This window comes from Solea senegalensis, linkage group LG5, assembly GCF_019176455.1.
Source record: "Solea senegalensis isolate Sse05_10M linkage group LG5, IFAPA_SoseM_1, whole genome shotgun sequence".
Lineage (NCBI taxonomy): Eukaryota > Metazoa > Chordata > Actinopteri > Pleuronectiformes > Soleidae > Solea > Solea senegalensis.
The window spans coordinates 23326749-23448644 of record NC_058025.1 but is presented as its reverse complement, the minus strand read 5'-3'; the positions used below and the strand labels follow the sequence as shown (position 1 = coordinate 23448644).

At 41.6% G+C, this 121896-nt stretch overlaps 2 protein-coding genes and 1 long non-coding RNA gene across 7 annotated transcripts; 2 read left to right on the top strand and 1 right to left on the bottom strand.

Annotated features, from left to right (window-relative positions):
- Positions 1 to 8038: 8038 nt before the first annotated feature.
- gnb1l (guanine nucleotide binding protein (G protein), beta polypeptide 1-like) lies at positions 8039 to 34500 on the top strand. 2 transcript variants are annotated; one of them, XM_044025700.1, is made up of 8 exons: positions 8041 to 8099; positions 14554 to 14660; positions 15092 to 15240; positions 15930 to 16055; positions 16143 to 16305; positions 19403 to 19495; positions 24653 to 24868; positions 31792 to 34500. In XM_044025700.1, the coding sequence occupies exons 3-8, from the start codon at positions 15131 to 15133 to the stop codon at positions 32071 to 32073; spliced, it is 990 nt and encodes a 329-aa protein (XP_043881635.1). In that variant the 5' UTR covers positions 8041 to 8099; positions 14554 to 14660; positions 15092 to 15130; the 3' UTR covers positions 32074 to 34500. The 2 variants fall into 2 exon arrangements, with proteins under 2 accessions (XP_043881634.1, XP_043881635.1); XM_044025699.1 differs by lacking the exon at positions 14554 to 14660 and having other exon boundaries at positions 8039 to 8099.
- Positions 34501 to 37651: 3151 nt separating this feature from the next.
- Positions 37652 to 47524, bottom strand: tbx1 (T-box transcription factor 1). 4 transcript variants are annotated; one of them, XM_044025694.1, is made up of 8 exons: positions 47136 to 47524; positions 45579 to 45969; positions 43239 to 43340; positions 42371 to 42542; positions 41417 to 41572; positions 40493 to 40560; positions 39779 to 39879; positions 37652 to 38630 (listed from the first exon to the last, which is right to left on the bottom strand). In XM_044025694.1, exons 1-8 carry the CDS (start codon positions 47317 to 47319, stop codon positions 38248 to 38250), a joined length of 1557 nt encoding a protein of 518 aa, XP_043881629.1. In that variant the 5' UTR covers positions 47320 to 47524; the 3' UTR covers positions 37652 to 38247. The 4 variants fall into 4 exon arrangements, with proteins under 4 accessions (XP_043881629.1, XP_043881630.1, XP_043881632.1 ...); XM_044025695.1 differs by having other exon boundaries at positions 37652 to 38627; XM_044025697.1 differs by having other exon boundaries at positions 37652 to 38627; positions 45579 to 45918.
- A 4682-nt stretch (positions 47525 to 52206) lies between these two features.
- Positions 52207 to 60610, top strand: LOC122769279. Its single transcript, XR_006360419.1, has 3 exons — positions 52207 to 52729; positions 59623 to 59740; positions 60465 to 60610. It is a non-coding gene; the product is annotated as an uncharacterized LOC122769279 (long non-coding RNA).
- The last annotated feature ends 61286 nt before the right edge of the window (positions 60611 to 121896 follow it).

Below are 121896 nucleotides of genomic sequence, written 5' to 3'. Positions count from 1 at the left end.
CTGTGAGTCAGACATTCACGAGGCCTTTGTCACTTCAGGTATTGAGCTCCAGTAGTAAAAAGGAAGAGCAGAACCCGTCAGACACACACGTTAAAACACATATACTGGGTACACAGCCCTTCAGCCAGAGCAAAAGCCTCCGGAGGAGAAATCAATACATACCTTGTGTAAACATTAGTAGAAAAAAAAAAAAAGAGGCTCAGCCTGGGTGAGGATTATCCTTGAGAAATGAATGGGGCCAATTATGACTGCTGTGTTGTACTGCCAGTATCTGGCTCTATAGCTGTCAGGCTGAGGTGCCTGCAGGGCCTGGACAGGGTGTGGTGGCTCAGGAGGAGATCCTCTGGAAGCTTGATGTAGTGGGGGGCCCTCACTCAGACTGATAAGCTAAGGTAAGTTCCCAAACTGGTCTAGGAGATTTCTGGCCTCCCATGTTCAAAACAGCCACATCGATATTATGATATCAGAGGTGATGAGATGAGATTGACTCTTCAGAAACATATTTACTGACCTACTTCCTCTAACTACGTCAGTTTTTATACACAACTATGAGCTGTGCACTTTTGTCCCACCAGAACAAAGGCATTTCAAGTTAGTTTGATACAGTTACTCCCCATCAGCAAAGTCAAGGTTGCCTTGTGTGTGTGTGTGTCCCCCCCACACACACACACATCTAAAGTCTGCATAGTTGATTTTGCTACAGCTGTAACTTCCAACAAGAGTCCTTTGATTTCTCCGCGTCCTTGACTTCTCGTTTAACTGCATCCGCTTAGAAACGGTGGGTGAGGTCAGCTGTTGTCACACTTGGGAGCTGTTGGTAGCCCAGTGGAGGTGAGGGCCTGTGAAATTAGCTTATCTGACCTGATAAGGCCAGGACACCCCCCCGCCCCCCCCCAGGAATCGACTAAATTCAATACACATGGCTTCTGCGGCTGCCTTTATCTGGCAGGATGTGGGTGTTTGAAAAGGAGCTAGATGTAGCGCTGCGGTGGGTTTCTGTCTTATCTAAAGTGTCCAGCAGACCACAGCCTCGTGCAGGAGACTATAGCGCCTCTGGCTGAGAGTGAAGAAGTGTGAGCTCTAGTGTCATCGTTTGTGGTTTGGGACGAGCAGACATCACGAAGAGAGCAATTATGATCAGTGGCCTCCACTCCTAAATCATTTAGTCAGGTCTTAAGCCGCAAAGGAAGTTGCCTCATTACCTTATGGAAGCTGAGATTAATTGAGCTGATGTTTGATGACAGTGCACAACAAAGGTGAGATGGTGTGTGCGTCAATGCCAAAACCACGTCGATACACATCGGGACACAAGCACAAGCAGCACACTGGTGTTTTAATCTAAACAGGACGTGTCTGGCTCAACTTTTAGAAGTTATGAGGATGTTGTTGTGTCTTGAACACGCTTTTAATCACCGCGTGTCTGATCAAACACATCTTTCATCCAAACAGATCATGACATGGATTAAATAGTCATTGCTGCCTTGCTGTAAACAGTAGCACTGAAATGAAGCAGCGCTGCAGCAGAGCGGATTTTAGGAGCCTGTCTTGGCAGAGAGGAAACTGAACAGTATCGAGCTGTTCTTTTAATCTGCTGTAGTCAGATTAACAATACATAGCCCTTTGTTCACTGAAGAAGAGGACCCTTAAACTCAGTCTCCCTAAAACCTGTGTGACATCCCAACCATATGACAGGTTCCTCCTTTTCTGTTTGTCTTTCTAACACCAAGGATCTATTTTCCTCTAAATGGAACATAAATTGCAAAATTGACATCGTGTTCTGAAGAAGACTGGAAACTAGTGATTAAGACCGCTGACTCCCCCTGGGAAATGTTTATTGAAGTTATAAATCAAGTGAAAAATTGGTTCATTTTCCCATAGACTTCCGTTTTATTGCCCTCTGCTAATGACTACTTCTGTCTTGCCTCCTTAAAACATGTGAATTTAAAATAAAAAGGTTCGGGAACCTTCAGCAAATTTGTTTGGGGACCCAAAAAAATCTACTTTGACCCATCTTTGGGTCAGATTATAGAGCTTGCTTGTAATTGGAGGGTTGCAGGTTCGAATCCCAATAGGTCAAGCTGCTCAGTGGCTGCCCTATGGAGATGAAATAAAGTACCAAAAACTGTAATTAAATTAAAAAGTTAGTAAGTTGATATACCATTAAAACAATCTTGGAGACGTCATTTGAAGGTCGAAATTCTACATTGTGTCACTTTAATAACATACTCTGTCTGTTCTTTATTAAGTGCCAATTGACAAATGTAGGTAAATTAAAAAGTGTAAATTAAGACACTTTATAGGGAAAACATTACTTGCTAAAGCCAGTGTGCGATCTTTGCGCGCGTGCGTTCCTGTGCATTACTGCGACCTGACAGCCGCTTGTCTGCAGTCAATTAGGATTCACATATTCCCGTCAGTCTGCTCTGTTTGGGCGCGGGTGAACCTCGAGTCGAAGCGGGACTTTCACAGTGATGTCATGTCAGTGATGTCATTTCAGAGAGTGATGGATGATTTTAATATTTATTAAAAAACATACATCATGTGAAATCCCATTTTGTAGACAAGGTGCAAATACTGGAGGCCTTAGCATTACCTGTTTATTAGACTTGGCAATAACAGCAACTGTGTCACACTGTGAAAACTTAGATATGATCCTGGAAAAGTAAAGACTCTATAGCATGCAGAAGCTCCATCAAATGATTTATGATTAGACTAAGAAAATATAACATGACCTTTGACATTCATCAAAGAGATAATCCACTTATGAACAGAATATCAGCTTCTTTATACTAAAATAAGTTTTAACCAGAAGAAGAAGAAGAAGAAAGGTCATCGAAACCAACTTGAATGTGTCTGCTCTGGGGCACTGGTGTTATCAGTGTGAGTCACATCACATAAATCAAAGCACCCTCCAATGCCAAGGTGGCTTCCCACTCTGCAGACAGCGTGTCTGGCTGGAGATCTGAGAATATCTGGCAGCGATTGTAATTCCTGCCGATGGTTCCGTTCATAACACACACACACACACACACACACACAGAGAGAGAGAGAGGGTGAGCTGCAGAGACGGACATGTTATGTGCTGCGCTGCACCCTCCGGCTGCTGTCGATGCCTCTTTGATTTATGCTGTCTTTCCTGTTTGGCCAACGAAAGCTCAGTGTGGTGGGATCAGCAATTTGTGAATGAATATCACTCTCTCTCTCTCTCTCTCTCTCTGACACACACACACACACACTATTTAAAGACTAACCCGAACCTTACCAGACCAAACTGCAATAACAACAATTCCCAAGTGGCAGAATGTCGCTTTAAAGGTCCAGTGTGTAACATTTCGGATGCTTTATTTAATCCTTTATAATAAAAAAGGATCTGGTTTTTGTAGCTTTAGAATAAGCCTTCTTTATGCACTTATAGGCAAAATAGTGTATGTTTTGAAGCAGAAGCACAGCTCACTTTGACCTTTAACCTGTCCTGAATAATGCTTTGCATTATAGTTCATACATCCCAGCTTGGACTTGCTGTTGTTCGGGGGGTTTCCTGCTCTGTCACTCGATGCCAAGTCCAACTTCATTTTTATTTGTTATAGTAAATGCTTTCATTTTGACTGAATGGCCAGTGTTTGTGTCAGAAAGGTTCCTGCGGAGGCAACAAAAATAAGGACACAGACAGACACGCATACATTCTGCGTGTAGTGGGTGTCGAGGGTTAGTTTTGCTGGTGTTTATTTGTTGCTCCCTGGTCTGATGAGAGATGACTTGCATGGCATGTGTGTGTGTGTGTGTCAGTAACGTGAGCCCTGACCTGCATCCACTGTGAGACTGCATCCAGCACACGTGATCGCCCCTAAAAATAAAGCTGTGGAGAGCTACACTCTCCAATACTTCTACACTTTCAAATACTTCTAAGTGTCTCCGTCACAGCCAAACTACACACACACACACATGCACAGGAGACGGGACCATGGATATAAATATAACCAGCTCAGTAATTAGCCTTGACAGAGTAACCTTTCGCCCTGATGTCACCCTGTATGAGAAATGAAGTAGCAGCATCAACATGAAGAGTGGTCATTACTGTGTGTTGAGGCGTCTCCTGGACGAGGAGACACATAGCATGCATGCGTCTCGCCTCACTGATCTGGGTTCTGTCCACCCAAAGGCATTTTTAGACCGTCAGTACACCAGTGGGACAAAAGATGTCCCACGGTCTTTGGGTGACGACGGCTGCACAAAACTATGATATTTTTCTTAAAATGTGTATACAGCAGTCGAAGTACATGTAAAACAATAACGTTACAGTAAAAACACTCAAATATAAAATGAATTTATGAATGCCAGGGAGAAGAAGCTCGTTTTGAGGGAGGATTTAAAAGTCTCTAGGGTCTGGGAGGTTCTGATATAGAGGTCTGGGGGCAGCTGGCCCTGTCACCTCCAGACTTAAGTCTAGTTTTAGGAGCCTCCAGCAGCAGATGGTCAGTTATAGAAACATAGATGAGGACCTTAAGGCTCTGGTTGGGGCGTCGCACGAGCTCAGAAAGATACAGAGGGGCCTTAGCATTGGAGGCTTTAAAACAATTAATAGAAGTTTAAAATCATTACGAAAACAGAGTAAAGTCTAATTCTTTACCACTTCCTAGTAGTAAACAGGAAGGTAAATACATATTTTGGAAGATCGGTGTAAAGTTGTGTCTGTGCAGGTGATTTAAAAGTGTAATTCTTCATTACATCAGTAATATTAGAATAAGAATTAGTAATCTTTGCACACACATACCAATTAGTGATAGTGAATTTGACCTCTGCATTTAACCCATCTTTGTAACACAACAGTAGAGAATTTGATGCAAAAAAAAATAAATCAACGTGTGTAAAAGCAGGAAAAAGAGGAGTCTTTCTGATAAAAGTATGGCATCACTGACACAGCTGACCTGATAAAGCTTCAGAGATTAGCGTTTCCCCTGCATGCTGCTGCTGGATGTGGCCATGAGAAACATCTTCTTCATTAAAGAGGAGTTTCACTGATAAGAATATTAAATTTAAAAGCTGAGTGCCTCCCCTTCTTCGCCGCTGCGAGGGAGGACGGTCCAGCGGTGCAGATAGTGCACTCTTTCCCGCATCACGCTGATTCATTAAAGCTGTGTTTTGTTCTATTGCTCAAAGTGACAGACAGTCCAGTCACTCCTCAGCCTCCCTGAGCTCTGTCCATTCACACCTGCTCAGATGCCCAAGGAAAACATCAGGCAGGGAGGCCTCGCCATCACTTTTAATGATACCTGCTCCTCCAATGTACACTCCCTTTTGCTGTGTATCTTCTCCCTCTGTCCTGATATCTTAATGCATGCTCATCCACTGACATTCACACAGTTTCACGCTTGTGTGCAGCCAGCAATGAAAAGGGCTCGTTCATGTATTTTTGTTTTTATGTTAATGTGGGTGAATTATTGTCATTCATGCTCATAACTTAAAACAGACATCGATACAAAAGGTTTAATTTAATAAAACAAAACTTTTGTTTTATTAATTATTCCTTCTATGTCTGTTTTTATATTGTATTGTCTATGCTGTATGCTATTGTATCTGCATCCAAACCTATACGTATGTGCTGGAGGTTATACTACTACTTCTACTAATATCAAGAATAATGATAATAATAAAAATAATGATAATAACAATAACAATAATAATAATACTAGTAGTCATAATAAAAAGTTTTGCAGTTTGCACTAATTGTTTTGAGAAATGCACTGCTGTGCAAATGTTAATAGTGATGTGAGAAAAGCACCAAAGCGACTGAGAAAAACTGCATTTACATGTATGTTAAACGTCCAATTTTGAGTATTTTGACTAATATTCAGTTAGTCTTAGCCGGACTAACATACCTGAATAATGCGATTCATAGTCCAATTACTCCTGCATGTACTGTATATGCTTAGTCTGACTGGAATCGGACTTGGCGTTCAGTGCATGCACCTCCTGGTCTTTGACCCGGAAGTAGAAGGAGACGACATATAAGCTTCACGATTAACATGTACAGCAGGTTCAATGACTGTTTGTTTTGCTGTAACATAAAGGTCAACAGGTGACGCCTGTCTTAGTCAGACTATGACCTTAGCTCAATGAAACTGTGCATGTAAACATACTGAGTGTCAAACGGTAGCTCTTTTTAGAAAAGTAGCTGCAGTTTGATACTGAATAGCTCTGTAGTTTTTTATTAAGTTTTTATTATCTTCAGGCATTCTTGCTAAATATTTTTCCAGTTTTACACTACAAAAAAAATCCCCGGCCTATCCACCTTCCCATGTGTCCACCCTGTGAATCCATGACTTGATGGACTTTTGGCAGAATCTAGTATTCTTCCCTGGAATCTTGCAAAGTCTTCTACCGCTCAGTGATGGGAGAGGAGCCTGGTGCATGAGTGTCAGCAGACTGGATCGCAGCGCTCACGTCTATTTCTATCTCTCTGTGGTCTGGACGCTGCTCAGTCTGACCCACAGCCTTTTCTAATTTGGTGATGAGCAGTAAAGTGACCTGCCTGCCCCCACAGACAGGCGGGAGAGTGGGATTCCAGGGATTTCCTTACTGGGCAGTCTCTTGGGTATGAACGATACTGTACACACACACACACACACACACACAGCGGCTATGTCACGCCCTCCCACTCTCTCCTCCGGGGACCCACAGGGAGACGAAGATACTGACTCTGAAGTGCACCCAGGCATTGTCCCCCGCACCCTCTCTGCCCCTGGGTAAGCTGAGATGCCAGGAATAATTGATGACGGTGTGGGCCATGGGTATCTGTCCATGGTATCTGCACACTCTCTGCCACCTCCTGCTGAGCGAAGGCAACCTTCCTGCCACCTCCATTTGCACTAATTGGTTTGAACTCACTGCGGACAAACCTTTTTATGTATATCAATAAGTGATTATGTAAATGTGATCTCTCTTTCGTGATTAGTGAATTAAATACAAGTTCCTCTTAGCCCTCAATGATAATGTTTGTCCCATGTATTATAATGGTCCCTTTGCACAGATGGCATGATTGTGTTCTACAGTGTGATAGTGGATTATTTACCTGTGATTTTCACAGTGTGACGTGTCAAAGTGACCTCTCTGTTTTGTTTTGAATAACATGCCTAGGCTGTTTCCTTTTAAAATGTCCATGTCTATGTAGATGCAGCGAGAGATTTTGTCTCCTTGTTTTGTAGACGTTATGTGAAGCTTTTTGGTTGCTTGGACAAATCCACTGTGCTTTACACACAGTGCACCCTCCCCTGAGCCACCTGTATTCCTTATTGTTTCATTTCTGAGTGCAGCAGCGGGACTGTCTGACTCTAATCCACAGTCACTGAGGAGGTTTAAACCACTCTGGTTTCATCTAATCTTCCAGCTCAGAACTAGCCGAGCTTGAAACCCGCTTTCTCCGCGATAGGAATGGACAAATAAAGGTTTCTCCCAGCACTCCCATGAAAGAGGTCTGTGTGCTCTGTGGATTAAGGTCCCGTGTTTTCTTTGTCTCTTTTTCTCAATTAGACTGAAAAGACTGAACAAAATAAAGATACTCCTGTTCAGGCAGTATCATGCTTAGCAAGTTCAATACTTAAAGATCCTGATGATCCTGATAGGTATTGTCAAAAGTTAAGTAGCAAGTGGTGGGAATTTAAAAGAGCAAAATTAGTTTTGTAACCTCACCGCTCCAGCCCATTTCTCCCCTCTGTTCTTTTTAAAATTAAAATAGACATTTTAATTTATAATACATCTACAGCCACCCAAAGGCTTTCTTTCATAGTAAATAATTAAACTGGCATTGGCTGTATTGCTTGGTCAATGTCACACTGTCCTGAGTACTTATTGCCATTAGTAATGTTATCAATAATATATGTTCTAAATATAAACTAATCTATCTATGTTAGTTGTTAGTTAGTTAGTTATACTCTCATTCCAGCGAAGCGCCGCTGAATGTAATGGGATTTCTGTACAGGCATATTTATGGACAGCTCAGCTGTTGTAAATAGAGGTCCTTCCACTCCGGCGCACAGTTTGGATCCTGCTCTCTGCCTGAGTCTCTGTGACAACTCTCAACGCCGCGGTTTCTCTCTGAAATGGTATTTTATCAAGTTTTGTGTAAACCAGCCTGAATGTAGTGACCTTAAATACCCAGCGTTGACAAACTTAACATGTTTATCATTCAGCAGTACTGCTGTTGTTGGTGTATTGCAGGCAGAAGCGTCATATTGCTAGATGTTTCTTCTCCTCTAAGCTAATGCTTCCTGAAACACACCTGGAGTAGCAACGTTTATCAGCCCAATATTATCTAAGTAATGCTTCAGGTTCGAAGTTAAATTATTTTCCATGACGTCCAGGCGCACGTATGGACGATTATAAATGACTTTATTTATGTAGGTAGTACCTTTCATACAAAACAATGTCATTCAAAGTGCTTCACGTGATAAAAACATGATGGTACGAACCTCCATTCAGGATTTTATCAATTTAACATAAAATCTCCCTGCCCATTTACCATAATGAGCTTTATGTCCACTTTTGATCAATTTAAAATTACGACATGTTAATTTTTGTTCAGTGATCAAACCTTTATTCAAAATTGCTCAGTATAGGAATATGGCTTTATATTAAATATGCGAGAGCCCATATTCAAATTAAGTGAAATGAGAACCCTAGAAACCCTATTAAATATATTTTTTAAATATTTTAATTACCCGAAGACAATACATAAATGGGGAGTTATTGTGGCATGTGCACTAAATCAATATTTATGCTTCAGCTTATTTTTATTGAAGTAGTTTGTGGGTTACATCGATGGATCTACTTTGGATAAAATTGGCAGAATTACTATCACTAGCAGTATTAATAGGCACTGCTTTCATTACTGCTGTTATTTTCTAAAGGCATCCTTACAGTTATGTATTATTATTGCCATAGCAACCAATCTGGCAGTGTTCAATTACAGCTGTAAGCAATGTGTTATCTTTAATAATATAAATCTAGTATTATTTTCTGTTATGTTGGAATGGCATATATAAAGAATGTTGCAGCCCTGGTGAAGATGTGGTTTGACTTCACATGAGCTTGTAAAAAATTGATCTTGCTGCGTGCTTAGGCCTCAGGCAGTCACTCATCATACCCTGATGATGGGTGACAGTTTTAATACTAGGGCATGTGTTGCTTAACAAAGAGTAACAAACTCTTGATCCGCTGTTGCATAATGCCCCTTTTGGGATTACAGTAACATTTACTTGTCTTTGCTGTATGGATAGCAAAATCCCCATAGGCCCAAAATACCATCACACCCAAAATGTGTGGAGATGTATGATGACACTTGAGCTGTCAACCCTCTTGTGCTCCTTTATCCTCTAGTGTCCAGGCAAATGACCTGATGGAGGAAATGGGTGATAATGCAAACAGATAAAGCCTCTGGTACCTGTTGACCACAGGCAGGACCTCCTGAATCAGGACTCTCTGACACAGTGCTTCATCAGTGCCTGCCTCAATGACACCCACAAGGCATTCAGCTCTTATCTGCAGTGGCCCCTGCTCAGCATTCACGCCATTCAAGCGAACAATGCCACCCCTTCCCGCTCATTGGTTCTGTGACTGACAGTGGGTGTTGGTGCACTTGTGTCTGACTTCAGCCTCTGTCTGACAACGAACTGTTTATCCAGTCCAGATACCCCTTCCAAGACACAATAAAGGGTGTGTCTTCCTTGCTACTTCCCTTGTTGTTTGTTTAACTGGACTTTTATAATGGCCCCAGCTCTGTATTTGGCACGTTGGTTTCCTTCTCAAAAGGATGGCAGGCTGGGACAGAAGGGCTGACTAATGGTTGCAGAATGGACTCACCACCCACCATCTGCACAGCCAGTGAGCTGGAAATTCCTCCTTGGTGAGACAGTGAAAAGCAGGGAAACAGCAGATAAGACCACTGCCTGACTATGAGAAACAGCAGAATGACCATCAGTTGAGGTGTAATGACGCAGAAATGCATTGAATAGGCGTTTTTCCTCTGACTTAAACTGACTGAGCTGAATGTTTGCTGGGAAAAACATTGCAGAAAAAAATGCCTTTGGTTTGATAGGCTATAAAGTTTTGTTTTTTTTTGCTGGCCAGGCTATCGAGAATGCAGCTTTTGAGCTATGCGCAATCTACTTTGAGTTTTCATCATGCAGCTCAGATCTCATATTTGACGAGGCTGGTATCAGCAAGAGATCTTGGGATCCCATGCCTCCATAATGGCTCCTGTGAAGCTGGGGCTTTATAAAGCTTCAATAATAAAGCCCTGTGATCAGTATATCCCTCCCTCCCTGCTCTTATTTATGAATGGCAGAATTTGACAAGGGGACAGCTCAGGTGGGTAGCTGCCGATCACATGACACCAAAGCCCTAAGAGAGGAATGTGAGCATGACTGCCCCACTTCTACTCAAAAACTTTGATTCCCCATATCATAACGATCCCCGTGAGCCCTCATGTAGGGAGAAGCAGTGGAAGAGAGTTGGTTGTTGGGGTGACTAACAGATAGTGGCTGCGTTTGATCTGAAGGTCGCTAGCCCCTTGCTGGTGTTGAAAGATCCTTGGCGAACGAGGCTGGCTCTTATTTAATAACATGAAGGGGAAGCGGACCTTTCTCTCATAATTAGGCCTAATTACCTAGTAGGTGTGGACAGACGGCCCAAGAAGAGACAAACTGCCTTTATCCACGGACTTAGAGTCAGATTACCCAGAGCTGTCTTATCTGTTACAGGACCAGCAGGAGCCTCAATACTCCTCTCTTGCCTCTTCCCACTGGCTCTCATATCCAGCTCAGGTATATTAATCAGTCAGTGTGATTTATTATACCCCTCCATGACACAGAGGCTTAATTGGGTCGAGCTTGCTTTTCCCTGCTGAGATTTTTCTTGTAAAATTGACTCATAAGAAAGTATTTTTTAATTATTGCTCAGTCACAATTACTTTCATAAAACTGCTGAGATCTTATCCTTGAGGATGTTTGACCTTCATACTGTCACTTAAAGATTTATGAGACAGTCAAAAAAAAGTTGTGATTATAATAATTTCTTTTTTTAATTTTTTAATACAATTTTTTGTCAGAAATACAAGACTTCTGGACCAGCGCATGTCTGAATTGAATTTCAATAAGTTTCTGGTATTGACTGGGTGTCAAATTTGCTCTTTATTACCTAATAATGAAAATGTGTTGTCATTTGATATCTAATTTCGGTACCTAAGGAGTTAAGCTCGTCAGAGGGAGTGAGCCAGTAAGCTTGCAGCATGCTGTTTTATCAAGTTCGACTGTGCTCATGATTGGCAGTCTGTGCAGGAAGTTACCACCAAACAATGAGCTCATTCCCAAACGACAAGAGGAAGACAAGATTTAACATGTGTTTTTGGGTGCGTATGTGTCGCTCTGTGTTAGACTGTAAGAAGATTACAGGGCCAGCTAAAATTTAAGAATTCTACCCTAATGTTTAATGCAATTACTTTTGAAAATAGATAGTGTAGAAAATCATTCATCAATCAAGCAATGGGTATCTGAGTCAAGATACTGATATCGATACCGTATTATTTTAAATAATACTTAGAGTTACACACATTTTGTTTCTCAATAGTCTGCTATTGAACTGCATTTTCAGTCCTTCTGTCACTTTTCTTGAAAAGGTATATTTGCATTTATTTGACTGGCTTCATAGTTAGTTTGGTCCTTTCTCTCAGAGAACAATTTAAGGGTCCTCACAAATAGATTTGAGTGACAACCTGCCACCATGTTGTTTGTTTACAGTATCTGTCTCTCCCTTCCTGGGCTGCCTCCGTGTTTGTATTTGGGTTTGTGGGTGACTCACTTGTAGCCACCACAACAGAGTCATTGTTGGGGGGCAATTGAGCGCCTGGAAATTCTGACGCAGAGAGAGAGGGAGAGAAGAGTAAAGGAGCAGTTTGTCGAGGAAGTGGTGGCAGGAGAAAGTGGCCAGTAGTATACTCACCTTTCAGATACAGGGTTGGCTTAAAAAGTCTTTGAGCCCTTCAAAGTGACATTTGTCACTGTGCAATGTGATTGACAGTGAGCTGTGATTACCAGCGGAAACTTTCCCATGTGCTTTTGAGGTATTGAAAACAGTCAGTTTCAGGCCTCTGTGTCCGTGACTCATGGCTTCATGCAGGCCTGCTCTTAGAGGACAATAATGAACGCTTAATCCACCTGTTATCAGGGTGAGCTTCTCCCTGTCACACACTCACACAAACGCAGGACTCTGGCTCAGGAATGCAGCCTTACCCATACATTCAAAGGAGAAGCGGCTTAACTGATAGACCCTCACACAAACAGTGCGGGTGGTTTTCGCCATTTTCTTCATACCACACAAAAACAAGTTTGTGCAGTTGGTCACTGAAAAGCTTTCTGTTGGTATGGTTCAAAGAGATGTGTGAAAGTTTTTTGATCAATAGCTTATACAAAGGGGCACATGTTTGAACCATGACACGGCCTTTAGCTTGATTACTGCACACATTTGCATGGAAACATTGACAAACATGGTCATTCTGTGTATTTGCCACTATCCATTCTTACTGAGCACTTGACTCTTATTAAGCATAGCTGGTGAGTTGACTGTGTTTTCAACAGTCCCATAGACTGTGTGGTGTATCATCCTTAATTAGGCAGGCTGGTCAGAGGTCTGTCTTTCTGCTTCACAGGTTCACATGGACAATTTAACCACTAACCTCCTGAAATGAGCTGCTCCTGAATGCCTCAGGCTCCAGTTTCAGTTTCTGCTGATTGCAGGGAGCAAGGGTTATGATAAGTAAAAGTCAAGTCGGGTGGGTGAGGTGGGGTCGAGGGGTGAGGATGTGCTTAGTAACCCGGCTGGAACTTAATGGTTGAATGTGATTGTCAGTGTTTCTCATTAAATTCATTTTGTATTAGAGTTAAAAAAGGTTTCATTGTCCTGAACCGTTAGCAGAATGGGTTAACAAACACTCCGTAATCACATCTTTTTCTTAGTTACAATTTTTAAACTTTGGGAGCACATAAGTTATATGAGCCTAGTATAACAATGAGACTGTTGCTTGAAAAAGCTGCTTGTTGCTCTGTTGTGATGACACAGATATTATAAATCTATTATATCAACCGGGCAAACCTGGGAAGACATGTTGCGTTTGCTTTAACATCAAGAGGAGAGAGTTTGGTTGTTTTTAATTCCTGACAAACTCCTTACAGATAAAAACAGATTATGTCAGTTAATTGATTAATACAATTGTAATTGGTTTAATTCTTTTTGGGCAATTAATTAATCATTAAAATCTCTACTTAATGTCTTTTAAGGTCTGCAGGTCTCACTGAATGCATCTCCTATATCCTAAAACGTTTGCATAGCTTTTCTGTTTTTAAATGTGTTAATGTTTCATCATCTTTAGATTTGTTTGCCTTTGTAACCTTCACTGCAAGTCACCTGTCAATCATCAGAATCGTGTGAAAAAAGGGAGCAGAAATGGGAACATAAAACTATAATGAATAATATCTTCTGTCTTAATTTGGTGTATTGGCAGTAGGACTGAATGAGTTGGGTGAAATATTTATTTTTTTAGATTTTTGGAGGCAATAGGAGAACCCAGCAATGTTTAAACCAATGTGGTTATGGACAAGACTGATTTTAGGGCTGCAGCATTTAATCATTAATTGATTACCAAGTGAATCACCAACTATTTTGATAATAGGTTAATTGCTTTGAGGGCTTTTTTTAAATAGTTAAAACAATATTTGTGGCTCCTTAAATGTAAATATATTTTATGTGGACAAAACAAGATATCGTTTTGAAATTTGGGAATCACCGATGAACATGTATAAACCAAACAACTAATTGAGAAAATAATTGACAAATGAATCGATTATGAAATGAAGTCTTAGTTCCTGAATTATTGAAGCTATTTTTTTGTCCTGTTTAAAACCATTTTTCCTATGCAGCTACTATGTCTCCACAATGTCCCACTGTATCTGTAAGGTGAAGCAGGCGCAGTCTTTAGTTCTGCTTGAGTTTTGTAATGTTGTGGTTTGGCTGCTGTTGGTGTTTTTGGGAAAAAAAACACATGTAGGATTTGTTCTTATGTAGACTTGGTGAACAAGTCATTGCAGATAACGGTGTTGACATTGTTTTTCACCGTGCCAAGAGAAGAATTTACTCACTAGCCTCAGGGACAGACTTCTTGACAGTTAAATCAAGACAGCTTTTATTTAAAATGTTGGGTTAATTGGGTTCACTATTATTTAAGTTGTTTTTTTTTTTTTTTAAAAAAAGTAAAAAAAAAGCAGTGGCTGTTTATTTTTCTCAGTTACACTGAGTAGGAGATGATTTTAATTTTGTTGATTTTGAGCATACAAATGTTTTCTAATTTTAAATATACTGACAATTAATTGAACTCCCCGAAGCATTAATGATCAAGAAGATCAAGAAGCTTAGAATTGGCATGAATAGATGGATATCATCACTATCTGAAGCCAGACACTCACATGTGATTATATTGCCATTGAATGTTGATGCATTATTTCCTTGCAGCATACCTGCGGTTGGTTGGGTTTCCTCAGCTGCCCGGCCTACAAACAACATAAAAGCCTCAGCTCTTAGTTCTGCCTTTGGGACAACGGCTGTTGATCACAAGCAGAGTGAGAAGCTTAAATCTCCGTCTGTTTACTGTAATTAAGCTGTCAGAGGTTGTGATTTATGACGTATTGAGTAAGAGAGGTGTTATCACGTAAACTGGAGAGACATACAGAGTGAGAGATGGAGAGAGCCAAAGGGTTTGTAGCTACTAACAATAGAGAAAATCGAGACAGTGCATTAAACATAACTGTCTGCTGGGCGGAAGAGAAAGGCTTCAAGGCAAACATGGAGCTACTCTCTGACTCTGTTCTTAATGTTTGTGCAAAACCAAAAGGATTGCTGCTGATATTTGTTACCAGACTTACATTACATTGTATTGAGTCGAATTAACTTTGATACTTTTATTTATTCCTGCTGGCCATTTTTTGTTGAGGTGGAAATGTTGACTTCACCTGAAAATGCTCATCAACTTCACTTTTCTGTCTGTTCCCAGTGGCTCTCAGCATCCAAACAATGATTGCATGAACCAGGGATGTCTCGTCCCGCTCCGTCCCCCATCTACACCCTGAGGGGAGCTGGAGGGCCCCTTAACACCCTTCACTTCAGCTGCCTTGCAGGGGACACTCCCCTCTTATTTTCTGGGTGAGTTATTTATCTCAATATTCATATTTGAGACTCCTTTTTGTCCCCAAAACGGAGAGGATTTGTTTCTGTCAATTTATGCCTCTTTTTTTTGGTGCATCCTTAAGTCCATCATCAGAGACACTTACATGTCAACAGGTTTGTTTTATTGTGATTGATAAGTAGACACCAAGCCAGTCATTAGCGATACACTTTAGTTGCTGGCTTTGAGTGAAGCAAAGAGCTTTGATTATAGCTGCACAACATTTTAAAAATGTATTATCTCTGTGATATGTGATTTCACTAAAGATGTACATGTATTGTAGAGACATTCTGAAATGCGATAATTGTGAGATTGTTTCTCATGCTAGCTTTGTTGGCCAAGAGCGTACTTTTATTTATTTTATCATTTTCTCTCAGTATACTGTAGCGGCTTAGCACACTTTAATTAAATTCCCCTCTCATATTGCAACACCCTCATACCCCAACTGATTATTGGGCCAAGAAATTAGTTTAACAATTGCAATTTATAATTTATTTTTTAGTAATTATATTGTCTTTGCATGATTTCCATATCACATTGTTTCCTAATATTGTTCAACTGTAGTTTTAATGTTTTTTGGTGTTTATTATGACCACTTTGTGTTGAAAGAGTGGTTGTTTCTACCGTGTGAGTAACATAACAGCCATCATGCTGTTGGGTTCTGCAGGTCAGGACATGGCGTCGTCCATATCTGGAACCTGAACAGCAGGAGGGCTGAGAGGAACTTAGAAGGTCATTCTGGTAGCTCGGTCATCTGGGTCAACACACTGCAGTCAACGGGAGCCCTCCTCAGGTCAGGATAACACATTTTATATGGTCATAGGTTTCTGATTAGCTTTCACTTCATGTAGCTTCTCCATTTTCTATTTTGGGCGTGCAGTCAGGGACGGGACATGCAGGTCTGCCAGTGGGACCTGAGAGAAGGTCGCAGTGAGGTAGTGGACTCTGTATGGACCGGCAGCGTTGGATTCTGTCAGTGCTCCCTGCTGGAGACGAGCTCTGGAAGCTCCCTGCTTGCCTTTGCTGGACAACAGACAGAGGAGGTGAGACATTGAATCTGTGTAAAGATTGTGAATATGAGTGAGGAATCCTTTGTGTCATTCCTTTATAATCCAGTGCATGCTGGGATATGCTCTTGCCCTCCTGTTGCATTTTAAAGGATAATTATGTGCAAACAAGCTTCAGTATTTCAGTGGTTTGTTATTTTGTGCTGACATTAATGGCATAAAAATGATCATACATACATATTAAAGTTTTTGTTCTTTTTTGACTTTTGCCAAAGTGTTTTCATACTACATACAATATATAAAAAAGGCTCAGTATTTAAAGTTCTGTCTGTGTGGGAAGTAAACTTTATCGTAACATCTCAGACAGTATAGGCAGGTGCGAGGTTTGTTGTTGTAAAAGTCTAGCTTGTTTTTTTTTTTTTTGTTTTTTTTAATCCAATCCTGCTTGAACCTGAAGACTTGCTGTTGCCAGTTTACTTCTTTGTCTTTACACTCATTTGTGGCTTTTTGCTGTTTGTTGCTTTTTGCATGGTCGTTTTTTTTCCCATGGCCACACTGCTTTGATCTTTTCCAAGAAATCCAATTTGTGACTGCAATATGATTTGAAATTAATCAGGGGTTACAGATTGTCTTTTTAATGGGTCGTGAGTCATCGAGACATGTAAACAGTGAGTTTGTTGCCAGAAGATGCCAAACAGCAATCAAAACAGCACCATTAACAAAGCCGTATTTAATTACCAGCTATCGGCCAAATGTCACTTCATTTTGGTTGGAAGCTGCTAACATGCCACGCAGTGAAGACTTAAGTCTAAAGCCTGGAACACACCTCTGCAACAACGATCATTCATCGCACAGTCGCACAACACACAATGTGATTCCTCTCACATAGGCAGAAAGCATAGGTGCTGGTTGCTTGTGGCCCAAAACTTTATCCTGATATACAAACCTTCAAATCAGTCGATATAATAATATCACAATATACTACCGCTTTATTCTCCACATGAGGGTCGTGGGGCCCTGGAGCCAATCCCAGCTCGCATAGGACGAAAGGCAGGGTATACTTTGGACAGGTTGCCAGTGCAGTTCATTCTCACGTTCACATCTACGGTCAACTTAGAGTGTTTTTGGACTGTGAAAGGAAGCCAGAGTACCTAGATGGAACCTGGAAAGACGATGATGTCCTTGCTGCAGAAACACCTTTGAAAAGAAATAGTGATGTTTGTCTAGCTGTATGGATAGAATTCCCAGGCTTGATTAGATCATTCACTGGGATGACATCACCTTCAATCTATCTCCTATTTAATGTTCAACACCCACAAGTCTGTGCAGCTTTGTATGGAGCCAGTGTGTGAACGGTGCAGCAGGATGGGGAGAGGGCAGCCAGCGATTCAGCCATCTTTTATTGCCTCCAGATTCATGTTACTTGTTCCTCTGCAGAGGAGCCACACTTGAAAGGGACAGAGCAGTCACCTGATCCAGCCAAACGTGCCTCCGCTAACCCCAGTCCAGCAAGCCAGGCATCAGGGCGCCTGTGACTCCCAGCACCTCAATAATGCCATTGTCCCAACAGACACCAGACAGACAGAAACACACACACACCCATAAAAGGTAGACCAAAACAGGCCACAGCCAATTTTGTCATTTTGTCTCCCCACCCCATTCCACAGACATAACTGTCCAAGACAGATGCTTATCACGTGTCTGCAAATCAAACACCCGCGTAATTAAATTCCCTCAAGAAACAATACATACGCCACAAAAACAATAGTATAAGCCCTATTTACGTAGGTTAATATTTAGATGTGTAATCAAGAAGACAGGCAGCAGGTTTATTCTGAACTGTTTCAGGTGGGTGGTTTTACTGTTTACTACTCACAGTGAGATTCCTGCCAGCAGACTGCTGGCATTGTGGGAACATTAATTAATAGTGTGGGTGTTTTATTTATGGGACAGTGTGTGATGCCACACAGGAACAGTGATTACCTGAGGCGCAGGGAAGTCCTTAAAGGCCCTCTTTGTCAGACATGCCGGGATAAACACGCAGGACAGATGTGGCCTAGCGCTAAAATACAGATCACTCCCTTAAAGGCCTGTTTCATCTAATGAGGATGAATATGCGAATCATCAGCACAGAGGAAGTTGAAGGAATGAGCTTTAGTAGTGATGTGGGTATACACACACACACACACACACACACACACACTTGCCTGCCTTCATTATGCTGTGTATTCTATCAGAATCAGTGCCAATGTGTACAGGAAAACACCGTTCATGTCGCAGGGTCAGACTTTAGCAGGATTTATTATAGACAGTGCGGCGGCTGCTTTGCGCTAATGAATTGTCCTGTGCTGTTGTTTGGAGCCACGCTGATGTGCAGAAGTCCTGACTCTTCAGACGACAACTAAATGATGACTTGTAGACAGACTGTATATACTAACCGCTGCAATTTGTGTGTGTTTGTAACCGGGTCCACATAATGAAAACAGACATCCTGGAACAGTAATATGCTGCGATATAAAGGGTAAAAGTGTAAAATAAAATAAAAATGATGAAAGTGCACTAGTTTATACACTTACACTTTATCCTAAAGATTCATTGTGTAACATTTTAGAGGGGTTTATGAGCAGAAATTGAAAATACTACACTTAAATATGTTCATACGAGTGTTTAATTACTTCATTTGCTCGTAGCCTTAGAATAAGGCCTTTCAAATGTCTGTTCTTTAGGCAAGGGCCTTGCTTTAAAGAGGCTGCCATCTTGCAGTGGCATGTTTCCACAGCAACATATGAATGTGCATAAACCAACAAAGAAAGAGGAAATGGCGGAGAGAGTTGAGAGTTTCTGGTACGTGAAGGCCACCGTAGTTTCCTGATGTGCTTGAGAGTTAGTTACACCATTAGGTGACTTTTCTTCTTACACTGCCATTTTATTTTGTCCACTCATTGCAAGGATCAAATACCTGTAAATGTACAGATTTTTCCTTTGTGTTTTCTAGGACGTTGATCGTAATAAACGTTTTACCTGTTCAATGCAGGCATGATGTCACGAAGACTCAAAGTATTGTTGTTCCCTGCTGCATAGAGCAGTGAGCATGACTGTTCTCTTATTTTAACCCTCATTTCTCTTTCTGCAGATCAAGATCATTGAGCTGCCCAGTAAGAAACCAGTCTGCACCCTGGTACCAGATGCTAAGGTGGGGATGGTCATGTGTATCAAACTCTGGCAGGTGAGTACAAGTATTGATTGCTGCATTGTGTTTATGTTCCTTTTGAACTGCATGTCTAAATCTGTGATTTCTCTTGAAAGAGTTGCACGTTTTTTTTTTTCTCCAAATTGTAGCTTGCAAATCTCACAGGCTGCAGTTTCGGATGTACATTGCGTTACTTTATGCAACATATCTGATCCCGGTTTCTGCTTATATTTTCAATAATTAATAGTAATTAAGATCCTCATATTTGATAAAGTACATTTTAAACTGAAGCTTAACTTAAAAAAAAATTGCTGCTCACATGACAACCAAGAAAATCAGACGGCAGTGTATCTACCTTCCCTTTCCTGTTTGTTTAAGGGCTTATTCTAGACTGGCTTGTTGTATTCTGATTGGTCAGCAGTCCTTAACTTGACAGATTAAAAGAAAAGTCAACAAAGATGCACATGTGAGACATGGCTCATGATTTACAGCCCAACAACTTGTCCTGATCCATTTCTTCCAGGCATTTTGTCTCAGCTGGCAGCGAGTACCAACACTGTAATTAGACATTTGGAGCACTGTGGGTTCACAGCGATATATCAGCCTGCAGCTGTACATTCAATCTGATCTGAGCAAAAAAAGTTTGCTCTCTGTTTTGTAAATGTTGTCGAAAGTTTTATTTCCCAGCCATTAACGAGACCTTGTAATTATTTTCATGGTTAATTATGAACTCTTGGGATTTGGGGCTTTGGGGGAGGACACACTGTGGATGATTCAGCGCTGTGTAGTTTACACGCAGTTGTATTCAGTTATTCAGGACACATTTAGACCTGTATTTGTGTAATACAAATTAGAGTTCCTTTTATAAGTCAAAATATAAAAGCCATAAAGGTGACGTAGTGTTTGTGGTGTTTTCATGAAGACGTGTAGACCAACTAGTCTCCCGGTGCCTGCTGACACGGTGTTTGTGTTTTTCTTCCTTTTCCTTTGATTTCACTGTAACACCCACCTTTCATCATCTGATTTATGAACCAATGCTGCTTCAGTGTTGACTGCCAGGAAACATAATGATCAATTATATCATTATAAATTATATAATATCATTGTAATACAGCACAGGCAGCTGTCTGACTTCAAAGCCGAACGGCCCAGGTGATTTTAAATCATTTCAGGCTGATTCCTTTCAAGGCTGAGGCATGTTCATCTGTTACACTGACTGAGTGAATACACACACACATGCACACACAAGCACAAGCAGTTTGTGAGTTTTGTCAGTGCTCGGTAGGGCTGTGTATTGGCAATAATCTTTCGAATGGATATATCCCAACACAGATGTGACAACATTTTAGGAAAGTGTTACACTGCAATTTTATTCCCCTCATATTTTAAGAGAAATGCTCACGGTAACTCTCAGAAAATCACTGTCAAGGATATTTCCATACCAATACACCCCTCCAAAGTGTCAGTACATTATCACAATTTGATATTTTATTGTGTCGATGTTTTCTTGCATTCCTTTTGTCAAAAATAATCAAAAACAGAAGCGACAAAAACTGCCCTTGTCTGTCATAGAAAATGCACATCAGTACCCACTGTTTCCCACACCTCACCCCCTCTCTCCGCTCCAGTGTCTCTCTCTGTCACACTCCATGCAGGAAAGAGCTACTGACAATTAACTCCTCTGCCTGTCTCTCCTCTCACCATCCTTCCCTCCTTTTTTCCCCTCCGTTGAGAAGAGAAGAAATTATTTCCAAGATCGACTCACCAACAGATTTATCGTTGGCCTGTGAGCCATCTCTGATGGATTTTATGGAACAGATTAAATGTGGTGTTAAACTTCACCTTTTTTTTCCACCTCCGCTCAGGAAAGTCCCACGCGGCCTTTAGTTGAAATACTGGGCTCCCTCCGAAAAAGGTGACAGAGCTCACTTTCTCGTGAAAGCGGAGAACAATACAGCCTAAAGTACCTCCACATGTTGCTTTGACTTGTGTGGGGATGCAGTGCTTGGCTTGGGGGACAGCATTGATGTATGATGTGCAAGGCTTTTAATGTGAACAGAGGCTGGCGGGGGGAAAAGGAAATGTTCCTATACAGATATCCATCACTCTCAGCTCATCACCTTGCTGCCTTGTGGCCATGACATCATGGCGGAGCGGGACAAAAACCGGAGGAAACGATTGGTTCCTTATGTGGAAGCGGTGCCTGCAGCAAACAAGCTGTTGGTCTCTTGGTTGCTCAGGATATTTGGGGAACGATGTCACACGCACGTTTTCCTCAAATTTATTTATTCTTTTTTTTTTTTTTGCATTTGTTAATTTGACATGGTACGTGTTGAGTGTAAATTAGTCACAATCAGCGTGAAGTCTGATATTTATTGAGAAATATTTTGCCGTTTCATGTGCAGATGTTTAATTACACTAGAAAAAGAATTAAATGACATTAACTTTAAATGAATATCCGCAAACCCCAAATAACATGGCACACGGTTGTGTTTGATTACTCGTTTGAATTGGCGTTAAAACATTCTTTTAACTACTCTAAATAATTACAGGGCAGTGTTTATAATTCATTAAATGATTCAGTGGAAAAGAGAATGTAATAATAAACTTTCATTTGGGTTCATTTGGTCCCTTCAGCAATGTTTTTCTTACCTTTTTAATAAGAGCAATTTTTACTTTTAGATTAAAGGTGCAAGTGTGACATCATATTCATGATTTTTACTCACCAAACAATGACTGGAATAATTGGAAATAATTATGGCAACACTTGTAGAATGGCTGGATTTGCTTTAACATTTCATTTCGATCTTATGGTTCAGTACTTTGAAATGATTGCATCAATCATTGCATTTTTATTGGGGGATTTTAAAACTTCCTTCCAAATGACATTTGTTTTCAGAGAAAAAGAAAAGACTAAAGGAAGTAAATCAACATTTCACTAAGTGTGATATGTCCCTCAAGTCTTGGGTTCAGGGACATTGATTAACCATGCTGATTAAAGATATAAAATTTAACATTTTCTACATGTATTTATATATATGTGTGTGTGTGAATGTATGTATATATTTATTTATTTTGTTGAGTAGTGATCTTACCTCAGTCAAAATGTTTACAACTTTGAATAAATATGTAGAAATGCATATATTTCTTTCCATTTCTGTCACCTTTAATTACATCGTCCACTTACCACTTACTAATTTCTGCTGTAACTATTGGGGTGAATCTTTAATGAAACGTCAGTAAGGAAGGAAATATTCGGTTGTACTTGTTAACCACCAGTGTCTTTTTGTTTTTTAAATTTTGTGTGTGTTTGCTGTGCGTGCAAACTAGGTCTGTACTCATTGTTTTGATTGAGAGACTCCTAATGACAGAAATGACATGCTGTGCATGTGACTGAATAACTGTTGTCTGAACGAGCGCATTGACGTGCAGCTTCATAAAATAATAGTTAACTTGTTAATAACAATCACAGCTGTTTACGCGATGTGACAGACTTTCTTGTGATAACACATTTTAACACGCAATTTGCAGTTGCACTTCACTGTGCTCCATTAATACAAAAATGGCAGCCACGTTAGCTTCATTGCTCTCTGCTGCTGCTGCTTTCCTCTCAACCAGCTCCCATTCATCTGTCTTTCCAGCTGTTGTGTGGTGATGAATCTCCTCCCTGAGCCCCAGCCCCTCTCCAGCAGAGAGTCCTCTTGTAGAAAGGCCTGTGGAGGATATAATGAATTAGGTGTCTTCCCAGGGTTCCCTGACCTCTGACCCATGACATCATCCATCAAGGAGGTCCTCCACTTAAGTGAAATGGTGGGCCCCAAGCCTGAAATGCTCTGCTCCGGCCCTGCCGGCCCGACCAGGGGCCACTGATTTTCAGTTGTTTTTATTTGTTTTCATAATCCCTTAGTGTTCGTCCTCGCTGATGTGTTTGGAAGTAGTACACAGCTCTGTCTATAATTTGTGGAGAAAAAGAGAAATATGGAGCGTTAAGTGAGAAAGAGGATTTAAAGATGGATGAAAAACTGGCAGATGTGGCCCCTTTGCACATATGGAAAAAATTTCTCTCCCTCTGCTTCTGCAGGGCACCGTGTGTTCGCTGGGGCCTGAACGTGCACTGTATGTCTTTTCTCTGAACTTGCAGGACTTCTTAAATGGTCATCTTAAAAACTTCGGGTATAGCGGACATATGTGCATGTGAGAAGGTGTGTCCAAAGGGCAGAAGAATGGATTTTGTTAGAAGTTTGATTTATTTAGCCTTTCTCTACCTTCTTCTGTCCTTTCTTTACCTTTAGTTGTGTGGAGACACAAAAAGCCCCCGATTTGATGATTTCACCTTTGTTTCACTGAAGCGATTTACAAGTTATCACAGAGTAGGGACACATTTAAAAGAAGCTCAAGCAGATATTGAGAGGCTCTCTGCGACGCCTCAGGATGGGAAGACATTTTTAGACATATTTATAGACATATTTGTCTATAGATTTGCGATTGATATGGCTTGTGTTTGTGTCTGGTGCCCGTTTGTGCACCTTATTTCATTTATGACTGAGTAATTCATTGTTTTTATAATCAAAATTGCAATTTGAAGCTATACAATTAGTACATCACAGCGGCTGCAATTTAATTCTGCCATTTTCAGATCTCGGATTGTTGTTGTGTTACTGCATTCCTGGCATTAATTGGAATAAATCAAGAAAACGTTTTGTATTTTTAGGTTTAGATACAATGTGCGGCAACAATATTAAGGATAATTTACTTTTTCAGTAGGAACAGCTTCATGTGTAAAAACAGTCATCAAAAAAATGACAGCATATAAAACATGAAGCATGAAAATCCAATCTCCGCCGGAGGAGAAGCGCTACGTTTGCAGTATTTCACATCGGTGTATTTCTGGGTGCAGGCAGTGAGCTCTGTGGCTCAGTGATACAGATGAGGAGCAAAGTGAGGAGTGGTGTAATGGAGTGGTGGGAAGACAGAGCAGCAGGCTGACGAATGGAGCCCACAGCGTCTCTGAGTGTCAGCGGGAGCTTCCACCATGATAACCTCTGCTCTGCTCAGCTTCCAGCATCACACAGTGGTTTCTGTGGTTTTGACGACACGGCTCTCTTCTCATCTTACTTCATACTGATCTTTCCGCTCTTTCCGTCTTGTGTCCCCTCCTTTTTTTTTCTCTTATCATTTTCTCTCTCTTTACAGCCAGACTCTGGTCCTGGGCCTCTCCTGTTGGCTGGTTACGAGGACGGGTCCCTGTTGCTGTGGGACGTAACCCAGAGGTGCAAGCTGAGTGAGGTCAAAGCCCACCCTGAGCCCGTCATGTGCCTGACCTTTGACACCAAGCGTCTGAGGGGCATATCTGCCTCCTGTGAAAAGAAGCTCTCCTCTTGGATACTGGACGGACAGAACAACCTGCAGGTCAGCAGAGGGGACACACTTGGAGAGGGACAAACATTATAGCCCTATGAGAGTTACTGTAGTACAGTACAGCATAACATTTAGGCAGGCATGATAAATATAGAACAGAAGTGAATAAAAGAACAAAAGCCTCAAAATAACAATAAAACAAATCAAAATCATACTAAAAAATACTCAACTACACCAGTCCTGTAAATGCCAACATGTAAAAATAGTAGTTTTTAAGTTTTTTAAAATTGACAAAACAAAAAGACACTGGTGGTTAAGTTTAATTACCATTTATCCACAGCTTTTTTTGTCTTTTTTACTAGTTCTTTAAAGATAATTGTATTATAATGACAATAATAATAAAATATGTGTGTGTAAGTGCAAATGGCATATGCATGGGCAATAACAGAAGTACATCCCAGTGTTCTGTTTGGGCTACTGGCTATTGTAACACTGTTAATATTATGGGCTACTGAAGTGTCCCCAGTTAAGGTCTCGTACCCTCAGCCTGATAACTAATAGGTGTTTAAGACATTAGCCTGAATGCCATAAAATATTATTAAAAAAAGTGCTGCCTTTCACGAGACTCTTTTGGAAAACATTAGGGGCCAAAGAGGAAGAGGCTCAGTGGGGCTCCTGGGGCCATAAATCAGCTGCTGGTTACACAGTGTTGGCAGGGGCAGGGGCCAAGAACTGGGCTGGAGCTGTCACTCCAGAGTGTAGCCACCCATGCACACACTGACACACAGTCACACATTAGGCCACTATAAAATCCACAGCTCTAGATTTAAAAACGGTTATGAGATGTATTTTTTTTTCTCTGATAATAAATAGGAAATGTATTTGTGTACAGTTGAATTGTTGTTCCTCTTCACTACTGAACTTACAAAATCACACAGTCCATGAAGGCTCTGTCATGCACACAAATACTTGGGAATGGCCTTAATTATCTTCTGCACAGCAAAAGAGATCACTTCAGCCTTGTGCTATAATTCATTTTATGTAACAGCCAACACTTCAGAGACTAAACGCCTCATTTCGAGCTATATTTTCTCTTGATTTCATGAGCAAAAGTGAATGCTCCCATTTCTCAGCCAACCCTCATGAATCAAAGCCAAGGGGAACCTGAAGCTGATACAGGACACTTCTGCACAGCAAAAGGCTATTATTCTTTCCAAGGCTTTTTACAAATGATGGCTTGAATTAGAAATGATTTTTTTTTTCCACCTTGAAACCTTGTCGAGAAAAACACAACAAAAGATTTGATTCAATATAACAGGAGGCGACTAATTATTTGGTTTACTTTGCTCAAGCAAAAAAACATTGATTCAGCATGTAATCCAGCATAAGGAAGACAGGAAAAAAGCACAAGGAGAGGGAAAGGATCCAACTCGGGGATTTTAAATTATCCTAAAGTGCAGCTCAGTGTGACGTCCAGACAGCTATCCTCAGTTCTTTCCCACAAAAGTATTTTTGTGTGGCAGCAGTGAAGGGAGCAGGCAGATGCCGGGTGGCAAATCCAGGCCCCGGGTTCTGACGGACGACCCGTGAGAGGTAATAAAAATATCAAAACCTCGGAGGCCCCTTAACCAAACAAAAAACACATCTGCAGTAAAGGGAACAGTAGTTCACAGTGGGAGGCTGCAATAAAGGCTGAGGAGGCTGTAAGTGCCACAGCATCCCACTTCCCACAAATTACCCCGGCGATACAGTCCAGTGTGGAGCGATGGGCTGGCAGGACAGATAGATGCTTTTTGAGAAATGGAGGGGAAACTGAACGTGACACAACACAGCACCAGTTATGATTTAGTGAAGCTGAAGGGCTGCGAAGTGAGCTTATCAAGGCCGGATAAAGACAGATAGCCTCAGGAATGGAGGTTAATGTATTACACATGGCTCCCACAGGCCTTTATCGGCTGTTTGACCTGGCTCGCCTGATATCTCCTCAAAGCAATGAGGCAACATCTTCAGCTCCTTTTCTTCCACTTTTGTTCTTGCCTGGATTTTTTTGAAAATGCGTCGGGGGTGAGACGACGAGGGCGTGGGCGTTAGCATTTACAAGCTGTTAAGCCAGACGGACGTATATTTAGGTGGCCACTCAAATGTATTGACATGTGCGGTGACAGGCTGCTCAGGGAGAAAGAAAAAGACAGAGGTCACGGACTGGAGGAAGAGAAAGCAGGTATAGACGGAGGAAGATTAGCAGTGCAAATCAAGCATGGTTGACAGCAGGCTTTTTTTACGAGACTGATGACAGTTCTCTGCAGGTGAAACCCCTGGTCCTCTTATTCACTGCTATGTAAAAACTATCCTCACTGTGTTCACCTGCTTGTCATCTTCAGTCAGTTTCTGTACCTGTCATCAGAACTGATCTGATGATCTAACATATGGCTCAGGTCACTTCAGGCCCAAACTCAGTCAAGTGTTCATACAGGAGCTTGAAATTCTTGAATTTTAATATTGTGTTTTTAAGGTTTGAAAGTGCAACTTAAATTACTTTTTATTGGAAACATTAAAAAGATCCCAGTAGATCAACAGTTTCTGAATTCTCAGACAAGCCTGTCTGACACCAACAACCGTACCTTGTTTAGAGTCACTTAAATCACCTTGTTTCCTCATTCTGATGCTTGTTCTGAACTTCAGCAGTTTGCCTTGATCATTTTAATCACTTTTGTTTAAAAAAAAATCACTAAAACTATTATTATTATTATTTACGATGATTAAATGCAGCAAAACTAATAAAAGAGAGAGAGAGAGGCAAGGGAGAGAGAGAGAGAGAGAGAGAGAGAGAGAGAGGAGAGAGAGAGAGAGGGAGAGAGAGAGAGAGAGAGAGAGGAGAGAGGGGAGAGAGAGAGAGAGAGAGAGAGAGAGAGAGAGAGAGAGATCAGTGTCACATGAAAAATAGGGTCAATCACTTAATCAGGAAGTGAGATGAAGGTCTCGCTTCATGCTGCTCCATAACATCATCAAACTAGGTGTTATTGTTTTGATTGAGAGTGTCAGAAATGACATACCGTCATTTAAAAAAAAAAAAATTGCGTTAATTTTTGCATGTATGAAATTGACCAAAGCTGTAAGTTGCTGGAAAAGCTTGAAGATAGACCTTGAAAGTGCTTGGAAAGTGCTTCAGTTTGACCTTGGAAAAGGTACATCACCCTTGTTTGTCTTCGTTTCGGACTAATGTGTGTCCAAGCGGGCCGTCATCTTTTCTGAATGGGACTGCTCACCTGTTTGACACATCCATCTCCTGCTCCGACAGGCAAGGTGACAAAAGGCTGTAATCTCCCCGCTGCAGAGTGTGATTCTGGGATGGGGTGTGTCAGAAATACCTGCGAAAAGCCTCCCAGCTGCTCGGCTTGAGAGAGTGAGTGATGATGGGACATTTCAGTAGAACAGCGTGAACGCCAAGATGGGTGCCAAGACTGGTGGGAGAAAAGTGCAGCAAGGCTTGAGTGAGAGCTGCCAAGTGGACGCTCCTTTTGAACGTCTCCTCTGTCGGTGAGATGATACAGAAGAGGATCCTTAAGTGTGAGTTTGTGTTGGATCTGTCACGGAGCCACAGCGGGAGTTGTGGGTCCGTGCAGCTGCCGAGCGGAGCTGGTAGCCTCCTGACAGCTGAGAAAGCTGGCGTTTAGACAGCAAGTCTGCTCTCGGTGTTTGTGCTGTAACACAGGGCCGGAAGGAGCGTTCATACAACAAAAACATGCATGATGAAGCCTTAACGTGGACTCTGGGAAGAAGACTGTATCAGGCCAAGGCTCTCTCTCTCTCTCTCTCTCTCTCTATCTCTCTCTCTCTCGTTAAAAATGTCCCTCACCTTACTCTTCCCCTCCAAGTGTGTTGCAGAACTTATGTAGCCTTCAGCTAACATCAGAACTCAAAGTTTAGTTTGTCCATTCTTGGGAAATGAAAAACAGCTCTTCATACATCACCAGGTCACTGTAATAGAATTGAGAACCGTTTTGTTGTCTTTGAACTGCCAAATGAAAATAATTACACACTGAACCTTTTAATGACATTGTAATTCAACAATTTTTCTTTTTAGGAAAAAGCAAAATGACTTTGAATGGCTCCATGTGCAGTTACCCATTATGCTCTTTTATCTGGTGAATAATAATAATAATAATCATTTAATTTTCTACTGCTTTATCCTCCACATGGGCGATGTGGAGGGAGCTGGAGTCAATTTTATACTACTACTACTAAAAATAATGGTAATAATTATAGTAAAAACCAATTTTAGTGAATTATTATGTATGTAAAATATCATAAGTAGTAAAATGTAGTGACTTTAGATTATTTTTGTCAGACCAACAACTAAAAATTTATTGTCTTCAGCCTACCAATCCAAAGCACTTTAGAAACAACAGCTGAAATAAAGTGTTGTGTATTAGGGATAAATAAAATATAGAAACGTAAGACCTAAAACTAACAATAAAATACTTCTGGACAAATATAAAAACAACAAAGGTAAAATTAATAACGATACAATAAAAACGTCTCGTATCTAAGAGACCGGGCAGGGGTGTATGAGCGAAGCAGGTCAGAGGTAAGATGAGGTAAGACGGGGCAAGAGCATTTGAGGATTCAAAAACAAATAAAATCATTTTAAAATGAACTCTTAAATGCACATGCAATCAGTGGAGCGAGGCCAAAATGGGTGTTGTGTGTTCTGGCCGAGATGTAATAAAGGCATAGATTACTGTGTCAAAGTGCTGCATTGAAAGGATATTTTTTTCTTTTGTTAACGATCTTAAATGAAAAAAGCTGGACTTTACGACTGCACTGATTAAAATGACTGTCCATCTTAAAACCCAGATTTGTGACTCTAGGCTTAACATCAACAACTGACTGCCATATATGAACCAGCATAGCTTCACGTGAGCACCATTATGTCTTAATTGTAAAACAGGACGACCCCTTTTTTTTTTTCCACTAATTCTTTCTGCTTTCTCAGACTGTGGAAAGTAAAAAAAACAAAACAACAATCATCCAACCGGCCCCGCTGAATGACCACTTCTACATCATTAGCCGTTTACTGCTTACGTTTGACCCTTTAATGAAACAAATGCCTTTTCCCTGACACAAACTATGGGAAGCAAAACAAACAAAAACAGACACTTAAACCCATCATTATCAGGGGGCTAATGCAAACCAGATGCAGTGAGGTTGTGGCATACCAAATTCTTGAGGTAATAACAAAGCTCCAAACAATCTTTCACCCCCACAGGTTTCTTTGTATCAGTGAATCTGGTTTGTTTGTTCCAACCAATCACTGTGCTTTATTCTAGTGGTACCAGCAATGGGGTAAAAAAAGAAGAAAAAAAAAAGACAGACTCAGAAGAAATCACCATGATTATTGCCTGTTCTGAACTTTTTGATCAATGACATTCCTCCCTGCTCTCGTTCTCCCTTTGCATTCCACTTTATTCACTTGGGCTATGAGTACCTGGCTTATATTTTCCACATGCAAGTTGTGGATGGTTCCTGCCCGGAACAGGAGCACGCAGATACATTCTCCACCATCTCCTCCCATCCAAGGCCATTAGTCTCCTTAGACAATGCTTATGAAGTCAATTTTACGCTGTCCAGTTTGATTTCAGCTCCCATATCCAGATGTTTGTGTCCCATCTCGTGATCCTCGCCGTGTAGAAAGAGCACGTTCGCTCGGCAGGAATGTCCAACACAGCAGGCCCTTTAGATGGCTATCTTCACCACCATTCATTATAATATGTCAGAAAGTTGCCCCTTTTAGAGAGATTGATACAGTCCTTGGGACACTGTAGATCACAGGGAGAGCGAGCCGTAGCTAATCTTTAGCAGGCAGATGTTACAACAGTGTATTTATCGGGTCTCTTCTCCTGTTGACCGGACCTTTCACTGCGAATGTAATTCATCAGAGGAGCTTAAAGCAACAAGGCCTCTGCAAACAAGTGTTTCAGCGAGATGCTCCGTCTCTCTTTCTCTGAAACTGTGACAAAGGTAACGCAGAGCTGCCGCGCTTCCAGATCAGGCCTCCCCTAACTCCAAAACCAAATAGTGGGACGCAGAGAGGTTTTCTCTCGCCCCCTCGTGCAGTTACGTTTCAGGGCTGCTGATTGAGTCCCGCGAGTCTAAGGCCAAGTTTGACAGAAATCTAGCCTTGCACTTGGACCTCTGTCATCAGATCAGCTCGGTCAGTGTTTGTGTTGGCCACGGTTTCTTAGGAGGCAGTGATGAATTGAATTAATGACCCGTTCGCTAACACTGATCACAGGTTTTAGATTTCTCTGAGAAATTCCACAAATGCCTCTTTCGCACTAATATTAGGATTTTTTTTTTTTATTCCGCGTGACCCCGCCAAAATAAGGTGGTTAGTATTTAGTATTCCCACTGCCTGTGCCTCAAATGTGACAAACGCACCAGAAATTAAACCAATCAGAAGAAGAAACAACAGTGAGTGTGCTTTCATCGTTAACTCCTTAAGGGCCAACCTTAATGATATAATAAAATAATGTTACTCTCTTTGCATTCATTTGATTCCCAATCAAGGCACACTGGTAAGAGTTGTTTTCTATTCTATTCTTGGACTTAAAATATTAAAAACAAAATAGAAATTTAATAGCGAAAATGCAATTAATTATGATTAATTATTGAACTTCTGCATTTGTACCAAGTAAAGTTAGCAACAAATACTGTATTAATGGCTATGTTAACAGCTGGAAGATGAATGGGCATGTTAACATTGTGTTGGAAATGACACCGGACTTTGTTTCACTGACAAAGATGAGGTAAGAAGGAATGTGCACGGCTCAAAAATCCGTTCAAACACAGGATTAAATGGGGTTTTTGACCGGTTGGAATATTGCAGTGCTTTAAATATTTGTAATGTTGGACCAGATTTACATACATGACTCCAACACAGGCTAATGTGATCTCATCCTTTACTTTCACAGCTCCAGGACCTCAGTGTGACGTTAGTCAACCCCGGTGTTTCCCAGCTGTGCGTCAGGGAGGACGGCAAACTTCTGGCTTCAGCAGGCTGGGACCACCGAGTGCGGGTATTTGGCTGGAAGAAGCTGCGACCACTGGCTGTGCTTCAGTACCACAGTGACATGGTGTTAAGTGTGGCCTTCTCAGACCATCAGGACCCCAGACAAAGACTGCTGGCTGCCGGATCCAAAGATCAGAGGATCAGCCTGTGGTCAATATACAGCGAGGGAGCCAACAGTAGCTGAACGTCTGAGCTGGAGGAGGACAAACAGACTTTGACTCAAACGTTGTCATCTGGACTGATGCAGGGATTCGACTGCTGGATATTTCCTACAACCTTAAGTATTTCATTAGACCTCAAAGAATTGAGCAAAACAAAAAAAAAACCTTCCCCCCCAAGTTGTACCACAGAAGCATTTCTGTTATTTACCCGGACCACATTTTAAAACGGGTGGACAAAAATAATAAGAAATACAATACAATTCACCAAAAACTAAACCCTTTAAAATGCAGCTGAAAGAACACCTCATAAAGAAAACTGGACATTGGACATTTCAAGAGCTGGACTTTTTTAAGGCCATATGAAATTGCATTAGCTTGTGTTTTACCTCGTAAATTGTTTCTTTTTGTTTGTCATGACCAGAATAATGATGCCAAGTACATCCGATATGCTAATGTTCTTGGAAAAAAAAAAAAGAATACTTAAAGGTTTTTACATTAAATATAATGGCATGAATCTCACCATTAGAGCTGCACAATTAATATGCAGTGGTCCAATGTCAAAAACGAAACAGACTCAAAAACAATTTAGTTATTTGATAAAGATGTGACGAAACGGATAAGAAACATTTTCTTATGTTCTATCAGAAGTAATTTCAATATGTTTTTCATCATCATATTGTGCAGCTCTACTAAACATGCAAAATTAATTTTTCGTGTTAAGCCGAGTGAAAATGGCTTCTCTCTTTCAAATGGTTAATTCGGCTTTAGAGATGTTTTCCAGCCTTCAGATTTCTAAAAGCCTGACGTGATGGTTTGCGCAGCTAAAGGTGATTGTGTTGACTTATCTGATGGGAGATTTGCTTCAGTGGACTTGAATTTGTGCTATACAGCGCGCACCTGAGCTGCTGTGTAATCCAGTGTTGTTATTCTAGCAGGTCGTAGGTGAACACACAGGCGCTGCGGCCTGACCTGAGCTGTGTTTGTCAAACAAGGTTAATCACAGCAGCGGACGCAGAGAATAGTGAGATGTTGGTTTAGCAAAGCTGCTGATTTTGCTCCTGCTCTCCTTGGAAAGAGGTATTTGTCGATGAACTGATTTGTTTTATTCGAGCTTCATTTAAAGAAGGAAAAAAGGCAAAAAGAATATTTTACTAAAGGAGAATTTAGAAACATTTTCAAAGTAAAATAATCTGTATTTTAACATCCTTTTGATCACACATTTAAAATGAATGCAAATACAGATGTCAAACTGACATTTGTCAAGAAAGAAAGTCCCAGAGAAAATACAGAGGTGTTGTTTTTCTGTCCACCATCCCTAATAATATCTCTGCATGAGAGCTCATGTGTTACAACACTGTGTTGAGAGGCCCCGGCGGGGGCGGGGCAGAGTTTCAAACGCTAGATGTTCTGCTTCATAAAGGCTTTGTCTCCTGGGATGACCCTGAACTGAGAAGCTCATCGTGCAGTACAGGAAAGGCCTGAGAAATCAAAGAGCCAGACTTGGTATAATGGCCTCCGATCATTAGTGAGCAGAGGAAAGACGAGGTCATTTACCAGACAAGGCGGCCTTACTGTGACGCTACTGTCCCAGAAAACAAGTGTGTAACTCCAGTGTTACGCCTCGAATTCAAGTTTTTAAAGCTGCAGTGTGTAACCTTTTTTGTGTGATATTTTTATTGTTGTAACATTTTGTATTGTCAGTTTGTAGCTGTTATGATTTACTAAATGTTCTTACTCGTCAATCACTTCCGGTGTGCGGTGCAAGAATGCAGCTGGGCGACCTCTGACCTCTATACTGAGATACTTAGAGATTCATGTGCGGCTGATGAGGCTTAATCAGCATTGTGTAAACCCATTAGACGGTGGTTTGGATCTAACATGCAGTCGTCCATATTTAGAAGTTATGCTCTACTTTTTTGCTCGCTGCCAGCATTATCTTTAGGCAGGTGTCATTTTTGGATTGTTGTTCAGTAATATGTCAAAGGTAAAGGGATGTGAAAGCTGATACTGATATCTAGTGTTATCATTACATCAATTGTTGAAAGCTTTTGTCATTTTACAAAACCCCTGGACTAAGGATGTTGTCCCCCTCTGCCACCAAGTACCTGGTTTTAATGACATGTTTTCCTTGTCCCTCACACAGCTCCATCTATGCCTTTTGTGTCTGACCCCACTGGTGACATCTCGTATTCATAATAGCTTCCTCACTCTCCTGTTGGCTTTGAACAAACACACGGAGTGGCGTGGGCCAGCTTCCGTCCATTCTCTGATAAATCAAATGCTGTGTCCACTGGTGCAGATGTCTGCTGAATGGAGCAGACAGACAGACGGACACCCACTGGCCTCAGAAGTGGCTGCTGGACCTCGTTAATCACTTCATAATGGATCATTTAGGAAGTCAATAAATGGACAGGGAAGCTGTCGGCACAACAGGCCCCGTGCTTCACTTATCACCGAATGTGTGTCTTCCTTGGTCTTAAAGGTCAGATGTCAGCCTGGCTTTGGGATGGGACGTAATCTGTTGGATTGTACTGGTGTAGAAGTGATTGCCTGTGCACGGTCATTATACTGAACCATAGACTGGATGAAAAAAATTGTCATGTCAAGTTCCTCCTGAAGCCAAACAGGAAGTGGAAATATATTAAACTGCCACCAGGGGGCAACTTTGCAGGTTGTAAATAAAAACAAAAAAACTAAACTAAGTTTTAATGAAAGTCTATGGGGAAAAGGAGCCTAATTCCCACTTGATTTATAGCCTCAGTGAACATTTTCCCAACAGGTTAATTGCCTCAGGTCTTCTTCAATAGAATATAATGACAATTTTGTAAAAAAATCATAATAACAAAATAATTCTCCATTTAAAAAAAACATTTTATTCAAATTTTCAAATGTGAATGAATACAAACGTATGAAGACTCCTGCACAGTGATGGTGATGTGTTTTGATGAGCTGCATAAAATGTCCGTCATCGACCTCATGCATGAGGACGCAGAGAAATGTGAAACATGTGTTCTGTTGTTTAGGTGGACGTCGAGTTGCTTTTACCTGTCTTGTTTTTTTGTAACTGTCCAAGTGAGTCTTTTCACCACAAGTGTACAGAGATGAAGCGAATGCATCCCGACCCTGATGGGCCTGTCAGAACAGATGTTCCAGATGCAGCCGAGTGTCAGGTGATGCCTCGGGTCCCATCATCATCCATCCATCCTCTGCCTCCTCATACTTCACTGGCAAGTCCTTGGCACGCTGTCTCCTGCAGTCTGAGACACCTGGGCATATGAGCGGTACTGCAGCGTAAGTGGAAATGAGCAAGTCGCTCTTCTCTTCACTGTGACATGAATGATGCATCAAAACCCTGAGCTGGAAATTGTCCTAAACCTGGTTTAAAAACACGCCAGAGCCTGTTTTTGTTCCTGTGCAGAGATGTAGTGCAGAAAATGTTTCCTATAGTACACACACACTGTACTGATGAGATTGGTTGGTATTGAGGTGCAATTCATTATAATTCCTCCAGCAGGCACAATTTCCCTGATATGCACAAATAAATATGTCCGTATTATTGCCTTTGAAATGTGGATATCTAGGGGGTGGAAAATCAATAAATAAACAGGCTGTATGTTGGTAATAATGTCAAATATTTAAAGCAGGCTTTTCCTTGAATAACTTCAACAGTAAACGTATGCACTGAGCATGGTTTATTATTATTATTATTATTATTATTAATAATAATAATGATAATGTAAAAATATATAATATAATATATTGACACTTATTTTATGATGTTTTATGTTGATACTGTGCTCTGATAATTTATAGTGCTACTTTTATTGCGTGTGTTTACTCAGTACAGCTTCAACACTGTTACTGTTATTTTAGACAACAATCTGAAACTGTGACGTTAATGTGTTTAAGCCCGATTCACTGATCATTTTCATGATCAGATTATTCAAGATGAACTGATTTGGTGTGTCCCGAAATGCAAAAAAACAAACCACAAAGATCTTACCTTCATAGAGGAGCAAAGAAACCCGGAAAATTCACATTGAAAAAGCTGATATGCAGCTGCAGTTGAAATCCTGTGTGTGTGTGTGTGTCCTGTGTGTTGTGAAACCTATAATTAGTCTCAGTATCACCTTTTGAACCTACTTTTCCACTTGTTACCTTCGCACCATAAGCTCCAGCTCGGCGGGGAGGCAGCAGAACCATTACATCCAGCTTCAGAGCAGTTGATTCTTGGGCACCTTTTGATATAAACATATTTACCTAATTGACATGATTAGCCTAATTAGCATTATTAATGAGTTATTTAGTTGTCACTCTGTTGTTAAATTACCAGCCAAAGTTTTCATCATTGAGCAAACAAACCAAAAAAATGACACCGCCAATTAGTCTGCCTTTAAATGCATGGACACGTTATTTAACCTTTGACGCCTTTACAAGCCATTAAACAGTCAGAGGTCGAGCAGCCTCAGGCGTCGCTTCCCGCCTGCTCTCTGTCCAGTTGCAGCTGGGTTCAAGGAGGGAAAGTACATTATTGAAATGAATCATTAGCTTGTGTTTCCCTTTTGTATCGTGACAGGCACAAATCCCAGAGCAGGACCCCCCTCTAACCCCCCCCCAAAAAAAACTAGATGAACCACGACAACAAAGCATTCCTCATAGGACTTCAAATAGAAGATGGAAATGGCTGCACAGATAGACATTCTTAAAATATCAGCCAACTGTCCCATTAAACATGAGCAATGATATCCTTTTGGGGGGGAGAAGGGAAATGTAAGCGCTGTCCGTTCCCTCAGTCTGTGTCATGACATGTTATTGATATTTTCAGGGAAGGGAAATGATTGTTTCACTGATTGATTTCCACATTAACATCATGTCTATAATGAATATTTTAACACAGGATAAATATTAATGTTTGATTTCGTTTTAACAGCTGTTGTTACTTATGACTCCGAGCAGATAAATTGTCCTGTGTCCTTATTTATTGCGTTTCTTGAATTGTTTTTGTACTGTCAACTGCAACACACAGTTCCCTTTGAGGGACAATCACACTTCTGAGCTGGACTGAACTGAAATAAGACACAGAAAAACTGTCACCTCAGCTTTGGGTCGTCAAAGCTAATTTTTCAAGATGGTGAACGGTCTCAAAATTCTCCACAGTGTGTAGAAGCAGGAAATATGGTCACTGACTTATTTTTGTTTGTGCATGTGTGTTCTTTTTTTTGTTTCATAAAACCAGATGCAGATTTCCACATTGGTCCTGCAGCGCAGTTTAATGTTTTCGACAGCTTCCAGGTCCCGACTGCAGAAGACTGCGGACGCCTCACCCCGTTTCAACACAGCAAATCTGGAGAAACCTCAACAATAATATCTGCGAGGTACGACTTTTTATATAAGCCTTCCTCCTCTGTGGTGCAGCTGCAGCAGCAGCAGCAGCAGCTGGGACACTGAATGGAAGATTTGCACAAAGAACGTCTCTTTTTATGAATTACAAGAATTTAATGTTTATTTTACAGATACAGAACAGTCATTCTGCTTCATTTATTTACTTTGTATTGCTGCAAGTCAGTGCCATGGTGCAAGCTTCTCAGAGCGGCTCAAAAGTTTCAGAATGTTCCTCCATCAGATCTCGTATTTGTTTATTTTTTCTTCCCTCAAACAAAAACATTTGATGTGTTTCGACACCCTCTCCCTGTCTCTCTCTCTCGATGAGCTCAACATGCAAACATCTCGTCTACCTAGAAGGTTGATGATGGACTACATAACATATGGCTTTTTTGAAAGCAATAAAAACAAGGCAAATCAAAAAGTGCATCCAACACAGAAAACGAAAAACCAAAAAAAAAGAAGAAGTTCCAGTCTGTGATCAAGGTATAGTCTGAGTTAAGGAGAGGTCCTGCATTTCTGCCGCGTCACTGCTGGCTCAATGTCTGCACCGCTCAGGTGAGAGGCGCTCTGATGTAGAGCTGTTGTCACTTGGGGGTTCAAAGGTCAAATCAGACCCTTTTTAGATGTCCATGTTCACCCCAAAGATGCGTTTCCCTTGTGAATAAATACGCCAGGGTTTATCCAGCGGAGGAGATTCAGGCTGTGAACGCACCACTGGTTGCATCAGCCAGATTAACAGAGCTGTGCTGTGCTGTGTTTCTTTTTCCATTCCCACAGTGCTGTGTACTGTTGGTTGAGGTGGACAACAGTCATTATCTGGGCCCGTAGTCATAGTTAGAGGGGCCGCTGGTGGCTGAGTACATGTTAGCTGTCGCTGGGTTCATGTGGTGATGGTACGTGTGTCCTCTGATGCCGGGTAAAGGGTAAGGTGACGGCCTGGTCTTGGCCCCCAGGTAGTGTTCGTACGTGGTGGGGTACTTGTACGGGTGGTGGTGCAGGGTGTCGGGGGGAATCGCGTGGGGGTCTGAGCGGAGGTCGTGGGGAGGGCTGGGTCGACCACTGGTGAGTGGGACGGCGTGGAGGCCTCCCGGGACGGGCAGGGCGGGGCTGAGGACGCGGGACATCAGCTGGTGAGCTGGGTCGGCGTGTATGGGCGTGCCGCTGGGGTCTCGCTCGTATTCCCTCCGACTGTCTTCTGTGGAGGAGGAAGAGACATGAGGACGGTCAGTGACAGGCGACATGGGAATGCTTGGCCTCAGCAGTGTGTGTGTGTGTGTGTGTGTGTGTGTGTGTGTGTGTGTGTGTGTGTGTGTGTGTGTGTGTGTGTGTGTGTGTGTGTGTGTGTGTGTGTGTGTGTGTGTGTGTGTGTGTGTGTGTGTGTGTGTGTGTGTGTGTGTGTGTGTGTGTGTGTGTGTGTGTGTGTGTGTGTGTGTGTGTGTGTGTGTGTGTGTGTGTGTGTGTGTGTGTGTGTGTGTGTGTGTGTGTGTGTGTGTGTGTGTGTGTGTGTGTGTGTGTGTGTGTGTGTGTGTGATCAGTTGTGCTGCAGTATGTTATGACATGTACCGACACCAGTGTGTTAGGGGGTGGGAGCCAGCAACAGTTCACACTGCACTTATTAATGTAATAATAATAATGATAAAAATCACTACATAGTAAGAAGCTGTACTGAAAGTGTAAATAATAATGATCTGCTAATATATAAATACTGGTCTGTAAGCAATAAATATAAACTATTATTATTACAAATAATTTCAATTTCATTCAAATTATTTTAAAGCATGTTATGGCCATGTCATAATTTGGGTATTGTTGATATTATCATTACTACTAGTAGTAGTAGTAAAAAGTATTATTAGTATTAGTCTTAAATTATATTAAATATTACATTATTATTTTATTTAAAAGATGTAGTTGGTTCAAAGGCTTTTAAGGTATTGTTGTTACTAGTTGTGTGTTAGTAATAATATTAGTATTTCATAGCCATGGTATAACTTGTCAGAATTAGTCTTAGTATAATTAAAACTAGGTCGGATTAGATTCTCTCTAAAGCTTCTAATGGGCGCGGTGCAGCCCGAGTATAATTAAGGAACATGACATGGATTAAAAAACAAATAAATCAATTCATCATCAGCTCTTGTTTTCATTGCAGCTTTTTCCTTTGTTGTAAAATAGTATCAGAATGTTTTTTGATATTGATAGATGAGGTTAACTTAAAAGTCGCGTAGATTAGCCTGAGACCACACGTTTGAATTAAAGACTTAAGAAAAAGCTTGTGAATATTTTACAACATGTTTGATAGCGTGCGTGAGTGTTGTGAAATGAAACACAGAGCGAGCCGCAGACCTTTCTCTGTGCCGTTCTGCTGAGGTGGAGATGACATTGGGTTTCTTGTTCTGGCAAAGGCACTCATTATTGGCAGCGAGCCTGGCCTGTGATTCCTGGGCCTGGAGCAGAGAGAATGGATTCAGTTACATACCCATTTAATGAATGTCAAGGGCACATATTCTTTATTATGTATTAAATTGACAAATGCATTTTAAAAAAGAGTTTACACTGACACGTGTAATGAGCATTCACACGTTGACGTGGCTGCACTTTGCTGTGACTGAAATGTGAAGCGACCTTTCACACAATTCACATTGGCCTGTTTCATGTAAAAATAACCAGGAAATCCCCGTAAACTTGAATGCTACTGCTTTAGTTTGTGTGATAATGGAAAAAAAAGACATTTTAAGAGCTGGATAAATGCATTTGGACAAGGTTTCAGCTGTCTTATTGTCCCACTTGTGACAATTAGACCGTGCCTGGTAATTTGTCAGTGTCATAAAACCACCAATGACTGACTTTCAAACATAATAGTGATGATGAAACATTGGGCAGCTCATTGTATTCCTTTTTTTGTGTGTGACAAACTCCACCCATCTGCTACATGTGAGGGATAATAAAGCAAACAGGAAAAACTGTTTTGCAAAAAATGCTCTCGAGCGCTGATGTCAAGTTTTTTCTTTTACATCATAAGACTACATTACTGTTTTCTTCTGTGATGTAAACACTCACCAGTCCTCTGGGTCACAGTCCCTGAAGCCCTTTGCGAAAGGGTTGCTGGCTATCTTCAGCTGTGTGATCTGAAATGAAGAGCATAATATCATGTTAACATAAGTGCTGCATGCACTGGGAGGAGAGCAGTGATTGGAAGTAGTCCGAGCTCTGTTGTTTGAGACTGTGCCTTCAACTCACTGCAGTGTGGTATTCAAAACAAAGTTCATTTATGTAACTGACAGTTGATTCAACGCTTGTCTTGTTATGAACAGTGATGATTTCCACACTGACAGCTGCACACAGTCTCATTCTTTGGATCATAGCATAGCACAATCCAGCCTCAAACTAAAAAAAAATCACCTTATTCATCCTCAACATTTATTTTACAAGTGTTGTTATTAAGGGAAGTGACACTTCACCCACTGTAGCTGCAATCTTTATAAAACAATTACCTCCTGTAACATGATGTAAAATGAAAAGGAACACTTGTTTCCTGCTCGCGGGAATAAACTGCAACTGACTTTTCACCATCACTCGTGAGCTGCTGATGGGAGCTGAATATTATTTTTTTTTTCTCTGAATAACCCACGCACGCACTGGTGTGTGTGTGTGTGTGTGTTTGTGAATCTAAACAGACGCAGCATAAACTGATGAAAAACAGAGCAAAGGGAAAACGAGAGGGGAACCAAAAGCTGTGCGCAAAGAGCGCACGCACCATTTTTACGCACGGCACCATAGGAACACAAATCATTATAAATAATGAAATCAAATATTTTTATATAACATTTTCATCATCAGTAACATTTTAAAAAACGAAATATTTCAGTGTATCTGTTTATTTTTTATTTAAAACCTTATATTAATATAAACTCGTGTCATTTTTAAAAAGTGTACTTCACACAGATGTGTATTTATTTTAAATGGGTGACGTGTTGTTCTTACCCGGTGGTTCTGGTACGCTGTGACCGCGGTGAAGCGGGTTTCCTCGAACACGAAGGTCTTGTAATTCTCCTCTGCGTATTTCTCGCTGTCCTTGCGCGGGTCCACGTAGACGACGTGGAATCTGGGCTGGTAGCGGTGCATGGAGTTCAGAATGATCTGGAACAGGCAAAAGTGTTTATCAGCACTCACGCGCAATTATCATCCATCATTGTAGCAAAGGTCTCGAGGCGCGCAATTCAACATTTCTTTATTATTTTTTAAAAGAAATGAAAATAATTATAAGTAAAATAAAACAAAGCCTTGTATACATTTATATCATTCACAGCTCAAACGAGAACGTTTTTGTCGCTTCTCATTTCCAATAAAGGAGCATGTTAATGATTTAAATGCAGAAAGAACCTGGTGCTTCTGTTTTATTGCATGTTAATCTGTAATAGTTCAGTTTTACGCCTTTTTAATGTGGCTGATTACAACACTTGTCATTTAAAAGCACTAATCGAAGTTGTTTGCTGCAGTTGTGTGCGTAGGCTACTCTTAATTTACACTATAAAGAGTTCCATTTTTCTTTTCTTTTTTAAATTTCCATCACAGCTAATGAAGTGACACACGATCACGGAAACTCTCGGGCAAAGGGAGTGAGTTTATTTCCAGCGGTGAAATATTCCACTTCCTTGCCGTCATTTCTGGAGTAAAGCCTGTCGTACAGTGAAAAATAGACTTTTGGAAACATCTCATTATAGATTTAAAAAATAATTAAAGTGTAATAACTTGTATCAATCAGTGGAGGCTCAGCCTCTGCAGACTCTTTAAATCTTTAAATGGAGAGTTTGTACTATTTACATTTCACTGTGATTCTCTGCAGTTTATATCATTATTTACGCAGTGGTTTAAATAAAAATGTGATACAAATGAAATATCAGGCCTTTTTAACTAGCTGTGTGTTACTGTACTTACATGTCCGTTGTCATCCAACAGGTTGTTGGTGAGTTTGAGTTTGTCGAAAGAGACGATCTGCTTCATCCACTGCGCGCCTTTGGCCGGAGAGTCCGGGTGATAGTGGACCCGGCCCGGTGTGGCGGGGTCGGCTTTACCCGCCACCAGCCACGACGAGCTGTGGAAAGCGTACCTGCAAGGATCAGAGTGCGGGGGTTAAAGAAAACTAGAGGTAAGACACGAGCTTCCAGTATTTAGAATTCATTGTCCAAGTATGAACGCACGTGTAAGGAATTTGACTGTGAGTTTACGCAGGAACGGGAACAACAAAAATGCATGAGTTCAACACTCGTAGAGGAATATTACTCAGAAACTTTCATAAAATAACCAAATAAATACATGAAAAGTCACACACTGAGGATAAGAAACGAAAAGTTATAAAATGGCACTATCTCACAAATGCATCATTCATATTAATGCCGTATATCTTATGTGCAACGCCCTACACTGTTTACACTATATGTGTTCTTATTATTTATTGTATGTAATGTTAATTTTTATTTATTTATTTGCTATATTTTTTATATTCCTATATGTTAAAAACAAAAGTTTACTAACTGTGCCACTGTTCATTTCCCGGTGTTTGGGACTAAGGACGTTATTTAATTGAAGGTAATCATTGCCCACAAGTGACTGGATTTATTTTTAAAAGGGTTTTTGTATTTATGGTGACATTTTTTCCCCCTCCTGCTGTTGGAATTTAACTGCGCAAAGATGTGGCTTGTGCGCATCAGTGAAAACCAACGAACGAGTGCAACGTTTTACTGTCCCGCAGAGACACATGTGAGGTGCGTCTCGTGCAAGAGGTGTCCACACGAGTTAGACCAACCTGTAACGCTTGTCGTCTACAGGCAGGAAGTCCATGAGGAGCATGTAGTCTGCCATGGGATCCATCCCAAATATTTTCACTTGGAAAGTTGGAAACATTCTCCTGCAAAGAAAAGAACAGAAAACACAAAGCGACGGTTACATTTAGGCTTTAAATGATGTCCTCTGCTGCTGCTGCTATTTCTGTGTCATATTGTCTAAAAACAAATCTGGATCGTGTGTGTGTGTGTTGTTTGGATTATTTTAAATAAGTCAGAGGAGCCAACAAATTAATCTGCTAAAGTATTATTCTAATAGTTACTATTATTATTATTATTATTCAAAGCCAGCATGTTCACACTGTATCCAGCTCTGGTGTCTGCACAGTTTCGAAGTGTGGCCTGAGCTGGAGGCTTCAACATGACAGAGGCTTCACATTATTGGAAATGACGCGATTGAGCCCGTGCGTAACCAGATAAAGCTCCCACTGATCTGACTGGAGCTTTTTTTTTGGCTTTGTTGTCTTTTCACTCCGCGCTTGTAACGTCTGGCAAACTGGGGCTTTCATTTCGTTTTCTTCAGCTTCTCTGATGGAATCCAGACACACGGAGGCCTACGCATATACGCGCGCGCGGAGTGGAAATAACACACGCGCTCATGGACTTAATTTTTTGCGTTATTTGACGCATACGCGAGGATGCAGGAGGGTAAATGGCCAGTATGATAATGAAGGCAGTTATTTTTGCTTGCTGATTTATTTTTGACATCTATCAATTAATTAAGAATAGTTTCTATTGTTTTTCCCCCCTAATGGATCCACTTTGATTGTTAAAAAGCAGCGGCTCGGTATGTGGCCACGCACACAAACATGTGTTTTTCTTCCCCCCCTCCTCCTCCTCCTCCAGGTTTAGGTTACTGTTTAGGCAGATCCATATCCCCCAACAACATCAGCTGAAAGTTGAGTAATCCTGCCGAGTCAGTGAAAGGGATCCTGAAAAAAATCAACGCTCAATTAACGTCAGTGTTGTGGCTTGGTGAGGCTGAAGGAGCTGGTAAAGTGTTAAAGTGCTCCGCTGCACCTCTGCTTTCTCCCGCGTGCGCACGCCCTCAGCAGCCCTGCGTGACTTTTTTGTGACTTAAATCAATGATTTTACGCGTCTGCATGGCAGAGAAAGTTACACACGTGTATGTATTTAGTGGGTTGCTTAGTGTAAGTGAGATATTTGATGGGCTGCACTGGAGTCAGGGTCAAACTTTGGGCAAAATAAATTAAAAAGTTGAATTATTTTTGCAATAATAATAATAAGGATTCATTTAAAAGGCTTGATAAAATCAGCTCTCGTTGCATCACAAATATTCAGATTTATTTTTTTCAATAACTGCATTATTAATAATTAAAACATAATATACAATAATAATTAAAAAAAACACTAATATTGCACTTAACATTATATTTACTGGATCTATAAAACTGCACAATCACACACCTTAATGTATAGCCAAATGTGATCATTATTATTATTATTTTTGTTTTACAATAATCCCCTGTAAAAGTTTGCATATTTTTTTAATAACACATGCACTGATCCAGGTCTTGTGTGTGTATATAGCCACTTTACAGCAACACAAACATTCATGTTTGTCCGTTTAAAGTTGATAATGAAACTATTTACATGTGCAGGACTCCTTTCTGTGTGTGTGTGTGTGTGTGTGTGCAGCAAAAAACGTGCTATATAAAGAAACAACAGCAGCTACTCCTAATTACAAATTGGGCTTACGCAAGTACTGGAATTCAGGGCTGTATATATGACATAAAGAATCAAGACTTTAGTATTGCGACACTGAATGTATGACAACATAACCATAATAACACTGCTTCTTATGAGTGTGTGTGTGTGTGTTAAACACTTGATTTGTATGTTCTATTTCTGTGTAGATTTGCATTGTCCTGCTTGCGTGTTTATCTCTCACAGGTTAAGGGTGTAAAAGTGTGCTGCATATACAGGAAAAGCATCTTTTGTCTACAGTTGCTCTTTTTTGGTCAACTATTAATAAAGAGTGGAAAAAATTATTACAAAATAATGGTCGATTGGCGAAATAAAGTCAGTCCATTAAGAAGACCAAAAGAAAAATATACCAAAAAAATACTTGTTTACATGAACTTGTTTGCAATTAAATTAAATGTTCATATACAAATGTAGTCCTTTAACGTACGTGTTTATATATAAATAATTAACTCTTAATTTTAAAGAAAGAAACTTAAATTAGGAGAATAAAAACTTTCTGTAATATCAGTGATATTAGCTGCTGCTGCATTATATTAAAATCATATTCCCACATATGCGTCACGCGTCCTGCTCACCTGCCCGCCTTGGTGACGATCATCTCGGTGCCCAGCTGATTAAACTCGTCCCATAAAGCTTTCATCTCCAGCTGGACGTTAATGTTGGCCACCTTCGGGTTCTTCTTCACGATGGCTTTGCTGTTCGGTGTGGAGCTGGAGGACGACGACGAGCAGTTGGGAGTCCCGCTGTCGCTCGGCGGCGCCGGGCCCGGGTTGGAGCCCGGGTAGTTGTAGTTGTGCTGGGCGGCCGGGCACGGCTCGAAGTGGGTCTCATGTTGGCTGTACGGGTCCCCGGGGGACGGAGAGAGGTGGTAGCCCCCCGGCGTGTTGAGGCTGTTCAGGCTGCTCGTCGTGAAGGCTGCAACATCGCAAAAATGGGACAGCTGCGTCAGCCACGGACTGGATATGGCTGAAATCATCCCAAAAATAAAAAAAAAGACTTGATTTACTTAAAATGCCTCACACTTTAAACACAGATAGTGAGACAAAAATAAATGACGCAGGGTTCGGCGAGCTCCCAGTGAGTTGTCAGGCGCAAAACGCACCCGATTCGGTTTAAGCAAAGTTTCCGTCTCGGTTCTTCGTTAATCCCTGAGGTTAATGCATCCACTGCGAGCGCGCTACACACAAACACACTCTGTCTGATCTAAAAACTAAAGTAAACGTCCGAAAAGTTTCCAAAAGTACCGCAGAGTCTCTGATCTAGTGCTTGAAACGAGCCTGTGGTGAAGTTTTAGCTTTGCGCTCTGAGCCTGTTGCTCCTGCCGCTGCCGCTGCTGCTGCTGTTGTGTGTAGGTGTGAGTGTGTGTATGAGTGTGTGTGTTAACCCCGTCTCCTCTCTTATCTGTCGCAGAGGGCCTCCCCTTTGCGATAAAACTGGTTCTTATTTCTATTTAGATAAGGAGCTGCAGGTAATGCGCCTTTTCCTCGCCTTGGGACGCGGGGACTGATTGACAGAGAAGTGCGGTCCTTTTATTTATTTATTTTTAAATGGGCTTTCCGGCACTTCATTTAACTTCTGGATAATGGTATCGCCCACATCATCAGCCCCGTTTACAAACAATAGAGGATGTGAGCGGCGGAACGCAGTGGATACGGTTTTACAAGGTAAACACTCACTGATTTGCATGAACAAACAAACAGGCAGCTGCAGGTGACTGTTGCGTTCTCGTTATTGGACAAATAGAGGCCCCATGTGGAATGGATGGACGGACGGATGCGCGCCCTCCTCCGTGTTACATGTGCCTATTATGGTCTGTTTTAGCCTCGTTGTCAAATGTATCTAATCCTTTCTAAGAATTAAACTTGACTCTGAGCAACGCTTTGGGTTTGGAATGGGGATTTTTTTTCTTTTCCACTGTGGCTGCTCTGCAGACTCTCTGCTGGTTATGATCATGACCGAATTTGTGTTATTTTTGGACAACCGAGCCACAATTAGTTTCATTCTTTTTTGCTCTTAACTTGCATCCATGCATTCAAAACAACGCACCCATTTGTGCGCGCTGTTGCGCGTAATTTCAGCTGTGATGTGCACATGCTACAGCAGCTCTACATGGGCATCAACAAACAGTTTACCTTCCATTTCCCGCGTCACAGTGCTGTAGTGCATTTTAAAGGAACTGTGGTTATGCAGGTCTGGCTTGTCTAGGCCGGTTCTCTGTTTGTCAAACGCAGCGTTTCCTGCTCGCTCTGCAGCCGAAATCAGAGAGGCAATACTGAAAGCGTTCGCCTTTGGAGAGAGGGGACCGTCGTCGTCCATAGGCGAAAGATCGGGTCGGGAATATCCGTCCCTCCTCCTTCTCCTTCTCCTCCTCCTCCTCCTCCTTCTCCTCCGCTTTCTAGTCGCACAGAAAGCAGGAGAAGGCAGCGCACAATGGAGAGGAACATGCGCCAAAAAGGAGGTTTTCACATTCCGCCACCGGCGCTCGGTGGGTGCGAGAGTCTGGGGCGATTTGCTCTAAAAAAGTGTTCCCACGATTAAATGTGAGGAAGACTCTCCCGTGTTTTAGTTCATCTGGTGAGCCTCTAAACACGTCCCGGTGTCAAAACATGATTCATCCGCGTAGAAGACACACGCGAGGGAGAGAAAGAGAAGGAGAGTTCCCTTGTTTCTCCTCAGGTCTGTGGCGGGGAGGTGTCATCTGAGTCCTGCCTTGAGGAGAAGCTACTACAGCAACGAGAATGTCAAAAGTGAGCAAGATCCACGCCTCCCCCTGCACCAGCAGGAGGGGAAAAAACTGTGTGTGCGCTCTGCACGGGATGTTTTATTCCAATAAGACCCCGTCAGTCAGTCATTTGAATTCAACTCTCCAACGTCACTGTAATGTCCGGCTTCAATGTGCGCCACTTTTCCAGTAAATTACGGGTCTATATATACACGGTATACATGTGTGTGCATATTTTAGCTGCACAAGCTGCAGATAGAGCCATTCTGTCCCAGAGTCACTGTATTTTACGCACCAGCTCAGTGTGAAAATGTCACTTTTCTCACTCAGTGTAGCAACAGGTTGTCACACACGTGCAGACACATGGACGATGATTTTAAATCAAATGGAAATGCAAGTTAAAAGAAGTGAGCCATGGCAGATGTGTCACTACATCTAAGAAACGACACTTGTTTTTACAGTTGTATACGCGCCACTGTTTGGATACACACATCCCTCTCTCTGATTCCCCTGCGTCCGCTGTCCTAAAGCCGGATAAACACTGCACGTGGCACCCGAGGCCCGAGCTGGACTTGACCTCTCCGCCTCGTTAGCTCTCAGCTGATCCAGACTGTGATTGTGTTGTGACAGAGCGGCCGGATCGAGTCTTTTAATTTACACTAGAGTCAATGGAATACGTGTGAAAGCAGCAGCGGGGTTCTAATGGGATAAAGCAGTTAGAGGATTAAGTCCTGTTTGTTTTGGGTGTTCCGCTGTGGGAGGGAGAGAGCGTAAATAAACCACTGTGTTGAGATAGATAGATAGATAGATAGATAGATGGATAGTACACATACACGTGCGCTCTGATGATGTGTTCCTCCAACCCTTTTTTAAAATCAGATATGATGCCTCACTTCATCAATGCCAAGTCGGAAGCCTCCTTTGTAAATACTAAGGTGATAACAGACAAAATGCAGGGCAGATGAAACTGGGATGAGTCTGTGTTGGAATGATCTCGTAGGCCTCAGGAGCGGCCAAAAACACTCACCCCTGCGCTTCTCAGTATAAAAAGACTGAACGTGCAGCTGACACATGGCAGGAAAAAGCTGTTTGACTCAATGGAATTAAAAATCTATTATTTTTCACTGCAATCATTGCGTAACAAAACTCACAACAACACGAATGCCCTTTATTTTGAAACATTTTCAAGTGAACAAGTGATGGTTCACACGATAAAATAAGCAATGTGTGTAGCCGCAGTCTCCATAAATGAAACCATGCACATTTTATCAGCTGTCCAGTTAAAACCACTGCGTATAGTTTATAGAGAACCATTTTCAGTTTCACTGCGCGTCATGGGCGCACACCTTTTGATTTTTACTGCTCCACAGAGCCACGTGTGCCGTTTCTGAAGAGTGTAAACACATGCGCTCCAAACCTGACAGCTACAATTAAGGCAAAGTGTGAGCAGCCTGTTTCTCCATATTCACCCACTGTGGGCTCCGGCAGAGCGCGGACGCACAGTCACATCTCATGCAAGCATCGTCAGCAGCGAAATTCGATGATTTTATTATTATAATAATAATGATTTAATTTAACAATACAGTGATATCCAGCAACAAGCTTATTTATTATAGCACATTTCATACTGTTTGTGTTCAGCGTGTGTCAGACTTTAGGATCAACATTTAATACTGCTTACTTGCAACATTTAGACATTTTCACAATAACATCCGTGTTTTTTCTTTGAAATAACAGCCGTTAAAATATGAGTTGTCTTTATAGAGCCATTGCTTTCCGTGTTAAATGCATTATTTTTGGAGTTTTCTTATCAAATTCTACGTGATTCGATTTAAAATTTTCACAAAGAATAATGTAAATACACATCTTTCACTTGGTCTTTCTAGTGCTTAATTTATCGCCTTTTATCCCTGAACCATTGTGCATAGTAAGATGTACAGTAACAGACACTGTAAGGTATCGGGGACAAAAATACAGAGCGCATGTGCCATTTGGCACGCGATTTTACGCACAGGAATAAAAAAGAAAATTAGAATAATCACAATAACATCACAATGCCTTATGGTTCCTCGTGCGCTAAGACGCACACGTATATGTGATGTCTCGTGTGTCCTGGTTTCATGACATATCACCAACCCCCTCCCCCCCACGCAGCACGGATCTCGTAAATTGCTGTTGTGCCATCGGTGTATCTGGAAGAACCTTGTTGGACACAAACACACACGCACACACACTTTACGCATGTGTTAAGGAGACAGTTAATTTAACGAGAGTCTCGGTGCCATATTCGGTCTGATAAAACATAGTAATGACAAGTTAACATCATTTTACAGATAATAAATCACACATTCTAAATATATATATATGTATATAAAAAACAATTGTTTTTCCCGTTCACCTCAAGTTATGTGGACCGAGGCGACGCGCTCCAAGTATAAAACCTTATCCTATCTAAATATTGCTCTAAATCCCTGAGTGTGGAGGAGAGGAAGTGAGCAGTTGACCGCTGACAGCAGAGAGCCCGGGGTGTCCGCTCTCTCCGCGGGGCTTTAGGAAACGCACGGAGAGATGCAGGTCAGGAGGAAGTGTTCAGTCATCTGTAGGACCTCCGGCCGCTCACCGAAATCCATGAAATTCATACAAATACAAATGTGTGTGGAAAATTGAGGCGCATTTCAAAACTATACTGTCCTTAAATTATGAGCTGAAAGGGAAAAAAAAGCTTCCAGAAACGCTACTTTTATTATTTCAGATTTTGGAGCTACTGATACAAGCTTATTTTGATGTCTTTGATTCAGCACGTGTGAATATTGGCTCTGAAACAAACAAAAAAGTCAATTAAAATCATGTTTTCATCAAGGACACGAGCCATACTTAATTCAAAATTCAGGGACTCTCCTTTATGATCGAAAGGACTTTCGTTTCTGTGAATTTTGAATAGAAATTAAAATAAACATAAACCAATTAAATTAATTTCAATTAATTACAACTTATGGGATTTTTTATTTTATTTTATCACCTGTAAAAACATTGTTTATTTTGTGCATTTACCCGCGCGAAAAAATACCTTTATTTAAAAGCCATAATTGTGTTTTATTGACAAACATACATTGGTGGAGTATAAAGATCAATATTGATTATAAAGGCAAGTTATTTCTATCATAAAATAATGAAACATAGTATAGTAGTAGTAGTATGACTCTCTTGTTCTGTATCATTAAATCATCTGATATGTGTATCATTGTGTATTTAGTGTAGGATAATATGAACTCCACTGTCTTTAGATATTTGTGAAAAGCTTTAAAATAAATGCAGGTGCAAACGGTCTTACAGCAGCAGCAGCAGCTCTGAATTTGTCGGCTGACTAAATGTGTGTTTGTCTTCATTCGCTCCGCCAAGCAAAAAAAAGAGAAGAAAATCCACCTCTTTTCCCGGAATGCGAAATCCACATCAGCACAAACACTATATAATTGGCGTTTTTCATTAAAAACGTCCAAACATTTCAACTGATTTCTTTCATTATTTATTTTCCCTTATTTATAATTTAATTTCTACATCTGTCACTGCGTGGTTTGGTGGATATTTGGATTTTTTTTCCCCCTCCCTCTGGCCTTGCTTGATGGTATGATTTTTTTTATATTTCAGTCAAAAGTGCGTGTATTTGGTGTTTACTGCAGGGCGGCTTGTAAATCCCGCACGGGAACTGTGTTCACATTGTGTCACAGGTGTTTGCAGATGCACATCATTCATTAAGTCTCCACTCGTGCGTAAAGGCGACCACAGTGCACTAATCCCTCAACGTGTTTCAATACAATCACATCTAATGCAACAAAATCACTTCATATGATATCATATTTTACATTGACACAGTGACTCTTGTGCTTCCAGTCATAAAGGGCGTGTTAAAATAATATTATATATTGTTCAATTCTTGTTAAATGTTACAGGGATTTTCACCTGGTAGCTTTGTGACCCCTGTGTGGCTCAGAATGCTTTGTTGTAATAATATTACAGGGATTTCCACCTTTTCTCAAGCTAAAGAAGAAGATAAAATAAATAAGCCCAAACCACATTTCCTTGTTGGCATATAAATGCACTTTTCCTGTTCAGCCCTGTTCTCTCTTTTATTTTAGGGTCATCATGGACATAAAAACACAATGGACATGAACACAATGGCCGAGCAAAGGTGAAAATCATGATTCCCTGGTGTCTGTCTCGGGTAAATTCCATCATGTATTCCCACATTCAGAAAACACTGTGGGAAAAAATGAGTGTTGACTTCATATTATTCATATGAAAAGATCTAATAGATTTTTTCCTGGAATTATATTTTTAATTGCACTAGTTTTTTTCCCCCCAAACCTTTTGACCCACCTTTTTAAAGATGGCAAACCATCGCAAGCAAATTCACTATATAATTGTGACAAGAGCAAATTTTGTTTTACCATCTCTGGCTTATTTTATTTATTATATTTAATTAAATTCTATAATGCCTAATATTATTTTACAAAGTAAAAGCAGACTTTTCATGAATCTTTTGTTAAAATTGGGAAAACAGTGACCCTAAAAAGAATCTCAAGCAACATCCAGATCCAGTACCTGCATGAAAAAGGACCAGTTTATGGGATGTTTGTCTTTTTATTCAACGCGGACACATTTTGATTCGGAATTGTTTTGAATTTTGAGGTTTGACGACTTCACACAGCTGCTTTTTCTCCAAATAAAAAGAGACAAAAAAAAAGTGCAATTATCACTTTCTCCCTGCCTTTTGCAGATGTCTGGGAAGATGTGTGTGCCACCATTATTTGTTTATGTTGGGAAGAAGGCTCCTTTCTCTCTCTCTCTCTCTCTCTCTCTTGCATGTCTTCCCTTGAGTTAAAGAATGAGGCCGACAGCTGCCAACTGTGCCCCCCAGAGCTGCCCGGCTGATGCAGCGCGGCCTCGACCCGCTCCTCTCCTCTGCAGCTCGGCTACACCTGAAGCAGCACTGTGAAGAAGAACCAGGTGAACACTCTGTTCCTCCCATAAGATTCAGTCTCATGTTTGTATTTGTTGAATCAGAACAGAAAGAAATGGCGATGCACGTGTTTGTCCGCGTGGAACGCTTGTGTTATGAGTCGAAATCTCATGGAGACAGAGAGTGCAAAAACAGCCTGGAATGTCAGTGTAGGACATAGGACGGGTGGAGGGTGGGGTGTGGGGAGGGTTTGCTGCAGTCGGATCCCTTTTCAAAATCACTTCTTCTCTTTCCCTCCCGTCTTTGTTTTAAAACTGGGAAGCTTTTAGCTTTTGAAAAGTATCCTTTTCCTATCTGTTGCACGGCCGCCCCAGTCGTCATCACCTCGCCTCTCCCCGCAGCCCTTCTGCAGCGCCGGTAAATAGCTGGCATTCCTGCCACAAAGAACCGTTGATGTGGGCCCGGGGGGGCCTCCGTGATCTGCCCAAATTAATTAATGCCTTTCCTCTGCCCGAGCAGGGTCCGCGGCCTTTGTCTTCTCTAATACGTCTTAAGCCCGGTATGAAATGCAAGGGCAGAGCCTTACGCTCATTATGAATCTGTCACTGCCTGCTTTGCTCTTCTCGGCCTGACCCGTGATCCTAAATAGGCCTCAGTGTAGCAGAGAAGCCATCCTCGACTCTGGTGTTGGCCCCCTCGCCCCCTCCTTATCTGCCGCCCCTCCCTGCTCCCCACTGGCTTGGTATTTATTTGAATATGAGAAGGCCTGCTTGTTGTTTCTGGCAGAGGGGGCTCAGGACTGAGACCCGCTTCCCACCGGCGCTCCATGCGCCTCAACACCCCCCCAACTCCTTCCATCCTTCCATCCCCGCGATCACTCTCTCCATCTGTCCCTCCACAGTCACCCTGGGTTGTTGACTCCTCCTCCTGCTGCTTTCATGAACTTAAACCTTAAACCTGTAATCAAAGGCCATTCAAAACAGCACCACTGTGCATGTGTTTGAGATCATATGTGCATATCCCATTAACTACTCTCCCTCCCATGGTGAAGTTAATAACTGTGTTGGCCCAGGGTGGTCGGGCTCAACGTTCAGCTAAAACCAGACTTTTATAATAAATGTAAACGTGTTCGTCCAACAAAACAAAAACCAGATAATGCGATTGGGAGTCAAATGACTGTTGCATGCATACGTACGACGACCGGACCGACCTTGGCACTCCACTGTTCCACAGTCCCCGGCCTTCAGCTTTGACCTAGAAGTAAAAAGAGAAGCCGGTGAGAAAAACATGGCAAAATGTTTGCTCTGTCAGATTAAAAAATGTCGAATTTAATGGATAGTAAGAAGACATGGGATGGCTCGCAGCCAGCTGAAGTTGTTTTGGTTCGATGGGAAAATATCTAAGCAGAGAGTGGACACATCGCCACCTCAGAGACACACTTCATTGTCGTCCAATTAACAATGCCGTTTCCCCCGTTTCTTCCCGTCGTCGCTTGGTTGGCCCAAGCTCCGACCTCAGCGTTCAGCAACACGATGATGAGTCTCCCAATTTGAAACGCCAAAGGTGTTTAGTGGGGTTTTAACACGGCAATCCATTCTGTGACAGCAGGATCAAGATGGCCTCTCAGCAACAGCAGGAAGTGCATAACGTGTCCATTAGAGAGCTGCCCCCCCCACCCCACCCCCCCTTGGACACCAACTCCAGACAGTGAAATTAGGGGATCAGAAGCGTGCAGAGATTTGACCTTGAGGAATGCTATTGCCACACCCCCCCGGTTGGAAATGCACAGCAGAGGAGACAGGAAAATGAGCCACAATGTGGCTTTTTGTTTGGGCGAACAGGGGATTTGGGTTGAGTGGGGGAATATTGGGCCTTCCTGTGCTCCTCTTCCATGATGAAGAAGCAGGAAGTCACACAGGAGGTAAACAATGTGCAGAACGGAGCCGATACCAAAGCCTGGAATTTGCACCCCCATCCTCCCTGATGGCATGGCTCTGGGCCAGTCGATAATGGACGTGGCGCCCAACAAGGCAGCGTCCATGTTTGAAATATTTCCTCAGCAAAGAAAAAGTATATAAGTAAACGTAAGTCAGTGCAAAATGGACTTGTGGGGGCTTTGCTTGGATCAGCCACATCTCGGGTCTCCGGCTGCGCTTCAGGTCACAGATCTTATTTTGTCGGCCTTGTCACTCAGTCACTCGGAAAAAAAAAGAACAGCCTTCACCAATCGGAGCGAGGGTTGAGCCGTCTCACGCTGATTACAGCGATTCATCATGTCGGCCGCTCCCTGCCACCACATGTTTGTTTTGATCTCTTCCTCTCCAGCACAGTGACAGTGAGAGATGAGGGACCATGTGGCAGGAGCCGCACTGTGCCACAGAAACCAGCAGCAACACGAGCGGCAGCTCCGGTTCCCCGTGTGCAGCTCCACGCTCCGGCCACACAGCCCCAGCTCGGAGGAGACGGAGCTCAGTAGGGCGTGGGGGAGATCCAGCTCGATGGCTAATTGCAGACCAAAAGTGTAACTTTAGGTGATCGGGGGATTAAGGCATGTTGACTTGTGTTCACGAGGGGGCTAAACTGACACTCGGCTCCCCCAGAGTGGACAGTTCCTGAAACCCTCTGGAGTTGGCTGGGGGGTCTGGGTCACATTAAGGGGGTACTGTGTGGCCTGCGAGGGCAGACCACATGACCAGCTCCTCTAAAACAAGCACTGCTGTGTCCATAATGTCAAACACTTCCTCCATCTGCATCCATTAGCCTGCTCTGGAGGTGGCGAGGAACATTTGAGAGCCCAAAGAAAACAACAGGTCCAGAGATTACATGAAAAAGTTCCCTCACCTATTGTACTGAGGCAGCAACAAGATTTACTCAAGGAATCCATTCATTTAGCACATAATAATGATAAGATTTCTGTGTTTTTTTCATTGTTTGAAATTTGATTATTTGATTATATTGTAATTAGTATAATTTATAAACTCCAATCAGTTGTGTTTATTTCATCGAGGTTAGGTTTTAAACATTTCTGGCTGTATTTAAAATATTGCTTCTTTTTTATATCGTGTAACAAGAATTCTTTGGGGGTTTGATATGATTTATATTTTTATTCCAGTTCCTTCAAATATTATTCCATACATTTTTACTCACATTATTAAAAAAGAGAGAGAACTATGACAGGGAGCATGTTTCTGATAAGTTATGGCCGCCATTGTTTTATTGTTTTTTTCCCCATCTTCAGGGTTTGTTTGAGGAGGACGAGTTGGTAATGTATGTTTATCATATCGGGTATGGGCCTTTATGATTTATAATGTTTACAGTTTTCTGTTTTGTTGTTTGTTTTTCTACTTTTCTGTCTCTCTTTACTCATTTATGTGTGTATATGATTTGTTTACATGAACGAAAAAAGGGGAAAATGAACTAGATCAACTTTTTTAAAACTTAAAATTTAACTTTTTCAAACACTTTCAAACACAACAAAATTATATTAATCCACATATTAATCATGTGGATCTTCAGTAAAAACAAACAAACTTGGCCTTCATGTAAATGTACATTTTCTTTAATAATGAAATAATTGAAAGATTAAATTGGTAGTGGTACTACCTTAATTTTTTTTAATTTCAACCAAATAAATGAATGGGTAAATCACAGAATTATATTTTATAATCAATAAATGAACAAATTCACAGAACAATCAGTTCCCCAAAAGCAAGTTTTCTCATTTAAATTCCTGCTTCAGTTTTTTCTTCATTGAATGACTTGACTTTTACTTACTGACCAATATTTGCTGTGGATTTTGAACACCTTTATTTACACTGACATGACTCCACTGTGCCCCGTGCTTGCATACAGGTATTCCACATGCCCGTATCGTCCCGTCCCGCACCATAAAATATGGATGGACTCTCTGACAGATGAATTAAGCAACACTGACGGGCAGAAATGGAGCGACTTCCCATGCGGCTCGCACTGAGAAAAAGGCCCCAAACACCAGAGCGAGCTGCATGTGGAAAGAAATGGCTCTTGTGTTTGGGTCTGATTCCTCAGCTCATTAATCTTGAGTGTTGTCATAGTGGCATATTTTCAGCCAGCCTCAATGTAATGATATTTAAAAGAACATGTCCTCGCTTGCTGTGCCGTCTCTTACCGTATCTGACATCACCGTCCTAGATACCAAGTTGTGTTTACAAAATGACTAAGAGGAAGAGGGTTGGACATCACCAGAGACCCCTTTGGTGGAAAGACTTATTTTTTAATTACATTTTTATCCACCCTTTTTCTTTGTATCTGCCAGTATTACCAGACAAAGCCCCATAATCACAATGAAATTAGAAAAATGTACAACTCCAATTTTGTTATATATATATATATATAAATATATATATATATATATATGTGTATATGTGTATATGTGTGTGTGTATATGTATGTATATATGTATGTTTATATATACATATGTGTATGTATATATGTGTATATGTATGTGTATGTATATATATGTGTATATGTATATATATGTATATGTGTATATATATATATATGTATGTATAAATGTGTGTATATATGTATATACATATATATATATATATATATATATATCCACACACCTAACTGTGTACATGGTACTTAGGCAAAATATACAGATTAATGCATAATTTATCATTATAATAACATTATATTATATTGATGAAATTTTTATTTATTCCACAAACACTCGACATATATACTGAATTTTTGAGGTAAAACCTTAATTTAAGAAGTTTTAGAAACACAAATAAGTGGTTTAAGGAGCAAAACATCGTCTTAAATGATCCGACATGTATTGTGATTATTAATAGTGACTAATTTTGAAAAATGTTTTATTGCCAATCCCTAGTCACAGTTTAACTTAATGTAACAAGCAGAGAGGAATTTTAATAATAACAATAAAAAAGCCAAAAAAACAACAGATGTTAGGTTTGAATGCTCGTAAAATGTTGCTCATTTATTGGCTGTGCTGAGAAATCACTGCCTTTTTAGCTTCCAGCTCAACCACTGATCCGTGCTGAAGCCTGTGCAGCAGGTTGATTGAAGGGAATGTTTGGCTGGAGAGACACAGTGAGTGTGTGTGTGTGTGTGTCTTTTTCTCTCAGTATGTGCGTGTCTCTGTTACAGACCTTGGAAAAAGCAGTAGCTCCCCTGTGTGGTTTTCTGGTGAAAGAGCACTTGGCACCGCAGGGGTGAGGTGGGCATTTGTGTACCATGACATAAATCACACGGCTCCTCTAACGCAGCAGGAGGTGACATTTTTACTCCTCAGATGGACAGCTGACTTTTTTCTTTTTTCTTTTTTTAAACGCTGTAAATCTACTGACCTGCATAACAGAAGCCTCTTAAATGAAAGTGACGCATCACTGATAATCTGTAGAATCCTCCGAGTTGTTCTCCACATACTCAGTACAATGTCTTCCTCCATGTTTAACCCTCAGCCGGCGCGCTGTTGTTGACAACAGAGTGAGAAAAGCATCTGTCGTCACCTGTCTGTCCAAGTGACATATGACAACAAACCTCCACAACACACACACACACACACACACGCACGCTCATGCATGCACGTCCATGCAGGAATTACAAGGGGCTGAAAACAATTACACAACTCCTTAATACTGACAAGCTCAGCTATCATGATGATAACTTCTATGTAGTAAATCTGTAAAATATGTGCTACGGCGACCTTTAGTGCATAAAACGGTGAATGCATTCTATAATTCAGAACATCCACTGTCTGTTTTATGTTTTTAAAATCTCTGAACCTTTGAGGTTAATCTACTTAGAAGTGAAAGTGTGTTTGCTCTGAGTCACGGCAGTGTGTAACTATCACGACATGAGACAGTGACATTAACAGACAGCGAAAAAATGTATACATATGTCAAATACCCATCGAGTAAAGTGTAAGAGAGCATGAGCTAACCATGGCTGTAGGTTATCTGTCTATATTTTAACACATCTCCATGGAAGACCTGTGCTTTGTTTTACTTTTCTCCTCTAGTCAAGACTTTTTTGAGAAGTGTACTGAGGTTTTTTAGTTTTCTGCTCATAACCCATGTGCTGAAGCGCTACGAGCTGCGTAACCAGGTAGAGTTTGCGAATGAGAATATAATATTGTCTGCAGCAAGTTGGTATATTGACCATATCTAACATATAACTCCTTTAAGCTGTTTGTTGATATGCACACACACGTGCAGAGTCATTTGGCGAGAGGCCCTTTGGTTCAAGTTGATGTTTGGGGCAAGCCGTGATGTTGCTCAGCTTCAGAGGCGACCTAATAGCAGGATCAGGTGTCTCCGTCCATATCAGATGCGTCCACTCCTGCGTGGAGTGGATGGACGGCTTCAGAGGGCATGTGCCCTCTCTGTGGACGCCCGCCCTCCTCCTCCACCCTCCAAATATTTACCTGACATGTCTCCATGGGTGGCGGCCCATCTAAAGAAACATGTATACACACATTCACAGTGATGGATGCTTTAAGCATCCAGATATACACACTCGGGTTAGTGTTATGAAAGTGGATATAGATGCTGTTTGGACTCGACCTCTTTTTTAAGATAATATTGATTTATTTAAAAAGAAAAAAATTGAAACTTTGAGTATTTTTCAAATCAAAATTGTGTTGCAAAAACGTCACCGACCTGTGTTGAAGAAGCTGAAGAAACACTTATTTTTGTCACATAAGTGCATTCACACACACACACCTGCACACATGCTTGAACGTGAGTTCCATTCCCGTGTCAGGCCTCATTGGTGTCGACACTTTGATGTCACGGACGCTTGTTTACTGCTGCAAATTAGTAGGCAGGAGGCCTTCAGAAGAGCAGAGAGCGTAGCGGCCTTCGTGGGTGGTGGTGGTGGGTTCTTCTTCAAACTTCACCCCAGTTCTTCTGCTATCTCCTTCCCCCCCCAGTGCAGGAATGCTTTCAGGTGGACTCGCCTACCGCAGAAGGGCCTGGGTCAGCATCCCAGAGGCTGGAGAGCCTGGACCTCAGAGGACCTTCTGACATGTGTTGGAACAAGAATGAAAAGTGAGTGGGATAAGAAAAGAAAAAAAACAAAACGTTGAATGTTTAGGAAACAGATGTCTTTTACAGGCCTGCAGTGAACGTCATACATTCATTCATGATCCATGACAAATGATTTCACACAGTGTTGATTAGGTCTCCACACGTCTCTCTCTGTGTTTCTCATTATAGCGGCGTTTTTAGGACTTGTGTCGTCCAGCAGCGTTCCCGCGCTGCACACAGGAAGTGATTTGTTTATATCGAGAGGCTGAGACGACTGACTGAAAACACAAAGAATACATATTTTGCAATTTTATCGAATATATGCGCCATGTTCGTTCGTACATGTAAACACTCCCTCAGTCAGGTCTGATAGTATTGCTTGACGGAGCCTGTTTGCAGCAAACAAATACAGTTGCATTGTTTCTGTTCACAAAGACTGCAGCTTTAAATCTCCACATAAGTATGATAATGAATATTTGGTTGTATTTAATTATCCATTTTTACCCTTACAATTTCCTTTAAAATGACTATCAACCTGTTGAGAGTGATAGAATAAGTACTTTTACTATTTACTTTTAATAATCTAGTATAAATAAAGTATCTAGTATAAATAAAGTATCTATATATCACATTAGATGAGACGAGGCAGCCACGGCTGAACACAAATATAGAAAAGGTCCAAAACAGTCTTCTTTTTATTATATTTTATGATGCCAAAAAGCTTTTACATGTTTCCCTTTTTCAGGTATTCTGGTTGAGTGGGGGCACTGGGCTGAAACAGGAAGTGGGTTTGCATTCTAACTGGGACAGAGAGCCGTCAGCTTGACCAAAATAAGAAGAGTAAACAGCAATGGGTCCACAGGGAACTCTGCTGCTGCTGCTGCTGCTGCTGCTGCTGCTTTCAATGGTGAGAACACCACACTCCCTCTCTTCCCATTTAGTTACTCTGTGCATGTGTGTTTGTAAATTTAAACATGTATTATTGTTCTAATATTTAATCTGTCTGAAGAAAACTGAAGAAATTGTGTGTGTGGAACTGTGTTGTTGGTGATCTATAGTCAAACAAAACAAATAAATCAACCCCGTAGTCCGTCGTTAACCAGTAAATAATGAGATGATTCATTCTAATCAACGCGTCCATGCAGGAAACTGCTGCTAGTCAATAAATGATGCTCATTGATTCAGATTATCTGTTTGTTATGGTTACAGGATGTTTGTGTCTGTCGGTAAAGCAGGTTTTACTTTGAAGGCAGGGGATTATTTGGACACACTCCTCCCCCGTCTCCTCACCCCCACCTGTGACTTGTGACAGCCGTCATGACAGTCCCTTAGTGCAATGTGTGTGTGTGTGTGTGTTTGCATTAGTCTGGTCTGAGTAAACAGGGATCCGGTTTCCTCTGAAGGCTTTTATTCCGCATCTTGTTCATTCCAATTTAAAATAGGAAAAACGTTCCACGGGGAGCGCATTGGATCACGTTTGTTTTCAAGTACAACGAGGGGTCGTATCACGTGTTGGCATGTGCAGTGAAACTCTTATTACATCCATGGATGAAGGTCAGTATGCTGTCTGGGTCTTTTAATGCGTGTCATGTGCACTTTGATCGTCCCTCACATTTGGGAATATCACATTCCCACTCATGTCTTTCCCCTTTATGTCGACATCGAAACAAACACGGACTCAAAGCGTTTAATTACTGTTAAATACTTATAGAACGTTTTCTCATTTGTTTAAACAAAACACAGGAACATATCTCTCCCTATCCCAGCCTCATATCTGCCTCTGCCAACATAACAGAAAAATACACAGTAAATAACAGAAGCAATATCATATCAAATCTGATAAGGATGTTGGTAACGTGTCCATATACAGTAATTACAGTTGCCATAATTCCCATTTAAATTTGTATTTCTAATTGTTTTCAAGGGGAACGAAGCAAACGCTTGAGCAGAGGGGGAAAGTAATGAATTACAATTACTTACGCTACTGTAATTTAGTAGTTTAATTTTTTTTAAATTTGTAATTTCACTTTTCCCCTTGTCCTTTTGTCCATGCTGCCATGTGATTGGCTGAATAGACTGAACAGGTGCACTCATTTAAGTCTGCTGATGAGTGAGTGGCACAGAGGGTGATAGCAAATCCTGGGATTATTATTATAATTACATGTCATTGCTTTGCTGATTGTGGGCCGTGCACGATATGATGCACATGTACATCCCTGGTGGGGTCTGTCGTCCCTTTGCCGGTGTTTGAAGAGACAAAATACCAGCTTGTTTGACAGAACTAATTAAATATCCTTCTTTTTTATTTGTGAAAATGACACGAACGCCGACTGTTGCCAGATATTGGAAGTTATTCTGGAAAAGACATGGGCAAAAGCACTTAGTTACAGGACATTTTCTCCGCCTTTTATGGTTAAATTAAGCAAAAAAAGGTCCAGATGGACATTTTGAGGATTAGGTGTTAAAGGGATGGAAGATTTGCGTCACCACTTTATCACTTCTACACTGTAGCTGTGTCCTGAGGTGTGAGATTTGAAATCACCTACAGGATAGTGACATAAAATAGGTCAAATTGTTCTTAACTCTTAACTGCTCATTAAGTGAAGTCCTACAGCTTTAGGGGAAGAGTTAAGTGAAAAATAACTAATCTCGAGCTGATGTGCGATATCTTTGCTTCCCTCTTCACAGCCATTTTAAAGCTCTTTTTAAACCACTTCAGAAATGACCCGCACTCACAGAGCGACAATTGTTTAAAAGCATCACTTCTTGTTTTCTTGTTGCCTGTCAGACTGTCTGTTCTCACACCCACACACACACAGATCCCCCTGGGTATGTAATGTACTTCCTCTCTTTGCGTTCAGACGTCCTGGAATGTTTGCCGTTGCACAGTCACTGGGTTTGTGTCCATGTGAGTATGATGTACACAGACGAAAACCTACACAGCCATGTTTTGTCTTAACCTTCAGCGTCTAAGTCGAGCCTTTATGATACAACTGTACAAGTGCTTATTATATCTGTCTTTTCACTGCTGTCCCTGGCTTTCCGTCTCACATTTACCCGATTTCCTTGTCCGTCCCCCAAACCTCCCCCGTCCGCTCCCTCCCTGTCAGTTGATTTATCCCCTGTTCTGTTTTGCCTGGACCACATGGCCCGGCAGTTTGCCCTACCTCCACTCATCCAGAACCAATGTCATTCAGATCCAGTTAAATAAATGGCCCTATAAATTCCCTCCAATAATAAGCGGGGGTGCTGCTGGAATGTGCGGCTGCTCGTCGGGGACAGGACGGGTTTTCGGGGTGGGGGGTGTTCTGTTGGGGCTGCTCGAGCCAGTGTGAGAAAACATGGATGCTGAGTGGACGGATGGAGAGAAAGTTGGAGTTAAAAGTGTGTGTGTGTGTGTGTGTGTGTGTGTGTGTGTGTGTGTGTGTGTGTCGAGGGTTTAGGAAAGCAGGGGAGCTGGTGGGAGATTCCAGGCCCCAGTCTGTCTTCCTACCTGGAATGAGACCTGAGGGACACTTTAAAATCAGCCCACCCAGCGACAGAGACACCAATAAGACCTCTGTGAGATGTGGCTAAAGCTAGTCAAGTGCACTCGTGTTTACATATGTGCGTGCATGTGTGTCTACACATGTGCCTAAAAATGTGCGTCCACAAACTCACCACTAACTATATATATATATATATATATATGTATATATGTATATGTATATATGCATGTATATATATACATGCATATAGGGCTGCAACTATATATATGTATATATACATATATATATATCCTTAATCGAGTAATTGTTTTGTCCATAAAATGAGAAAATGTTGAAAAATATTGATCAATGTTTCTCAAACTTGGAAATGACTATGTTCTCAAATGTCTTGTTTTGTCCACAATCCAAAATCATCCAGTTATAATCATTTAAGACGCTGAAAAATCAAAAATACTTGTTTTAATTGTTTATTAAAACACTCAAACTGATTGAATGACTGTATGAATGTAGTATAAAGCCGTGTTTCCACTACATGGTCTGAGCTCGCCTCTGCACGGTTTGGTTGTGTTTCCATTACAATATAGTTCCTCCCTCAACGTGGGCGGAGTCATCGCTGCACGGCTGCATGAAACTGCCGTGACTTTGTTTTACGCGCAACACACTAACGAGTGACCAGTGACTTGTAAAGCAGTTGTTTTCAATGTAACTGAATCATTAGAATCAGTTAATTAAAAGTTTTTTTTCCCAGTACTTCCTCCATGACTGGAGCACAGAAATACACTTAAATACAGTGGCAGAGTTTGTGATGCGGCTCACTGGTCACTAAATACACCAGACTCCTCTGTTAAATGATGAGATTTTAGACATTTCCCTATTAATTGTTGGAGATTAACCCACGTTTTTAGTATGTTTAAGTATTTTTAACTGATCTACAGTTCGGCATTGTTCGGCTTGATTCTTGTGTCAGCGGTCTCTTCCTGTGATGGCACTCTGACAACTTCACTGTCGCCTCAGCTCGCTTGGAACCTAAAAAAAAAGTAGCAGGTACTATGCTAATGGGAATGCAAATTAATGGAAAAGGGGCTTAAAAGTTTTTACAATCCAACTCCAATCCAACTTTAAAAAACAACAACAGCTGGAACAAAGTGCTGTACATCAGAGATAAATAAGACAATGACATCATAAACCTAACAACAAACAATAAAACACACAATAAAACAATATAATACTGTATAAAGTATAAATACAACACAAATTTAAAATATAAAAAACAACATCTCATACTGGGTCGAAAGCCAATGTGTAAAGATGGGTTTTAAGATGGATTTTAAAGGTGGACAGTGAAGGGGTGTGTCTAACATGCACATTGTTTCAAGAAACCATTAAAATAATGTGTGTTATTATTTGAGTTTGACCTCATTATCCAACCCACAAACCATCACATTCTGTTGTCTCTTGTTGTTCTTTTTCACTCACTCACAGTCTGTGTGTTGACTCTCTGCTGATTTATCGGCCCTTGCTGCAGTAGCTCGCTGGCAACACATGAGAAAAATCTCTGACCCCTGGGCTGTCCCCACAAGCCTCTGTGGGAAACTGGGAAACTCAATATTATTTCTCCCACCAACTGAGGGATGCACTTCACACATGGGGAGGGTGGCAGTTCTGTGGTTTTCAAGTTCACTCCACAATCACTGCAGTAGTGAGTCAGAAGTCCTCTTGGACATGCTAACCCTCTCTCTCTCTCTTAACTCATCCACATTATTGGTGGATAATTAACTTTTGTGGCCTCACCTCCTCTCATTATGTGATAATATGTCTTTTTTTTGCCGCCGCTTGGAGCAGACACACTGTCACGGTGTCATGTTGGGTGCAAATGCTGCTCCTTGTTTTTCATGCTGTGGAAACATTGGCAGCCGCGCAACAATGTTTTAAACTGGGATTATTGTATTGCCGTTTAAAATGCTAGTTGCATATTTTTACATGCTTTCCCTTTAAGGAGAGGTGAGCAGACGTTGCCACTGGTTGCCAGGTTCTGAAGGGGAGTGGTGGGTGAATGAAGGAGGTGGAGGGTGACCGTCTATCACCCCTGCCTCCACACTGTTCCCTCTACCTTGGCCAGTTATGGAGCTGAGTGACTGGCCCTCTGTGCAATGCCGTTGACCCGAAACCCGCTTACTGCCTTAAATCGCTGCCCCTGTCCGCCACCCCCGCCCCCGACCCCCGCCTCCTCCTCTCTCCAAAAGCCACACTGCCACCCTCCTGTCTGTCACCTCCAGAGGATGACAAATCATCCGGCTGCTCCTTAAACGGAATGGAGGCCCAGTGTGGCCCCTGGTCCCCCTCCCTTTTACAGCCTGCCGAGTCTGCCTAAAGAGGGGATTCTTCACCCTGGAAAGAGGCACTGGACCTGGTCAGACCCAGTCCCCCTCTGTACCCCCCCACCCACAAAAGCTTGCGCTTATATCTATGTGTTTATCTAATCTACATGGAGAAAATAAACGTTGGTCGAGCGTGATGTTGACGGATCGGCTGGAAATGTGAACGTGGGCCATGGAGGAAAGAAATGGACATTTATCATGATGCAGGAGAGAGGATAATGTTTCATGTCTGTACCTGTGTGTGTGTGTGTGTGTGTGTGTGTGTGTGTGTGTGTGTGTGTGTGTGTGTGTGTGTGTGTGTGTACATCCCTGCTGCTCAATATGATCCATATGAGTGTTTGCATGTCTGTTTCTGTGTAGTTCATATTTGCATACCTGCTGCCCGAACTGGTATGTGTGTGTGTGTGTGCAGCTGTGTAAGTGTGTGTGCTCACTACATCAGCGTCTGGCTCCCATGTGAGGCAGTAAATCTATCATTCCCGCTGCGTTTACCTACCACTTCACAGAGCTGTATGTCCAGTGTAAACAACGTTTATCACTACATGCAAATGAGCCCGTGAGCCACAGAGCTCCACAAAGACTCCATTCACTGCCAGCGTGGTGTTTCACCAGGACACTGAATCCGATACTCCAGATTACACGCTTATTCCCGGGCTCCTCTGTCACTCACCCTTAAAATACAGTTTCCCCACCAAACGACGTGTGTTTTCTGGGGTTATTATTGACGTTATGGCCAATACCGTCCACGTAAATGTCAGGTCTCGACCTTGACAGTGCTGCTGTGAACACAAGAGACGAGATTTATCTCCTCTTCTCCTCTTTTTTTTACCTTATGTTTCCTCTTCTTGTAACTCCTCTCTAACTTACCCTGTCTTTCCCTTTCCCTCTTCCCTGCAGTGTTGGCATGCGGTGATTATAGTAATTTCGTGCAGTGCACTATGTACATCTGCCCTTAGGAAACAGCAGCAAAGTATAGGCTAATATGTCTGCCATATGTATGAATGTATGAGACCAACATCCTTTTATTTAAAACCCCAATCTCATCCATTTTACATTATTTATCTGTGGTGTGATGGAAACCTGGTGATCACTGATTGAAGTTATTTACATTTGTTATAAAATGGCGTGAAATAAAGTATTCAATTTTGTATAAAGTCTGTGGCCACTGCACACGCTTTTATTGTCCCATGACGGCTGAATGTTTTCTGGCCGCCAGTCTTCACTAAGTCACACTGGCTGAGGCCTGAACATCAGCAGCACGTGTGGCTGTAAATTACGACTTTAGGGCCCCACTGGGAGGTAGCGAAGATTTATAGGCTACTAATAAGCACTATCTCCTCTGCAGATCACACTGTGTGTGTGTGTGTGTGCATGTGGGAGAGACAGAGACGGAGGAACAAGGAAATGTACAGATGCACTGTGTTAGGATGTGGTTTAAAACAATATAATGGAGTTAAAATGACAACATGCACATGGAAAAGTGGGAAAATTGTGACAGCGGATGATGATTCTGTAGAATGTAAAATAAATAACAAAATGGAGATAAAGAAAAGTTAGCACCCAAATTATAAATAAACACATTTTCTGTTAAAAGGGATTTTTTTTATCATATATTTCAAATGAAATGTCCAGTGTAGAAGATTTAAATGTGTTTGTATGTCTATAAAAATGTGGTCATTTTGAACAAATGTCTTGTTCCATGACTTTCCCACACTGCACTTCACGTCTCAACTGAGCAAGTAACAAGTAACGCTCTGTTTAAAGACAGATATACAACACATTACTTACCAAAGCACTGTAGAACTGTAAAACATCAGAAGACACCACTGCTTTTTTCCCTGTCTCTGTGTGTGTGTGTGTGTGTGTGTGTGTGTGTGTGTGTGTGTGTGTGTGTGTGTTTGTATGTGAGAGTGTAGAGGCTGCAGAGACAAAACTAAACCATGCTTTACAGGGGTCACCGTTGTTTTTCCATTTTACAGTTCTAGCTCTACTCGGCTTGACTCTTTTTATGCTTTTCCATTAGAGATAATACCTGCGGTGCCTGGTGCTTTTTTTTGGTACCTGAAAGAACTGAGGAGATGCTAAAATGTGACGTCAACAGACTGCCGGCCACTGATTGGTCAGAGAGTGTCGTCACTGGAGGAGTCGTGATCGACTAATCTTGGTCTTGGAAAGTCTTGGAAAGAACTCCACCGGATAGGAACAGTGGACTGAGAGTGCCGAGGTGGATCCAAATGCAGAAGGAGAGCAGGGTCGGTAAGTGCTAGGACAGAAGATGCTCTTGGAAGAGCTGGGTTTTCAAGACCGTCTTTAAAAGATAGAAGGAAGTCCCCTGTTCTGGTAGCGCTCGGTAGATCATTCCACCAGCGTGGAACGACACATGAAAAGAGTCTGAATTGTCTTGACGGCAATCCTTTGATGAACGGAGTAGTCGAGGGGAAACATAAGCCTTTAGGAGAGCATTTAAGTGGATGGGAGCAGACCCATGATGCACTTTGTAAGCTAGCATCAGTGATTTGAATTTGATGCAGGCGGCTGAGGGCAGCCAGTGGAGCTCAATGAATGGAGGGGTTACATGAAGACCAGGCGCGCCGCCGCGTTCTGGACCATCTGTAGTGGTTTCACAGCACAGGTCGGGAGGCCTGTTAGCAGGGCGTTAGCAGGGCGTTGCCGGAGCAGGGTAATTTTTCATATGTTGAATAGTGCAAAGCGACAGAAGCAACATGATCTGTAAAGGTCAACTGGGCCTCAATCATGACACCCAAGTTTCTTGCTATCTTGGAAGGAGCCAGAGATAGGGAGTCGAGGTTAATGCGGATGTTGTGATGCATTGTTGGCTTGGGTAGGGAAGAGCAGCAGTTCAGTTTTGGAGAGGTTTAGCTGGAGGTGAAGGGCTTTCATCCATGCAGATATGTCAGAGAGACAATCTGAGATTCGTGCTGAGACCGTGAGGTCGTCAGGTGGGAATGACAGATACAGCTGGTTGGTGTATATGGCAATTAACTGATTCTAATAATTCAGTTACACTGAAAACAACTGCTTTGCTGGTCAGTAGTTTGTGTGTTTTTGTCGGAGAAGTGCAAGAACTCATTTCCATTCCAGTCTACAAAAGAAGAACAACATCCTTTCTGGTATGAAGGCAAGCGTAGTTCTTGGGAAAGAGATGGGTGGAGGAGTCTTCAGTTTGAGATATTCACTGATTATTACACAATTGATCTTTATTGTGGCTGTATTAACCTACACAATACATTTTCCTTTATATTATTTATATTACATTTTACCTTATGCACTTCTGTATAAGCTGTGTAATGTCATGGGCTCCATTCATTGTGTATGCATTTTTCCACGTTGACTTTTCAATAAGGATTATATGTGAGAACATGAAGTAGACAGAAATGTACACAGAGAGAACCCTCCCAGAAGCTTTTTGACAGATCCCACTTTCACGGCGCAGCAACAATTCTGTCTTATGTAGCCTCCTGCTCTGTGTGTGTATGTTTCTGTGTGCGTTTGTGTATATCTGTGTGTGCGTACATGTGTGAGTGTCTGACGTTAAGACATGTTCCCTCTCAACGCAGCTTTTGGCTTGAAAACCACTGGCTTCTCCCTAAGAGCTCCTCTTTGACAGAGCAACAATAGACTCAAATCTGACTCAAGCAACTGTCACACACAAAGAGTGAAAGAGCTCATATGCCAATGTTGTGTGTGTGTGTGTGTGTGTGTGTGTGTGTGTGTAAAGGCATGCATAATCGCCTATTTGCTCTTATTTGTTGCGTGGGTGTCCCTGTCTATCTGTGTGTGTGTTCACCTGCAACCGCAGCTATTCATGAGGCAGAGATGAGCTCATGAGGGCGGGGTCTGGCAGAGGCAGCACTGAGTGTATGGACCTGCAGCCCCTCTCAAATCCAAGGTTAATCCCAGCCTTTCACACTCCAGAGTCTCGTTAACAGAGAGCGTGGTGGGTGGGTAGGGAATTAGGTGACATCAGGATAAAGTACGAGTGGATACTGTGTGTTTGAAACCACGCTGAAGGTTTCAGAGTGCTATTTGTTTGTGTTTGAACACAAAAGGACAGAAGATGACTCCAAGCCTAATGAGAACTTTTGAAACATAAATGTATCATAAGTCAATTCTTTCCCTTAAATTCTTTCCATAATATAACGTTTTCTCAGTTAAATATGTGGGAAATTATTTTTATGGATTCATGCTAAAGGATGTAATAACAAGACGTAGTGCTTTTGTTTTAGAATGAATGTCAACATTTAACTGTCTTGAAACCTACAATAACCAAAGTGCAACTTAACCCTTTAACCCTTTTTTTGCTCAGGACCAGAAAATGCTCATTTTTCCAGAATAGCTTTCAATATCTGGCCGTTATTTACAATTTACTGCATGTATTAACAATTTAAAATGAAAAAATGAAGGAAATTTGAGCAGTATAAATTATATATTTAAAATAACTTTTGTTTGAGATTTTGTCTCCACGTGCAAAAACGGGCAACACTCTTTCCTCTCTGGTGACAAAGACACTGATTCGCTGGCTTCCTGCAACAGTGCGAGTGCAATTACCGCAATGACCACATGTTGGCTTTGATGTCCAGAAAGCGTCGCAATTTTTTCCGATAGCACAAACTGTTGCGTAGTTACGGTAATGTGACGTGCGCTTGTGCAAACGTGTAGTATAGAACAATGACGAATGATAAAGTCAATGTGTTTACTGACAGTTGGCGACTGAAATAAGTGCTCGTCTGAGGAGTGAATGTCAACAGAAACCCTCTCACTACATAACCTGTCTGACGATGACATTATGGAGGCTACATCTGAGCTTGACGTGTCACTTCCGGAGACTAATGTGAACGCTTGTCCAGCTGTATGAAGGTAAGAATGGAGCCAGAACTTATCTTTCAGCCACTGGCAGCAAACGCATGATACAAAACACTTCCTGTTGAATTACGTCCACCATTTGTAACTCTTTTTTATTTTATTTTTGTTTGCTTTAATCTGCTGCTCAGGAGTACACAGGGTTGTGTTTTTCTTCTTTTTTTGCAGAAAATTGAAAGTGAGAGCCACAAGCTTGAACCCAAACTGTGAATTTGTGGGGTCTGAAAAGCGAAACAGTTAGCAGAAAAGACGCTAAAACCTCAGCCGAGCTGAGATTAACTGCACGATTGTGTTTGTCGAGAAGTGGCTTGTAATGATAGCGTTTCTTTTTTTTTTTTGTTCTTTCCCTTTTACTGTTGATTTCATGTTTCATGCCGATCTAATCCTCCACTGGTGCACGTTGTCAATGCAGGACATTAACGGGGATTTAACCCTCGGGAACGCCGCGCACCCGCATCGCTCCTGTGTTGCAACCGTGTTGAACTGCAGACAAGTTGGTGTGAGGGAAGTGGAACAGATGGTCGATGTTTAGTGTGCAGGTGTGTGTTACTGTTATTCACAATCTTCTACCACCATTGCTTACACACACACACACACAAACATTGGTAGCCTGTGTCGTGCCACTTTTTCCAAACCCTCGAGCACACATTCAGGATTTTTATGCGCTTCTTGGCAGCAGCTGCAGCTCTTTATACTGTGGGGTTAGCAGTTCATGATTCACTATATGTGTGTGTGTATGTGTGTGTTCTTTCCCAGTGGCTCAGCTGACATGGCATTAAAGCACTCAGAGCAGCATGGAGCCCCTGGCATGGAGCCTGCAAGGGATTGAGAGGGCAGACAGAGTCACTATGGTTTTCCTCTTCATTGCCCCACACACACTTTCTTTCTTTATTATGGGTGTCACTCCCTTTACTCTTCTCACACACACACACACACATAAAAAAAAAAAGGTGAAAACCAATTGCAGTTGATGAAATCCATCCTTCAGGTTTTATTTCCGCGCTTCCCAGAGTCTCCCGTTCTCTCACTGCCTGATTGATTGTTTCGCCCTGTTTTCGTCAACAGAGAATTCCACAGGAAACGACTGTAATTAAGAAATATTGATGCTGGATACATCTATTTGCTTTTCCAAAATGATCATTAGCAAAATTCGGCTGCAGTCGTTCATCACTGTACAGAGGCACTTGGCATCGGACGTGCTCGCTCGCTGCGGGCCTATCCCAACATTTCTCCTGGCGATGACTTCATGAGAGCTCGACTTGTTGTCCCGTGAACATGTGTCTCACAGGGAGATATGATATAACGGCTGCACTGAACTGCTCATCTGTCTTCCATGCATATGGAAAAGTGCAACACCCCCGTAAATGAAACGCGGAGGTAGAAAAGACGGCGGAATCTCCTGCAAGTCGCGATGTTGGCGTGACTGTACCCTGAAACAAGAAACACAGTCATTCAGGATTCACATATGGTGGTGTTTTAACTTAACTGTGAGTCAGTTGACCTCCTCGATTATTGTCGTCCGTGTTTGACATTTGACATCAGCATCTCACCCACAACATGTCCCAACGTGTGGTCAGGGAGGGGAGTGGTCAAGTGAAAAACAGTCCAAATTTATGGGGAAAAAGCATCTGTTTAGTAGACATCAAGGGCAATATGAGCTTCAAATGACATCACAATATTTCTCCATATCGCAATAATAATATCAGTTACAATAATTCATAGAATACAAACACTTTATATACAAACGCAGCGCCTCCCAGACTCCTTCTTTGTTGCACATTACAACATCATAAGTTTTGAAATGCTTGAAATGTCTTTGCGTAAAGAAACACCGCCTCAAAAGAAACGCCACACATACAATCTCCCACGCTCACATGTGCATGAAAAATATCATGCAATTGATAAATAGAAGAATCCAAATGCCGAAAGTAAACTTGGGTCCATGCCAGGTGAAGGGCTGGTGTTACCCCCTGAGCAAGGTACCCAATCCCCCATTTGGACGCTCTAAATTGACCCCAGCAGAAAATTGACTTTTATCTCAGTTACATCTGAGGGTTTTTTAAATAAGTTATATTAAACTTAGATTTGTTGCTATATTTTTTTTCCTTTCAGGATTGAAAGCATACTATTTTTTTGTGAACGACTGCTAATGATACAGAACTCTCCTTCTTTTTACCTGATGTTAAAGTGGTTATCGTTGCAGTTGCATCAGTTCCTCCCAGCCTCTCTGATCATCTGACTGCTTTGTGTTTTTCCACAGCAGACGTCGTTCCCAGGTCTCTGCAGTTACTTCGGTGAGTAGAACGTTGATAATACCAATAAATTGTAACAAAATCTACAAGGATAAAGGCCAAATTCTTTCTTTTGAAACCAAGATTATAACAAAATTGAATTAACAACTCCGAGGCAGTATTCCTTTGTTAGTCACATTGAAAAGAGACTATCCAAGGCCACACAGATGCGTAATCAGTCTGGTGAAGCGCAAACCCTGCAGCTCTGGAAAATATAATAAAGTCTCATGTATTTTATGGTTACCTAGACAGGTTTATATTTAGACGAGACCAGAGGAAGCATTCAAACTTTAAAATCTGTTGCCAGCCGTTCAAACACAGATAATCTGTAAAGATCTGGCAGTCGTCCACTGGGTCTTACCAGGTCTAATGATTGCACGACAGGGATGAACACTCACTGTTTACTACAGAACTGACAGCCTGCAGCGGTTCATCACAGCCAAAAACCTGCAGCAGGTAGTTTCTGTCTATTGTCAAAATGCTCTAATCATCATCATCAACAACCACGGGAGTTTCACCCGAGCAATATCGTTGTACATGATTTACTCATTTACTAATTTTGGAAAATTAAACATCGTGTCAGTGCACGATAACACAGTCAGAAGAAACAAAGAGAACCAGATCAGCACACATCAACGCAGTTAACTCAAGTTTGTTTACTTCTGGTGTGCGCTGACCTCTGACCTGGTGCGAAACAGTCACTTGCCTGCAGTCAGTCAGATACGAGAGACAAGATAGTGGCTAAGGATGGAGAGAGGTGGGGGATTTTTTCATTTTAAGAAGCCGAACGACGGAACCGTCGATAAAACCAAAGTTTTATGACAACTACCTGTCACGGCACAATTTATTTATTGACAATGACTGGGAGTTGTGATCCCTGGTTCTCTCTCTCACTTTAATGTGAATGTCGGAGTTTCTAAGGACATTCTCAGGTGGCATTTTTTAAATCACATGTGGCGTTCTGTGTTTAACCCTTAGAACATATAGCATTTTGGCTACTTTTATTATGTTAAAATGCACAGTATAGACAGAGGCTATAAGAATGTACAATATAGAGAGTCTTATATCCTTTTTTACAGCACATCCTAGACAATCGGATGGAAACGGATTGAATTTGTGAAATTTGGAAATATGTCACAGTTCAAAGTTCACTTGGCTCGTTATGAGCGAAAAGAAAAGAAAAACGGCCTAATTGTGTGACTTCTGCACAATTATTGCTACTCACGACTAAAACATGATATAAAATGACATAACTGAACAACATATATATATATATATACATATATATATATATATATATATATATAACATATAAACACACACCCCCAGGATGTTCATATAAGGAGTTGTGTATTATTCCCACCTGTGGCATGAGCACTAAGGGTTAAACAGTGGTTTACTGATTGCTCGTTAATTTAGTCATCAGAAGAAAAGCAAACCTTTAATCACGATTAAACTATATTAATACATTTTAAAATGGGAGATGAATTAGTTAATTTTTCTATATAATCTATTGACAGCCCTCGTTTTATGTCAAGACAGACAGAGGCCACACCAACACTGCACCAGTGAACTGAGACGACTGCAAACAGGTTGGAGTACGACTGAAAACACAAAGAAGGGCCCACAAAATCAATGTAGATGCTTCTTGCCCCTGTGTATGATTAGGTGACAAGTGTGTATACAGTGGCGGTGGCACACTTGACCCCTTATCATACACACACACTTTTATGTTGGCTGAGAACACAGATTTGCAGTCTGCAGTGTTTGTGTGTGTGTGTGAGTGTGTGGGAGTGGACTAGTCAGATCCAGATCTCGCACTGATTCACTGCCAAAGTTATTGACATCATGTCAACGTAGTGTCCTTAAAAGCGTAGCTGTGCAAACCCGTGTGTGTGTGAACACCACAGAAATGGCGAAAGAGTGATTTACGACGGACTCCTTAATCATTTCCAAAGAGACAGTTTTTGTATATTCAGTGAATCCTCTCGATGCTTTCGCAGCTGAGCTCATAAATCAGTCTCCACACTAACAAGTTTGTAGATTGGCCGAAGAGTCAGTGGCGTAAATATGACAGAGATAGTGGAAAGAGAGAGAGGGCAACACTGACCCTCGACCTTTCAAACCTCAGAGGAGGTTCCACATGAAATAAGTAAGTAATGTAGAGGGGTACAGGTGTTGAAACTGGGATATACAATAGGTTATGGCCAAATGAGTCGATCTTATCTTAGTGGTGATCTGGACATCAATCCCAGTGTATTGACACTGTGGGAAACTGAACAGCCTTGGCAGAGGTTTCAGTGCTTTTCTCTAGTTATTATCCGCTGAGTAACAGCAATAACAATCCACCGCCAGCTCCTGTGGCGTCATATATGTACACATCGAATACATTTAAGTAAAACACTATCATTACTTCCTGTTACTGCAATTATCTTCCATTTAAATCGGTTGTCTATAAAGCTTCAATATGCAAATCCGCCATGAAGCAACAGCGATGCCCTATAACGCACTGAAGGTGTGTCCGCATGTATGCAGGGACGTGCTGATTAGTTTGTGTCTGATTTTTATAGCATGTGCAGCGAAATCACCCTCCGCATAAGCAGCAGACAAGAAGAGACAGAAGGAAATGAAGCGCCGGCACTTGTTGCGACTCGCAGCATCCAGTCCAAGCGAAGAAAGCCCACAAATGCTTTTGGCAGGAATATTCCAGGCAATTTCCATGCAGACATTACAAACCCAAAATATGAATATTCAAGAAACGAGTAGGTGATGTATTCTTTGTGTTTCCTCTACAGTTAAATGAATTTCAGTTTCATGAATTGGCTGCTGTGTGTAAAATAAATCCAAGTTCTTTCCAGCTGTTTTCCTCCTTTAAATAATTTTGCATGCTCAGCCTCCCGAGGATGTACATGTGAGACTCGCTGGTCCGCAGGGTCTCATCTAAGTTTCCAGAGGTTAACCTGATGTCCTGTGTGACCCCAAAGGACTGTTGGAAGGGATTCCTCTCTCTGTGTTTTTAGACCCCACTTCCCCCAACATCTCAGGAGGTCCGGCCAGGCCTGGCAGCCCCTCAAAGGCGCCCTTCTTTTGCCCTGCGCCCCTGGGGAGGGCAGCCCCCAACATTTATGCAAAAAGTCAACAAGCCCTAATTGTAGGATCAGCTTACAAACTAAATTCTTCTTGAGCCCATTAGCAACTGCAGTTAATTATAAGTCAAGCAGAGGGGGTGTTTGAGCGTGAGTGACGGCGAGAAGGGGGCAATACAATAACACAGCGGGAATTGGAGGGAAAGAGAAGCATTGGAAAGATTTCAACTTACATCACAGATACATGCATGTGTGTGTGTTGTATCTGTGCACACATTAGCCTTTTTCAGACGGACCTCCCAGACTACACTAAATCTCTCCTTCATTGCTCTTTAGGGCAGGGATTTGCTCTAATGAAGGAGAGGATCAGAGCTCTGACTCGCACATTGTCAAAGTCTCAATTAGACCAATTTCCCCCAGCTTCAACGTGTCAGTCTGACAGCGGGATTCATCCACCCTCTAATTACACTCTTGGACAGCTGAGTGCACAGTAAGCTAAAAATAAGACGCTGATAAGAGGAAGTGAGCTGTCACACTGTGACAAAAACAGGTTTGGATGGGCAAAAGCTGGCAGGTTGGTGTGACGATCATTACTCTCACTGCGGCATGAGCTATGTACGACACTGCTGTGGTTGTTATGTCAATGTATGGTATGCGCGATAGCTGCTGGAAAGATGGTTGATGGCAACTTGTCAACTCTGTCCTTAAAAGTCCAACTTGTAAAAAAGCAGACATTGACAAGCAGGTGTATAATTTGATGGTTTTACATTATCCTTTTATGATCGTATCTTAACATAAGCCCTAAAGACAGATTCTCATCATATTAAAACACAGGAAGATGAGTTTCCTGCCAATTTTCACTGCACAAGTCACAGCACACACAAGCCCTGCAGCCTCGCCCCTCAGTGGTTTCGAACCATGTTTCTGTCAGTGTTTATTGGCAATATTGCTCAGTGCTAGACCTCGTCAACTTTCCAAACAACTAATGTAAGACATTTGCACTTCAATCACTTCACAACTGCATGGAAATGAGGAGGAAGGAGAGAACAGTGACAGTGGGTCGAATGTAGGCACCGTCAGGCCTCGTGGCTCTAAGCCTGCTTTATTGAATGCTCTGTTGTTTTTATGAAGGCCAGGCTAAGACGGGGCCAACAGGTGCCAGTCTCAAGTAGGGCGAGCATTAGGATGTTCCCTTTGACCTCAGAGGGAGAGTGGACAGCTGCAGTGTCTGGGTGTGGGGGGCTGGGTCGGGGTGAAGATCTGCTGTATGGACAGAGTTTACCAGGTTACAGACACGCCAGGTCAAGGCCATAGATAGATAGATGGATGTTGTCATATGTTAGCTAATGTTTTTCTAACTTAAAGAAAGATAGATCGATAGAAAGTTAGCTAGTTTGTAGCTACATTTAAGCTAACTTATAGATAGATAGATGTTGTCATATGATAGCTAATGTTTTGCTAACTTAAAAAAGATAGATCGATAGAAAGTTTGCTAATTTGTAGCTACATTTAAGCTAACTTATAGATAGATGTTGTCATAGGTTTTACTCTCTTAAAGAAAGATAGATCGATAGAAAGTTTGCTAATTTGTAGCTACATTTAAGCTAACTTATAGATAGATGTTTTCATATGTTAGCTAATTTTTTTCGAACTTAAAGAAAGATAGATCGATAGAAAGTTCGCTAATTTGTAGCTACATTTAAGCTAACTTATAGATAGATGTTTTCATATGTTAGCTAATTTTTTCAAACTTAAGAAAGATAGATCGATAGAAAGTTAAGCTAATTTGTAGCTACATTTAAGCTAACTTATAGATAGATGTTGTTGTATGATAGCTAATGTTTTTCTAACTTAAAGAAAGATAGTTCGATAGAAAGTTAGCTAATTTGTAGCTACATTTAAGCTAACTTATAGATAGATAGATGTTGTCGTATGATAGCTAATGTTTTTCTAACTTAAAGAAAGATAGATCGATAGAAAGTTCGCTAATTTGTAGCTACATTTAAGCTAACTTATAGATAGATGTTGTCATATGTTTTACTCACTTAAAGAAAGATAGATAGAAAGTTTGCTCATTTGTAGCTACATTTAAGCTAACTTATAGATAGATGTTGTCATGTTTTACTCACTTAAAGAAAGATAGATCGATAGAAAGTTTGCTAATTTGTAGCTACATTTAAGCTAACTTATAGATAGATGTTGACATAGGTTTTACTCACCTAAAGAAAGATAGATCGATAGAAAGTTTGCTCATTTGTAGCTACATTTAAGCTAACTTATAGATAGATGTTGTCCTGTTTTACTCACTTAAAGAAAGCTAGATCGATAGAAAGTTTGCTAATTTGTAGCTACATTTAAGCTAACTTATAGATAGATGTTGTCATAGGTTTTACTCACCTAAAGAAAGATAGATCGATAGAAAGTTTGCTCATTTGTAGCTACATTTAAGCTAACTTATAGATAGATGTTGTCCTGTTTTACTCACTTAAAGAAAGATAGATCGATAGAAAGTTTGCTAATTTGTAGCTACATTTAAGCTAATTTATAGATAGATAGATAGATAGATAGATAGAAATACATTTCTTCACAGATTCAAATGACACTGTTAGTTCAGCTGACTTTGTCAGACGGGTCTTTTTTATAACTGTTGACAATGATTGCCTTAGAAAGCTGAGTAATGTACTGTAAATATAAAAAAGGTGCATAAACACGACTCTGGTTGTCTTAACCTCCACTCTGGGCCTTGACTTGGTCAGCCTGGCAGTAAGACAGGCGAAAATAGGGGACACAGCAAGTTTGTGGATGTGTTTATTAAGGGTCCCGGGGCAACAGCAGAGCAAATTGCTGGCAGTGAGCGCTGTCCGCATCTCTCCTTCTCTCTCTCATGCTCTCTCACTTATGCTTTCTCTACTACGTTCTCCTCACCACGATCACTCTCTCCTTTCAGCTGCAGACAAGGAAAGCCCCTAACCAGTCGGCCAGCGAGCCCGTCAGCCACTCAGCCGGGTCAGTCTGCTCTGCAGAGGGCCCTGCCAATCATCATCTGCTTCTTCTCATGCTGAGTCTTTCCATTACATCACAGCCATGATGTACCTGCCGGGGTTAAACCAAGTCACACGTTTGAAGGCTCAGACCATTTCCAATAGTTCATACAGCAACAATTTCACGCTTATCTAAAGCATCAATAAAGAAAGCAAGTTTCCTGTCGTTTGAGTAACTATTAGAGTCAAACAACTGGCTCTGACGGGACCAAAACCACATGTGTTAAAGCTGTAATGCAGGATTTTAAAATACACAAATGTCTGTCACATGATTAAACCCATCATTCTTTGTTTCTCAGTATAGCTGTGTTTAGATGTCTTGTTGTATGGCGACATTACCACGCTGCACACAGGAAGTCAGAGAGAGAAGAATTGCTAAAAGTTGTGCAAGTCTAAGTAGTAGTTTAAGTTAATTTATCAAGGTGAGATTTAAACAAACTTGCGCTCTTCATGAAGCTGTCATGACCTCTAAACACCTCAGTTTTCATATTGCAGTTTCTGTTTTTATGCACTAATGCAATTTTGCATGATATATTTCTGGTTTACTGCTTTCTTTGCATGTTTTGATGTCTTATTTTGTAGTTTTCCCTCCCTGTGGGTTTTGTAAACTATGTTTCCTGTTTTATTTTGTAGTCTTTCTTGTGTCCTGTTTCATATGTTTTTCCTCAATTGACCTGATGTGATTCACCTGTGTAGAATGAGTTCCACCTGTGTGTGTCTCTGGTGTATGAAGCCTCTGTGCTCCCCACCCTCTTGTTGGTTCGTCGGCTCAGTTCTGGTCCCTCGTCTTCTGGTCCCCGAGTCTCAAGGTATTTTTTTTTGTTGCAATTTTCTGTTTTTGCTTTAACCATATTCCCCTGACTTTGGTTTGCCTTTGTTTAGTTAGTTTCCTTTGTGTCACATTTTTCCTGAACCCCTGACCCCCATATGTATGCACTGTATATATGTCTATATATATATGTATATATGTGTATATATATATATATATATATATATATATATGTGTGTGTGTTATATGTGTGTGTGTGTGTGTGTATATGTATATGTGTGTGTGTGTGTGTGTGTGTATGTATATATATATATATGTGTATATATATATATATATATATGTATATGTATGTATATATGTATATATGTAAAAGCCTTGTTGAAAAACATGAATGGGGATTTGGGATTTGAAATGGCATGTAGTAGTTTTATTTTGAAACATAGCAGAGAATGTGTTGTTTGTAGCATATGTGTCAATTACAGATGTTGAAGCTTTAGAGAACAATCATTTCCTGTGTGTTTTTGGTGAGAAGCGAAAGCACATGGGATGCACCTGACGAGTCTGATTCACTAATGTGATTGGCAGAGTATCATCATGTGATTATTTACAGCACATGTGATCGGTCTGCATTTCCTGGACCTCTGGTGCCGTAAATCTTAGAAAATATGCACCAGATAAAATACAGATGTTCTATCACAATGTGACTCCAGTCCACATTAGACAGTGTCCAGGTCCAGATCTGGACTGCACTGTGTTTTGGTGACATCGGATCTATTTTATCATCTCCACTCAAAGGATCTCCCTTTCACAATAATTCAGGATGTACAATGACACACTTTAAAGATGGACTTTATGACCCTTCTTGTTGTAGTGTGTGAGTTTTTCCTTTTAAAGTTTTTAATCTTAGACTCGGGGGGCCACACATTTGTATTCCCAAGCGAGGGGAGAATATCACCGATTTCTTACGCTGCTTTTGTCCTGAATTCATGCGCCTGCAGCTGTCACTGCTGTGTCAACAAGGTTATGTGCGATAACATCTTGATTTTACCAAGAGACTGGAGGGCTCAGTTCCACATCTTGGCATTTGCACTGTCATGCGGCCAATCGCAACAGAAACACGGAGGGAAATTTACAGAATGGAAAGCAAGTCTTTGGACGGAGACATTCCTGTTAAGACTGTAGTGGTTAAAACGCCGTTAAGGCTGTAAAGATGGATGAATTACAGTACGAGCAGAAACGGAAAAGACTGAACGCTGGGGTTGGGTTCTGATAGCACTTCCCATTTTCAGTGAAATCCTCCTGTTGAACACCAGCGCTGACAACTTTCTTGTTGAGCATTTCACCACTCGAGTTGCTGTTTGCTGAGATTCTTATCAACTCATAAAATTCTCAGTCTTCTGCTCGTCTTGCACTGTTTCACGTGTTCTGTTTGTATTTGTGAACAGAGAGAGGGATCCATACATTCCTTTAAAAAGGCTATTTTGGCTTAAACTGTGCTTGTAAAAATATTTTTGGATGTTTTGATGATGTAACACTCCGCTGTTAGTGTTAGTTGGTTCAACTATGGTGGAAAAACTCGAAAAGATGTTTGCTTTGGCTGCTCCACTTCTGCTTGACAAAGCCCACATGTCTCTATTGATTATTCATTTTTACAGTATTAAATAGTTATTTAAAAGCAGACACTGGTGACATATGTGTCCTGTAACGTTGGCTTACTTTCTGCTAAGCTACTGCTTTGTTGTTGTGTGAGTAGGAAGAGAATAGAGTAGGTTTCCCTGAAAATGTATCACGAAACATGATTTTCAAAAGAAATCGCTAAAGTTTTGTAAACTCAGCCAAATTGACTAAACCAAAAAAAAGTATCATTAATCAGTATAATCATTTTTAAAATCTCACCACATGTCATCTTTTTTTATATATATCCGTGTGCACCGTGGAATGTAAAACATCTTCACATTGTCACAACCACACATTCCAAGAGACAACTCTGAAGACGCGGCCACGCTGCAGCTCTGTGCCGGCAACAGGTGCGAGGCATGTGGAGCAAATTCCCCTAATACACCGCATCCATCATTCCTTTCAATCCAGATTACTGCAGAAATGACCGTGATCATATTCAGAACTGTAGGTATACCATTGCAGGTTGTCCTGGAATGTGACTCAATTCATATAACGCCAATAAGAATGAGACAAATGTCCATTAATGGACAGAAGTCCTCTGTGAGACTGGACATTGCGTTGAATAGAAAATATTGATTTCTATGGATTTAAAGATTGTTGGAAACAATGTCATATATTTGTTTAACAATAGTCTTGTAATTTTTATGTATTTAAACTTATTTAAATTCATCAGAACTTAGACAGAAGTTGCATATGAAATCTTTAACTCAGGCATATATATACAGTATGTATATATGTGTGTATATATGTATATATATACATATATGTGTGTGTATATATATATATATACACATAAATTCAATAAATGATGGTTATGATTCATTGCAGGGGTTTTCTGAGCTTGAATTAGTATTTAATGACTCCCCCTTGCAACTCAAAACTATTTTTTTAATCAAATTTCATACACAAATAGTTGTGTGGTGTACATATAGGTGCGCAGTGGACATCCGAGTGGCATATTAGCTCAAGCTTTAAGTTTACACTACCAATAAATATCTGTCATCATTCAGCTCACCGGTGATGGAACTGCCTCGCGTATAATGACGTGATGGAGGAATGCTTAGATAAACTAAAGGAGATGGAGCCACACTTGAAACAATTCCCTTATTGTCAACGTTGCCCACAGAAACTCTCCAAACTGAACTGTAAACGCTCAACAATGACTCCCTGAGTGTGTCTGGGTGGTGACAGTTGGGAGCGTGACATTAGCTGTTTGATTAGCATTAAAAAGGTGCTCGCTGTAGACCTACAGTACATAGAGTTGTTCACATATAGAAGATGACAATTAAGCAGCCAGCTGTGACTGTAATTACCTGTGTAAATATTGGTTTTGCATAATTCGACTGTGTTCTCACCTGAATGCATACAAACACATATTTTTGGTAACTGCATCCTTTCTTACTCATAAGTGACTGAAACTGATAAAAAAAAAAACTCAACATAGGCTAAAAAAACCAAGGGTGTCATATTCACTCTGTGTTGTGTTTTTGAGGAAACAATGTCTGGGCCTCAATTGCTTCTGTTGAATGTCTCGCAGAACAAAACATCCTGTCAAGCAGTCTGTTTCCTGGCATATCACAACAGAAAGGCTGGCAAATAAAATGCACTTGCATAGAACATAGAATAAAACAGAACAAAATGTCCTAAAGTAAAAGTAAATAACGAGGGTCCCTGTGATGGACTGACGACCTGTGTCCACTGGGATTGGCACCAGCGCCCTCCGCCACCCTCATGTGGAGGTTAAAGTGGTAGAAAATGAATGAATTAATGAATAATAATGAAAAAAAACAGCATAATGGATGAAAAAGTCACGTAAGAATTATTGTGATGACATCAGTTAAAGGCAACTTTCACTAATTCAATTAAAACACATCCAATCAATAAGGGAAACGTGTATGCAGTATTCCAATCCTAATTTACAACTTCCGCCATATCTGGGAGATGCCACATCATTCATATACTGTAGGCTCATTTTACTATTATTGTCAGAAAACAAGATCATCTAACGAGCAGAGGAATCAGCCAAACACACACATGAAAGCACACATTCCACTCGCCCCCTGTGATGCATCTGAGAAGCCTTCTAGTACACAAAGTGGACTTCCTGGATCAGATTTCATCATCACCACCAGTGTCTTAAGTTACACGCCATGACCGATGCAGCCCTTTGCTTTTTGTTTTATTGCCGGGCTCATTTTAGTCTCAATGAACGCTTTAACTGGATTACAAATATACAAATATACAGCTCTGGTAATCCCCAATGGCTCTACTCGACCTGACTCCAGCTGCTGGTGATACCGGCTCCTGTACGTGCACGCTCGCTGACCTCCACATGTCTCCAAACGCTGCACGCGCGCTGGAAATACTTTATTTAAATCACCCACTCACACACTTAAGATACGGTCGCAAAATCGACTGCATATGGAACAGTGTCGAAATTTCACGACCTCGACTCATTCGTCAATCTTTCCATCTTGTCTCAGCGTCGCCTAAGCCTGAGGTGTGCTGTGGCACGCATGGTGTGAGAAATCAGGCCCTGGCCATCTGCCAAGGCAGTCGTCAAACAAAGAAGTGATGCACTGCCCTCTGGGCTTTTCCTGCCCGTCCTTAAACTGACTAGTATGAAAGCTTTGCACCCAGGAAAGATTAAATGTCTTTTAAAAACCCTCTTCTGTCTCTGCCAACTGCCACAAAAACACCACGCAGGCAGGGGTGGTGTGTGTGTGTGTGTGTGTGTGTGTGTGTGTGAGGAGAGGGGATAATAAAATGCTTTGTACGAAATGCAGATATGGCGGCCGCGAAGTCCTCTGCCTCTGAACGACAATTTAAACGGAGAGCGTTATTTTATAGGGGTGACAAATTGCAGGTGTCTCTTGTGGCTTTGAGCGAGCGTTTCAGGGCAACGCGCCAAATTGCCGAGCGAGGGCCAGAGCTTTGACTGACTGCTGCACCTGACACGGCGGCGCACCAATGGGGGATGACTGCACGCTCAGCGGGTCCCGCCCACTTGGCACTCTCAACCAATGACGGCAACTCTCCACAGAGAAAGGCCCAATGGTCCATTTCCCTTCCTCTTGTAAGCCTCCTTAATGAGATGATGAATGATGTGGTATCTCCCAGCAGGATGGCCACACACACAAACCTACTACCTTGGATTTGTCAAGTCACATGCAGACGTGCAGGCCATTTCTCTCTGATATTATACTTCTGTTTATCTATCGTCTGTGTCCAACTCTGTCTCGAGTGTTGCTTAATGTTACAGGGAGTTCCCTCTCTGGATTACAGTTGTTTGAGCTGTAGCTTGGAGACTCTGCAGCTGGTGAAACTTTGAATTTGATCACTGAGACAAATTTCTGATACTCTGATCTTCTTTTGGGATATTAAACGTATCTCCAAAGCCAACAGCATCGTCTGTGCAGCACATGTGAAGGACAGAAATGAAGATCATTGGCTTAGGGACGATGAAACGAGAGGAGAGTTTCTCACTTTGTAACCTATGAGAAAAAAAAAGACGAGTGGGATCAGTCGCTGCGGGAACCGTCTGGACAAAGACGAGATCCCATTTTTGGATTCCTCCAAATCTTATTGTTTAAATGAAACGTCATGCATCATGTATGAGGTCAACCCGACTTTACATGTCAGTGTCAGTTTAATAGTGACGGGGTGTACCACACGGCCTGTAAAAACACTTGTATAATGTCTTTTGTGGCTCTGGAGGAGCTTTGTAATCTCGTATTGGGTTTTTCTTGGCGTTGTTGTCGGCGATTGCTTTGCGGCACAGCTGGACGGTCGGCAGCGCCCGGCCATGCAGCGGTTCACCACTCCAAGCGCAGACTGGAATATCTTGGCCAGTTTGGAGAGACTCTTCACTCTCCCTCTGCAGTTTGGTGACTGCGGTGAAGGTGCTAATTTTAGAATGGAGCAGCGGAACAAACGTTATGTTTTTCTGTAAAAAAAAAGTCTTGGGACTGAAAGTATTTTAAGATATTTTTGGACTTGAATTACCTCTGGTTGAAGAATTTTAGGGTGTTCTCCAACAGTTTTAATTGTCCAGTTTGCGTGATGGTTACTGGTTTAAGTCTAGATTATACCAGTCTGAAAATCAAGTGGGTCTTCCTCCAGCTTCCTCACACAGTACATGCAGAGAGATTCTAATCTCAATGTGACTTCCTTGTTAAAAAGATAAGACGCTGAGCTGATAGTAAACACATTATTAACATGAGGAATATGAGCATGTGTGGCTTACGTTTATGAAAATGAAATGAAATCAAGATGTCTTTAAAAAGTATAGGGGGAAAAAAACGCACATGATTTGAAACATCTCTGACTTCCAGTGGCAAATTCTAATTATTTTCTGTCTGTCTGTGCTCGGTGACGTGTTGTCTTCCATTTGGATCCTGATTCTGCCGGTTGAGACTTGCTGCTGTAACCGGAGAACGATTTTTGATTCATGTTCACCACCGCTGCTCCTACACTGTGTCACCGTCAGACACGCGGATCCACGCGCACACTCTCGAATGTTTAAGCTGAAAACCGTGCACACGCACACTAACCCGTTGCATGGTGTACATGAGTGATGTCTCGAGCCCAGCTGTGTGTAATGCGTAAACCATAGATCTTCCGTCTGACTTGCATGTTAATCGCCTGTGGGGCTTCTTCTTCGTGCAAGTTCTCCTGAAGGGACCACCCATGGCGAGGAGAGGGTGCATTCGTCTCTATTTCAATAACCCTTGTCATTATCTCCTCGCCTGTGATGTGCCACTACTCCACGAAAAAGATGAACGCTGTGATAACGTGTGAGCCATCGCCGAGGAAAATGGGATTGATGTTGGGAAATTTGGGGATACCCACTCAAGTGTTTTGGAAAGGTGTCACTGTGCATTTGTTCCTTTGTTTCCTTTGTAGGACCTCTCCTGGGCTCAGTCCGGCCCTGCCGGTTTTGCAGGCTCAGGGAGGATTTGGGGGTAACGCATGATTGGAAGTAGGTGGTGCTTGATGCTGGAAAAGCTGCTTCTGAGTGTGAGCAGACTTCCCTCCTCCTCCAACCAAATCCTCTTTGGCCACAGGCTCTCCCCGTGCCAAGGCCTGCTGAGCGGGGTCTGAGCTAAACCAACAACTGGGCCGTTTGATGAAAGGGACGAGCAGTTGGGGGGGGCACACCGTGAACCCAGGGTCATCCCGCAATCCTGATGACTCCATCCCCCGTTCCCCTTTCACTGGCACATTGTATAGACCACTAATGCATAAACCTCACCACAGGCTGCCACGGTTCTTTTAACTTTGCCGAGCAAAGCTGAGCAGAATGTCGTGACCTGGGTGCTGCTTCGCCCGCTTGGCACGTAGGACGCACGCAGTACGGCGACTTGTAGAACGGAGGAATGTGATCTGACACAGAAAAGAGAAGCGTGGAAGATAAGGCAAATTTACTTGTTAAAGATTGTGGAGGAAAAAGTGCACGTGTTCTCCCTCCAACCCTTTATGTTGAAATCTCGTTTGTCTAGTTTTTCATTTTTGATGTTCTGTCGAAAGCTAAGACGGATGTGAGCTCCTGGGAGCTTTGACCCAGAACTTGACTGTCAACTGTGCAAATCTGGGCGGGGTTAAGGCGATGGGAAGCTTGTTGTCTTGCAGATACAGTATGACATGAATGTGTTTGCGCTCCCTGCAGACAGTGTTCGTCTCCCTCTGTGTGGCTGCATGTTCTTTGGCACTGCCAAATGAGCTGCTCATCATCACTGTATGAAACAGCGGCAGTGGAAAAAGAAAATGTAAAGTGACCACCCAAGGTTAAGAACATAGCTGCAGGGAAACGACGCTGCATGTGAGCAAGAGAGATCTTAGCTCCTGACATGTCCCTGCAGCAGGCTGGAGCACTTCCTGATAGATAAGTATTCCTGCACGTCCACGTAAAAGGAAATAAATCATGAAGAGAAATGTTTTTTAAGCTGCACATGCGTTTGTCAAGGATCACATTTACGGCCTGTGATTCCAATGAAAGCAGCAGAAACAAACACAGCCTTGTACTGGGACATGCTATTTGTTTTCTTTCGAGCACACCACATTTTGCGCCGCTCCACAGGATGTGAGGCGTGACAGAATATACATGTGATTTTATTTCTCTGATCACAGGCTCGTTTCTCCTCCCCCTCTTGTTTTTTTGCATATGGAGCTCATCAAAGACGGACGACTTGTTAATGCCAGAACTGCTCAGCTGGAAAGTTGTTTTCGAGCGCTCGGCCATTGCAGAAACACAATGTAATGAAACACCGGCCTGAGATGCTCCTTTGAGCCTCACAGCTCCCCCCCCCGCCCCCTTCCACAAAGACGGCGAGCTTTAAAAAGCTTTTGCTCGTGGAGCGGAGCACAGTAAAGCTTCTTAGTCTGCGTCGCCCGTCGCCGAGATAAAGATCAGGAGGCATGATTGTACTGTCAGCTTTGTAGCGTTAGCTCGCGGACGACCTACTGGCCCTCGAGTCGGCCTGAGCACACAGAGTGAATGTCTCAGTTTGCTCCCAGACATGTTTTAACACTTGAAACTCTCCGGGGTTGTATCATGGTGGTCTACATTTAGCCTCTGGAGACCTCTGTGCTTATGTGTAACGGTCAACTGAGACACATTGTCCTTGGACGCAGGTCTTCACGTGCTGTTCCCTCAGCAGCTGCTCCACTGAAACCTTTTTTGGTAGATTTGCGAGCCATGAGACATGAACAGAGGGGAGCGTGTTGGCATGAGAATATGGTTATTGTAGGAATGCTGGTGTTGTGGAAAGTGCATTGGAGGGTAAAACACGGAGCACGTGTGCAGCTGCCGCTGGTGCAAGCGCCACTGAAGCTGTAGCCTTGTGACATTTTAGACGTTTGGGCTCAAGGGAAATAGGGTAATCACACACACACACACTGTATATTATTATGATATTGTACATTCAGTGGTTTTACTAACCCTGTGTTGTATTTGCATTTCAATACTAAACATGCGCTACAACGTGTCACCAGCTTCAACTGTTCTCTATGGGACGGCACAGAAAAGGTGATTGGACAAATGCGGCAGAAACTTCACTTCCACGGAAGCTCAGCTTCAACGACAGTGAATGGGGGGATGATGATTGGAGGAACTGTCCTTTTGTTTGTACATATACACTGTAAATAAAAACCCTATTATAGCATAATATAGTTTTATATTCAATTTCCTTGTTCTAGTTGTTTGTTGTATGTATAAATAACATGGCCTGAAATGAGCTCTCCCTTCCCCAGCAACTGCCACACGTTTGACAGCCTTCCCCCAAACATCAGTATGTTAGCATTGCCATTGCTTCGTATGGGGACATGCTGCTTTGCTTAATCCTGGATTTAAACTGTAAATAAAAACACTATTATAGCATTTCAGTCTTTAAGCATTAGTAAGTAAGTTAGAATTACTGAGCACCACCTCATCATAATTATCAGATACTCACTCCACAAGTTTCCTCCTGTGATGCAATTGTTTTCCCCCTGGTCTTTATCATTTGTTTGTGTTAATAGAGAGGGTGTGTCAAAAAAAAAAAATCACCTTTTTAATTATTTGCAATTATGTGATGGGGTTTTTTTTTGTTTGTTTGTTTTTACATCATTGCACTTGATGTGTACAGGCCTTAAGGCTACTTTTGTCTCCAGTGTCTACTGGTCCCACTTCTGTTGTGCATCTTCCCCTCCCTGCTCCATATCTCTCCCCCTTTCACATTACAGATGAGACGTTGACCAATCACAGAGGCATATTTGGCATTGTCCAAACCTGTCATGTAATGGACATCCATTGCCTACTGCAGCTTTAACTGTAATTTGAATCAAATCATGATGCCTGGACTTCATCGAGTGCCATCCCTGGTCTGTTTTTTTGTAATCAAGTAATTAACTGAAGATTGTCACAGTTTTAATGTTTGTTGGAGCCTTTTTCCCCTCACCCAAATATAGACATGTTTTTATATTAAAGATTACATTCCTTCATTGTGTTCTCACACTGCAAGGATATTTTTTTTTGGGAATAGCCACAAATACAAATTCTTACACAGCAGTGTTCATACACTACGTGTAACGACCATGTATTGTGCTAATGTGTCCAATTTGGAACGATCCGGCGTGATCCAGAGAGAGCCGCGCGTTGTAAAGAAATGTTTATGAGTGTTGAAATGTTTCTGCGAGGGGGGGTTGTGGCTGTGCGTTTTGCCAGTTTAAACACATTACTGTTACTCTGTGCACGCTGGGCTTCCCTTGAGATCCCTGCAGGTTTATGCAAACATATTACGTGCACAGAGGGACACTGACATCATTACGATACAATCTCTCTCAGGGGGAAATTGCGTTCACTCGTCACTCCAGTGCAGAAACACTGATCCTCTGACACTGGTAGCACTTCTCTGCCGCTGTCTTGAGCGGCGAAGACTGGATAGTTTTGCCTGAAGGCAGCCAAATGGTTTCCTGGTTTAGTTTCTGCCTCTCTGTCTTCTAATGCTCATTTGATATTTGGAGGCTGACTCATGACACCCACACTCATTCATGTTCATTCACAACATCATGATCGTACGTGTATATGTATGTGTGTGTATGTATATATATATATATATATATATATATATATATCACCTGTTTTGGTGACTGACAGCTTCTACCAGCAAAGGTGTAATTAATCAGAACAAAGCCGTGCTATGCTTTGTGACAGCTGTGATAGATTGGGGAAGTTGCTCAAGCTGACTGGGTTTGTCAGGTTAAAGTTATGCCTGTCTTTTGGAATGCGTGAAAAGAGCCAGTGACAGAGCGACTGTACCTGAGTGATGGATAACCTGGCTGTTAATGGCTATTTGTCGTCTGATCTGGAATGTGTCGGCCCGAAGCACAATGCTTATTTACGCATTGTATTTGTCTTGTCTGTGAGACTGTGTTGTCAAACGTGGGGGGGGGGGGCGTGATGCTGCGCGCTCCCACCTCCTTTTCCATTGCATGACTATTAATGCATCTGAGTGGGGAGAGTTATGCAATTGTGCCGTGAGCTTGGCGGTGTGCTCCAGACTCATTTGTCAAACTCCCTGTGATTGTGCAGAGATTATGCTGCAATGTACAACAATAACAAGTTAAGATATAAACACACAAGTCATGTACACTTGCAAAGAAAATATATTCCCTCACTGTGATCACTTTCTTTTTCCTTCTCCTTTGTCCTCAAAGTCATTTGTTGTGTAACTGTTTCACATTTTTGCTTCCTGATGAACTTTATTAACTTTATTCTTTTGATTTACAGTTTTGGTTCTTTGTAACGTGCTGTTGGCTACATTGTGTTTTTTGTTTTGTTTTTTTTTTTTGAGCACATGGAGATTTGGTGGGACGGTTTCCAGTGAGGAGCGCTGTGGTTCTCTGCCAAAGTTAATAAGAAGCTGAGTGATCACACCATGCGCTGTCCAAACTGTGACCGTGGCTTTGGACAGCAGCCAGAGACGTACCTGTCTGTCTGCCTGTTTGACTGATAATGGTCAGGTTCCAGTGAATGCACTTTAAAAGCGATGCAACTGACAAAAAAAATTCGTTGTACCTCACCTTGTTATGTTTCGAGTTACAATGCTGATTAGTCATTGCAACAGCATGAGATTTTGATGCTCAAATTGAAATATTCCAACTTGTAAACTAAGTGATAGTGGTTACAGATTTTAATCCCAAAAGCCTCGGTAAACCGGCACAATTTTCAACATTTCAGTTTTACAAATTGTGGACAACCCCCACTCATGCAGCACATGAGGCAACAGAGGCATATGTGTCCAAGGACATAATTGTAGAGTCTAACTGATGCCTTCTTAAAGTGTGGTAGACCCACGTCTGAGTCTGCAAATATTCCAGCCACCTCTAACCAGTCAGAGACCAGGACAGGACAGTTAGGAAAACTGGAACTTTAAAGAACTTTTAAGAATTTGTTTTTAGCAACAAATGTAGCGTTGTTGTCCATCTAACTGTAGATACACACACACACACACACACACACACAGTGAGTGAGCTGTGGATGTGCAGTGCAACATAATCTGTGTGTGGGACAATCGCTGATCTGTTTTGTTTATTTAATTAAAACTAGGTTTCGTTTTCTCCTCTCTTTATTTTATTCAACGATTCAACGCTTTTTTTCACCCGCGTGTGTGAAATCGCTAAAGACCGGACGTGTTCTAGTGATATCTAGCGTCTTTTCAGACTGACTTTAGTTACGTTTCATTGACAGCAGTTAAAGTTCAAGTAAAACTGGTAAACAATCTCCAAATATTAGACAATAAATGACAAGAGCGAGCTGGGAATATGATGTCATCGCCTTCCTAAAGTATTGTAATGTACATATTGTATGTATTGGATTCACCTAAATCCGTTTCCGTGTGGAGAACTCAGCATTTTACAACAGTTAAGCCGCTGATGAGTTTATAAATGATGTGAGACAGTGTTCATGGCTCATATGTAGGGCATATTTAATGAAACCTTTCTCGTCGATGGTTTCACTTCCCCCTCCCTTGTTCCGCTCGTGAATGGAATAGTAAACACAATTGCATGACATGACATGAGCGTGAAGTATCTTAAGATGGAGTTGAACAAGCCCGGCCAGGTTTAGCAGCGACACATGAAAACCCGAGGCAGGTTTACCGATGGTGTTGCACAGAAGTTGGAGCATAATGTTGGATCTGATCTGACTGAAAATGTATTGTTGTATTAGAGAAGGTGTGGCAGCATGTTGTCACATTGTGCAGTTTTAAAAGCAGCTCCTGATACCTAAAGAGTCATTATCAGTGAAAAACAGCTCTTTGTTTTCTATATGAACGGTGCAATTTTTCAAAATGCTGCAAAAAGTACTCACCGAATGAAAGCTTTTAGTTATTTTTGTGGTTGATTTTGATTTTATTATTCTGCCACAGAGATAATGTAAAAATATGCATGTTGAAAAAAGGCTCCGTCAAGCAATACTATCAGACCTGACCGGGGTCAAACTGCTGAACAGGATTTGCTTCCGAGACTTTCCATAAGCACTTCTTAGGACGTCGTACTCCAACATGAATGACTTCCTTGGAAATCATGATGGTTATGAGAGGGTTCCATTCTACACACTACAGTTTTGGTGCTGCAGACTCCCGCAGACTCCCCCAGGAGAGAGGCTGAAGGCCAAGGTCTGGATCACAGCACATACAGTACTGCCGCCATGTCTCCTTTGTTCTGCCATCTCCACCTCCAATCCTTCACACCATTAGCTGGCAACAGCAAGGTTAGCGCATGACCCCGCCGTTAATCCACCAGCTTTATAAATGGACACGCTTGCTGAAGAGATTCAGTCGGGATGGAAATGCACGCTTTGGAGATAAACTCAGCGAAACGATCAAGGGGCGGCTGTGTCGATAATTAATGATTTCTCTTTTTCTTCAGTGGAAAAAGAAGCCCCCACCCCCCCGTCGCTACAGCTGACCAACATTAGTAATAAATTCCTCATGGTTTGACAACACGTTGGGTGGACCTTCTGGCCTGGGTAAAGCTCAGCACTATGTAGCCCCTCATTGTCCCATAGGTTTTACATTACATTTGGGATTGAGTAAGTCCCAGAGAGATCAGGATCCCACGTTAACTCTCTCTCTCTCTCTCTCTTTTTCTCCCACTCATCACACAAACACATGCATTTACTTTCCGCCTTCTTCAGGCCTTGCTGCTCACACACACACACACACACACAGCTTGAGGTCAAAAAAGCTGATCAACAAATCCTGCCTGTTAGGAGAAGTAATACAAGCTGCTGTTGAGCTGGCACTGCAGTTGTGTTTGTATTGTGATGGCATGTCGCTGCATGTTCGCCTCCGCCGAGGCAAACTGCTGGCACCCCAGCTGCCAAAGGAGATTAGCGCAAATGTTTGTCGTGGTGTGAAATGCAGTGAAATGTGGTAAATTTAGTTTTTAATGTCTGTGTTTATTTTTTTTCCACCATACCACTTGGAAGAGGATCAGGTGAAGGTATTTAGCAGTCTTGTCGTAGAAAAATGCCTCCAGTGCACCTTTAAGTACATGTCAATGCTTTGCTGTGTGTCATAACTCGTCATGAGTTCACATCAGCCTGAGGAGACGTGAATCATGGATGGTATGGGGAAATTCACATTTAAACCACAACCACACATTTGGAATTCAGATAACATGTGTATGTATGTATGTATATGTACATGTATATGTGTATATATATGTGTATGTATGCATATGTACATGTATATGTGTATGTATGCATATGTACATGTATATGTATATATGTGTATGTATGTGTATGTATATATGTATGTATATATGTGTGTGTATGGATATGTACATGTATATGTATATATGTGTATGTATGTATGCATATGTACATTAGATGTATATATGTGTATGTATATGTACATGTATACTCTGTGTATGTATGTATATGTATGTGTATATATGTATATGTATGTATATATGTGTGTGTGTGTATATGTATGTATATTTATATATGTGTATGTATATGTATATATGTGTATGTATGTACATGTATATGTATATATGTATGTATATATATGTGTATGTATATATACACATATATATCTTAAGGAATATTCATCTAAAATATTAAAATATTGAAATCAATCTTTCAAAAGTCCTATTTTTTGTAAATAATATAAATTCAATTATTGGGAACTTATTATGTAATGAGTAATATCAGGATCTCATTTGAAAGAGACAATTCTTACTTGAACAAAGGAAAAAGTCACATTTAAAATAAACATCTGCCCTATTTCATTAATTTATCATTAATTTCATTTTTATATTCATATGTCTTATTATATTATTATTTAAATATAAGTATTTATGTGTTGTAACCATTAGGTTTCATTTAAAGCACAACCACACTGGAGTGAATATACAACTGCGCCGCTTTCTGTGTGCTCTTTTTTTTTTTAAATAAGCCTTTTACATTTATGAGTACAGTGATCACATATACACCTACAAGACATCTCTCAGCACCTGTTCATGGCAGAGCCGGAAGCTCAGCATGCTGAACATGGGCATTGCACACTTGCTTTGGCCATGTGCCACTCCACACCATGCGGTCATTGTTTTCACACTCTGCAGCCATATTGTAATTTAGGATAATTAAGAATATTTTATTTTTTTTAATTTTTTTTTTAAGTGCCACATCCTTAATCCACCCAAGGTGTCTGTGCAGGATATCCTAGAGAATCCACAGTGTAAATATCACGGTTGTTTATTCAAGCCAGGATCTGTTCTCTTGATCTTGTTGTGTGTCAAAGGGAGTGAAGATAATCAACTGCTGCATTGTTGATTCTGCCTCGACAATACAACTGAATACAACTGCTCTTCTCATCTCAACAGACCTTTGATGTTGGTTGAATGTTTGCCTCGAAAACACACTGTAATGCTTCTGCTTTTCAGTTTGCAGCAAAAGTGTCTCCACAAAGAAATGATTTCACACATTTGAGCGGACAGAAGCTCAAAGGACCTCAAAGCTTTTATACATAGTTATACATATATATGTATATATACATATATGTACACATATACATATATGTGTATATATGTGTGTGTATGTATGTGTATATATGTGTGTGTGTATGTATGTGTATATACATATGTATATGTCTATATACATATATGTACACATATACATATATGTGTATATGTGTGTGTATGTATGTGTATATATATGTGTGTATATACATATGTATATGTGTATAAACATATATGTACACATATACATATATGTGTATATGTGTGTGTATGTATGTGTATATATATGTGTGTATACGTATGTATGTATGTGTATATACATGTATATACAGTATGTGTGTATATGTATGTATATGTGTATATATATGTATATGTGTGTATATATATGTATATATGTGTGTGTGTGTATATATATATATATATATATATATATATACATATATATATGTATATATATATATATATATATGTATACACATATACAGTATATACATCTCTGGTGACAATGGCGCTGATTCCCCAGCTTCCTGAAACAGTGCGAGTGAAATTACCGTAATAACTGACGTGCAACTTCTCAGCTTTCGGAAACTGTTGACACAATCCCCGTCGCATAATTACGGTTATGTAGAGCGTGCTTGCGCAAACGTGTCATGTGCGATACGCTCGGTGTTAAAGGGTTAATATGAGTTTCACTTTGTTATTCATAGCCCCCCCTTTTTTTTACCAGGAAGGGCCGATATTGATTTTGTAAATATGGATGACGCACAAAGACAGAGTTGGCTGTTTACATATGAAACATTTTGTTAAGCTCGTTACTTGGAGATAACTTGAGGTAAACCTGTTATGTTAGGGTAATGGTACCTTATAATGTCATTTATTGTTATTAGTCCGTTTTTGTTTTGTTTTTATTGATAGGTTTGATTTTCTGTGCATGAACTAATTAACGCGTGATAGATTATTCTTTGGACATAGTTGTGAAGTCATGAGTCATTTTGTCAATTTGGCTTTTCCATCCTCTGTCATTATAGACTTTGGACTTTTGCGACATTTTGAATCAAAACGTTATGGTGAATAATACAGTAAATGATTGCTGTGCCTCCAACTTTTTTATTTTATTGTTTTAAATCAACAAAAAACAAAACAATTTAAAATAACCAAAACATAACACAATTCAGACTACAGACCAATTTTTTTGGGGAAAATAAATTATAATTTTGCTTAGCTTAATTAAAACTTCCCCCATCTATCTCTCAATTTTTAAATTTTTTTTATTTGCAATTTAACCTTTGAAAATAAAATAACATCTTATCAAGAAAGTGTAAAATATATTAAAACCTTTCAACCCCTTTGTTCTAGAAATACACATTTCCTCCACTGACAATAAATCAGGCTGAAAATATAAAAGTATGCTACTACAAACAATGTTAAAATACCCCAAATTTTTTATTATTGTTATTTTTAGTCGCCCAAAAAATTATGATTGTACTTAAACTACAATTTTTTATTAACTCTTTAGCTGAAGAAAAAACAATCAGATTAATACGTATGATAATAATGAATGCATGAATAAATGAACTGCATGACTGCATTAGTAAATGTCAGTTTTCTGGTGTTTAACTGCGCTGTTTTACTCTTTAGAGCAAACATCAGGTCTGAAGGTCAGATTTATAGCCTGTCAGCCGTGTCTACTTATTTAGTCTTTATTACAAATGAATAATAATTATTCTAATTCTAAGAAAAGCTTTTTTTCTTCCCCTTTGACAGCAGGTGCTGATCGGGACGACTGTCCTATCCATAATCACAGACGCCGTGTGTGAGAGGAAAATCATTCCATGACTAAGTGTTAGTTGTCTGAATGGAGTGGTATATTTATAGGTTTTCTCTTCATACCTTTGCGATCAACGTCAGGTTAGAAAAATAACGGCTTTCAGTTGGATGTGATTGATTGCCGAGAGAAGCTTCTGCTGTTTCAGTACAAACACCTCTAAATCAAACGTGTCACAAAATGTCCGCATTTAACGAGGAATCCTGCGCCGAGGGAGACGGGAGACAAATATCTATTATGAGCAAACTCTGCACTGAGTTCTTTTCAAATATGGGACGATCTTAGACACATTTCCATGTCGTGTATCGTGTATTTATACATTTTTACCTTTGAATGCATTTCTCTAAATCTCTTTTCCACATGCTTTATTCTGAGAATAGTGTTTTTGCCTCGTGCGTTCAGTACATACTCCCATGTTGAAAACCAGCAGGGCGTAAAGTGGACATGACTGGTGATAAATGTTGAATATTTTTTTAGTCACAGGTTCACAGGGGCCACGCCAAGACTGGGATTTACAGTCCAGATACGTTTTTGGTTGCTCTCCAGTCAAAAACATTCAGCACATACTGAGGAAGACTCCATGTTTTAAGAATTCACCATTCTACCAAATGGCACTGGCGCTTTTCAGTCTTGAATTCCGCCAGTAACCCGTTTCCAAACCCGCGGAGTCATAACGAAGAATCCTCAGCGACACAGAGAAGAAGGAGGAGTCGCGCAACAGATGGCGTGGAGTCAGTTTGGGATTACATGATTACATGAAGAGAGAAGACGCCGAGACAGACAAAAGCCACATCTAACTCTGGACAAGTTCTTCCAGATGCACCCAACAACCTACCTGCCAAGTGCCTTGAAAAATGGCATGCAGGTGTAGATCTGGTGCAGATTTAAAGCCCACTCGTTTGGTCACACCTAATGCAGTGCTTTAAAAAACTCTATTGGTAAAAGTCCAAAAGAATTCTCTAATTCCTCTATGTAAAGGTGAAATAAATGTCGTCTGACGTACTAAAAAAGAAACTGTAGGTTTATATAATATTTTTACTTACTGTCATTGCTCTTGCATTAATTTAACTGTAATATTAAAATCCACCAAAGACATAAAACAAAAGCAACAAACAAACATCTCACATACAAATACTTAAAAATGTAGTGTCTTTGAAGTATGATCAAATCTCGACTGCAAACAACTGCCCCACCCGCCCCTGCGCTGCTGCTGTATACACACAAACACTCCCTCAGCCTGGTCTGGTAGTTTTGCTTGACGGAGCCTGTTTTCAGGAGAATCCGAATAAGAAAAACGATAGAAAAATACAGCAATCGTTCCATACTTGGTCAACTTTGCGTGCAATCACTATCCTGCAAACAATCTGTGTGTGAAGCTGCCTTTCCCTCCACCTGGAGCCCATCATGGCAGCCACTGCAGGCCCAGCAGCTGCAGCACTGCACTCTGGGATACCGGACACCCCCGAGCTGACGACGCTGATGAATCTGTCTGCTCCTTGCCCTGTGGCCCCCATCAGATCCATCCTACTGGGAAACAAGTGTGTCTGAGTGACCCAGACCTAACACACACACACACACACACACACTTCCCGTGGCCTCGGCTGCGTGCCACACCATTAATACCAATTGGCCGTTCCTTTATGGCTACAGATATTGCTCACATGCCCCCGGCGTTTTTTCAAAGATGGTCGCGAATCGCCGAGGCCACAACAAACGCGCACGACTCCTTGTTCTCTGGAGTGAAGAAACCACAGGATACTCGGCCCCCGGGATATTTGTTAACATGATTTGTGAAACTTTTCAGACCACAAGACAGGACTTCAGTGAAGTGTTGCACCGTGTGTGGGAGGAGAAGGAGTCCGATCCCCCTCTGCTCTGATGGTTCCCTTATTGTGTCTACAACAGAGCCAGCAGGGGAGTCTGTTAAATGCCAGTCACACACACACACACACACACAGAGACTCACTGTCAAAATAACGTGAAGCAGCGAGGTGTTTGCTCTTGACACATCAACAAACAGAGCTCAGGCGATATCACTGCGCTGATGTTATTGCAACTGCAAAGTGTGTGTCTTTTTTTTTTTTAAATTGTAAAAAAAAACCAGTTTATTTATTGTAATACTACTGGTTCCCAACCTTGGGGTTGAGTCCCCAAAGAGGTCACAAAATAAATCCAACTAGAACACACTTCTGCACAGCTGCTGTTATAGAGCAATTATAGACTGTTGACTCTGGAGCCTGTTTTGTGCATGCGCTACTATGTACCTGTGTGTTTTGTAGCCGGCCCCACCCCGAACTCCTGAAAGCCTCTTGGCCCTGGGCTTGTTTTGAGTCTGATGGCTTGTCAGTAAAGCGGGAAGCCCTGATGCCAGAGCGCCGTGTTTACTTTTCACTCAGCATATTAGATATGGCTTCACTCTGTGCCCGTATGCTGGTATCAGCTGTGCGTGCGCGTGTGTGTGTGTCCATGTGCTAATTCCCATGCCGTCCCTCTGCCAAGAGTCACACATCACAAGTGCGCCACTTTGAAGAGTTTATCAGATAACTGTGAGATCCAGGGGTTTGGCATGAAGTCCTCATATCGGTGTCTGGTACAGATACACATCCACGACTGTCTCTGCAGAATTATTGCCTTCCCTATTGTACGTATATTTCATAAACAGAGACGGGCTTTTAAAGGTCCAGAAATTGAAAACACGAAGTCTGTACGAGTGTGTAATTACTTTAACATAAAAATACTTTGGTTGTTGTCACCGTAGAATGAGACATTCATGTGTACTCTTTTACAGGCGGCACCATCTTGCACTGACATGTTTCTACAGCAGCGCGATGTGTGTTTGGAAGCAGAAATGCTTAAGAATGGCTGCTGCACAGACAGTGGTTAAGAAGAATGTTTAACGTCACTAATTCTAACACGCGAGAGCCCATTAAACCAAACGTGCCAGCGTCTCAGACCAAGATAAGCAGGATTGTACGCGCGCTGACACAAAACAGGCCGTGAAAACATGTGACCTTCCGTATGTATCGAGTAACTTACGAGTCTTGGAGGAGAAGAGTTATTTTGGAAGTAAACGCCGAGTGTCGCCCCCGAGCTGCACTCTGGCTTTGACCTACTTTCGGTCACCGCCGAGCGGATCGTTACTCATAATTTTTGTCAGCAACAGTGTGGGAAGTTGTGTGCGGGACTTCCTGAACTCATTTTTCAAGAATTGTGACGACGGCGTTTTCGAAATGCCTCGCGAGCAAATGAAACGACCGCATTTGAACGCCGCTTATTCACATTCACCTCGCTACGAATAATAATAACAATACAGTCTGTGTGTCTGAATGTGGATTTGTGCACGTCATGATTGCTCTGCATCGTTTGACCGCGTCTCAGGTGCAGCGTGTGTGTGTGTGTGGTACCTCAAAACAAGATATGAATGATGTGGGATTCATGTTGTTTCTCCAGCTGGGACAGAGTTAAAAAGTAAGGCAGGTTCATGAGGTTAAGTCCAGAGCAAGGTCAGCTGCAGGAGGCGTGATTGGTATGAGTATGAGATGCGGTCATGTGGTCAGAGGATGAGAGGGGTCTAGGGGCAGGCAGAGGGTGTTGTGATGTGAGAGGGGTTTTTTCTGTAATGACAGGGTGCCGGGCAGCTGGATCCTGTTTTCCAGTGCGATCGGGAAGCATAGCCGGGCATGGACAGCTCCGTCTGTGGGCCCTGTGTTCATTAGTGGAGCAGCACTGCAGCACTGGGGGTGATTCACAAGCATATCAAGTTAAAAAGAAATGCCTGGCCACAGAGGGATTTTCCTGCTGGGCCAGAGTATTTGTGTGTGTGTGTGTGCATGGGGGGGTTGTTGGAGGAACAGAGTGGGATGGGATCAAGGGGATGGAATTAGGAAAACTTCCCCGCATCCAAGGAGATGCTTTAAAAGTCACCCTCAGTCAAAGTCACACAAACATCCACCACGCTCCCGTTCTGTCGCTCCCTCGGGCCCCCGGCGAGCCATTTTGGGGCTTTGTTAGTACCTGGCGTGCTCATCTCGTGATTATTTGGAGACCTGGGTCTTGTGCTTGTGTATGTTTGTCAGTGTTTTTCCCCTGACGCTGCACTGAGCCACCGCCGGCCCAGGCACGGTGCCAGTCGATCAGATTTCACTCTGCTTGTGTTTGCTTCTCTGACTGGCTTGGCAGAAACCAATAAACACCATACTCCTACCATTAGACCTCCTTCTTCATTTCACCCTCTCAGTCAGGAAAAAAAAGGGCCTTACTTGTTCTGCCAAAGTACACAAGACATTATGGATGTATAGGAATTTTTTTTTCTTTCTTCTTTGTTGAAATTCCTTGCATTTTTGGCAGTGGGCAGCTGAACAATTAAAACCCAAACACCAGGGAGAGTAAGAATAAACTTTTTTCTCGTATCAGCGTAACGGGATCTATTTCCCTGTGATGCCACCGGGCCTCAGCGGTCCATTTGTCTTTGGTCAGACCGCAGGGATTGGGGTGGTCTTTCAGTGCTTGAACCTGGACATATCTGGACTTAATTGTTGGCTCGCTCCTCCTCTCACCCCACATCTTTTTTTTTTTGTTCCCTGTACTCTGTGAGCACATGTGGCTGATAGTGTTCAACTCACAGTTTGACTCATTACTCAATTATATTTACAGTTTAATTTGTCCTCCAAGACACACTTTGTGTTTCTTGTAGTAGCAAAAAGCCACATGGCACGAGTTTTAACATAAGAAAATCATATTTTCACTTTAACTTTTAACAAATTAAATACTATTATTTAGGGATTTTGGCTCTCTATCTGAACTTCTTGCCCATATTTGCAGTGTAGCAGCAAGAGTGACCTTTCCATAGAAGGGATGGGCACATTCAGCTTCAGTGTCTCAGGTTTATACTCACTGCAGTGGCATGCTGCACACCTCTGAGTTTTTGTTAATAAAGTACATAATGTGCGTGTGCTGTGGAGGCGTCCGAGTGTTTATCGTGTAATTAAGAAAACAAATGAGCAGAAGAAGTTCCAGGTGAGCGGTTTCACAAAACCCTTCCAGATCCTAACTCTTTTACTGCTTTAATGGAGCTTATTACACGTGTGAAGAAATAAAATGAATATAAAAGGGTTACAATGCATCGGTAGATCAGCGTCGACTGTTTATCCAGACTATTTCCTCCCATACGTTGCCGTGCGTTGCGTCATTGCTTGTTCACAGGGCGTGCACTGCGTCTGCAGTACCTTGCAGGAGTAAGAGCAAAGCTTTAGGACAGTCAACAGCACGTGTCTCAGAGAGAAAGACTGCTGTACATGGCCTCTCCTTTGGTGGAAAGGTCACTATCCCTGGACCAGATTCCTCCAAGGCTGTGACCGGAGTTTAGAAGAGACTCCTCCTCCGCTGGACCACAACCAATTCCCTTTGTGTTGGTCAAGTTCTGCCATTTTCATCTGTTCTGGCTCCATTTCCTTTGGATTTGAAGTATGTAGGCTCAAATTTGTCACCCGCGATACATGCCTCTATGGCACTCATAGTGTGAGGTTTGATTTTTATCTCGCTGTCTTCACAGACAGTGTGCCCCTATGCCTCCATAATACCATACTTGTGAGTCTGTGCATGTGCAAGGATGTAGACGTGCTACACACACGTTCAATCGAAATAGAATGGAACCTTACTTGTCGGACTAGTTGCTCTCTGTGACGTCACATCGCTCTTCTGTGGCTGTTACAGTTGCTTTATTTGACGACATGCGAGCTGTGTTCACCTCACTCCTACCAACCACAGGGCCAAAAAGAGACGCTACATAAGAGTCACTAATGGCTCGTTGATATGTTTGGTCATCATTAATGGTAATATTATATAAAACTAAGTCAATTGAGTAATAGAAAAGTGCTCCAGGCTCCGAAAATCACGCGTTAAAACATATAATAAATAACAGAAGCCACTGAACAAAACTCTCTGTCACACTAAAGATGCTAATATTCCCTGTGAAGAAGGTGAAAGTCATCCTTCTGAATCCACTGGCCATTATTTAACTCTCAGTTTCTTTGGGTTTGAAGTCGAACCATACAACGCTTTCCTCTTTTCCCCCCAAAAAAGCCCCATAAATCACTTTCCTGTAAACAGTAGTGACACACAGCCTGATGTGCACTTCGATATATCTTTTGAGACCACAAGCCCTGAAATCTGACCCCGCTTGTGTTTCAGAGACAAAACTGTATCGTGCAGTCGCACTGACATGTGTTTTTGTGTTTCCTCGGTTTCTATGGTTAGTATCCCTTGTGTTCGCGTCGTATGCGTCAGCTATGGAGCACATTTGTTGATGCCGTCGCACACTTAAGCGTGGTAATGCGTAGGGTGATGCCACACTGCACCCACAAACCTTTCCCACTCAGTTTCAGTTGTAAACACGCCCTTGGCAGGTCGTATGGCATGTACCCGCACACCAACCTGCAAAAAAATGACTGTGAAATAGCATTGGCCTCATAGCACAAATAACTTTAAGTCATTATGCTTCACAGTAAACATCCAGTGCTCACATGGTGGCTGACAAAGAAGGAACAATGGCACTACTATGTTCAGAGCATTCAGTACAATGGGCGCTGGCTCCGACAACAATTTTATTAAATATTTGCATGATTAAGCAATGCGAGTGGAAAATCCATCAGCACATGTGCAAAAGCAAGCAAATAAACAAATAAGCACCTCACTGCACTGCAAACAAGCACCTGACACAGCTGGCACGTCGTGCACCTCTGCAGGGACGGGGACATACTTGCTGTCACGGCAGTAAAAAGCTTGTCGTTGCTTCTGAGATCACAGCAGAAAACAAATCAATCGCGGCTCCACCGCAGATGATATTATTAAAAATCAACAACCGGAAAACAGTGAGATCAGTCATTAAAAAAAACATATATATCATTGGAATCAATGTGGTATTTGACTGGCAGCCAGTGGAGTTGTTGAAGGAGAGGATTGGTGTGATTACTGGAGGAGGTTCTAGTGATGATGCAGGTGGCAGAGTTCTGGACCGGTTTGGTGGATGGATTTAAGAGGGGGTTACATGAGTCAGTGAGTCAGGGGGTGAACCAGAGTAGCGGAACTGTTGGGTAGGAGGGATGGAGGGGGAAGTGATTAATGAGCAAACTGAATTATTGTCTTAGTCTAACTAAAATTGGACTTTTGACATGCAGACTCTTAACCTGAGGGGAGGCAAAAACTGAGAAAATGTGGATTTTGGGCCTGAGGAGAACCTCAATTTTATTCCGTTTTAGTTTTAGAACCCGTCTTTGATTTCATGAAGGGAACTGGACATTAAGGTTGGTGAGAGGGTGAAGTAGAGGAAATTTGATAATAGACAGAACGGGCCCCAGGAACAGGTTCTGTCCTGGTAACTCAAAATATCTCTCTCATATCTGGGCTCTTGTGCTTTCCCTGCCCATTCTGCCAGCAGAAACATTTCATCAGGTGTTAGCTGTGTTAGCTTCACCTGTGATGCCCTCTCAACGCCGGATGACAACTGGAAATGGAGCTCCTGAAACCCAGGAGAAGCACTGAACAATCTTTCTGATTATAACCCATTATTAATTGTGAGAGCAAGGACCGGAGCCATCGTTTTTTCCCCCTCTTTGGCCTTTTTGGCCTCCTGTTATCTCTCTAATCCTATCTCATCCCTTTCCTGTCCACATTAGCTCAGTATTGTGGATCTGAGCTTGACCCACAATGGCAGAGAGCATGGAAGAAGGAAGAAGGGGGGATAAGTGGAGGATGAATAAAGGGCTGGGGACAGATTTAGGGCTCTGACCGGCTGTGGCAATGAGGGGGTTCCCCACAGATCAGACTTAGGCCCAGGTGCAGATTTTTAATGAAGATGGCGACGGAAGAGAGGGAGGAATCCATTTTGAACCCCTGTCGGCATGTGAAGTCTCACTCAACACTTTGGCCCTCTTTGACCCGGATTAGTTTCCTTTTCCAGGTTTAGAAGCAGGATGCTGACCATCACTGTTCGCTACCTGAACACGAAGAGATAGCCCCATTTCCCCGGGGACAGATATTGCCGTTGCGTCTGGCGTCTGGACTGAAGCCAGCCGGGACTCACAACAGCGACGATGCACATCTGGCGAGGGAGGAAGGCCTTGTTCTCTTGTCCAGACTCATCTATTCTGTCATTTGTGATGGTGTGATGTGTATTGTTTGTCTTTCGTATTTCATATTACAACAGCGCATATTTCTTGGAATCATGGAAATAAATGTGAGTCATACCGTTGTCTGACATGTTTGTGTATCGATGCGATGCAACTTGAAAATAATGGCGACGATGTTCCTCACACAATGCTTTGTACTGTGAGTGTTGTGTAAGTGTGATGCCGGGTTGACTTTAGGGCATTGGCACAGTTTTGTCTCCATTCACACTTGTTTTTGGGACAGATCTTGTGCTCGTGTGCGTGGGCAATGGTTCACTACATGTCTTCTCCTAATTATACTCGAGCTGGCAATGTGTAGAGCCTTAACACATCCGCCTCCTTTAGATGTAGGGGAGATAAGTGTAAGTGTGTGTGTGTGCTTGTACGTGAGGGTGTGTGCTGTTTGCTGGTGGGGAATGCAGCTGTGGTTGTACACACACCTTGTCTGTGGTTTCTTTTTTTTTTTCTTTCTTTGACTCTCTTCCTGTGCTGTGTGCAGTGCCTGCCTGTGCTATCTGTCCTCATATCTTCATTGGCTTCCTCGCACCTGTTGATTAAAGACATCCTCACCTGTCAGCAGCAGCCACCCAGCGACTCACGGCCCCGATCCTTAGAAGATTGGAAAGCACTTTGTGAATGTGTCTTTCTCTGTTTGTGGTGACTTCTCTCAATCCCACATCCCGGGCTCCTATTACTCTGGTTAGAAATGGCTTCTATTTATTTCGTTTATTCTATTAATATTTGTGTCTGCGGTAAATGGATTGCTACTCTCCGCCGTGGACGTACACGCCACTAAAATGACATGTCACATTTTAGTTTTCTTGTCATGGAGGTAAATACTCAGCCTGTGAAAACAGCTGTGTAAATCTTCTGTGGCTCCAGCGCAGCTTTGCCAAGGTTGAGAACCCCCCATGATGTCATTTAGGGGTTATCTCAGTAGGGGTTTGGCAACTGCCCGTTTTAACATAAAACCTCTGTTACAAACAGGGGGTCTGGGTCCTGCACCACAAATCAAGAAAAGTGGGTTATCCAGCTGTTTTTGGGCTTAAGTCAGGTTTAGTGAATCACAAAGCTGGCTCACTTTTGACCAGTATAGATCATCATGGTAAGCTATGGCACACGGCCAACCAGCTGCAGAGCAAGTTAACTTCAGTGCATGAACATGTTGATCAGATCGAGTCTGTCTGTGTCATTCTCCGACATTGTGATATTTACTCTTCAAAACAAAAGCACAGGAGCTTTAAAAAGGGAAACAAGACGGGCGAGACTTCGCCAGCTCCGCGACTGCCTTTTGTTCAGTGGAGTGGTGTTTGTGTTTAATGAGCATGCGTAGTGTGTCTGTGAGACGACAGTGTGTTAAAGACATGTGTGTCACTAAGGTGAATGGAGGTGGCGAGGTGCTGACAGCTGGAGACAGGTTCCAAGGCTTCGCGGTTACAATTGGTGTTAATAGACGTCTGCCTAAAGAGCGGATCACAGTACACATTAAAACATCCCCAGTATGTGCTCATTCAGCGTTTCCTCTCTCTGTTTAGTTGTACTAGAGTGTATTGATGTATCAACTACAAATGATTCAAACGTCAGCCAGCATGACGCTGCAGAGCAGAGCAGAGCAGACTGCAGCATGTGGAGGTGTGAGTGCTGTGTCCAGTTCTGAATGTTGGAAGAAGCACAATATAGGCTTTTGGGTTTATATTTGGAATGATTGTTTAATTTTCAGTCAGCTGTTTTTAGCATGTCAACCTTCATATCATTTGAAGTAACCACAAAGACCCATTCAGTCATGTATTAACATCTGTCCTCAGTGACCTGAACATCACACCGGTTCACACCTGACTGTATAATGTATCCTGGATGCGTCTCCTGTGCTCACATTTGATCAGTTCTGGCTTCACCCGCAAATACACACTGACATCACCTCACGTTTGTGAGAAGAAATCGATGTTTTCTGACTGGACAGATGTGTTCACTGTCGACGTGTTTGTGTGTGTTGGCGTGAGTGACAGGTAGATGTTGGGAGGAGCTGAGTGACTCAAAGCACTCCTTATGCTGAATATATAACATGAAATAAGAGCATTGGTTTTATTCAGACCTGTACTTAGAGCTGTCTGCATGTGAGCGGATCACTCTGGATGGATGTTAATACCAGGTCTGAATGGGGTCAAAGGGCCTGTGGTCTCTGTTTTTAACGTTTGGCTGTTTTGTTTTTGGGAGTAAATGCCCCTCATCAAACGCATTCAGGAGATTATTTTAGTAATGGATAAGAATTTAGCTAAAAGATGTCACAGATGTGTACACTGTACATTTTTATATGAAAGGTCATTTCTGCTAGTGTGATAGAAAAAAAAAGTCATTATAATGACTTAGTAACTCAAAATAATGACTTAGTAACTCAAAATAATGACTTAGTATCTCAAAATAATGACTAGTAACTCAAAATAATGACTTAGTATCTCAAAATAATGACTTAGTAACTCAAAATAATGACTTAATAACTCAAAATAATGACTTAGTATCTCAAAATAAAGACTGTAACTCAAAATAATGACTTAGTAACTCAAAATAATGACTTAGTATCTCAAAATAATGACTTAGTAACTCAAAATAATGACTAGTAACTCAGAATAATTATCTCAAAATAATGACTTAGTAACTCAAAACTTAGAAAATAATGACTTAGTATCTCAGAATAATGACTTAGTATCTCAAAATAATGTAACTCAAAATAATGACTTAGTATCTCACTTAGTAACTCAAAATAATGACTAACTCAAAATAATGACTCTCAGAATAATGACTTAGTATCTCAAAATAAAGACTGTAACTCAAAATAATGACTTAGTAACTCAAAATAATGTATCTCAGAATAATGACTTAGTATCTCAAAATAATGACTTAGTAACTCAAAATAATGACTTAGTATCTCAGAATAATGACTTAGTATCTCAAAATAAAGACTGTAACTCAAAATAATGACTTAGTAACTCAAAATAATGACTTAGTATCTCAAAATAATGACTGAGTAACTCAAAAATAATGACTTACTTTCTCATTATTTTCAGATACCATATCAAAAATAATGAGAAAGTATCTGAAAATAATGATAAAGTATCTCAAAGACTTATTATCAAAAATATTGACTTAGTATCTCAAAATAATTAGATAGTAGGCTATCTCAATATATTGACTTAGTATCTCAAAATATTGACCTAAGCCTAGCATCACAAAGTCCTATATACTAGCTAGCTGTCATTGCTAACCTAAAGAGATAAGCAGGCAGAGTTTAGGAGTTTTATTCCTACAGGAAAAGAAAGGAAAGGGACCAAATGTGTATAAAAAACTCTCCTTGCAATGCGCATAAATATATTCCATCTTATCCATTATGTGTCCAGACTAGCATGTGTCATGTGGGCTAATCTTGTGGGTCCATTACCACTGACACAACAGTGAAATCCATCAGAGGTGAATGAGTAAGAGAAAGTGTTTATCAGTGGAAGTCTAACTGTGCTGTGTTGTCTGTTTCCTGCAGGCCTCCTCTCGTGTTCTTCTGGTTAGACACGGTCAAACCACCCTACAGCACCCAGCAGCCTCTGGGAGTCCAAAAATGGAAAGAAAGAAAGAAAAAAAAGGCCTGAAGATGAATGAAGCACAATTACCCAAGGTAACAAATGTTCCTTTTGATTTATGCCTGGCTCAGGTTGCTTTATTTTTGCCTGCGTACGATTCTCCGGGAGGACAGTGGTGGTGGTGGTGGTGGTGGTGCTAACCCCGGGGCTGCTCTCTGCTGATGCTTGAGCAGTGAGCTGCAGACATTGACTAATGAGCTATGTGAGACCACCGCCATTGATATTTACCTCATTTCTCCTCACCCAACCACTGTCTCAACAATGTCAAGGCCAACCATCATCCTTTTGAGTTTGTTCTTTCCTTTCTTTTTTTTTCTAGCCCTGGTATGGGCCATGCCAGAGGGCCCTCCTTACCGGCTTCTCGGGGCGGAGGAGAGACAGGAAAAAGGTGAGAGGGAGATGGAGAGGGGAGAAGGTCAGACTAAAGGCTTCAGGCACTGCAAGGAAACACACACTTCTCTGTGTTTTCACTTGTCTGTTTGATGAACTATCGTACGTACTCCATGTCTGAGGAAAAAAAACCCGCAGATGTTTTTATACTATATTCTTATGTGAGATGGACACTGATTGCAGTCATGAAACACCATCATATATATATCAGCCACAACATTAGTTTTGTGCTGTTTAGGTCAACAGATCTGAAAAATAATTTATATTCAAAATTACAGATAGAGGCCACAGTATGCCAACAACAACAAGTAAACAAGTAAAATCATATTTTGTCAATGGACAAAAGTTTACGCCCAATTAAAGGTCTTGTGTGGTAAGACTTCAGATTCGTTATTGTATCAGAAAACAACAAAAAGGAACGTTTTAACTAAAATGACTCTTAGAATTAGAAGGTTTCAATTCATGATTAATTCATCTGTGCCTGGGGAGCAATGGTGGTTGGGTACCTTGAATCGGTGACCCTTCGGTTACAAGCCCATTTCCCTTCCACTTGGCCACGGACTGCCTTAGGAAACCCACATTTGGCATAAATGCTTCACACAGTACAGGTGATATTGGCATATAGGTGGGAATTAAAGGTTGTGACATCAGTGACCAAGGATGGAGTGAAGAGTTCAGTTGAAAAGCTTTATTGAAGACATGAAGAGAGAAGGGGGAGTCGACCTTGGGGAGGACTGTCCAGTTATCGGCCCTTTGCTCCAGTTTGTTTAGGTACACTAATGAGGAACACTGTGTGGACAAATGATGGGTGCCAGGGTTACACTGAGGCCTTTGTGCTTATTAGTGGATTAGCACCTTTCTCTTCTCGTTTCCCAGGTGTATGTTGCATGTTATCATCAGTGAGCAGAGCATTTGTTATTTTGGACCTCTTATAATACTCGACGGGTTGGTCCTGCGTTCTTCTGGAAGTCATGAGAATTCGGTGAGATGGAGGTGACTTTGAATTCAAGCCAACGAGCAGTTTGTTGACACTGAGGAAACGGTAACTCTACGCTCCGTGTTGCCCCAAGGTTGTGAAGCTCTCACCTCCCATTTTGCATGTGAGCTGTTACTGCTTTGATATGTTGGCGTTGAGCATGTGAGAGTTATGAGAGTTGAACACCTACTCTCCGGTTACAAACCTCTGACCCAGGTGGTCCCTCTCACACTCCTGGCTCTGGCCTAACCACCGTCGTGAAAAATAAGAGCCCCAATCTGTATTTACAGTAGAGCAGTCAGCCTCTCCCTCTTTCTCCCACTCCCTCCCTCGCCACATAACAAACGATCAGAGGGAATCATTCGTCATGATCCGATTAATTGCGCAATAAAAATGTAATTTCAATAAGCCTTACAAATTCTGGAAAGCATTCTACGCGAGGTAGTCATTTGTCAGTTGATTTAAATTAATCACTTGATTGAGAAATTGCTCCACTTAGACGTGACTGTCAGCAGAGGTGTGACAAAATGATAGAAGTGATTATTCAGTTGAAACCATTAAGCCAAGCAGCTGTTGTTATGATAAATGGTGCAGGAAACCTCAACAAGTCCGGCTCAGTGGGTCGCTGCTAATGTATATTACACACCTTTATCCCTGTGTGATTTATGCACTGTTTGGTAATCATAAGAGGTACTCCCCTCTTTTAAACACGGATCAGGTTTCTCACTGGTTTGCTCTGTGTGCGTTTCATCAGCTCTCTCACAGCCATCAGTAATATGATTTTAATCCGCAGGTTTAGTGAGTTTTTAGTCATTAAAAAGGCCACAAATACCAACCTTTGTGTCTCTTTGTTTGGTCGAGTGGGTGTTGTGATATAATCAGTTCAACCAGCATGAAAAACGTAACACAGTTCTCTTTCTGCCACGCCATTTTCTATCAAATCTGCATCCCCATCGCAAAGAGAATGACATCGTAACATCAAGGCTAATCATTATAATTGGGAGTTAGTTATTGATTCTTACACTATGCAGTCAGTTTCAGCTGTAAAGCAACACTCTATTTTCCTCTAAATGGGAGCATATTGCATACAGCACACGTTTCCTTATTGTAATAATGCGACGGTTTCTGAAAGCTGAGAAGTTGCACGTCAAAGTCAACATGTGGTTATTACCTTGATTTCACTCGCGCTGTTGCAGGTAGCCAGGTGAATCCTTTTTTTGGACATTGAGACAAATGTTTATTTAAACATGTTTTATAATGTTCAAATTTCAAATTGAACACACAGAATCTAGTGTTCGTGTACAACATTTTGTTTATCTTCATTTTAACATGCAGTCAATTGCAAATAACAGCCAGATATTAGGTTATTCTGGGCAAAAGCACTTAGTTAAAGGAAATTTTCTGGCCCTTTTATGGTTAAAATAAGCCACGACAGACATTTTGAGGCTTAAAAGTTAAAGCCCACATAGACCGGAAGCTCCAATTAACGCTGCGTCTGTGTGTGTATCTGCGTCATTACCTCGTTTATGAAACCCCAAAGTTTCAAAACAAACAGTTCAGCCACTGCTGAGAAAATAGTATTATTGTTGTATTATTTATTATAGTAATATTGTTTTCCTGGGCTCTGCGAAGCGGATCGGCACTTCCTTAATTTGATGTCGTCATCAAAAATCCTCACCACTCCTCTCACCACCGTAGCGCCTCCTGGTGCGGGCACCAGTCCGGGCACATCCGGTTGCGTACATTCAACCGCAGAAGAAGAAGAACTACTCTTGTTGTAGCTGCTGAGATGCAGAGCATCCACCGTGCCAGAAGGGGGAGCTGTGTATCTGAGAGCTGGCCTATCTATTACGTCACTTCCAGGTACCTGGCCAATCACAGGACAGTGGGAAAGCTCTCGTTGGCTGGCCAATCACAACACAGTCCACATTCTAGGGGTGTGGTTTTGGTCTGAAACAGTGCGGCTGACGAGAGCGTCAGTGAGGAGATATTTTGATCGGCTCGTTTGCAGCGATTAGGAGGTTTTTAATCATAAAAACAAGTTCATATATGTAAGTAGACCTCCATAACTAACATATATGTGTGATACAAGCATTCTATGTCACCTTTAAAGGATTTAAAATGAAGGAGACGGAAAACATACAAACTTAAAATGTTTATTGGCATTAAAGGAAGTAGAAAGCTCATATTCTCATAGACTTCCATTCAGTTGTTTGTTTTTGGCCCCCTAGTGGCTATTCAACAAAGTGTTACTTCCTGGTTGGATTGGCCTTGCAAACTGAAAACTATTTACACTTTTTCTAAAATAAAAAGTCAACATTTTGTGGAACACATTGTGTAGGTTCATTTAATTTCATTACAGAAATATACAGATACAGAAATATGTACAGTAAAAATAGTTTTTATTGTAGAGGCTTAAGACCCAATATGATACGATAAGACAAGACAAAACTTCATACAAGTTTGGAAAAAAAAATTTCCTTTTGTGTCCTTGTAGTAAACCATATCAGATTACACAACAAAGCAGGCAGTAGCTATAAAAGAATACAAGCGTATCATGTTTCTTATGCTCGCCACACAGGTTTCCATTGTTGTTTTAGGCTGTCACAACAGTGTTCGTTCGAAAAAATGCTCTTCCTCCTCAAACCGCCTCCTCTCTCACTCATCCCCCGCGTTTTACCCTTCTAGTTTAACGGGGATCAAGCAGGGTGAAAGTTTGAGTGAAAGGCTCTTCACCGCTGTGTCCGATGTCTGCAGGCCACGCTTCGTGTTTCCATTCAAAATATTGGGCTTGGAGCCGTAACGCTGCCACCGTGCAATTAAACGCCGTCCATGCAGCGGCTTCACAGGTTTACGGTTCAAGTCTGGAGGTCGCGTCGCTGTGTGCTGTCCTCTGCTGCAGCTACACGCTGTTTAATTAGATCACAGAGGAGGTTTAGGGTTAGTCTGATTAGGTAATGAGGGTACGGCGGCGAATATTTCTGTAGTTTTAACTCGTGGGTGTGTTGTCATGAGGTTTGGAAATGGCGCTGATATTTATCTTTTTCTTTTTACAACATCAGGAACACTCCTCGCTGAAAAACACCTCTCGCCCCGAGGGAAACTGTCTCGGTTCCTGTGCAAATAAATAACAGCGCATGCAGTCAAGACAAAACAGCAATTATCCGCAGAGAGAGAGCCAGTGCAGTTCACACACCAGTATATTTCTCTTCACCCCTGTCTCTGTCTTTACATGCCCCGCCCCCCCGCGCTGCAGTTTCTCCTGCTCTCTATTTGGAATGGATTTGTGCTGTAAACGTCTCCGTGCACTCTGCCGTGTTTGCATAAACAGTCTTTAACACTTTGATGATCATAAGATATTTACGGCCTGATCCGTCAGCGAGAGACAGCGATCGTCCCGGGAGACAACGCGGGTTCACGTTGAGTTTTGTTGACACTAAAGTCTGTGCTAAAAACCACGTCCATGCGGTTGTTCCTGGCCCGGTCCTTGTAAGTAGCTCCAGGTACAAATGCAGGCATGTTCCTGTGCTAATACGAGTCGGTGTATAAACTCAGCCTTAAGCCTGGCTGACAGCACAATTTGATTTTTTAAGATGCCTTCCAATGAAAGCTTCTCCACCCTGTCTTAAGTAATAAGAGATTACAGGTAATCTCCTGGTAATGGCAGGTGGCATTCCACCACAGCAGGCTCTTCTGAGGCTCTGTGGGAGACGTTGTTTTTGACCTGAAAGCCGCTGTAATCCTTCCTCAACGTATCGGTTGGTTCATTGACGAGTGCAGAAAGGATCCTCGTGAACTCGTCAAGGTCAGGGTGAAAGGGGCGGCGCTGCTCCAAGTCCTCTGTGTGTCTTTTCATGTGCAGACGCATGCTTCTATGAGGATTGTCATTTATTTGTATACATTTTACATTTTATTACCTACAGGCCTGTTATGGTTCATTTATTTATTTGATTCACGCATAAGACCTTTTTTTTAAAGTATTTTTTCATGTATTTCAGTGTAACATTAATCTCTCTATTCGTAAGACATCTGTGCATGAGGCCCGAGACCAAGAATGTAGCTCAAGCAAGTTTCTTTCGAGAGTTTAAGGGAAAAACTCTAATACAGAATAATCCGACATATCATCTTTTTTTTTTTTTTTGTTCTGCACATTCTTCTTCCCTGTCAAAACCTGGCACTTACATTAACCGCAATGTAACTTGAGTGACATCACTTGAGGCAATCTTTCACATTCGCCGCGGCTTCCTCTTCGTCTGCCAAAGGCTCCATACGCAGACGCACATGCACTTGTAAACACACTTTGATATTTTAAAATCAGCGGAGTTTCCCTTCACGGGCCAATCTTTTATTATTTGAGATTCATACCCGTTGACTTTATCGTTTCAATCTGTCATCTGTGAGTTTAAGGTGGAGGAAATATCCCTGGATCTCTTTATTTGTCTGTTACATAGAAGAATTGCACCTTGGATGAGATTAGAAACCTTGACGTCTCATTTGTAGGTGACGTTTCACAATGAGTCAAATGTTTCACTAACCTTCTTCATGTTAAGCACAGAGGATCAGTGTGAAACAACCAATTACTAGGATTTCTCGCTTGTGCTGTGGCATTTGACAGGTCCAATGTTCATTTAAATGACAGAAACAGAACTATAGTTACATAAGAGGACGGGGTCGATACAGTAAATGTGGTTATTATGCTATTATTTTACTGGCCCGGCCCACTTGAGATCAAATTATGCTGAATGTGGCCCCTGAACTATTGAAACTGACATTTTGAATTTCAAAAGTTACTTGCTTGTCACCTCGCGGCCCACCAGTGGTCCGGGGACCACACTTTGAGAAAGGCTGCTCTACAGTATAATAAGATGAAATTAAGTAAAGATGACTAATTTGGTTGTCAGTGAATATGAAACTAAAATAAAAATGACTTTTGTGAGTAGACTCTTTAATAGGAAGACGATGATTAAGTCCTCACATTAAATTCCGACACTGCTGACATGTTTATTCTGCATTAGCATTTCACAGGAGACACCCAAGAGCAGCAGCGGAGGCTGTTGCCACTGCCGTTCTGCAAATACTCGGTTGCCTTTGTGTGACTCACCTGAAAGGTCGTCAAGTAACATGTCCAGTCACCGCTCAGCCCCCGCGCCGATTGGCCGACTGCCTGCTCCTCATTGTCGAGTAGCAGTAGGCTGTACTGATTTGCTGTTTGGAGAAGATTTAGACCTGTCACACATGCTCACATGGATTTTAGGTGTGTGTGTGTGTGTGTGTGTGTGTGGGGTTATGGGATTATAAACAGGAGAAGTGAAAATTCCTGTTTTTGAGATCTGCTGTGGTTTAAGTTTCCCCATTTCACATGTCAGGGTGGAAAAAGGAGGCGGTGGAGATCGAAGCGTCAATCCAGTGTAAACACACAGGTATTCAGTGACCCAAGTAGTGCTCTTTGGGTGTCTTCAAGCCCTACTTGTGTTTCTTGTGTGTGTCACTCTGAATTGTAACGTTGCCTGGCAACCTCGTATATATCCAACACTTGCAGCAACGGCACACCTGAGTTGTTTTTTTTTTACCTTGACATAAAAGCAAGTGGATCATATGCTTTCATGGTTGACTGTGACTAAGACGGAAAACTCCAAATGGTTCTCAGCTTTCCTTCAATGTTCTCTCTCGTCTGACCCATTGTACAACGACTCCCAAATCCTAAATATTGTGTTTCTGATCTGATTTCATCAAGATGTCGCAATATCCTCCACACTAAGAATATGAACAAATACAATTGATGATCACTAGCTTTGTTTGTTTAACATTTATTTATGTAAAAAAAAAAAAGAAAAAATAGAAAATGAATGGCTAACACTTAGATCCAGTCGATTCAAATGGCGGCCCGTGGGCCAAATGTGGCCCAAAAGCAACCTCTTAATGGTCCGACTAGACTAGAACCACTGAGGAAAGCTAGAGAAACACTTTTCGCTGTCCCTCAAAGATTCCTACATAAATTCCTACAGGGGCACTGACAATGAATGCATCACTCTGTGTAGCCTGATAGCATTGTTAACCCTTTAATGTCCATCTGGACTTTAGTTTTTGCTCATTTTAAACCATAAAAGGGCCAGAAAATGTCCTCCTGTGAGATGAGGGCTTTTGTCCAGTTTTCCAGAATAAATTTCAATATCTGGCAGTTAATTATAACTTACTGCGTGCTATGGCGTTTTAACAATTTGAAGTTTTATTTAGAAAAAAAACACTCTAGTTGTACACAAGCACCAGGTGCTTTTCCAACTTTCCAAGACACAGATTTGCCGGCTTCCTGCGATATACGCTCGGCGTTAAAGCGTTAAAGGCACTTTAAGATGTTTGTGGGTCGTGTATATAATCTAATTTCAAAGTCTTGTTCTGCACCTTTTTTTTTATTTTATGCACTTTGTTGCACATAGACAAGCATTTATTTTTTATTTAAAATACTCACAGCTAATACTGTGCACTTTAATGCACTATTTGATGTATCTTACATACATTTGTGCTGGTTACTGGCTGTGGAAAAATGTCTTGGTTTGAACAGTCCTGCCCGAGATTGGTGCACGACATTGTTAGACATGTTCCAGGATTGTGAGCGCCTCCATTCTTCAGTCAGTGAGATCTGGCCCATTCCTTCGAGAGAAGCTCCCGGTCGTGTTTGGAGAGCGGTGCAGCTACGAGCGAACATGCGTTACAAAGCAGCAGCTCTTGAGTGACTAAGCTGGATGTCATCGTCTGAGAGCGAGAAAGAGAGACTGATGGGGACGTGTAACAACAGAGAGAGAAGCAGCACTCAGCTCACCGCTGACTGTCAGCCGCACCGTCATCTGAAATGTCTGCATTTGTCAACACCTCCCAGAATCACTCTCTCTCTGTGTTTGTGTGTGTGTTTGGCATAAACACTGACCTTGTCGGGACAAGTAGTCCTCATGGAGACCAAAACTTGGTCCTTATGAAGCAGAACCTGATTTCTGAGGAACTGATCAAGTGTGGGGCTGGGATTTGAATTTTGGTGAAGCCAAGGTTATAGACAAGGCATTGTCAAGGCTGTGAAAATCAATGGAAAGAGATCATTGTGTAAACCTGTGTGTGTGAGAGATCTGAAAAGCATAAATCACTGTGTCTTGTCTTGTGATGGAGTGTCATTGGTTTAAAAGGAGCCTTGCATTATGTCAATACTTGTGTAATACTTACAGTCTTCTTGGCTGAGACAGTTGAAATAACAAAACAACGTTGTATTCATTTATGTGTATGGCATATTTTTGGATGTCGTTTTACAACCCAAGAATAAGATACGGGTATTTAACTTCCTTCACAAGCCATTCAATGGTTATGCTCTCTTCTCACAGCGCTATTTAGTAGTTAAGTAAGTTAATTTGATGCCATATTTAATGCCATTATTTTTGTCACCTATTTAGCATCTGGGTCATTGACTGTAATTGTGTCACCTGCAAACACCTGGAAAAACACAGTTTATAAACTAAACAACAGTGGCTCTAGTATAGAGCTTTGGGGTGCTCCTAATATAATGCCAGCATTATTTTAGCAGTGTATGTGTGTGTGTGTGTATGTACATATATGTGTGTGTGTATGTGTATGTATATGTGTATATATGTATATGTATACAGTATATGTGTATATATATACTATATATGTATATATATAAATGTGTGTGTATACAGTAGAGAACTCTTCCTGCTGCTTTTTATGTTCTACAACATGGTTGGAAATCTGAGCCCAAACCTGCTCATATAATATAAATATTATACTACATGGAAAAATGTGTATAGCTGTTTGCTTTCTGTTTGGAGAACAGAATAAAAGCTCTTTATTGGCTCTGAAAACCCGCGTAAAAACAAATTAACTGAGTAAAATGAAATTTAAGATGTACAATAACAATATTCAATTTCCACTCGGTTTATTTGGGCAGTTGTCAAGATGTCGTGAAGTGAAAATGACACAATCTACTACTTTTGCTGACCCTTTTACATGAAAGACAAATATACTGAAGATATTCGATGTACAGTACAGCCCATTTGACACGAATGAAGCCTTAAGGATGTAACCACCCATGAGAATATTTGATACAGCAGCTAGTGGCAGTGGAGGTGATGCTGAGATCAGTCTTTGGCATGCTGTGCACCTCCAGGTCGACCAGAGTTTAGGCAAGCAGCACGGGAGTAGAACAAATACGAATATTTTAAGTAGTACAGGGTTTTCTCAGGTGACCTTAGGATACGGATGATCCCTTTCCTCGGCCAGTGGAGAACCTGGTATTGCATGGAGGGGTGCTGGTTTTAGTGGGAGCACTGGCTTTGCGAGTGAGGTCATGGCACAGGGACTTCAGTGTTCTCCCCCAGCTCCGTCGAGCCCCTGAGGCTCCCTCACATCTGCGTGTTGTCTGAACCAGCGGCAGGCAGCTGCTCCCTCTCATTATATCCCCTAATGGATGGATCCATTTCCCTCTGACCTCATCCCTTCTCCTCAACAACATCCCTCCGTCACTCCATCCTGATACCCCTTTGCCCTTGCACAGACCCCTTTCATGTCTCAATCGCTGAGCAGGCACAACTGCAGCCTGACAGTGGAAACAGTGGTCAGCTTCAGATTATTGCCCTCAAATTACTATGGAATTATTCCTTATAATGCATATGGTGTATAGGGGAAGGATAGGTCAACTTTTGACATGATTTTTGTTGTTGATTTTCTATGTTTGGTCTTCATGAACAGAAATGATGGAGTGAGGGAGTATTTGTGTGTATACAGTGGCATTGCGGGGGGCGGGGGCGGGGACAAGAAGCATTTAACCTGTCAAACTGCTTAACAACTGGGTTTTCCAAGCAGAACAATTCAGTCCTGAAACCTTTCCTGTGTGTACCTGTGTTTTTAACTGTAGTTTGATCATGTGTTCACCTTTTGGTTTCTCAGTTTCTGCAGTTTCTCAGACGCAGACAAATCACTCTCTCTGTGATCTCCCCACGTTCAGTCAATTACCTCCACAATGTTGGAGCTGAAACTTCAAATAGTAGTGTGTGTGTGTGTGTGTGTGAAGAGGAGGCCGAAGAAGAACAAAAAAAGGGGGCATGTGACTGAACTTGCCACCTGTGTTTGCTCCAGAGTAAACAGGAGCTGTTACCAGAGGAGGACATCTTTGTGGTTTGCTCTGTGGAATTGAATTTCAACTTCTCATGGCTCTTTTGATTCCTCTGCAGGAGGCAGAGCGAGCCGTCAACACACACACACACACACACACACACACACACTCCCTTACATGGCCGCTCTGAAGGCGTGATGGATGGAATCAATAATGCCTCACTACATCCCAGTTATTTGTCTTTATCATTAGTTCAAGCCTGCTATGTTTGAAGTGCGCTAAGAGAGACAGCCTCAGACTATTTATAGGCTGGTCTTCTCTCATCTCGTCGCGCCTCTTCTCTACTCGTCTCTTGCTGCGACTGAGGAATGACTCTTTTATCGCGCGCCTCGTGTGCTCATTACCGAGTGGCTCTGATCAGTCTCAGAAGTGTCACTCAGCAAACGGAAAAAAAGATGAGGAATTAAGTGGAGGATTGACAGATGGGGAGAAAGTGAATTGGTGTCAATGACTCCATGATAAAATCTCTAATACACATGGAGGGAAGCAAAGAAAGGGAAAATGGGAGGGAGGTATGGTTGGAACCTTGTAATGATCCATGGAAGCTCTAAAATGAATTTCAGTGATGCAATCCATGGGATACTTAAGTCTGTGTGTGTATGTGTGTGTGTGTGTGTGTGTGTGAGTGTCAGACAGGAAAAAGAAATCCAAAATACAAGTGTTGCGGCAAAACATTTGGTTGCTCGGCAACAGGGCCTCAAGCAACAGTAGTACTAAGTTATGAAGAATAGTGGTGCATGACTCAACTTCTCAGATCTGGTTTCAGGACGTGTGGGGCGGAGCAGCGGGGGGGAGGCGGGGGGTGGCGGGCTCAGAAAGACGGAGAATTGTCTCCACCTGTCCTGATTTGTCAAGGCAAGAGCACAATGATACTGGTGGCTAAAAGAAATACAGAGACCCGACTGTAGCGGATCAACAGGGGGCCTTCAGCGGGGCAAAGGTTTAGCGGGTCTCTTGTTAGTTTTGGGGTTTGTCCAAGTCTTACACAGCATGTATTTTAAAGATGAGCTCAGGGTTTTGTTTCATCGCACGTCAGACGTCGGATGTTTTATAGGTTCCTCCGGCTTGACAGTAGATAAAGAGTTCCTTTAGTGCCCACCCCTCCAGGATTTAGAGGACCTGGAAAAGTTACAGTTGCAGTGTTTTGAACAGAATATTCAGTATTTGAATGAAAAGAAGGAAAGTGACGGGTGGGTGATTGATTGAAAGATCAGACGCGACGGTCGTTGTTCGGAGCCGAGTGCGTTGACTCGTGCTGCGGCGAGTATTGTGTGTTGGTTCAAACCAAATTTTTAGCATTTTCCTATCTTTTGTGTTGGAGGAGGGTCTACTGCACATACGCCATTTATAATGAGGGTCTATGGTAAAGATCTTTGCGCCACAAAGGAACAGGAAATACGTCACTTGGCCATTCAGAGAACTTTTTTAAACCATATTTGAATGCAGATTATACACGGTACTCACAGACTGTATCATGTATAGCTTTATTTAAATGTTCATGTTTTCGTTAAATACTTGTATGTGATTACTATCTTCTTCTTCTTAGATAAATACAATAAGTAAAATGCAGAAGTAAGCTAAATGTACTGTATTTTACATATTTTATTTTACATATTTGACATATTTTACATTCCACAGCAGCAGTTGTAGGTTTTTGTTCCTATTCTCATATATAGATATATAGATAAAAACTGTCCTGTGCTTCCATTAAATCAAATTGCCTTGTTTAATTCTTTTTTGATACCGGTACTTTTATGTTTCTCAGACAACAGGAACGTGATCAGGTGTTGGTGATAAATAGCTTAATAAATTGAGGTGGACCAAAAAAATTATAGCTTTTATTTGGGTGATATTGACTTCTAATTATGTAGTCGATGATGCACAAATATAATTATATTAACCTCAGACACTCAGAGAAGTACAAAATAACAGGGACAGTAAAAGAGAGAATAGGAGGTTGGATATTAGAATATAACAAATGTGCTCATATTAAAATAGACACATACATTTTACACAGATTTATTTTTGTAAAAGTATGAAACAATATTTGAATTTTATGTGTCACGTCATCAATGGATAAAGCATCAATATACAAGTTATCAGCGGCACCTTTTATACATATTTGATGCACTAGTCATGTCTGCCTGTATGGTGGATTAGTGGTTAGCACTGTTGCCTCACAGACACCTTGTGTCTGTTCCCACCATCAAAACATGTACGAAAGAACACATTCGGTCATTTCCTTCACGGTTAAACCTTTTAATGAGATAATCACCACACATTATATCTGTTCACTCGTTTCTCTGACTCGAACTCTATGAGCTGCAGCATCAGACGCCGCACACCGCCTGTCGTAGCCCGAGGCATCAGGTCTAACGCTGCAGGGAGCTGAGGAGCCCTGGGATGTACAGCTGAAAAGCACTTCCTCTGATAACTGTCCAAATAAGAGGCTGAGTGTAGCCTCCTGTGCTGATTACAGTGAGCGTGTATACCAGATGGGTGTCCACTTGGTATTTTTCTCTCATCTCCGGCGGTGGAATTCAGCTTGTACAGTAACAGGTGATTTTTGCCTCCGAAATGACAGTGAACACAAACCAGAAGAACCAATATTCGCTGCGTGTCTGTATGTTGCTTAACACAAATGATAACTATACGTAAGAGAACAAAAAATTATAAGATGAGTGTCTTTCCAGTCTTATATGTGGTGTGCAGGGTTTAAATATGAGCATGTCAATAGAGATAGATGTATGTGTTTTGCTGTATACAGCATCAATTAATGTACATTTTATTTAAATTATATTTAATAAAGACTATAGATGGTGTACGTCTGGAATACTAATACAAAGTTAACGTGTTTCAAAGCTTTAGTGTTTAAAATGGTTTCTGAAAATACTGTTGGTTAAATA

What these genes read in the sequence shown, in the direction of transcription:
- gnb1l (XM_044025699.1), top strand. Translation starts at nt 15,131, where the DNA reads ATGTCTCGTCCCGCTCCGTCCCCCATCTACACCCTGAGGGGAGCTGGA. An exon ending in TCAACGGGAGCCCTCCTCAG is followed by an intron (nt 16,056 to 16,142) that starts GTCAGGATAACA and finishes TTGGGCGTGCAG; the next exon opens with TCAGGGACGGGACATGCAGG. An exon ending in TGTGTATCAAACTCTGGCAG is followed by an intron (nt 19,496 to 24,652) that starts GTGAGTACAAGT and finishes CTCTCTTTACAG; the next exon opens with CCAGACTCTGGTCCTGGGCC.
- tbx1 (XM_044025694.1), bottom strand. Translation starts at nt 47,319, where the DNA reads ATGGACGACGACGGTCCCCTCTCTCCAAAGGCGAACGCTTTCAGTATT. An exon ending in GTAGACGACAAGCGTTACAG is followed by an intron (nt 42,543 to 43,238) that starts GTTGGTCTAACT and finishes TGATCCTTGCAG; the next exon opens with GTACGCTTTCCACAGCTCGT. An exon ending in CAGCGTACCAGAACCACCGG is followed by an intron (nt 40,561 to 41,416) that starts GTAAGAACAACA and finishes TCTTCATTTCAG; the next exon opens with ATCACACAGCTGAAGATAGC.